The sequence below is a fragment of the Vicugna pacos genome, chromosome 5, assembly GCF_048564905.1.
Source record: "Vicugna pacos chromosome 5, VicPac4, whole genome shotgun sequence".
Lineage (NCBI taxonomy): Eukaryota > Metazoa > Chordata > Mammalia > Artiodactyla > Camelidae > Vicugna > Vicugna pacos.
In genome coordinates, this window is record NC_132991.1 from 76701556 (window position 1) to 76845734 (window position 144179).

Consider the following 144179-nt stretch of genomic DNA (forward strand, 5'->3'; position numbering starts at 1 on the left):
GCCAGCCTCCTCTGGAACTGCAGTGAGCCCTGACACCAATCCGAAAGAGGGAGGAGGCAGGTAAGAATTCAACAGCAGAGGATACAGCTCTGCTTGCTAACGTCTTTTTCTCTCCCTCCCCTATGATCGGGAAAAACAGCCAATTATTCTTATAAATTGAATTTCTCTCCTTCCTTCCTGTAAAGTTAAAAAAAAAAAACAAAAAAACCCTACCATGCAGCTTTGCATAACATCTGCTAGAAGCAGAGGGGGGAAGTGCAAGAGGGAAGATGAGTGCAAAATAGAAATTATCACTTAACAAGACATTTTTGCATTTGGTTTTCTCAAAGTGTACCTGGATACAAAATGTAGGGAGAGTACCTGAGTGGGACAGGGGATTCGATCTAATATACTTATGAGTGAGAAACTGACAGCACCAGCTCCAGGATTTTATTGCATATTGATTTTGCTTTAGGAGGTTTGTGTGGAAATCACATAAAACAAACTGAGAAAACTAGTTTTCTTCCCTGACCATTCTTGAAAAGTACTGGGAACTCTTCTAAAATATTTTCTTACTTTAAAAAAGTAGTTGCATTATTGACATTCTAAAGTCTAAAGAATAAACAACAGGAAAGCCAAAAATGTATACACCATAACAAGAGGCTTGATTCATTCACAGATAAGACAAGTTAAAGTTTTAGAGCATAATAAATTTATTTCACATTAATACATTTGAAACTACTCCCTGTAAAGCCATATAATTCCATGCTATATGTAAGGAGATAATTTGAAGTCCTAGAAAGACTTAAAACCAGAAGGGTTAATATTGAGTTTAACCAACACTGGAGGATTGATGCAGGCACTCCAGGTCCGTGGGAAGTGTTCCCCTACCAAAGGGCTCTAGGATCCCCTGCCCCTGGCCACAACCCAGGAGCCACCACTTCTCTGGGTGTGCACCTGCTCCCCCACAGCCCAGCAGCAAACACTCTGCCAGTTGGCAACCCCCGAATCCTCAGGTAAGTCCTGAGGTGCAGGTAGAAGAACATCTCGTTTGTCCTTTGGCCTGAGTGGTGTCTGACCCTACGCCAGAGGAATCTCAGCAATGTCTGGTGCCCTGACGTGTTAGCAGTTTAGTGCATCAGCACTTTCCCCTTATCTCCTCAGCTCTCTCCTTCCCCAGGATCTGGCCAGCACTGCAGGACCAAGGACATATTCTGAGAACAGTCGCTGCATTGTATTCAGAACTTCCTCCCTTAGCCCTGATGACTTTGTTCTGGGTCACGTTCCACATGCTCAGATCCTTTCCTCCCAGGAAGTTTCTCACCCTGTCCCACCCCCTTTCTCTCCCCTCAACACAAGCATCATGCAGTCTGACAGCTAGCAGGGAAGCTGGAGAGGCTGAGCCCCAGCAGCGGGCCAGCTCGGCTTCCCTTCCCAGGACGCTCTTCTGCCTCCAATCGACAAGAACTCCAGGCAAGCCGAAACCCCAGAAGTATTGATAATTCCAAGGAAGAGTCCAGAAAAAGGACAGGGAAGGTATAAGGCAGAATCAAGGGCCCTTTCAGTCCCACAGAGCAGTGGCCACAAGATGGCTTTGGATCAACGAATGCTTCTCACCATCATACAGTGTGTCTAAACCATAGAGGTGGGGGTGGGCATCGACGGCTCAGATATGATAAGCAATTTATAATATTCACACTGTCACATAAGACCAGGTAAACCAGACTTGGGTTTTGCAATTTATATAGCCAAGTTCATGTCCTTGTGTCAGCTCTGTCACTCTTCTACCTGTTACTACCCAGTCCCTTTGAGATATGAAAAAGGTTTGTTTTCCAGCATCTCTTGGCCCTTCTTTCTCTAGATGACACATTTAAACTTTGCCTTCATTTTTTAATGTTCAACTCCACCCTGGCTCTTACGGAGCTATTATTATTTTGTATGAAACAAAAGGATAAACACTGAATTTTGACACATCCTCTGTGTAATGCTGATTAACACATACAAATGAGACATTTGTTTTGATTCAATATATGTAACAGAAATCATACAGAGAAGCCATGTTTTATGCAGGGTTAGGGTCTAAAGGCAGCATGTAAACTAAAACCATGTAGCAGCTAAATGTTTTATTCCCTTAAAGTAATTTGGAAGGCATAATTTTGTGTATATACAGCTCTACTTAGTAATATAGATCACTTTCAAATGATTTCACTTAATATGAGACATGAAAAACATAATTTCCAAAAATGTTTAATTTCATAAGAAAGAAGAGTGAGACATTGGTATTCTTCATTGAGTTCTGAATGAAGTAGCTGGTTGGCATTTAAAGTGTATATTCTATTTAAAAAAAAAACATAGCAAAAAAGAAAATCAGGTCTTTAAGGGCTAGACTCTCACAGAGCAGCAAGACGCTCCACTGTGAGAAGCACCGGAGCTGCGACAACCCAGGGGAGCACCAGTTGTTGGTGTCACGGTAGATGCACTATTAGAATGAATATTTTTGTCTTTCTCCAACTTTTATCTTGTTTTTCTGGTTGTGTAGGCTGTTAGCTTGCTAAGCCAAGCACTTTTAGTTGAATTCCCATAAATTAAATTTGTATGTGTAAGAAATGCAGCTCTACTATAGAAGAAAATATATATCAGGTTGATTATCCAGCAATGTTCACTTATTCATTTATTTAATCTGAATATGAAGTTTGATTCCTTTTTACTGGGGGAATTGAGTCTCCTGTTGCCACTTCTGCATGCCCATATATACATGCACATACGCATGCTTGTGTCACACGCACTTACACACATACACACACTGCCACCACCGAGGGGACAGTGACTGAAATACCTCCCTCCAAAATCTCCAGTCAAGGTTTAATCAGCTTCCTCCCACTAGCTGGTGAACTCCTTGGCACCCTCCCCTCCCCATATGGCCAGATGTCTCACCTACTTCCCTGCACCCCTGCAGGCAACTACGTGGTGCCCGTAGTGCACTGAACCCCAGGGCTGCATCAGCACCTGCCCTATCCAGGCCCTGCTGTGCGCTGCAGGCTCTGCTGCCCTCGCTATGACCAGCACGTTTGCTTTCGCGTGGCTGCCTTTCTGCCTGCCCGCCCCCACCCCCCCAGCACTGCTGGCAGAGGCTTTACTTTGTTGCCCTCGCTAAGACCTCCGTTACTGCTGCTTCTCCCCTAGGAAGGCAAGAAACAGGAAAACAGGGCACTATTAGATGCTGGTCAGCTCTCCTGCAAGGGTTCAAGGTCTGAATTCCTGGGTTATAGGAAGTCTTGATGATACTACCTCAGGAAGGAAGCGGGGGCCTCATCAGCAGAGGGCGTATTGCAGGTTGGGGAAATCATGAACATGAAATACTAACAACAACAAACACTCACATAGAGCTTAGAACATTCTAGGCACTGTTTTAAGTGCTTGACACACACTAACTCACTTAAGGCAATTACTTTCAATGTCAGAAACATATTCCTACTGGTATTGGCCTCCTGGCCCCACCCCAAACTTCCCAATAGGAGGGAACTCCCTTTCTCTCCCATCACCAGCCAGAGTGACAGTTCAGTCAGGCCATCCCCGGATCGCACAAGGCCGATGCCCGGCTCCACCCAGATTCTGAGCAGTCCTGGATTGCTAGGTTATAACATACAGTATGGGCTTTCTAGGAGCAGATAATGAGTCAATTCACATTTTAAAACATCTTTTATAATGAAAATGAGGAGGGAATTTTATATATACATATATACATGCATGTGCATTTACATGCTTATCTCATACATGAGATACATATGAGACGTATAAGAAAACAAATGTCTCCTATATTTGTCTTTATATAGACATGTGTTTTCTCATATATATATGAGATAAACATATAAATGCACATATCCTATATATGAGAAAAATACATGTAACAAGAAGAGAAGAGAGAAGAGAAGAGTTTAATGAACCCTTACATACCAGTCCCATCTTCAACAGTTACTAACATGGGAATAATTCTGTTCCATCCCTACCCCCACCCACAGGATTATTTTGAAGCAAATTGCAGATGTCCTCTTATTTCATCTATAAACATCTCAGTATGTGTGCCAGTTAGCACTTTAATACTCTTCAGCTCCAAATTCACCCTTCTTTGTTCTTTGTATCACCCGCTGTGTGATACTGGAGCTAGACCCTATAAACGCTTCTCTCTCGCCAACTGGCAAGATGTTGAGCTTTGTCGTTACCAGAGGGACACTGGAAGAGGAAGGGGCATTTCTCACAGGTTCCACCGTACTCTCCCCTGCTTGTTCTTGTAGTTGAAAGCGGCCACAGCTTATGAGCTGCACAGGGGCGCTCACTTCCCAGCGAGTTTCATCAGCACCCAAATGGATGGCTTCCCGGTGAGCTCCGCTGGCATCTCAGCCAGGCTTCCAGTGAGTCTCACAGGTGCTCAGCTGGTGTCTTCTCATGATTTTATGTGTGTGTGTGTGTGTGTGTGTGTGTGTGTGTGTGTGTGTGTGTGTGTACGTACACATCTATATGTAAAACATTGCCATGATTCTAAAGTTATGTCTACAAAATAAGGAACATTTAGTGAAGTCTAGCTTCCATCCGTGCCTCTCTCTTTTTCCTTTAAGAGATTATTTTTCATTAATTTATCAATTCTTCCATTTTTAAAAATAAAAGCAAAAATACTCATATCTCCCCTTCTTTAAAAGTAGCACACTGTACATCTGATTCTGTGCTTTGCTTTTTTCCACTTAATATATCCTAAAAATCACTTCATAAAAGTGTGTACAGAAATTTCTATTGCATTTGCTTTGTATTCCACCGAGGGAATGCCCTGTGTTATATTCAGCCATTCCCAAATTGGTGGACCTCTGAATTGCCTCCAGTCTTTTGCTGCTATAGGCAGTGCTTCCGTAAACATGCCTTCATCTTTTGGCCAGTGTATCTTCAGTACTGCGTCCGTTAGCTTTTGCTATCTATAGCACATTACCTCAAAACTCAGTGGCATAAAGCAACAACGTCACTTATCAGCTCAAGATTCTGACGGTCAGCAGTTTGCGCAGGGCTCAGCCCTGTCCTTCCTTCTACTGTTCGCATTCATGTGACTGAAGTCAGCTGTCAAGTCAGTTGGAACTGGATAGTCCAAGTAGGCTCGTTCACTTCTAGAGAGGTCGGTCAGCTGCCACCCAAGGTGCCTGAGCGGCCTCTCACGCTCCAGTGAGGCAGCCAGCCCTCATCCTGCGTTCTTGGGTCTCTCTCAGGGTTCCAGGCACATCAAGAGAGGACAAGCCCCAGTGTACAAGGTTTTTTATCTGAAATCTGTGAGAACAACAAAACCTCCCTCACAGGGTCATTTAATAGAATCAGTGAGATAATGCAGGGAACTCACTAGTATAGTTCTGGCACATAGTTAGTGCTCAATAAGTTACTTAAGCCTATTAAAGAAGTGGAAAGACCAAGTAATGAAAAAAGGAAAATATCTAAGACCAGGAAGTGTGGAGCTTAAGGCAGAAATGACTTTGTTGGCAGTGATTACTGTGTATGTGCTTACCTGTGTGCACAGACTGGGAAAGAACACACAGTTGTGTTTCCTTTCATGTGTTTCATTCAGGGGTGTTCCCCTGTAGACTGAGAGTAGTGGGCTCTTTCTTTGGCAAAGAACTTTTACACTCTTGAGTATGTCAACTCTTAATCCCTGCCTATGGCAAGAAAAGGCAAAACCCTAAGGAGCAGAAGACACTTCTGGTCAGCTCATACCTTAAGCAAATCAGAGTTTTAGAATCAAAATCTGCTGAATAGCTGAGCACCTAACCTACAAAGGCTGACATTTCAGTGTACCTCTTCTACTTCTGGTACTCCATCCCAGGGGACTTCACATGTCCTTCCAGAGGCTCCCCCTCCAACCCCTGACCCAGAGCTGCTTAGAGCAAAGTGGTATGTCCTGGATAGCCAGCTCCTTCTAGCCACAGTCCTAGGACTGCAAGTCCTCCTGCTCAGCTGTTCTTCATTCTAGCAGTTTCTGCCCCAAGAATCTAGTATGTCAGATGTAAATTTTGAGGGAGGAAAAAAAATTTATTAGTAAGAGCAAAACTGGACCTAAATTGAAACAAGGAGACAGAATAAAAAATACCAAGGTCTTGGAATTATACTTGTGAGATGTATGACAAGGCTGGCTTTGGCCCTGCTCTGGCATGATCGAAACTGGAGTTGTGTAACTCAGTAAGGCAATCTCAAGCTGACGTGTGAAACCGTTATCTTTAGTTTCACTGGGGACTTGGGGAAGGGGATTGACTTGGGAAGGTGCATTAAGGAAGTTTCTAGAGTGATGATACTGTTCTGTATCTTGATAGGGGTTGGAGTTACTCATTAAAACTCATGAATGTACACCTGAGATTTGTGCATTTCTTAGTAAATTTTACACTAAAAACTGCAAAACAGTAAACTCTAGTGAACATGCATCCTGGAACAGAGAAATATTTAGTGCACTGATGTCTGCAGTTTACTTGAAATGTATTGAAAATAGATTAATGGATAGAATAGGATGAATGGACGGATGTAATAAAAACAAGTATTGTCCGATGGTAACAGTAAAATCTAGCTGGTGAGGACACAGGTGTTTACACTACAGTTCTTTCAACATCACTGCATGTTTTAATTTTTTTTTCATAAAAAAACCTTGGGGAAAATTACCCAATACTTTATCAAAAGCAAACAAGCAAATTCTGGATACACAGCAGTCCTGAGGGCTGTCTCTGCGAATATAGAATTCCTTCCAGTGTCCTCTGCTTTCCTCTTGGCCACTGACCTCCTCCCTGACATAAACCTGGCCCACATGTCCTCCCTTTTCCCCTGCACTTTCATAATCATGTCCTCACCCTCTGGGCAAAGGTGAATGGAAAAACAGCACAGGGTCCTCAGCTACTGAGCAGATCTTTTCGATGAAGACTCAACCACACATGCGGTCTTGGTAATTGTGGTAAATTGTCAGCATATGTACTTTTCTGCACCCAGAAAAGACTGCAAAGGCTTGTTTTTAAAAAACAAAACCTAATTGCAGTTATTTAAATTGCTTATATTTCAGATTTTTAATTACGGAAAAGATTGTCTCCCAATAACGGCATGGAGAAACGACCAGTATTTGCCTCATTTCCATTGCTCATGGGGAAAGAGCATAGCATTTGCTGAGCCCTAGATATGGAACAGATGTTTTGCATACATTGACTCAGATAGTTCTCAGAGCCCTGCCAGTATATAGCCCCAATATCCTCATTTTATAACAAAGCTCAAGGTCATAGAGCCAGTAAATATTAGATCTAGGACTGAAACCAAGATCCCTTCAGCTCAAAATGATATTCTTTCCAGCAATGCACATTGTATCTGGCATTTCAAATAGGTTATGTTCTGCAAAGCTAACATAACTCCAAGAACAGCAGCAGTCACCTGGCCAGGATTTGACAAAATACCACTTAGTAAAGGAATACAATTTCTAAGGGCTTTTTCGTGTTCTACTTCAACGGTTCTTACCCAACCACCACCCACCCAAAGGTATTTTTAACAGTTTATACACTTCCCATCAGTATTATTGACAACTCTAACAAGAATACAAAACCTGGCAACAATTCCCGTATTTTCTGTAACTTTAGGGGCAGTTGTTTAATAAACCTGCTTAACTAAGGGGAATTTACTTTTGACATCAGTGTTGCCTGTTCATAAACTAGAACTAAACAGACAGCCCAACTTCTCCTTAATGATCTTCTATATCATGCTTAACCCATCAAAACATTTTATCCAGTTGAATAATGGAAGCTTTTCCCCACATTAAGCCAGATTCCTAAACTACTGAAACAATATAGTAATCACCCAGTAGATGGCACTAGTCGTGCTGACGACTTCGTTTTCATTGGGTTTAGTCTATCCTTAAGCAGTCCAGACTTAGGTCAGAGGTCTTACTCAGCTTCCGACTGGGGTTATACACATTTGAAACAAAAGACTAGGCCCCATGTGGCAGTCAAGTTCATGTCTTGTAATGTTACTTATATATGGAAAATTTTAATGATATCTGCCCCTCTGTACAGAACAGGATTGAGATCTGTAAGTGGCAGGTTCTACAGGCATTCTCAGGAATGTTTATCCTGCCTCCAGCCCCATTTTTCAATTTGGCCAGCATCTCTCCACATAACAAAGCAGGGAACTGACGAATGCTCTGGGAGATATGAGGAAGGTGTAAGATGCTGCAAACATTTGCTGAAATAAGCAGTAATAAAATCTATTTTAATTTTTTAAACAGAAAGCTTCAGTGAAAAGGCTCATTTTCACTTCGGTCTACACAGGTCCAGATGAAGCTAGGCAACTGCACTATGGATAATCTGATTTTAATATATTCTATTTGAACCTAAGTCAAAACTTACAGTGCTCATATTCAGAGGCCATACTCAAAACTCTATTCTGCTTGAAACTACGCTTTACCCATTAATTCTGACCTCTGGAATTATATGCTTTTAAGTAATTTTTCCACGTTTTATAATCCAGAACCTTGGTATATTCTAGCCCCATAAAGATAAACTGGTATGTGTATGTGTGTATATATATTTCAAAACAAAGTTACTTCTGTATTAATGAGAGATATTAAGGCAGAAAACAAACATCTTCCAGGCCTTTGTTTCAACTGCACCTCTCCCACTTATAAATTATCCTTCTGAGCAGAAAAGTCATGTGTATCTCTAACAAGTTCCTGGGGAGAATCTCAAGGTTTATAAACTATTCTTTGAGAATTTTATTCAACATATTTTCAATATGTGAACTAAGAAATTGGACTATCTCTTCTATCTCCAGTAGCATAAATTTTGGTGACAAGAAATAGAAAAAATGTACTTAAATTGTTGGTTGAAAATGGTTAAAGAACTGGTTTTTAAAGACTCATCAACAGTCCTTCCTTCAGTTGAGGGTGTGAGACAATAAACATGATGTGCCCATGAGGACTGTGGTGTCAAGTCTTAAGAGACCAGGGCTCTCATATAATTCAGCAGCTAGTCTCCAAGCTCTCAGTAGGCATGTTCTTAAAACTATGGAGAGTCGCAATAAAATTGTGTATTACCTATCAAGTCCTTTCAAAAGGCTTAAATGTCTACTTGTCAAACTTGTTGAAATGTTCATTTTCTTTACATCATACAAATTCTCATAGTGGTAAATGGCTCTTAGTAACATCTTTGGAAACATGCTCGACTTGATTCTCTTGTCTGTTCCTTAGTCTGTGATCGGTGCTTTAACAAACAACATTGTACTCTTTAGCTCTGAAACCTGGAGTAATGTGTCACGGTATTCGAATACAAATTTTGGTGGCATCCCTAATAAAGTAAACCTCAAGGAATTTGGGGGGAAAACTTGAATATACTTGGAAATTAAAGTGTTTTCTAGCTTCTCCCTCAAATCCTAACATACTCATGACAGGTCACAATTAGATTTCCTCAGAAGCATACTTCACTGGTCTTCACTATGGCTAAGTACATCTGCTTTACTCCTGTCATAAAACCCATACCAGAGAACTGTCACCCTCTTTTCCTACTAAAAATGTTCACGCTCATCAGATAGGGGGTAAAACAAGAGAAGGAAAATTAGATTAAACAAACAAAAAGCCGTCATAGGGCAAGTTATCCCAAGAACAAGTCTAGAGGTAAGAACGGACTTTGGAAAGTGCTCCGTGTGGATACTGCTTTCACATGGTTTTCCAGTTAGTTGTCTCTAGAACCTTTCAAATATATGTCTCTTAAGAGTCGCAGCAGCCTAAAACTGCTTGGAGCAAACAGCCATTACGGGACATTATGATACTTAATGGTATTATTGAGGTAGAAGAAAATGGAAGTCATGTCAGCAACTGAACTGGAATGTTAGAGCCACATAAAATCTAACAACTGCCACTGTGTCTTAAAACTGATGTAAAATACTCTCAATTTGTACCTTCTGAGAAAACTTTAGGGCCAGTTAACCACCTTCCAATACTTTAAATGTTCTTTAGATAACATAGACTGTTTTTTTTTTTTTTGCTAACATCACATCTACGTGTTTTTAGTATCATTCCCTTGGCATTATTACTCAACTCAGAAAACTCTCTTAAAATGTTAAATGATAAAAATCCAAGTGACAAATACTTAGTGATACAAATATTTAGGCCTTCCTCAAGTTAAACTGTCCTCAAATATAGAATACGAAAACTACAGGAACAAAGCAAAGAGCGAGCTGGTAAAACATAGGAAAACGTGTCTAAATGTTCACAGGAAAGCATACTGCAGCCTTTACTATTACGCATCATTATCTGGCCCTGTGGGTTTCATCTTTCCATTTCTGTACTGTAGCAACTCCCCAAAGAACCTACCCAGATAAGACAGGCCCCCTGCCTGATGAGATTTCAATCCACTTCAGAACTGTTTTGTAGAAATAAAATGGGACCCAAACCTAGTAGTGTGTTTCTCTATACTAAATGGCTTATGTGTTCTGTAGGTGTTTAAACTTGTTTAAAAGTAGATAGCTGAAAGTGCCAGGAAGGAGGAAGGCAGGAAACTTCTTCCTCTTAACTTCTTGATGAGTACTGTCCAAGCGGGCTGGAAGGCAAATATTCATTATGGATTGTAACTCACTTTGCTTTGGTTTTGAAGGCTTCCCTTAAGAAAAAAGAAATCTGTTAATCAATGATAAAGAACACAGAACAACAAGATTAAATTACTGAGGCAAGTGTCAACTACAAAAGTAAAACAGAACATCTTTCTCTAGTTAATCGCAACATGTTAAAGGGTAACAATACTTCCACACCTAACCCTGCATTTTTTTCTGTTCTTGAGGTATGATTAGACAACAAACATTTAACTGCTTATTACGTGCCAGAAATCATTCCAATCATTCACATGGAAAATCTTAAATAACTCTACAGAGTGGTAATATTACTTACTTACTTGTTTTTATAGTTTTGGAACCTAAGGCTTACAGAGGTTTCAAGTGGAATAACTTGCCCAACATCACAGATGAAGAGAAAATTAGGCAAGGATTGGAAGCTCAGCAACTCATCTTACATTTTCATTTTCCAAAACTCTAAAATTCTTTCTTTTAAAATCACCTCTAACACTATAATCTCCCACAAATAACTCAGTGCTAGTGCTCCTACCTCTAATTAGATTTTTTAAATTATGTACTAATTTATAATATTTTTTTACCCCGATCATCTGTAATTTTGTGAACATCTTAAGAAAATACTAGTCACAAGCCAAATTAACTATAATCATCAGTGCATGAATAAAGGAAAAACTTACTTCTATAAAACTTAATCTTCAGCTACTGAAGTACTATAAACAATAACAAAGTGACAAACACAGAGCTAAGTAGTCAGCAGGCTGAAGTCATCATCATAATTAAGAGTAAAATGTACTGGCTCTCCACTGTAAATCATTAAAAGAGTAAAAATAAGATAGGTCTGTTAACATTAATGCAAGTTTTATTCAAGAGATAACGTTGAAGAAGAGCTGAATTCTAACAAAGGAAAAATTTACCAGTTATCCACCCTACAGTAAAAAGTGGAACTGGAGACCACTTACAACACATAAATACATTCTGCCTTTCCATTTCTACATAAAGCTGTATTCACTTCTTTGAGAGAGCCATTTCTTAATTTTTGCTGATAAGGCTTTGTGAAATGTGTTCAGAAACTTTGACAATAAACACACACACACTCCCTTCAAATAAAGTAAATACCTAGGATTTTCACTCCAGGCTGAGTTTCTGCAAATACCCAGGACTCTATAAATCAAGATTACATATTTCTACATGAATTCAATTTGAACTGCCTTCACTATATTTATCTACCATAATTTGTAAAAATAATTAGGTTAATGTTTATTATGACTTCATAACTCCCTCAAATTAAACTGCAATATTTAACACAGTAGTTTCAAAAAACAAACATTCAAGGCCTCAGTTTTCAATTTGCACTCAGTGTAATGCACGAAGCTAATAAATATTAATAAGACTACCCTAAAATAAATGTAGCTTTCTTCTAAAAATGTCTTGCTGTAATGCAGATCACATTCTGTTTCATAATTCCAATAAAGAACATGTTTTTTGATAATAAAACAAGAGTTTAGGATGATTCAGTCCTTGGAAAATCTCAATGGCAGTCACTCAATAAAGAATTCCTGGAGTCATGAACACTCAAATTGCTGTTAGCATTGACCAAGTTTTTGTTTTTTTGGTGGTTATTGCTTTAGTTGGCAATATCTGAATTTAAGACAAAAGAATATGTCCCACTGAGCCTTATTTCAAATATTACAAAATTTATACAGAAGATAGACTCATAGAGGCTAAAATGCTGATGTCTTAAGTAACTCACCCATGAAATGGGTGCAGGTTTTTTAGAGGATATCCAAAGATCTTTTTGCTCTAGAAATAAATGCCCCTATTCTTCAGAGTGTTCCTGTTCTTCAATAGGAGACTTGAGCAGCTTAATAATTTTGCTATAAAAAACAAATCACTCATTAACAAACCAAAAATGTAAGAGGAAACCGATAAAGGACAGTCTTCACAGTTAACAATAAATAAAAGTGCAGTAAGTGTTCAAGTAGGGCACGTAGTTTAAAGACCGCATGTGAGTATTTGGCATAGGTCATCTTTTAAAGGCTCTCCGAGGGTCCCTGCCATTACTTATTGTCGTCATGACTGTTTGATTATCAGCTGTTCCTGGTAGCTGTGGATTTATAGGTCCCCGGCCATTGCTTCTACCAGCATATGAAAACTGGCATCCCCTTGCTTCTGGGCCAGTTTGAACCCCGTTTCCTAAAAAAGAATATAAAAAAATCATCACCATTTTCAGATACTGATCTATAGAAGTATATCTATTTGAAGTTCTAACCCATGCTATTAATGCTTACAAGTAATATTAAGGAAAACAAACACTTTTAATTTTAAACTACTGGAAAAAAACTCATGAGTTCCAGGTTTTTCCAAATGTAAAATTATTGTACATTAACTTGATGCTAGGGAGAGGAAAAAAGAGCAACTTAGGTACTAGAATGAGATGAGTAAAGTAGGAAAAAAAGCATAGATAATGCACTACCTACACTGTAACAGAAAAAGAAACAAAGAAAAGGGCAAAATGGTATATAAGTGTTGGCACTTGGTTCAAATAAGGTTAATGTTTCAAAAGAGACAATGTGATTCTAACTATCTAAAGGAAAAGAAAATTTCCCATAATGTGATGATCATCAGCTGTGCCAAAATGTGTAGCCAACAGGTCAGGTAAAACTTCAGCTCCCTAATGAACGCCAATCACAAAAGACTTTTCCTCAGGCCTTTAAGAATAAAGACTTCAAAAGACTTTTAACAGGGATGCAAGACATTGACATTTGAGGGTATCTGAGGGGTAAAGGCTAATCTTTTAAAGAGGCAGCTATCAGCATGTGAAAAATTAAGGTGAACTATTCGTCTGAAGATAAACTGCTTTCAGTACACAAAAATAACCAGTTATCCTGCATTATAAACAATCACTAGATTACAGAAATTTTGTAAAATTCAATGGGAAACAACATAATGCATCACCAAAACTTAGATTTCTTATTATTAGCCAATGTTCATCACTGCATTCCCAGTAACTAGCCCAAATGTTTAAATACAGAATGTGCTCAATAAATTAGCTTAAGAGGGTATCTGCTTTCTAGAAAATCAGTTACTTGAGAATTCCCTGTTTCACAGTAGTTCCCTTTAGCACCAATTTATGCCTAAAGACAATGTTTTTTCCTCTAAACCTTTCATAAGATATATTCCCTTAATTCTTACACCTGATCACAAATATGCAAAAGAAGATCTTACCCACTGGTCCAAATGTACCTGTACCCATATTACTACTCATGGAATTATTCTTCTGTTCACTGTGTGCCTAAAAAGAAGTTTTCATTTAATCAAATGAAGATTCAAAAAAAAAAAAAAGCATTTATAACATGTAGCAATTCTTTTTTTAACTTTCAAGGATTTTTAAAAATAATTTTTTAAAAGATTTATCCAAGTCCTCTCCATGTTAAAATATTCAGGAATGTTCCCAGACCTTTCACAACTTCTATTACATCTTACTGTATTTCCTGATATTACTCCCCACTCGTCTAAAGTGCTAACTGCTAAGTGGCATATACAGGCGTTCCTCAGTACACCGGGGGATTGGTTCCAGGACCCCCTAGATACCAAAATCAGAAGATGTTCAAGCCCCTTGTATAAATGGTGCACTACAGTCAGCCCTCTGTATAGGAGGGTTCTGCACTAGAACCAATCCTGGTTGGCTGAATAATCCATGGATACGGAGAGCTGATGGTATATTTAATATACACTCACAGGATATACAGAATGGAAATTATTTAAAAGGATTTTTTTTAAAAAACTATCTTCATTATACCCAAGTTATAAAAGGTTTGGCATCCTAGCCATAGAATTATAGTACACAGTCAAATTTAGCCTAACCACAAAAACAGACAGTACATTTGGATTAATTACCCCTTTGTTCTGTTGTCCTCGGTAATCTGGGTTAGGTTCACTGAAATTTGGCACTTCAGAATAAACCATACAAAATCTGAAAGACAACAAAGGACAATATGAATGACTTCTGAAATAATCAACCTTTCTTTACATAACATGCATAACTTACAGGAATGAAGAATTTAGATGTCAAATGAATTAATCAAACAGCGACATGCTAACTAAATTCATTTACAACAGAAACTTCCTAAATGCTTATGTTGCATAAGAAAATCAAATATCTGATTGCTATAATGTTTAGAACATTCTATTTTGTATTCTAACTCTTCTCTACTGCAAAAAATAAATGTCAAAGATCAAGGACTCAGAAACACATCTTTGTCCTGTTTTTCCACATAGGCTGATGCCACCGAACCATGTTTAGGGTTCCAGAGTGGTTTTTCCAGCAGTGGTGATGGATTTGCACTGATCCACCCACACACTCTCATCCAGTCCCTCTTTGACCAATCACTGTGAATCTGCAAAGATAATCATTCAAGGTTAAAAGTGGATGCTGCAGGCATGAATAAAAACAACTGGCTATCAAGGCAACTGTTTATCCTAATGCTTCTCATCAGCTGACTATGGTGTATATTAATTAACATTAACCATAAGCATTTTCTTAGCTTCTGACCCCACAAATAAATTACAACCAGTTTTGGTAAATCCTAAACTAACTTTGACAAAGTCACTAAGTGTTGAGTAACCTCCAGTGGTTCTTCACATAACCAACCTCCATTATTACAAACACTTCTCTACAAGATCGGCACAGGATCCTAAATCTTTCTGTAACATTGATGCTAAGATCTCTCATAACACATTGCTCTAAGACTGTTCTAAATATGAACATAAGTTGAGTCCTAGTTTTCCTTCTAGCAAAGGCAGTGTTACCAGTTTCTGATCTTTGAAAGCTAGCAAGATTGTGTATTTTCCCCACATATCTTATCCTTGCAGTATAAGAGATTCTTTCTTTCTTTCTTCCTTTCTTTCTTCCTTCCTTTCCTTCCTCCCTCCCTCCCTTCTTTCTCCTCTATTTTGACAGGCATTAAGTAGATGTCTTAGGCATTAACCAAACAGGATGAACTTTATGATTTCTCGTTGCCTACACCACACTTTATGAGAACATCCCAAACATCTAGACCTGAATGGAGGCTTACAGAGGATGGATCCCCCAGGGTAGAGATTACCAGTGGTTTAAGGAAGCGTCCATTGCAGCTGCCTGTAAGGCCCGTAGACTGTAGATAAATAAAGGACTTCAACTGTCATTGCTGCAAGTCCTTTTACAGATGGGTACATATTCACCCATAAACAGAGAAAAAGAAAAATTAAATGTATGGCTTAAAATCCATACACAGCTTCTTATTTGGCAATTCACCTGAAGACAGAACTTACTTCAAATGGCAGTTGTGATGCCTGAAAGATACACATTCCCAAAGCCTACAGAAATGGTCCCTAGGGAATGTCTCAAGGGCAGTTTCTTAATGCCCTTTGCCAGGAAAAACTGACATTCTCAACCATAAGGAACGGTATTGACAGCTGTTAAACTAGCACATATATGCAGTTATTTTTATAGTTAACCTGCTGCAGGCATTCAGTTTACCAGCCAAAAAAAGCCAAGGAAGATGTTTATAGTTGATACCTACGAGTTATTCTGTAGATATAGTTTGTAATTTATTCAATTACATGAAATGCATCTTAATACTTACTCCCCAATTTTTTGAAGTTCTCCACCCCTTCCAGTATAAAGCGTCAGACATCCTTTCCACATGGATGCATACCTAGAAAGAAAAGAAACATCAGTTCTTTGGAAATATGTATATTCCCTTCTACTTAAATCAAGTAAATCTTTATACTGTATTTTCTGTATTCGGGTGCAGGTGGGGATCAAACTGTGTGTCTACATAGTAAATCAAATACAATTAAGCTAATTTTTGATTAACTTGTTACTTACTAAGGAATAATACAAAGAAAGTTCTACTGCCAAATTTTGACATAACTATCTAAACAATAAATAACTCTAGAAAATAGAAGTCTTTCTGCAGAGCAAGCATTGTTTTCTCCAAAGATCACATCTTTAGTCAATTAACAAAGGGAGAACTTTGAAATTGCAGAGGATGAAGCAGAATTTACTTTTTAGTCAAAGGACATATAAAATTTACACCATAGTGTTTACTTTCACACTCATTTGCTTGGTTTATCAGTACTGATATACGGTTTTTCCCCTGCCTCCATAAAACAACATAGGCTAGTATGTGTTGTTCCTAAGCTACTGAAAATTTAGTAAAATTTAATCAATGGGCTAAAAAATTAAGATCACAAATCTTTACCTACCTGCTTTTCCAAATTGACAATTTTTAGCACCAACTTGGCTAAACTATTATTTACTCTAAACCATTCTGAATGCAGACAGCATCATTAGATAAAATAATTCTACACACAAATCTAAGAAAAATGTAAGTTAATCAATATTATAAAATAAGCCCAAGGCTTGGTTTTCAGTGGTTTTTGTACAACTACTATGGTAACGGCATGATTTAGAATGATAAATTATAACCAAATATTGCTTAACTTAGGTATAGTTCATCTTTTAACACAGATTAATAAAAATTTGCTAGTTCCATGTTATATATTTCTCTTCATTCAGTAAGGGTTATTTATTAAAGACTCCAATGACCACTTTTAAATTATACAAAAAGTGACTTAGGAGTCAGTGCACTAATATTTCACCTTCCTAAAGTAAAAATTTATGCTTATTTTGAGAGAAAATTTAAAGTTACTGTAACTAAAACATTTAACTTTCACTTATTTCCGGAATGAGATCAGTGTTTGCAGCGTTTTCTCATAAACACGTCAATATTCAAATTACCATTATTGAGATGTATGCCTTTCTTCAAGTGATTTTTCTTAGATTAAATCAGAATTAAAGGGCCTTACAATGGACCAGACTCTGCTGGATGTGTTACTTTAGTAAGTAAGGTATAATTATTCCCATTTTACAGAAAAGGAAGTTGATAAAATGTAATAACTTCAAGGTCACACTGATGTTAGAAAACAGTTTCTTTGGTTTTCTTTGGTAACTATACTCCTTAAAACCCTATATACACTGCATGGCTACTGAACTTAGTTTTTCCACAATTTTTTTGATGGACACATCTATATATTTTCTGTGACTACAAACTATGAAATAATTGAAATGTGATGCTGTATAAAATACTTTTAATCACTGGATGAAATACTTTGGCAGCCAAAGAACTTTGATTATGCTAGTTTTCACCATACCCACCCAGGTAGGAATTCTCTTTTGTACTAGTCAAAGATATGGAAGTTTGAAAGACACAACTGGTGTCATAATGAGTCAGTGTATGAGAATAAAATGTCTAAGTCCTGACTCTCACTTCCTTCTTTGATAATACTCTGCGCCTCACTTCCTGAAGATGTTGTAAGACTTGTCAGATACAAAAGGGCTCTAAGCTCCTACTTTTAAGGTGATCCAGCACTTCTCTGAGATTCTGTTTACTATGCCAACATCAGTCTCCACCCACCTTTCCTATAGTTATAATCAATAAATTATTACAATTCTATTGATCACAAAGCTTCCAAAATCTATTTTTAAGACCCCTTTCTGGCATTTCATCTTCCTAAGATAAAGATTTGCCTTTAAAGGCAGTCTACTAACTAAAAAAAAAGTTTGTTTTTGAAAGCCAATCTGTCAACTAACTCTTTTGGACAGAGGTATCATAGACATCCTTCTGCCAAACATTTTCTGCGTATCATTTTGGGTTGTGTACAACACTGACCTTACAGCAGTGGGCACAAAAAGTCATTTTCGAGAATGTGGCTTCCAGATATCGTAAACTTGCCCTCTTAACTTTTACAACCCAGTACAAATCTGACACCACAAAACTGCTAAATTCTCCAATTACAACCTTAATTTACGTCCACACTGTCTAAATGAGTACAAATAAAATACTATCAGGATTTCAAAGGTCATGAAAAAGGGGAAAGGGTTGGAGGAAAAAAACTAAATGATAACTATATTAAATTAATTTACGAAAAAGAGAACATATTGATGATGTTAATCTTAACTTAGTCTACTAAAAAGATTGAGTAATCTCAGAAAAGTGTTTTAAAAATCTACTTAATCTGTAAAGAGGGACTTGTGGGTGGGGGTTAGATTCTCGGCTGAAACTGACTGCTTTTTAAAGGGAAGGGTATTACAGCCCAACGGTGTCCAACATCTGAGCCACATTCAGGGGCTCAAACTCCTTGGAGTAGCCCACTGAAAAGACGCGGAACTTCAGAACTTGCCAAGGTCCCCGGCATCAGTCAATTCCGCAGACTCCTACTTAGAAGGCGCTCTCACCCCCCCCCCAACCCTTTTATGCACACCTACCCTCTGGTCAACCGAATAATATCCCCTGGCTGTATAAGACCTCCGATTTCATCCCACACGGAAATAGTGATGCTGCCCGTTTTATCTGCTACTTTGCATGATCTCACTTCATGGCCGTCTTTGGTTTTGGTCACGCGTCCTGTGAAGATTTAAAAATCAAAAGGGGGAGGGGTATATTAGAAAATGAGGATTTCCAAAAAGCTAACTCCTCCTCCAGGATCACAATGCACCTGAAAGGTGGGAAGAGGTCTAGCCCCAGGTTCTCGCTGCAGGTAGGACTGAAGCCCCGGCTGGGGCCAACGGGGCCACGTGGGTGGGGGAGGGGAAAGAGAAGGGAGGGGAGGGGGAGGGGAGCCCCCGGCTCGCGGCGGCAGCACCCTTCCCTCCGGCCCCGTGAAGCACAGGGGGCGGCGGAGCGGCTGCGGACCCCACTTACCTATCTCCAGGACAATAAAGACGACATTTAAGTTTTTCAGTCCGGGCTTAATATCTTTTATAAAAAGAGGGGGGTCGTTAACCCCGTTCATATTGAGGCAGGTGCGGCTACGATGCGGAGACTCGAGTGGGCAGGGAGCGGGACAAAGCTTCCCACCCACCCGGACCAGGGGCGAGGGCGGATGGGCGACCTTGGGCTGGGGTGGCGAGAGATGGGGCAGAAAGCGGTTAGTCAGGGACCGAGGAAACCAGCCCAGAGAGCACTGAGCCGAAAAAAAGGGGGGGGGGAGCGCTCACAAGTTTAAAAGAAAAAAAGACGAACAACTCCGCACACCAACCCCACTCCCAATAGGGCGACAGGAAGGCAAGCGTGAGAACTGCCCCCTTTTTTGGCTAAAAGAAAAAAAACGCAGCGAGAGGACGCCTCCGCCCTTGAGTCCCGCTCACACACAGACACACACACGGGCGCGTGCCCTGTCTGTCCCGGGCTCCAGGAAGGAACAGGCTGTGACAGCAAACCCGGAGCACAGAACCAGCAACCACGAACCCAGCGTCCCAAACAGCGACTGCGGAACGCGCCCGCGCGCCGGCTGGACCCCTCCCAGCCGCCCCGCCCCTTGTGACGTCACACGGCGTCGGCACACCCAACGCCCCGCCCTCCAGGCACTGGGGAGGGGAAGCCAAAGGACGGAAACCGGCAAGAGACGCCGGCGCAGCCTTCCTCACTCCTCCCCAAGAGTGTCAGCGCAGGCCCCGCCCCCTCAGCCATCCAATCGGCTCTCGGCCCCACCCTCCTCCCGCTTCCGCCGTCGCTGCAAAGCGTCAGCATTGCCTCGCCTAGTCTTTCTTCTGCAGGTTGGTACGCGTTACTGTCCAACTTCTGGGTTTTCTTGCACTTTTTTTTTCCCCTCAGAGTTCAGTCCTCCACCCTTGCCCTTTAGTCTCACGGTCATGGGAAACGGTTGTTGTGTTTTAGGACCCAGTGGGTCCGTCAGAAAGTATGCAGTAGCGTTAAGAACAAGTTTCAGGTTGGTCTGGGTTGAAAGAAGAAAAAGGTAGGGATGGGTCCTTCGCTGCAAGGCTGAAGTTTTAGGACCCTAGGGCAATTTAGGGATCAACTCTACTGCCTCATTTTAAGCATATCTGAATTGAGATCCAGAAAGATGAGGTAAGTTTGCTGAAGGTCACCCAGCAGCTTGTGAGCAAGCAGCGCGTCAGCACAAGTTGTCTGACCTAGTCTTGGTGCTTTTCACTCTGTAATACTAGGTAGACAGACAAGTAGTTAAATTCCTTTGGAAACATTATTTTTCCTTAGCCTTTTCTCATATTACATCCATTCCCCATTTGCTCTTCTTCCCTGTGCTTGTTTTTAAATAAACTATTTTTTAGAGAAGTTTCGTATTCACTGCAAAATTTAGAGAGGAAGGTACAGAGATTTCCCACATACTCTCTACCCCCACACATGCGTAACCTTACCGCATTATCAGTATCCCACCCCTACTAGAGAGGTACATTGGTTACAGCTGATGAGCCTACATTAACACATTGTCATCCAAAGTCCATAGTTTACCATAGAGTTCACTCTTGGTGTTGTAAATTTTATGGTTTTGGGCAAATGTATAATGTCTTGTATTCACCATTATAGTGTCATATAGAGTTTCACTGCCCTAAAAATTTGTGTGTCACCTATTCATAGTTCCTTCTCCCTTAACCCTTGACAGCCACTGATATTTTACTGTCTTCATTTTCCAGTATGTCCTATAGTTGAAATCATACAGTATTTAGCCATTTCATGTTGACTTCTTTCACTTAGTAATATGCATTTGTTTCCTCCATGTCTTTTCATGAGATGTCATCATGCACTTGTTTTTTGTTATTTTTTAAATTTAATTTAATTTTTATTTAAGTATAGTTGATTTACAGTGTTACAAACTTGCTTTTATACACCCAAAAAAATCATGTAACAAGTGGGAAATCCTGAAACATTATAATCTGGGGTGAAAAGATGAATAAAATTTTCTTTATGTTGTATAGTGAAAAAGGCATATGCTTTAGAAACAAACCTGGGTTTGAACTGTTTGCTAGTTGTGTGAACTTTAGGACAATTGATTGAGCTTTCTAGTCATAATTTAATCATCCAAAATAAAAGGATGCCTACCTCACGAAGGATTACTTGGGCTCATAAATTGTCCAACCAGTGCCTAGCAAATAGTAGACAATATTTTCCTTTTGCCTATTTTCTGTTATTAAAGAAAAGAAAAACAATAATGGCTTAAGGTGTGATTACTTATTCATTTCATCAATCCTGTGTGATGACTAGTAATTTTTATCCCCATTTTACAGATGATGAAACTCACCAGAAACCACACAGCCAGAGAAGGCCAAACTGGGTTTTGAATCTAGGCAACCTTGATCCAAAAGCCCTCCAGCATAAAGGTGATTTTTGACTTAAATTACAGTGATGGAATTATGAGTCAAAAATAAACTAAAGCAATAAAGTATTAGCAGCAAGATATATTTATATGGCTTTAGAGGATCATCTAACTATTTGAGATGGTAACAGATATGTTGAGAAGAGTATCAGAGAATTTGTATGGCAGAAGACTTAAGTTTTCATTGAATCTTTCTGAATATTTTTAGCTCAACCACACCACTTCCCAGACATCTACAGACAAACAGCCTAGATATATTACAGCACAAGAAAAGAGTTTCAAAGATGATCACAATTAGCAAGAGAGTCAAGACATTCTTAAAGAAGCAGAAGCTTCCAGTTCTTGGACAAATAAGGTCCAGAGTGCCAAAGACACTGATGTAATGCTGGCAAACGGTGTAAAATAATATTATAAGCATGATTTTCAACATCAAATAAAACAAATGATGAAACATGTCAGTTAGTGGCAGAGCCACATCCAACCTCAGGGCTCCCAAAGACTCCCAGTCTGGATCAGAAGCTCTCATTCTACCATTATTATCTGATGTGTCTGGATGCTTCAACTAGGTTTTTCTCAAAGCTATATTCTTCAACACAGACAAAAAAAGCATCATCTCAGAAGCAATATTTAAATCAGACTCCCTCTTTTTTTTTTTTTAAGATTTGATAGTCTTTAAGATATTATCAATAGACAGGAAACAGATTAAGAACATTTAACAGAATTGTAGCCAAGTGTTTGAGGAAAGTTAGCCACTCCCTCTGCACCTTGGGGTCATTGTTCCCAGAAGAGGAATTAGGGCTGCTCAAACCAATTTTATTGACTATTATAAAGAGGAACCAGATACTTGGGAAACCAAACCCCACAAAAGCAGAAGCTGGTGCTCAGAGGAAAAGCCTAGCTCTGCCCATCCCCCACAGGACAGACTTCAGCCGAACATCCCTCACTTCCTTCCCTACTAACTCAGCAGCTCTAAGAAAGGAAGTGGCAGCAAGTGCTTTCTCATTCACCAAAATTAAAGACAGTCTTAAGAAACAAGATGGCATGGGCAGCGCAGGAACTCTTCAACCCAGGTCAGTTGGTTTCAACTACCTCCAACCCCTCAAGGGTGGTGGTTAATTAAAAAAAAAAAAAAAGATGTCTAGAAGAGCAACTATTGCCACCCAGGTAATCTTTCCTAATATTAGCATTCAGTGAAATAAACAAAGATCGATCACTCTGCCCAGCCAGTTAGGTCATAATGATTATACTGCTGATTCTTTACTATATTCGCAGGATTACTTCATGGTCTTCTAAGATGTTATTCTGTGGACCTTTGTCATTTTCATAGCCCAAACATAAATTTATTCTGAGGTGATAAGTGGTTTATGCCCAGAACCTCAACACTACTACTGTGTGAAGAACATATTATATTGCTTAGTGAGATCCAGTACAATGCAGAAAGGCATCCATTAGAATCTTGTGCATAAGGTTCTGGTTATCTGGGTTCTCACAGATAAATATTTTCCTGTAAAGTTTGCCCACCACCCACTACCCATGTTCACTACCAGGTTCTGGTTTCTGGGACTCCAATGGTCATTTCACTTTCTTTGTACTATCCATCTATTTAAAACTATTACAGGGGTAGGGTGTATAGCTCAGTGGTAGAGCACATGCTTGGGATGCATGAGTTCCTGGGTTCAATCCCCAGTGTCTCCGTTAAGGGGAAAAAGAAGCAGGCCAGGGAATAGCTCAGTGGTAGAACACATGCTTAGCATGAGGTCCTGCGTGAAACCATTAAAAAAAGAAAAGCATCTTTAAAAATAAAATAAAATGAAACTATTACAACATCAGTAAAACACCTGGCCAAGTACTGTTTGACACTAGATGTCTTGCGTGGTGAAACTAGCAAGAAAAAAAATTTAACGAGAACTACAGTGTTCACACAGAGATAATCCACTTTGTAGCATAATTGGCAAGGTTAAAAATAAAAGGTCTTACATTAATCTTAAAAGATTTAACCACAGCCTCGTAAGTAATGTTTAGTAATATTTGCAACAACAACCACATAAATCATCCCTGTAATGATAAATGCTAACACACACTGAGCACTCGCTATGTGCCAGGCATTTTACACTTATAAGCACGTTATACTTATTTATGTATTTCTTAATAATTAATTCATATGAAGTGAATTTTCTCATTTTATACTAAGTTACAAAGCAGGGATATAAAGCCCTCTGTCTGTTACATACAATGACCTTTTCTCCAAAACAGGTTATTTTCCCTAAAAAGTGCATTTTTTTGGTTATCTAAGTGAGTAATTAGATTTTTTTGAAAGTTTGTAGTTCACAGTGATAAGTGCAGCAGCATTTTATCTGATCCCCAGTGTCTAATTATGTGGGGGCAGTGAAGTCGGCTTGTGAGGAATAACTTTGTAGTTTCCCTTGGGAAGAAATGCACCCCTAAATGGGGTAATTCAGCTCAGCTACATTATCTTTCTAATGACAGAGTAAATGACTTCGGCTTCTCTGCTCTAAAAAGTTCTTTTCAAGTGTACCACACATGTAAATAGCTGCCTGAATTTATTGTTTGTTCAGCTGAAAAACCAAACATTACTGGCAACTGACCTAACTTAAAACTAATACAAAATTATTTCTTTATTGGTGAAAGATTTGTCTAACTGCAGTATATATCATACACCTCGTACTTAAAAGAATATTGTAGAAAATGCTGCAAATCAGTCATACAAAGTGAGCATAAGAAGGCTTCTGTAGGATCAAAAGTCCTTTTATCCTGTATACCTACATGCTTCAACAAGAGCACTTGCTGTTTGCTGATATTTTCCAGTGTCCTGTGTTGCTATAGACTGAATGTTTGTGTCCCCTCAAAAATTTGTATGTTAAAATCTAATCCCCAGTGTGGTAGTATTTGGAGGTGGGACCTTTGAGAGGTGATTAGGTGTAGAAGACGGAGCCCTTCTAAATGGATTTAATGCCCTTAAAAAAGAGACCCCAAGGAGCTCTTCACCCCTTTCACCATGTGAGGTCACAGCAAAAAGACAGATGTCTGTGAACCAAGCTGTGGGCTCTCACCAGATACCAGATCTTGTCCTTCTCAGCCTCAGAATTATGAGATACATGTTTTTCTCAATATCTGTTGTTATAAGCCACCAGTTTATGGTATTCTGTTATAGCAGCCCCAATGAACTAAGACATATGTGAAAATAAATAAACAAATGACAATTAAAAAAAAAAACAGCTCTCCTGGTTTCAGAGTCCTGTTCCTTGCTCTAGTCGGCCCTACAAGAAGCATGTGACAGTTTCTCCTAACTTCATGCCTGACACCTGTTGGAATGGAGGGCTTGATAACTTTGTGAAATTTTGATTTATCTCAGTTTCTCTATGATAAAAAATAAGTACCTCTTTTAAAAATTTCAGGGCATTGTAAAGCTGATACATGTGCTCTTCTTTCACACACATGCATGCACACACATATACCAATAAATTACCAGGAAGAAACAATATTTCCTATAAATCCCTAAATAAGAGATTTCCTATATGAACATGGAGTGTCCCAGTTGGAAGGATGCTTACAGATAATGTGCTCTAACCCCTTCATTTTGTATATGAAAAATACGGGCCCAAAGATACAAACAGAATTACCACCTACACCCTCTAATGAATGAATGGATCTCAGTGCTAATCATCTTAGGGTGCTAATATCATGACCACCAGACCAGACCAGTTAAATCAGAATCTCTGACGTGGGGCTCAGGAATCAATATATTTTAGAACACTCCCCCAGGTAATTACGGTAATTACAGTGTGCAGTCACATTTGAGAACCACAGCAGGTTAGAGGAGACTTTTTTTTTTGTCATTAAGAAAAATTTCTAAAAGTGACATTACTCAGTATGTAGTTAAGACTTCTGTTATGAACACTTGGCCTTCCATATCTGTAGGTTCTGCATCAGGGGAGTCAACCAACCTTAGATGGAAAATATTTTTTAAAAAATTTCAGAAAGTTCAAAAAAAGCAAAACTTGAATTTGCTGTGCGTAGGCAGCTATTTACATAGTGGTTACATTGTGTTAGGTATTATAAGTAATCTAGAGATGATTTAAAGTGTATGGGAGGATGTGCATAGGTTATATACAAATACTACACCATTTTATATAAGGGACTTGTGTATCCTCAAATTTTGGTATCCATGGGGGTGGTCCTGGCACCAGTCCTCTGCAGATACCAAGGGACAACTGTATTGTTAAGTTACATTTTAAAAGTTTGTGGGGTAGGGAGGGATAAATTGGGAGTCTGGGATTAGCAGATACAAACTTCTATATACAGAATAAACAAGTTCCTACTGTATAGCACAGGAAACTGTATTCAATAGCTTATAATAACCTATAATGAAGAAGAATGTATATATATATATAAATAAATCACTATGCTATAGACCAGAAACTAACACAACATTGTAAATCAACTATACTTCAATTGAAAAAAAAGTTTGAAGAGATTTACACTCCCATTTTCCCTTTGTATATTCCTTGAACATAATTAATTTATTTATTCAGCAGATCTTTTTTGGACAGCTGCTATGTATCAGCACTGGGACTGCATCAGTGAAAAATGATACAAACAAAAACCTCTGACTTCGTGGAGCTCATATTCTAACGTAAGTAGACAAGCAATAGACGAAATAAATCAGTAAAATTATATAGTACATTAGAGGGCGATGAGTGAGAAGGTGAAAAATGAAGCAAAAAAAAAGCAAAAGAGGGAAAGGGATTGAGCAGGAGTGGCTACAGAGAGTGGGCAAGGAAGGGGATATTTGACCAAAGATACAAAGGAGGGGAGGGAGCCATCGAAAAGGCTCAAGCTGCCTGGCTTTTTCCTGGAATAGTAAGCAGGCTGCTATGACTGAAGGTGAGTGAACTAGGAGAGAGTGCAGACATGAGGACGAGGAGGGGGCGGACCATATGTGAGGACGTTGACTTTTACCATCAGACTGGAGTCTGAATGTTTTCAGTGAAGACCTTACATGCTAATCTGACTGAAAAATAGCACTCTGGCTACTTGGTGCAGAACAAAAGGAGCAGGGAAATCAGTCAGGAGGTTATGTATTATTCCCTTGCAGCAGGGTGGTAGCAGTGACAATGGTAAAGTGTGATCTGCATCTGGATCTGTTCTGAAGACTGAACCAACAGGTTCAGTCTGGTTGAAAGTAGAGTATGAGAAAATGAGTTAAATATGGCTTTCACATTTACCGTCTGAGCAACTGGAAAGATGAAGTTGTCATCTGCTGAAATGGGGAAGACTACAGGTGGAACAGTTTTTGGAGGTTGTGGAACCATCAGGAGGGCCCTTTTAGTGATGAAAAACAGTGAGGCAGGAAGAACACAATCAGGAGAGTGGCGTTCTGGATGCCAGGTGAACCAAATGTTTCTGGAAAGGGGCTGATTTTTGTGTCAAGAGCTGCTGATAGATCACGTGAGATAAAACTGAGTTGATCATTGGGTTTAGCAAAAGTGAAGGTCATTGATGACATTGACAAGAGCAGCTGCAGTAGAGTTGGTGGGAGTAAAAGCCCAATGGATTGAGTTCAAGAGAGAACAGAAGTTGAGGAACTGGAAATGTTAAGGCAGGTGTGTACAGCTCCTTCTAGAGGGATTGTTGCAAAGCAAAAGTGAGAAATGGCATAATTTGAGGGGAAAAGGGACAAAAGAGATTTTTTTTTTCAGATGTGAAAAATAATATCATGACTGTAGCCTGAAGGAACTGTTTTTGTAGAGAGAGGGTGAAATAGGGGATTTCTGGAGACAGATCCTTGTCCTTAAATAGTTCAGGGGGGAGCATAGATGGTTCTTCTGAAACAGGAGGAGAGATGCTATTGGGTGAGATATGGTGGTGTGAGTGTGTGTACATTCTCTTCTGATCGCTACTATAAGCAAGATCATTAGTTGAGTGAGGATGAGGAAGAGGTGCTGGAAGTTTGAAGTGTGAGTGTGAGAAGATGGTAATAAATAGTCATCAGGGAACATGGGAGAGTGAGTGAACTAGGGAAGTGTATCACAATTTTAGAACAGGGCTAAAGTCTCACTTGAAAGCAATTAACAGTAAATTTGAAGTTAGGCCAGAACACATGGTTTTGTATTTCCCTTTGGACACATTCATCTGTGAAGGTTTAGGCACAGACTAGGCTCAGAATTGGATTTAACCAGTATCAGAGTTTTGACAAGTGATAGTAACTCTGGTTTTTGGAACGTATGTTGTACAAATCTTTCCCATTTGGTGGCTTGTGTTTTCCTTTTTTCCTTTTTTCTGTATTTTTTCTTAAGTACAGAAATTTTATACTTTTATGTTGCCAAGTCTATTATCTTTTCCTATGGTTTCTTGCATTGCTTTTTGGCTCGAGGGAATCATTCCTCATAAAGAGATGGTATAAACTTTCTTCTATACCTTCTCCATTTTTTTTATGTCTGAATTTTTAACTCTTTAATCTATTTGTATATATTCTGTGGTACAAAGTACTAATAAAATATTCATCAAAAACCCCTTTTTCCCCACATTAATTATTAAAGAAACAATTCCTCACCCTTCACTTTGTAACTTTAAAATATATTATCTTATTATCGTCTTATATTTTATAAGCTCTGTTGTCACTTCTGAGTCACTGATTTATCTGGCTATTTTCAGTACTTAACATGCTCTAACTATTGTTTGTTTATAATTCAGCATCTGAAAAGGCAAATACCAACCTCCCGCCCCCTTTTTGTAAACATTTTTTAGCCATTCTTGCTTACTTATTTTTCTAGAAAATTTTATCACCATGCAAAAACAGGCCCCTTTCAGGGTTTGTTTGGAATTGAAAGCAGCTGAAACATTAGTGTGGGAAATACCGATTTCTTTACAATTTTAAGTTTCCCATTCAGAAACCATGCATGATTCTCTATTCTGGTCTTTTAACTTTGCCATATTAATTACTCATTCATGTTTTTATACATTTTAAATCTCCCTGAGATATAGTTTAGTTTTGATTTTGTTTTGCTAGGTGATTCCTCAAGTAAATTCCCCAGAAAGAAAACCAGAAAGTAACTTTCTGATACTTCATATATCCAAAAATGTCTACTTTTTTCTCATATACATCTATCTCGGGCAGGTATAGAATTTTGAGATTGTAATCCTTTTCACTTAATACTTGTCACTAAGTCCAATGGATAGAATGTTCCTTGAAACACTACCGTTAGAAGCAAAAAAAAAGGGGGGGAAATAACCTAAATGTCAAAAAGGTAGAGATTTATTAAATAAGTTAATGTATCATTAGTAGGGAAATCTATGAACTGTTTTTTAAGTTATGTAAATATATATGCATGATAAGGAAACAAGTCCATGTGGAAAAAGGGAGTCTGCTTAGCAGTTTGTATACTATGATAGGGTTTTTGAAAAATAAACCCTACATGGATATATATTGGCATATCTATTTTTATAGCTGTACATCTGGAAGAACATATGCCAAACATTAACAAATCACTATGGCTATTATGATTAGCATGTGTGGAAGGAAGAACTTTCACTTTTTATTTTACATACTCTATTTGAAGTTTTAAAATGGTGTTTTATTACTAATTAACAGGCATACAGCTTTATGCAGCTAACATACGCATTTACTTGACCTTTTCCACCCCTCTGTTGCACTCAACACTGTTGACCAGACTCCTTCCTGTACAAACACTGGGCTGGGTGCCTCTTCTGAGTCTTCCCATGACACACTGTACTAACCCCAATTATAGAGCTTTGCACTTTAATTTATAATTGCCTATTTATTTGCCTATTTTTTCCATGTAGACTGAAAAGTCAGATACATTCCCTATTTCATCATTTTATGTTATACCTTGCAGAGTGCCAGTTCAGTGACTGTTCAAGGTGTCCGTGATTTGAAAGGAGATGTATATTATCTGGTTCTCTGGAAAGTGAACGAGGCAGTGCTCAGAAGGTAAAAAAGGGAAGTGATAGATGCAGGTTGGAAAGTACTGAAGATGAACCATGTCCATTGGCTGAGCAGCCAAACCACTAGGGGAATGGTTCCCTTAACCACAGTCTGTAAGTAGATGAAAGGGAACAAAGCGGAGACTTGTGGGAGAAACCATGCACAGTAGTTAGAAGGTGACTGGCTTCTCCTTCAGGGAAATTCCACACTTAGGTAGGGGACTATTAGGTAAATATCTGTCCCTGTGGGTCGAATGCATGGGAGGAGCATGGGACTTCTGAAGGGGAAGTTAGAAGGCAGATATCACTGTGGCCATCAAATCAAGCAAGAGAAAGCAGGACTTGCTTACGAGAGTAAAGACTAAGCTGTTCCCAAAAAGAAACACCAAAAAAGTATACATTTATGTGCAGAAGCTTAAATAACATAAAAGCTCTTTTTTTTTCTCATGTTACAATATGGTGAACAGTCCAGCTTGGCAGGGAGTTTTGACTCCACAAAGTCATCCAAGGACCCAGATTCCTTTCATTTATTGCTTCGCTGTTCCCTAAGGTAATGTCTTTATCCTCGTGGTCAGAGTTAGGTTGCAGGCACATTCAGTGGTCCAACCCGTGGAAAGGGAAAAGAGAGAAACTCCAAGGCAAGTCTCTTATCTTTTAAGGTAGAGAGGACCCAGAAATGACATATAACTTCCATTTACACATTATTTCTGCTTACATCCTGTCAGCCAGAACTTAGCCACACAATCCCATATCACTGTGAAGAGAGAATGGAGATGTAGTCTCTAGCTGAGTAACCATTACCGACTATAATCTCTATTTCTATGGAGAAAGGGAGGTATGGATTTTGGAGAAAAGCTAGTTTTTGCCATATAAAAAATTAAATATTGTTTTCATAACCTGATTAATAAAAGTTACTTTGAAGCTCTAGTGGCCATCAAATGCTGGTCTAATACGTACGACTACTGCACGTGCAGTGCAAAAACCAAGGACAATGGAAGGAACTTAAAGCTAAATGTGTTCAACATAAGGGATTGTCCTTTATTATGAGATAATGTTTAAATATCTTTAATGATACAGTGATGGTGGTAGTTAGCATTTTAAATGTCCTTTTGGGAAAAAAAAAAAGTAAAATAGAACATTGGCAACGCTGCCAGTATACCCAGTCCCCAACTTTTATGTGTGTGTTTGTTGAGATTCTACTGATTCTTGAAATCCTGATCTGAGACCAATGCAGCATATGACAACCAAGCACAGAGGGTCAGCAGAAAGGCCAGTAGATGGGACAGTTGTTATCCCTATTCCTTCTTCAACACTGAAAGGGGCATTTCATCCCCAGCATAGGTTTCCTAAACTCTCCCCACTGGACCCACTGTCATCTGTCTCCCTCTCCCACTAGTTGGGTCCCCCTTCTCTGGACTCCCGTGTTGTTCTTTGCGTGGTTCCACCGCACTGTTTATCACGTGGCGTTGTATCAAAAGTTATTGTCACTCTCCAACTTGAACATGAGCACCTCAAGAATAAGGACCATGTGCTCCCTGAAGGTACTAGGGCTTTTTCGAGGTGAAAACATCTGTGTTAGTCTGCTAGGGCTACCCTAACAATATACTACAGACTGGGTGTCTTAAACAACAGAAGTTTATTTTCTCACTGCTGTAGAGTCTATAAACCCAAGGTAAAGATGTGAGCAGGATTGGTTCCTTCTGAGGCCTCTCTCCTTAGCTTGTAGGTGGGCCACCTTCTCACCAAGCCCTGATATGGTCTTTCCTCTGTGCACATGGATCCCTGGTGTCTCCTTGTGCATCCAGATTTCCTCTTCTAATAAGGACACTGATGAGATTGGATTAATATCATGTACCAGTCAGGACCCTAACAACCTTATTTTAACTTAATTGCCTCTTTAAAGGCCCTATCTTCAAAATCAGTCACATTCTGAGGTCCTGGGGGTTAGGGTTTCAACATGTGAATGTTAGGGGGCAAAATTCAGCCCGTAACAACATCTTTATGATCCTTGCTGATTATAAAACTAATTATTTTTTAAATCAAAAAATTATACAGAAATGTGTAAGTAGAAAGTCAAAGTCTGCTGTCATCTCACCCCGCATGAGAGTATCTCCCAGCAGGGGTAATCAGTGTTGAATGAATGAGTGAGTGAGCATGGCGTGGGCTTCATTTACCTCTGAAAGAAATGAGGCACTAAGAGGCTGAGCCACTTTTTCTAGATCATAAAACTGGTTAACAAAAAGAGAACCATACCCACCAATTCTACCAGTTCTACCAATTCCTCATCCAAAGTTCCTTCTACTATGCTGTGCTACTCCTTTTTTCTATTTGTCGTCATTTTTAAGTAAAGACTTGTGCTCCTTATTTTTAATGTTAAAGTGGGTAAGCTGAAGACTTTATATTTCTCTTTAAAAGTTACTAAACTTAAGTGCTTTTCACTTACATCTACCTTTGTCATAGGATCTTTCTGCAGCAAGAAACAGATATTCCCTTAGATTAGTTTCCAGGTGCCTATGACCGCATAACAAACCTTTTCAAAATTTAGTGGCTTAAAAAAGCAACTGTTTCACTTTCATGATTGTGTGGGCTGGCCATCTGGCAGTGACTTTGGATGGCTCTGCCTGCAGTCACTCATGTGGCCTCATTCACATGCCTGCCGGTTGGTGCTGGCTCTGTGCTGGGGTGCTTCTGTTGCCCTCCACGTGGTTTCACATCCTCTGGTAATCTACACCCGGCTTCAGAGCTTGGTGATCTCAGGATTCCAAATGGCGAAAGCGGTAGCTACAGGGTCTTTTACAGATTAGATCCTGGAACTGGCATTATGTTACTTTTGTCACATTCTTTTGGTCCAAGTCAGTCATGGACCAACCTAGATTCAAGGAGGCGGAGACATAGCCCCTGCCTCTTGATGGAAGGAGTAGCAACATCACTTTGCAAACAAGTATGTGGAGGCAGGAAAGTCATGGCGGGGCATTACTATATAATGCTTTTCCACAGCTGACATTTCCCACATTTCCCACAGGATAGCATTCTGCTTGCTGGCCTTCCTATCATGCCCACAGCCTCCTTTTAGAAAAGTGAATAGCTCATATGGTATCATGCTTTGTATTTTGTAACTCTGCCACCTGACTTCAAAAAGTCAGACTGGAGATTAGTGCTTGTATTAGTTTGGATTAGAGACAACTTCAAGTGAGAGAAAACTGCACTTGACTGGGTTTAAAGAAGATAGAAGTTTATTTCTGACTCTTGTCCAAGTCCAAACGTAGTTTCTTTGGAATTGGTATTGGCCTCCACATTATCTGGCCTCCTCTTTCTTGTTTTGCTCCATTGACTGTACCTTCCAGTACCAGGGCTGCCTCGTGACCCAAGATGGCTGCCCGAATTCCAAGCTTTACAGTTTCACCCAGCAAGAAGGAAAAAGGGAGGGAAAAATAGAATCCACTCTTATAAGGATGCTTCCTAGGTGTTGTCCATCCAGCTTCCACTCACATCTCATTGGCCTGCACTTAGTCACACAGCCACACTTATCCACACAGGGCATTGGGAAATGTACTCTTTATTTCTGGTAACTATATTCCCAGCCAAAAATCAGGGGTTCTGTCACTACAGAAGGAGAGAGCAGATAGATAATTAGCAGTCTCTGCCACATGCCCAACCTAAAGGCAGACATCTGTACACTCTCCATGGGCATATAATGTGGCCTGGAATGAGAAATATGCCCAACAGATACATTATTAATTCATTCCTTCTGCAAGCAGTATTTATTGAGCCCTTTCTATATGCCAGCCACCTTTCTAGCTACTAAAAATAGAGCAGTAAACAAAACAGACAAGGTCACTACCTTCATTTAGTTATACTCTAGTTAGGAAAGATAGACACTAAACAAATAAAGTATATAATGTAAAATATCGATAACTGCGCTGAATAATTCATCGAGATAAAGGAGTAAACAGTTAAGGAATATGAGTGGGAGGGGATAGTTATTTTAGATGGGTGACACGTGAGCAGGGTCATGAGTGAGGACAGCCATGTATGTAGATATCTGGAAGAAAAGGCAGAGGCAGAGGAAACAAAGTAAGTACAAAAGCTTTGAAGCAGGAGCATGCTTGGAATGCTTGAGGAACAGAAGGGAATCTGGCATAACTAGAACAAGGGGTGGAGGAGTGATGGGAGATGAGGAGGAAGAGATAGCCAGGGGCCTGATCATAATAAGGGCCAAGTAGTGGATTGTGAATAAGATATTCTTTCTTCAGGAGCCTGAAGACAAGGTTGTGTCAGGGTTCCTCAAGATGAGCCCCAGGTTCAACAGTCAGCTGGGAGGACTCACAAGACTCAGCTTACAGTCATACTTAAGGCTTTGACAGTGACAGGATACAGGGAAAATCAGCAAGGGGAAAAAGGTGCATGGGGTAAAGTCTGGAGGAAACAGGGTGCAAGCTTCCAAGAGTCCTCTTCTGGTAGAGTCACACAGGAGGTGCTTAATTCCTCCAGCAACAGGTTGTGACAACAGGTATGAAATGCTCGCTACCAGGAAGCTCATTGCAGACTCAATGCCCAAGATTTTTATTGAGTATTGGTCACATAGGTACCTTCTTCCTGGCACATACTAAATTTCTGACTGCGAGAAGGAAAACAGGTGTTTAGCATAAACCATATTGTGTGTGCAAACAATTTAGGCACAGTGAGCCAAGTTGTCATTTAGTTAATGGCTAGAACCCTCTTGAAACCTAAATTCGCAGATTTCAGTCCAGGGCCAACCTTGAAAGCAGATCTTTCTAAGAATAGCAGTCTTGGACCTGTGGTTAACTCTTTTTTTTTTTTACATAAAAGCACCCAAAGAGAGATGTTTAAAGCAAAGCAGGATATATGAGCCAGGAAACTAAACAGAGACTAAGCAGACTCCATGAGTTAGTAGAAGCAATAAATAAATAGAACCCATGAGATAAATAAACTGAGAAATAGCCAGAGGGCAGTAACAACAGCTGGAGGAAGAAGCAGAGAACAAAAGAAGCCAAATCACGTAAGTGGAACCTTGTGCACAAAGAACAAACACCCTTCTATGTGTCGACCACCCCAATATTCCTTTTGAGGTGTTAGAATTACTAGATGACCCTGGAGACCAATAAACAATGCTCTTCTGAGGCCTGATTGTTCCATTAAAGTGATTTCCCATACTTGCCTCCTAATTTCCTCCGTATCATATAGTGAATTCCCATCACCCAAGATCAGAGGCATGTCTGTGCTCCTTGCAAGCTGAACTCTTCTCAATAATATACCTGGGTTTTCAGCCATTCAGAGCATAGACTTCATAGGAAAAATAAATATGGTGACCAAGGGATCACTGACCAACTGGTTGAAGGACCCAGATTTGTAATATGGTGTGAAACCCACACCCCCACCACCATGAAGGCATGTTCTAGTCATATGAAAGTACTCACAACTATGCTCAGATGCTAAGTGCACTTTTATGCTTTTTTAATTTTGATCATGCACTTCACTCTGTCTAGAATTACTGGTCTTTTCATCCTCAGAAAATACCTAGCCCAGATGCTGTTTGCATTCTTTATGAAGTGTCTCTGAGCACTTCTTTCCCCACACTCGGTCTGCCATCCTTAAAATGAAGTCTTCCCTCTGCACAGCACTCTCAGCTGTTGGTACATATTTCTGTAGTAACACTTATAAAACATACTGTAATCAACTACTTATACATCTGATTCTAAAATAATTTATGTTCTTAGTACCTAGCACAGTGCTTCACAAATGGTAATTCTTTAATAAATGTGTTTGATAAATGAATGAATGAGTGAACCAAGAAACAAATGCCTTGAGTCATGTATTGAAGAGTTCTGATTCTGGAAGTCAAGGACAAAGCTCCTTGAGCAAGACACCCAATTGTCACTTCTCATGCTTGAAACAATAACATCTCTTGTCTATTGGGGTGCTTATTATTTTTCAAAATTATATTGCTTTTGCGCTACCGTATTTCTTTGAAGATATTATTGCTTTACAAATGTCAAATAGCCACGTTAGCTTTGATTCTAATAATTTCTCTAGAGAGGGAGTGAATTTTTTTTTATTTTTACTTTTTAATTATGGGAGGACTTGAATATTCCCCAACCAAAAATGCATGTGCTCAATATACTCTGTATTGTAGTATCTGAGTATGTTTTTAAAAGTAAATAAACACACAGAATTGCTCTCCTGCTGTGAAAGTACTTCCTATCACTAGTGCCTTATATATGCATGCATATTTTTAAAATTAAACTTATCAAAGGGGAATAATATCAAGTAATATTGTTTTTACAATCCACTGCTTATGGCACTGAAAGTGAATTCCCTAATAAATTTTAGTAAAACCAGTTCTGAAAAGCTTTGTCATGGTCATAGCAAACATCAAATAGAATCTAAATTGTTAGTCTTTTCACAAGATCTCTTTTGAGTAGTGGCCCTTTAAAATCTGATAGTATATTTTATAGCTTTCCTTTACTTTCCTAGAGGGTTATCAGAGTTATCATAATTAAGGCCTTTGCTTAAATGGTTTGGTGGCATCGTGGTTGGCTGTTGTTAACATGCAAAGGACTACAAGAGCTAAACAAAATAAATTCCCAGAAACTGAGGGCAGATTTTTAAAAATAGCATCATCTGAAATTAAAGCTAATTAGGATTAATTTTTAATTTCCAACATTAGCCATCCAAGAGAGGGTTTCCAAATATGGATGGTTGAGACGGGGTTTTGCCCACTTCTTGTGTGTTTTTGTGATAGTGGAGAGGAAACTAATATTTTTTAATCATTTTCTTTGTGTCAGGCAGTTAACATACACTTTCATTTAATCATTACAATACACCCCTAACATAAGACTCTTACCCACATTCCACAGATGGGAAAATGAAGCTAGGAGAGAGGCTTTAGGCCACATAGCCACTGCAGAGCAGAACTGAAATTCCACCTAAGTTTCTCTGACTCCAGAGTTTGTGTCTCTACTGCCCAATATAGGAGGCCAGGTTTGTCACATCTCAAGATACAAATAGCTCTAATTAAATGTAACCTATCCTAAATATCACCCCCCCCCAATGGAATGATCTGCTAGGAGAAAGAAAGAAAGGAAGAAAGGAAGGAAGAAAGAAAGGAAGGAAGGAAGAAAGAAAGAAAAGAGAAAGAGAAAGAAAGAAAGAAAAGAAAGAAAGGAAGGAAGGAAGGAAGGAAGGAAGGAAGAAAGAAAGAAAGAAAGAAAGAAAGAAAGAAAGAAAGAAAGAAAGAAAGAAAGAAAGAAAGAAAGAAGGAAAGAAAGACTAGAACAGAGGTGAGCAAACTGTGGTTCCCAACCTGTTTTTGTAAATGAAAATGTATTAGAATGGTGCCATGCTCATGTTGCCAATGGCTGCTTCCAAGCTGCAAGGGCAGAGTTGAGTAGTTGTGACAAAGACCACATGGTTTGCAGAACCCAAAACATTTTCTGTCTGACCCTTGGCAAAAAAACTATGCAACCTCTGGAACAGAACCTTTGTCAATCAATATCCAGTGCTATCCCAGGGACAGGTTCAGTGTCAGGTAAATACTGGAGAGCTACACTGCCAGGAAGGTGCTGGGGGATCTGCTAACTCTGCCCCATCCTGAAGGAAGTATTTTATAACATGAGTCAGTTCCCCTTGGCCTGACCTATTATACATCAAAGGATCTCATTACAAATACCATTCCCTAAATACTGTAATAACTGAAAACGTGTATAAAGAACAACATAAATAATATAGTTGCTATAAAAACATAGCCTAACTATAAATTAGTAGAATAGACCATAGAAAACTAATACATACTGCAAGACTTTTCAAGTTTGGTTTAGACTTCCTGTCCCTGAACCAGTTAACTTGGTAAAGGAGATGGGATTATGGTGATTGGTTTAAACTAGTCTGGGCCACCACTGGCAACCCAGCAATATGACAGCTAATCGTTTTTGGTTGTTTTTGTTTTTGTTTTTTTTTATTGAAGTAGTTGATTTTCAGTGTTAGTTCCTGGTGTACAGCAAAGTGATTCAGTTAGTTCATATGTTTTCAGATTCTTTTCCATTACATGTTATTACAAGACATTGAATATAGTTCCCTGTGCTATACAGTAGGTCCTTGTTAATACATTTAATATATAATAATGTGTATATGTTAATGCCAGACTCAGAATTTATCCCTCCCCGATCCTTCCCCCTTTGGTAACCATAGCTTGTTTTCTATGTTTGTGAGTCTATTTTTGGTTTCTAATTAATATTTGTATCATATTTTTAGATTCCACACATAATTGATATCATATATTTGTCTTTCACCGTCTGACTTAATTCACTTAATATGATAATACTTGGGTCCATTCATGTTACTGCAAATGGCATTATTTCATTCTATTTAAAGAAGATGTGGTACATACACACAATGGAATATTACTCAGCCATATTACAATGCAGTTTTTGATCCAAGGTCATGTACACAACTCCACCCCGGCCTTTAGATTTTTTTCTCTAGGAAAACAAGAGTATCGCAGAAACAAATACAAGGGATAGTGAAGCCTTGAACCTTGTAATCTTCTCTTATGGGCTTTATGGCTTGAAGGATATGACAGCTAATCTTAAAGGTGGAGTCAAATGGATGTTGACAGACCAATCGCCATATTCACTACAATAAACATGATTTTATGATGGTCTACTAAGACAGCATAAAAAATTCAATCCTAATTAAATGGTACAGCTTGTCACTGTTATTCTCCCATTAGACACTCACAGATTTAACTGATCATAAATGACCAAAAATGTTCATCGTACGATAGTTGCTTGACATTTCTAAAGGGTATTTCCAGAAACTTTCAAAATTTCCAAGAGTGAGAAAAACAGAAAAAATTTTATATAGTTTATTGGCTTCTTATTCTATTGATAGCCATGTCATTCCCTGTCCATGAACTGGCACCCTACAAATTACAGCCTTTTCTTTATTTCTCCTTTAAATAAAAAATTAATCTAATTTATTTTTGAGATGATAACAAATTTACATGATTAGAAGTTTTGAAGGTAAAGTGTTCCTAGTGAGAGATTTTTCCTATCTCTGTTCCCCCGTCACCCAGTTTTCCATTCCCCTGTACCACCGTTACCATTATCTTGTGCATCATTCCAGAGATAATCTGTGCCTGTATAGATAAGTATGTATATATATTCTTTCCCTCCACCTCTTTTTACAATATTCTGCCCTTTGCTTTTGTTCCTTTATAATACAGCTTAGCAATCTTTCCACAGTGATACACAGCTTGTTTATTCTTTTATAGGTCTTCATAATATTCCATTGATGGATGTACTGTCATTTATTTGACTGATCCCCTGTTGATGGACGTTTGAGTTATAGCCTATCTTTTGATATTACAAACAGTGTTACAATGTGTAAGCCAAGACATATGTCATTTTGCGCATGTGGGAAGATATCTATTGAATAAGTGCCTTTTCATCTTTCACCAAAATTTCATTTTCACTTGATGAACAGTTTTTGCACTGGGAATACTCACTGAAACATTTTAATCTTTTGTTTGTTTGATATAAAAGGCTCATTCATGTCATAGACTGAAACCTACTTCCACATTACATATTTCACATACTAGTTTACACCAAAACTCCATTGCCTGGCTAAGAACAATCATTTTCTTAGAGCTTCACTTGCATTACCAGAACTAGCAATTGAGAGACACACACATACGCAAAATAATCACACTGTTGACTGCCTATGAAACAAGTTGAGAACAATGCCAGGAAGTTGAGACACACATGCCAGGCAGTTTTCTGGCCTTGCTCATCAACATAGCAACTTCACTCACAGGCTTCAGAAGTATTTCCATTCAAGTTGGCATCTCAGCAAAATCTCTAGGTTTATGACCCTTCTGGGGAAGCTTGTTTATGTCCAAAACTTGGAAAACTTTTCCTGTCAGAGTTTGTAAAATTGTCATCTCTTGGATATTTCACCAGATCCTATTAGCAAGGGTCAAGAAAGCTAAGTCCATTGTTTTCAAGTTACCAAAATTAGAAGCCAGTAGACTCTAAGCAAGTCCCAAACAGTTCATTTAATGTGGATTATACCAGCCCCTTATCAATGAATATTCAGTCAGTGCCCTCAGAAGCTAAATGATAGTTTCCATAATGATAAAAGTACAATAAAAATACTAGCTAATGTTTACTGAGCGTTCACTATGTGCCAACCACTGTGCTAAGAGCTTCACATGCATTTGTGTTTTAGAGTTCAGTCCATTGCAGGTTTAAGCGAGGATTTACAAAACTCAGTCCTTCCCCATTTTCTCCCTCCCCCAGAGTAAACCCTGATCCTAGGCTCTCTCATTTTTCCTAAGAGTACTAAAGTGAAAGCATTTCTGCGAGAGGGAACACTGTAAACTGAGCCAGGTTTTACACATCATTTTGCCTGATTTTATCATATTCTTTACAGGACGGGAGAGGGAGAGAGCTCTGTAGATGTGTTATAGGGTGGGGACAGAGTGCTGACAAGGGGGCGCTGATACACAGTAAAAGCTTACTTTGCCTCAGAGTAGTCTCTGGAATATAATTGCCACCATCACCTCTCTCCCAGTTTTAAATCCCCCTTATGAATGTGTGGGAAAACAAAGGCCAGGATGGATCTTTTGACTCTGCAGTGTTATAATAATTAACCTTATTTAATGGGTCACTAAGAATAGACTTGCTCAAGGATCAGTAACTTCTAATCAATGCAGTAGACCATCTTCAGAAGTTGCTTATTGGTACTTATGAAAGGTGTTTGGGACTGTGCCTTTAAGAACAGTTTCATAACAATTTGCTTTTCAAAATAATTTTCTGAAGAGTTGATTGTGGGTCTTTAAGCATAGACAAAAGGTTAACTCTCACAGAGGCATAATTTCTCAAGACCTAAAGCCACTCAGGCTGAGGAAGACCTTTGACTAATTGCTGGGTTGGAGGGGCAAGTGGAGTGGAATGCCTGCAAAAGTGGGTCACACAGATAATTACATACAGTTTAGCCAACAGTTAAACAAAAGGCAGTCTCATGCTATCTCTTTGATCTGTATCCGGTTTGAAACTGTCGCTGGCATTATGTTGGTTTTTGTATCTTTGAGTTCGCACAGGGAGCTGGGCTGGGCTATATTGTTGATGACCTCTCCTGACTGGCTGAGTGAATGTCGGAGGCAGAGGGAGAGGAAAATCCTGTGGGTGTCCTAACTGAAAGCACACAACTGGGCTGCAATTACCATGCCCTCGCCATTATTTCCAGAGAATTACCAGGAACATTACTGGAAATGGGCTGTCTTGTCCAGTCAGCTCCCGTTCTCTCAGGAAAGCTAGAGCCCTGTGAATTTCACAACCCTTGCAGCTTCTTGGGAAACGCATTATGAGTTTCCACATCTCTTCAGCCTTGATAAAATTCCCAAGTGACTGCAAATGTGAAAATAAAACTCAAAGCTGTTTTGAGCCTTGGTATTTATGAATAAGACAGGGAGTGAAAACTGCACACAAGTAACCTGGACTTCATGATCACATGGACTTTCAGGCACTTAGTGGAATCTGTAATCCCTATATGGAAGGAATAAATATTGTTAACGATACAGGTTTACTCTTGTGTACCTCAGTAATTCACGGAATGTTAGAGCTGGTAGGAACTTGAAGGTTATCTACTTTTTACCTTCATGTCATGAATTTTAGGCCAGAGAGATTAAGTCACTTATTGATGGGCATTCAGTTCATATGGTAGAAAGAACACTTAGCTTAGAATGAGAAAACTCGAACTCGAGTCTTAACTCTCTGCCCCTTTCTGATGGTGGTTTTCAGACAAGCTAGTGTTCCTCAATTTCTACTCTGGCAAACTGGAGGAACTTATACTCCAGACAGCTGTGAATGTTGCTTTGTTGGGTAGGAACAGTGAGGTGCCACTAGGAACTTGGAAACAATTTGGATCTTACAGAGTCAACTAATAAAATTCACACATAATAGATGAGAAAGTCACATGAAATTGTAAATTTATGACAGAAGAGTTGTTTTTAAAATAAATATTTTCCCCTGATTTTCTAGAGTACCATGTGTTCATTGTACTTAAAAAAAAAAGATATTAAAGAAAAAATGCAGATTACTTATAATTCATGGTGAATGCATTCCAGATAGATTCTGGAAGCATTCCTCATATACATGTGGATAGGATCATGCCTTATATGATTTTGACATGTAACAAGGTATTGGTTTAGCCTTTCAGTGTATTTGAGAGCATTCAGAATTTCAAGCAAAATGAATTGGGTATAATATCTGTGAAGCCAGTCTGATCTGAAATGTGATGGTAACATGATAATCTGAGGGAAAACTGAATAAAATAAGAATGATTGACAAGAAGCAGAGCAAAAGGAAGCCCCAAAATGCAAAACTGTAGACCAGACACATAAAGCTTATGAAGCTTTGATCCTCTCAACTACCCTGTAGAGTAGGTACCCATTTTTCACATGAAGAAACTAATGGTCAGAGAAAATAAATAATTTACCTAACATCATGTAATTAGTAAGTGTTAGGAATTGGATCTGTACCCAGGAAGTACCCTTCCAGAGCCTGATTTTTCTAATTATACTTTAATTTTACTGAAGTTACACATACACATAATTTATAAAATCAAAGAATTCTTCAAGGTTTGTTTGAAAACAGCAGCCCTAGTCCCTACCTTCCTATCCCATTTCTCACAACCTAGAGGCAACGATTTTCATTCCCCACCTCAAAAGCTGATTTTAAGGGATCTACCTCCATATTGCTAAATAACATGTTTGAATTGTTACTTTGTGGATTTTCCATTTTAGGTGTTCTCTGTTGTCATCTCACTCTAGACAATAAGTTATCCCTCTGTCTCCCCCATTCTCCACCCCTATCATGAGCTCTCATCCCCTCTGCCCACTCTTTCAATAGAGTCTGCTGTGGTCTGAATGATTATGCCTCCAAAAAATTCATATGTTGATACCTAATCCCCAGTGTGATGATATTTGGAAGTGAGACCTTTCGGAAGTGATTAGGTCTTGAGGGTGGAGCCCTCGTGACTGGCATTAGTGCCCTTATAAAAGAGACCCCAAAGAGGTCCCTTGCCCCTTCTGCCTTGTGAGGTTGCAGTGAGAAGCATCGTCTGTGAACCAGGAAGCAGGTTCTCACCAGACACCAAAGCTTCCAGTGCCTTTGTCTTGGACTTCCTAGCCTCCAGAAATGTGGGAAATAAATTTCTGTTGTTTATAAGCCACCCCAGTCTGGGTATTTTTGAACAAACTAAGAGAGTCTTACTGTGGTTTTCATTATATCTAATATGCAGTATTCATATTATTATAAATAGGAAAATGCTATTCATAGCTAATACCTGTAGACCACTGTGACTACTTTTCCCTTCCTATATAACCTCCTATTTTCTCTGAAATTATTGTCATAATTATTTTATTGTTTACTTAGTTTTCTTTGTACTTAATACAGATTCAAACTCTCCCTCAATTGTATAATCTCCTCCCAGTATGTTCAAACGCATTGAGGACTCTAACCATTTCATCTTCTGGGGGAAATCAGACTTGCTCCAATCTGGGTCACATGTCCTGCAGCATTCTCTCTAGTTGGAAAATTGAGGAAATTGAGGCCACTTCATCCTTATTTCCTGGATCCTCTTCACCTCTCTCTGGTCTTGGGTCCTGTTTCCTGATTCCTATGTCTGTCTCTTTCTTGGTTTGTTCCTTTTTGTGTGTGAAGGCCATGGCTCAGGAGCTTCCTGAGAAATAGTGAAAAGGAAGTAAAATTTGTGAGACCTTGCACATTGGAAAATAATCTCATTCTAAATGTAATACTTTTTCAGGGCACAGAAATATAGTTTTCCTCTGAATTTTGCAAGCATTTTCTCCATTGCCTTCTGGGCTCAGGTGTTGTTATTGAGAAGACAGACAAGTTCTGATTATTAATTTATTATATTAAACTTGTTTTTTCTTTTTTCCTGGAAGTTGGTACTTGTATCTCCTTGTCCCTCCTTTCAGTTTTTTTGTTTATTCTTCAATACACATGTATTGTGTTTATTATATGCCAGGCACTATTATAGGTGCTGGGATTATATCAGTAAAAGTTTATTATGATATTCTCAGGTGGGCATCTATTTCTACCCATTGTTCTGGGCAGTTGGTGGGCCCTTAACTCTGGAAACTGGGATTGTAGGGTATTTTCACTAATTTTTTTGTTACGATTTCCTATCATCAGTTCTTTTAGTAATCTTATTATTAGATGTTGGACCTTTTATGACTGCTCTTCTAAATTTCATCTTTTTTTTTAAACTATACATATGCTGGTCTTTTTATTCTGCTTCTTGGGAGATTGCCTTAACTTTGTCTTTTAGCCCTTACATTGAATTTCTCATTTCTGATGTCACATTTTTAATATCTAGGTTTCTTCTGAGCTTACTGATTATTCCTTTTATAGATAAGTCTTGTTATTTCGTGTCTTCTGTTATCTCTCTGAAGGCAAGATAGCTCCTTTTCTAAGTTTTCTATTGGCAGAGTTTGTTTCTTTGCTTTCTTCTGTTTGTTTTGGTCTCTAGCTTGCATTAACAGGCATTCCTTAAATATCTGGTGATCACTGGCTGTCTAGTTTTATTTTAAGAATGGGGCACCGAGAAGAGTATGCTCTTCTTGGGGAAGGGGGCTCTTCATTGAGTTTGCTACAGGATGATGTGACACAGGCCAGTGAACGTTCTGGACCCACATCAACATCTTTTCTCTTAGGCTGGTTAGATTACCCGGAGAATTCTTCCGGCCTTTTGCCAAGGAAACATAAGCCTGGCTAACAGTGTTCTGGAAACTAAATGGAGGAAGAAGATTGAGAAAGTCTTAACACACAGTTTATAAATTTACACTTAATCCCCAGTCTTCAATGTTGTAACCCTCTTCCTTTCCCTGTAATCTCAGTCCAGAGTCCCTCTCTTAGTTCTTGCATGAGAATAAGCCTTCAGTTTAATACTGAATGAGGGAGAGGCCAAATGCCTGCAAGGAATAGGAGTAGGGAATTAGGGACCTACCACCTTCTTAAAAAGACTTTCTACCAAATCCCCTGTGTAATCCCCACCCTCACTCCTACTTCCTACCTGTTGCTCCAGTTTTTGGGGGCCCTGTATTGTAAATTGGATTGGTTATCATCAAGTTTAAGATTCAGCTTTTTTTTTTGATTGAAGTATAGTCAGTTTACAATGTTGTGTTAATTTCTGGTGTGCAGCATAGTGATCCATATACATATATATTCCTTTCCATATTCTTTTTCATTATAGGCCATCACAAGGTATTGAATGTAGTTCTCCATGTTATATGGTAGAAAGATTCCGCTTTCTTGAATGTCCTAATTCAATTACTGCTTGTCTTTCTGCTTCCCAGTTTCTAAAATTGTATTGTTGTTGTCTCCTATCCCATTCCATCTGTCCTTGTGCATTTATGTTTTGTTAAAAATCATTCTATTGTTAGCTGAGTGAAGGAAGGAAGGGAATTGAATGCTTATGTTCAATCTGACATCTTTAACTGGACTGACCCAGATCCTAAGCCATTATCAATATGTTACAGAAAAGTTTGCAAGGTTTGTTCTAACAGTTCTAGAAAGATAGATACTAAATCTAGCAAACACAAACACAGTCACTGACGAACCGTGATAACCATAGTTGAATGAAATGTCCATCAGGACGCTTTATCTTTTTTTGTTTTCACTCCATGCCCACTGGAAATCTTCTAATTATATAAAACTCAACATGTCCAAGGTAAAATTCATAATCTAACACCCAAACTAGGTTCTCTTACAGTGTTCACCATTTCAGTAAGTGGTTCCTCATCCTTTTAATTACTCATGTCAACAACGTAGGAGTCACTGTAACACCTTTCTCCTCCTCAGCCCCGCTATCTACGCATCACCGAGTCCTGTCTAGAAATATTTATGACATGAGTCCATTTCTTTCTGTCTCTACTGTGAAGACCCCAGTTCAGGTTACCAATACATCTTGCTCACACTTCTGTAGTTATCTTCTAACTGATCTCCCTGAACCATTCCAGCCCCCTTACCTGTCCATTTCCCACACTTTAGTCATAGTCACCTTTGTAAATGTAGGTCAGATCTTGTTCTACACGACCTGCTTAAAATCTTCAGACATTTCCCACTACTATTTAAATAAGGACAGCATCCTTGGCAAGGCCAGTAAGGGCCTTCAGGGGATGGCCTATCTCCTTCTCTGATCGTATCCAGTGGTACTCCTGCCCTTGCCGTCAGCTCCCCAGCCATGCTGCGTTTCTTTCTGATCCCCTTCTTCCTGATGCTCTTCCACCCGCCTGCAACCCCCCACCACAGGCCCCTTTAGGCAGAACAGCATCCTCCTACAGCTGCTCCTAACAACCTAACGGCCCCCTTCACTTGGCCCTGGGTTCTCACCTACTCATTCCTTAGTGTCGGTTCTAGAGGTGCTTCCTCAGGGAAACCTGATGAGGTCAGGCTTCTGTTTAATATGTTCACTCAGAAGCATGCTTCATTCTTTATAGCACTTATCTCACTTATTAATTAGGCCCTTGTTTTTTATGACTTTATTAATATCTGTCTCTCCTGCCAGATTGTAAGCACCATAAGAGCAAAGAGCACGTCTATTACTTTTCATCACTATATTCTCAGGACTTGGTGAATTGCTGATTCTTCTTTTAAGGGTTCATTCAAAAAAGAAAAAGTAACATATATATTGGCAGACATCTTCCTCAGATTAAGAAGAATTTCACTATACTGAATGTCATGCAATCTTTCCTTTAAAGATTCAAGGTCATTGTTATAAAAACACATCGTGTAATATAGTCTTTACCCTGTGTAAGGATATAAACCATGATGTTAAAGAGCTTCAGACTGATTGTTCCAGGAAAAAAGTGGGGCAATTGTGAAGTTTTCAGAAGGGAATTCGATTTTTTTTTAATGCTTAGCAGAAGACTAAGAGATTGGTTCAGTTACCACCTTCAAATATAAGATGCATTTAATAACAATTATTAATATTGTTATGATCATTACTGAACACTGAGCATGTACCAGTAGTAATCAAGAACTTTAAAACCGTTATCTCATTTCATCCTCACAGCAACTCTCCGAGGTAGCTAACTGGTAGTATTTTCATTTCATCAATAAAGAAACTCAGGCTGACTAAGAAAGAGGTTAAAAAGCCATAGGTCCAAGGCAATCTGGGTCTAGATCCTGTAAGTTTAATCCCTTTAATGAAAAAGATGATGAGCAATTCCTTTCAAGAGGCCAGAAATTTGACCAAGGAAAGCATCTTAAATGTGGGAGAACATTCATTTGGAACAAGGAAGAGCCATTTAGAAGCATTAAACACTGGAACTGGTTTTAATAAATAGGTTGCATGTCTATTCTGATTAACTTTGAAAACTAGAGTGGACAGGAATATAGCCCAGAATGATCGGTTAATCATGTGTTTTTAAGAGCAGGGCTTGGACACGATGATCTTTTGAGATTGCCTGTAGTTCCCCAAACTCTGAAAGGTTGTTTAGGTCTGAGTTATCTTTTGTCTTCAGCCTTCTCCCTGGTTGAAAATTTGCCAAATATAGTCAACTTGTCTGGTCCCAGGGTAGCTTATCCAGGGCAAATCTTGCTTTATTGAGTTTAGTAGTCATTTTGCTTAATGACTTCTCTGTTAACAACTTGGCATACGCTTCATCCACAGTCAGCACCTACTCAGTTTAATTACTTGCTTTGTTGATGTTGTACTGGCTTCACGGAGACACTTTGAAATCCAAAACTTAACCAGCTCCAGTAGCACTCCCCCCCAAATGAGATCATAAATGATACCAAAGAGGAACAAAAAGGAGAAGAATTTAAAGAAATTGACATGATTGTCATGAGGAATTTGATGAATTCAACATGACAAGACAATATGACAATAAATCAGAACAGCAAGAATCTATAAGAATAGTATTAAGAAGACTAAATCATTCTTTAAAATTATCTTGAGGCTTGCTAAAAATCTGCTAAGGATACGTTGAAGAAATAGATTATATTTTTAAACACCAAGAGAGCCCAACTTTGTGGGGCACATGGTCTGTGTGTTGGCAGCTGCTGTGTAAAGGAAAGCATGCTGGAATCAAGTCCCCACATCTCTTCCCTGGACTCTCCGTGGAGCTGCCCTGATGCAGGAAAGCCTTTATTCTACAATCCTCATGTAAGGGAGGTCCCATCCCATTGCCCTCACCAAGTGCTAGGCCGCAGGACTCAGACAAAATGGCTCACACTTGCTTTGGGGGAACACTGGTCTAAAGGCCTTAAAACCTTAAAAATCTGTGTGCTCAACTTCACCAAATGCCATATGTCTGCCTGTCTTATCTAAAAAACCTCCCTAATCCTCTACTGAACCATTACAAAAAGATGGGAAATAAACGATAAACTGTATATCTGTTTGGACCCTAGGCAAGTTCTCTGCAGGATTGTCTTTGGCTTAGAGAACTGTAAAAAAAAAAAAGAAAGAAAGAAAAAGAAAAAGAAAAGAAAAGAAAAAAAAATTCCATGGTAGGGAGTTTAATCTGGTTTGTGGAATTTGAGATCAAAAGATCAGGGGCCCCTCCGTGTGGCAGCCCACCCATGGGCTTCTGTAATGTTTTAATAAAAGAGAGCACTTGGTATAAATATAACCAGTTAGCAGTTCTGATTGTCTTCACAGGACACTGCCAGTGGCCCCAAGTGACCAGCGACTCTCCTGTATGTGAAGATGATTGATATTATCATTCCCCAAATACACCAAAGCTCTAATTTTAATGAGACTTAGCATATTTGGAATTAATAGTTCAATATGCATCTCATCCCCAAGTTCACTGCAGGCTTTGTCTGCCCAACTTTTGAATGCTGTCCTGGGACCTGTGTGATGTGATACCCAGCTCCTCCCACTTACACCCTAAATCCTTCCCCAGACCATAACCTTTTATGAGGCCAAGGGGATTATGACTGTCTTTCCTCTGTTGCAGTCCCAGTATTTAGCAGAATCCTTGTCACAAAGTAAATGTTCAACAAATAGGTAGGTGGGATGAACGAAAAAATACAGTAATGGCCTGGGTGTGTTTTCCTACTTTCCTCAGGACCCTGGGAAGGTAACTTAATCCCTGTGTTCCCAAATCTGGCTGTACTCCAGGATCACTTTGGGAGCTTTTTAAAAAACAGGGATTGTCCCCACCTCCAGGCACTCCAAACTGTAGTTTACATAGCTCTCACAAGTGGCTGTGGTGTGCTGCTAGGTTTGCAAAGGAAGGATTTAACCTTCCTTTCCTCATCTGGAAAACATCTGGCTCTGCTGCCTCACAGGATGTCATTAAGATTAAATATGATAAACTGCAAAGTAGTCTAGCAGAAGCGGGGCTGCGTATGACTGCACGAGTAGGACAAGAATGGAGGCTGACCAGGTAGGCCTGCAAGAGAACAAACACACACAGTTTCACAACACAAGCCTATACATGACTCATCACATTCTAAGATCTGAATAAGATCTGAAGGTTTTCTGAATAAATCAACTCCACCGTTTTGCCTGTAAATCTCCTCCATCTCCCTTTAGCTAAACTTGGCAAAAAAGCGCCTTATTTTGTGTACAAAGTATGGGAAGCTTATTAGAAAGAGTAGTTTGAAGAAGGACCACTCATTTATTACTGACTTTATTTGTCTGCTCGCTTAACTGGTCGTAATTGGTCATTACAATCTCATGCAAGATGATACCTCAAGCTACTAACCTCCTAACCTGGCATGAAGACAGTTGTTGCAGATACCATCAACACTCCACTAGATTCCCTGGATCCCCTTTATTGTTTGGTAGTATCTGCCCATCCCCCAGCTTCTGCACATTTAACTCTAACATTACTCCTGGCAACCTTCTTCAGGGAATTACCCTTGGGCTACAGGAGCCCCTTAAGCAGGATGCACTGGGAGCCAGAAATGGGGTGGAGTGGGGGGAGCAGTGACGTTCCATCCTCTCATCCCAGGGCAGCAGGAAGCCCACCTCTGACTAGTAGAGGAGTATGAAAGCACAGATCACTTGCCTTGAGGCAGAATAAACTACGCAGTGTTGTTTACACTACAGAGTTCCCCTCCTCTTTTCTTCTACCTCCACTCCCTCACTGGTTCCCCTTTTAAGAACTTTCTTGATAATCATTTGCACACAAACCGTCATCTCGGCATCTTCCTTACAACTTCCTATCTTGCTCAGCTGTGGGTATTTTAACTTAAAAATAGCTTTATTTGCATTTGTCTGATTAGTGAGATAGAGTATGTATCTTTGTGTCCCTAACTGTTGTCAGTGGATTTCTTTTGTGTTCTCAAGCCCTTTGCCCATTGTATTAATTCATATTAGATCCTTTTTTTTTTTTGAGGTGTAGTTTACATACAGGAAAGCAAACAAATCTTAGTGTACAGTTCAACGAATTTTTACATATGTACACATCCATATAACCACCACCCAGATCAAAATACAAAACATCTTTTATTGAGGTGTAGTTGATTTACAATGTTCTATAAGTTTCAGGTGTACAACACAGTGATTCACAAATTTTAAAGGTTATACTCCATTTATAGTTATTATAAAATATTAGCTATATTCCCTGTTTGCTGTCTATATTTTTGTAGTTTATTTTATACATAGTAGTTTGTACCTCTTAATCCCCTACTCCTATCTTGCCTCTCCCCCCTTCCCTCTTCCCACTGGTAACCACTCGTTTATTTTCTATATTTGTGAGTCTGTGTCTTTTTTGTTATAGTCACTAGTGTGTCTTTTTTGTTATAGTCACTAGTTTGTCTTTTTTTTTCTTTAGACTCCACATAATAAGTGATAATATACAGTATCTGTCTTTTTCTGTCTGGCTTATTTCACTAAGCATAATACCCACCAAGTTCGTTGTGTGTATGTGTGTGTGTATGCATCTATATATAGATAGATACATACATACATGTACCTATATACCACAGCCTCTTTATCCATGCATCTGTGGATGAACACTTAGGTTGCTTCCATATCTTGGCTATTGTAAATAGTGCTGCTGTGAACATTGGGGTGCATAAGGATATAGATCATTTTTACCTGGAAGCTCCTGTGTATCTCCTCCCAGTCTGCAGTCATCATTCCCAGATAGCCACTATTCTAATCTCTACCATCATAGATAAATTTAGCCTGTATTGTACTTAGAAGTGGAAGCATACTGTATGTACTCTTGTGTCAGGCTTCTTTCATTCAACATTAGGTTTGAGAGATTCATCCATGTTGCATATATCATTCATTCTTTTTCATTGCTGTGTTATTTTCCACTGTATGAATGTACTAAAAGTTATTTACCCATCCTATTGTTGATGGAAATTTGGTTGTTTGCAGTTTGGAGCTATTATGGATAAGGCTGCTTTTAACATTCTTTACATGTCTTTTAGCAGATATAAGCACTCATTTCTGGGTGTATACACAGGACTAGAGTTGCTAGGTCATAGGTTAGATTGACTGGCTTTGGCTAGTGCTATAGAAAACTTACTAACTCTGTTACATCTGGGTAAATTTCCCCCTACTTGATTGTTTATTTTTTTATTTATAGTTATCTTCTTTTTCTCCAAGTTTTATTGCAGAATAATTTTCACACATAAAATTCACTCCATGTTAAGTGTAAAGTTTTAAGAGTTTTCACTAAAATCACAGTTGTGTAACTACTACTACAGTGAAGACACAGAACATTTCCATCACCCTAATTATTTTCTATTTTAGCATAGAAATATTTAAATTTTGATGCAATCATCTATAACTAATCTGTTAGTTCTCTATTTTTAAAATATTTTACCTGTTAATTCTACCAGATGAACTCTAGAATTACTCCACAGAGTGTCAAAACAAATGCCATTGCCTTTTCATCTAGAAACAAAAATGTAATAAATACAGAGTCCTAGCTCTTGAGTTGGTCAGGCCAGCATAGGAATCCCAGTCATTTACTTGTTGGATGACATGAGACAAGCCCCTAGCCTCCCTGATAGCAATTTCTTCCTCTATAACATGATTAGAATAATGATCCCTGTGTCATGAGGTGGTTGTTACAAGTGGTGAAAATAACGAATAGCTTGCTATTTGCCAGGCACTGTTCTAGGCACTTTATTTGTAGTGACATTTAAATCTTTTAACAATTCTGTGAGACACGTATTGTACCTCTCCTGGTTTTACAGATGGAGGAACTGAAGTGCAGAGAAGTTAGGTAAACTGAGGCAGGCTCAAGTGCTGTGTGCTGGCTACTGCAGTACTTCTCGGCTTCATAGATAAGGAAATGACACAGGGAAAGCACAGAGTATATAGAAATGCTAGCTTATATTATTATTCCCTTCTTCATACATTGAATAAAGTTATATGATTGTCTTCATATAGGTCATGCACAGCTCTTGTTAAGGCTACTCATAAACTTTTCATGGCCTTTCATAGTATTGTACATGGGATGTGTCTTTTTTCCATTGTGTTTTCTCATTAGTTATTTTGAAATGTGGTGAAAGCTATTGATTTGTTTATGCTGAGTAGCTAAAAGAACCTCAGCATCACTTCAGCACCATTTAAAATACCCCTCCAAGAAGAAATTTAAATTATGTATAGTACTCTTTTAATATCAAATAAAGTTAGTAGATAGGAAATAAGAAAAAAATGAAGATTAGAAATGACATTTTAGATTCTTTCTCCTTGGTTAAAGAGAATAAAAAGGGGGGAAATGTAGAAAGAAAGAATACATTCATCTGAGACTAAGTACACCAAAAGCCATAGCACATTACCCCTCCCCTGCAAAAACAAAACAAAACAGAACACTTCATTCCTTTTTTTATGTGATACTTTAACAAGTAGAGTAACTCAAGGAGTTTAATCAAAGGACTGTTTACAAAAGGTGTGGGTAGGTAGAGGAACTCCAAGGGGTGGTGTAGTTCGCTAGAATCAGTAATACTGAAACTTACCACCCCAGATCCAAAGGGAGAGGGCAAAGGGGCTGTGTTGGGAACTTGGAAAGCCTGTCGATAAGACCATGTTACAAAGATTTCACAAGGGCCGTCATCTCCATATCCAGTAGAAACCTAATGTACACTCAAAGGAGGCTCATTTTCGGTACTGGAAAAGATGGTATTTTCCTATGGCCACACAATATGTTTCTTGAAATTGATTTTATTAAACATAAGAAAATTAGCTAAGGTATCATCAGAACTTCAGGTTTGGAAATGACAAAAACCTATGTCAAACTGGCTTAAAGAAAGAGAATTTATATTTGATCACAACTGGGAAAATCAGGAGTACAGGTAGCTTTATATCCAGCTGGATCCAGGAGTTCAAGCCGTTCAAGCCGTTGTAAATCTCGCAGAAGGAGCAAGCATGAGAAGCACTCCAGCACCCTCCATCTCCTCATTCATTTTTCCCATGGCTAGGAGGAGTGATCTCGGTCTGCAGGTACATTGGTGCAGTTGGGGTAAGCGGGGGCTAAAATTTAGTAGAAACTCAGGTCACCAAACCATGAGCCATGGCTTGGGAGGGAGTTACACAGCTGAGGAAACGGGGGAAAAAATCTGGCATGTGGGCACGGTTCAGCTTTCCCAGTGCCCTTCATTTTCTCTCATCAGATCGTCTGCCTTCCAGTCTGCCCTCCTACCTTGGGCAGTCTGCACTGGAGGGCAAAGTCTAAAGATCACAGCCATGCCAGTGACTGGTTGTAAATCAGATTAACTAAGGAGCAGAGTGTTAGAAAGTTCTTTTGGGCAGCAATCCAAAGCCATGAGCTCTGTCAGCTTCTCAGTAATAAAGCTATTTCATCTCCATTTACCCAGCCTCTGCATCTCCCTCTGTTTATTCTGAATTTAGGCAGAGAGGGTAATAATAAATTAAATAATAATTGATATATATTTAATTTAACATTGAAAAACAGTACACTAAAATATGAGTAGCTGAACTAGCTTACATATCCCAAAGGTAGTGTGAATAAGACCCACTTGGAGGTCACCAAAGTGAAACCCAGTATAGCTTGTGAACCCCAACCAGGTCATCAAGAAGGAAATTGGGGCCTTCCAGGAAAGACTATGAAAACAAGCCACTGATGCAATAAGCTTTTTCTACAGACTTGGCATTTTTTAGACATTATGAAGGCAATAAATGGTAGCTGTTTGAATGAACAAGTCTAAAACATGAATGAATGTAGAGTGAAAAAAACACTAAATTAGTTTTTTTAAAATGAAGCTAAAACATCAAGTAAGCATTTCAGGATTATGAAAAAACTAGAATGAAAAATATTTAGAACCTTGAATTGGAGAGTACTGTAGTGTTGGACTAAACTCAGTTTCAATAATTAGAATTGCCTGATTAAGTAAGTCTAAATCAGGTCTCAATCTTACTGTGACAAACATACTAGAGACTTAATGAGCATACATAATTTCTCACCATTTTCCTCATATTAGCCATGATTCTGGCCTCTCTCCCTCAAAACAACATATTGGAGTGCAAGTGAGAGATTCTTGAGTTCCCTTCATTTAAAAAACTAGAGGAATCTTGGAAACCTTCAATACTACTATTGTCAATAACGATGTAGTGGTTAGGGAAATGACTTTGGCATTGGAGTGGGCCTGTCTGACTCATAGTCCAAACATTTCCTCAATCTGTGTTCCCGGCAGTTACTTTACGTCTCCAAATTTCATTTTCTCTGTGTGTAAAATGTATTGTATACCTGCTGTTCTGATAATAGAATGAAATAATGAATGTAGAGCCTTTAGGATAATGCCAAAATGTTGGCTGCTACTATTAACAAAAACTTACCAGTAACAATCTTAGTATGGATGGTAACATACTAGTGTGAAGGGAAAAAAGGCCACTGAAAACCACTAAGTGAAATAATCTTAAGTTTCATTCTTAATAAAATTCTTTTTTTTAATTAATTTTTTCTTTTTTTTAATTGAAGTATAGTCAGTTTACAGTGTCAATTTCTGATGTACAGCATAATGTTTCAGTCATACATACACATACATATTTGTTTTTATATTCACATTCATGAAATTCCTTAATTCTTTATATACTTCCCTCATACACAGATTAATAAATCATTTATTATTCATTTAAAAAATTATGAGTACCTGCTATGTATAAGGCACACACGTGCACATTTGTTGGTAATTACACAGAAAAGGTCTTAGGTTTGCTCCCATTTTATTTAGCTTTTATTTGAGTATTATTTAAGTTTTAGGATCCTCCTCAAATGAAGGGGAATTTTAAAACCAAAGTAACACCCTGGTGAGCAGGAGCCTGTACAGACAGCCCGAGTCTCAGCAGGATGAGGGCAGGCCCCTGGGGGCCTAGGCGGAGCCTGACTCTGGGCAGCCTGCAGCAGTATTTCCAGTCCAAGGGGTGGGAGGTGTGTGGGACAATGGATTCACCAGCTGATTGCAGACAAGCCCTGAGTTCATTGTAACGCTTATGTTCTGAGTTGCCCATGGCCTGGGAACCTGGTAAACAAGCCTGCCTCAGTTTTGGTCCCTGGCGTCAGCAGGTCCCTGGCGTCATCAGCAGCATATAGCAACCAGCTGGTTTCCTGTGTATGCTTGCAAGTTACTCGGCTTGGGTGATTTCTCACCAAGGTGACTAAATCAACTGGTGGGCTTAGCGTTTGTGAAGACAAAGACTTAGAACCTGTTTTGTGTGGTGCAGTTTCAGTGTCTATGATCTTTCCAGTTATTTTTGTCTACAAGCTGTTGGCCCTGCAAATTATTTACACTTGAATTACAAGTGCTCAACCCCTCTCTAGGAGGAGAGTCCAATAGCTTATTTACTTCCTACTGGCAGGCTTTTGAGGAAACAGCTTAGCCAGGCTTGCTGAGCCATTGAACCAAAATAAGGTAACTTGCAGAAGAGCAGTACCACATCCTCATCTGCCAGCTTTGCTTCTCCTCTGCTGGGTCTTCTCTTGGAAACCAGAAACTAAAATGAGTCTCTCTGTGTAGTAATCAAAATACCTCTTCATTTCCCCTCCTCCCTTTTCTCTCAACGAAGCCAACTTCTAACAGATTCTGCTTGCACACTTGTACAGCACCCATTTATTGAGCATCACAAGGGAGTTCATTCTCTGTGTGCCTTTAAGATAAGCTTATCCCTTTAATCATTTAACCTTTTCCTTGTTTATGAAGAAATATTTTTAAATATTAATCAGACTCAACCTCCTAAAACAGAATACGCTTAAACAGAAAGCCAACTTCCGTTGATGACATGTGGCCATCATTATGGATTAGTCACTGAGATGTACTGATACCCACAAGGGCTATGGAGGAGGGAGGATTTGTTTGCTCCAACATTAAATAATCCCCCACTGTTACATCCTTAGTTCTTATTTCTGCCTTTATGTCTCTTCCTTCTCTGTCTGGCTTCCTGTCTCTGACAGCCCTTTCTCTGCTTCTAACGTGCTGTTTCTAATCTGTGATGAACTGGGAAATCAGATAAGCCTGTTTCCTAGAATTAAATGCCTGACATAATATCCTATAAACACAGTGCACAAACTTCAGTGCGTACTTGGCTATTAGTTAGGCTGTTTTTGACTGCAGCTAATTGAAAATCCTAACTCATCATAGCTTAAACAGCAAGGCAATTTATTGTCTCACAGAACAGAGAGCCCAAGGAGGATGGAGCACGATACTTCAGGCCCTGTTTTACTCCTGGGTAATTCTACCAACTCTGCCTTCTTCCATGCTTGGCTTCATCCTCTGGTGGCAATATGGCTGCAGTGGTTCCAGAGGCACATCCTGATCCATTCCAGGGAAGGAAAGAGAACATCTCCTTCTATGTCTTTTTCAGGAGAAAGGAACCTTTTCCAGAACTGCCCCTTCTCCAATTGACTTCCCTTTCCTAAACCAACCACTGACTAGGGGGATAGAATTCTCATGATTGATTTGGACCAGTTAGCACCCACCATGGGCCAAATTGGAATTCTCTTGGGAAAAAGAAGAAGGAAAAGTAAACAGTAGGAGGGAACCAACAGTGGGTGCTAGAAATTGAAATAATTTGCTTCAGATTTTTTAAGCAATTTGTGTAGATTTGCAACTACATCTATAATTAGTTTGGATATGGAACAGATCACTTTTTGAAAAGTGAGGTATTGTTTTAAAATCAAATGGTAACCAGAAAATTTAATGGAAAACTAACTTTGGGGCTATATGTACCCATAAATGGAGACAAAGCTTGGGGGTTGCTTTTCTGTGAATATTATAGCACTTGAATGATTGTAAATAGTGCTACTGTGAACACTGGGGTGCATGTGTCTTTTTGAATTATATTTTTCTCCAGGTATATGCCCAGAAGTGGGATTTCTGGATCATATGGTAAGTCTATTTTTAGTTTTTTAAGGAATCTCCATACTGTCTTCCACAGTGGCTACACCAATTTTTATTCCCACCAACAGCATAGAAGTTTCCTTTTTCTCCATACCCTCTCCAGCATTTGTTGTTTGTAGACTTTTTAATGATGGCCATTCTGACTGGTTTGAAGTGATATCTCATTGTAGTTTTGATTTGCATTTCTCTAACAATTAGTGATGTTGAGCATCTTTTCATGTGCTTGTTGGCCATCTGTCTTCTTTGGAGAGATGTCTATTTAGGTCTTCTGTCCGTTTTTTTATTGCGTTGTCATTTGCAAACTGACAGTTTTACTTCTTTTCCAATTTAAATTCCTTTTATTTATTTTTCTTCTGTGATTGCTATGGCTAGGACTTGCAAAATTATGTTGAATAAAAGTTGTGGGAGTGGACAGTCTTGTCTTGTTCCTGATCTTAGAGGAAATGCTTTCAGCTTTTCGCCATTAAGTATGATGTTAGCTGTGGATTTGTCATACATGGTCTTGTTTTTGTTCCCAATTTGGGAAAGTTTTTGGTTATTATCTCTCCAGAAATTTTCTCAGGTTCTCTCTTCTCTTTCTGGGATCCCTGTAATGTGATAATGTTGTCCCAGAGATCTCTTAAACTATCCTCATTTCTTTTCATTCTTTTTTCTTTTTTCTGTTTTGCAATTTCCACTTATCTGTCTTCAGGCTCACTGATCCATTCTTCTGCTTCACTTAGTCTCTCCTTGGTTCCTTCTAGTGTATTATTCTTTTCAGTAACTGTATTCCTCAACTCTGTTTGGGTGTTCTTTATATTTTCTAACTCTCTGCTAAAAACTTCGCTCTGTGCATCTATTCTCCCAAGTTCTCTGAACATCTTCATGATCGTAACTCTAAACCCTTCCTCAGATAAATTGCCTGCCTCCTCATCATTTATTTCTTCTTCTGGGATTTTACCTTATGCCTTTGCCTGGAATATATTCTGCTGCCTCATTGTCTAAATTTCTATTTGTATGTTTATGTAGGTTAGTTACTTTTCTTGACCTTGGAGAAGTGGCCCTCTGTAGGATATGCCCTATACGTCCCAGCAGTGCACTCCTCTCTTGTCACCAAAGGGCCAGGGTCCAGCTGGTTCCAGGTCAGAGTCTGGGCTGCGTTTGCAGGTTCCTTCTACAGGCTTTGGGATTGTTGTTTTCTTACTTCTGGTATCTTCCCCCTGGTGGGTGAGGCTGGACTAGAGGCTTGTGCAGGTTTCCTGGCAAGAGGAGTCAGTGCCTGCCCACTGTTGGGTGGAGCTTGGTCTTGACCCTCTGGTGGGTAGGGCTGTGCCTAAGGGCGTGTCTAGAGGTGGCTCTGGGTTCAGGAAGTCTGCTGATGCATGGGGCTTGGTCTTCGTACTAATGACCCAAGCAAGATGTCAGCCTCCAGGAAAGCTCATGTAGAAGAACACTCCCCAAATGTCTGCCACCAGCTTTTATGTCCCAAGGGAGAGCCACAGCCACCCCCTACCTCGCCAGGAGACCTTCCACAACCAGCAGGCGGGTCTGGCCCAGGTTCTTATGAAATCACTGCCTCTGCCCTTGGTCCTGGCACATGTGAGATTCTTTGTGTGCTTCCTGAGAGAGTGAAATCTCTGTTTCCCTCAGTCCCATAGGGCTCCTGGAGTTAAGCCCCACTGGCCTTCAAAACTAAATATTCTAGGATCTCCTCCCCCTAGTGCCGGCACCCTGGGCTGGGGAGCCTGACATGGTGCATAGAACTCTCACTCCTGTGGGAGGGCCTCTTCAACTTAATTATTCTTCAGCGTGTGGGTCGCCCATTCCGGGAGAATATGGGGCCCAATTATATCACTACGGTTCCCTCTTTATGTTTCCAGTTGAAGAAGATCATTTTGGCTAGATCCCAGTCTTTTTTTCCCAATGGTTCTTTAGTTGTGGTTTTCTTGGAGTCATGAGGGGAGGCAAGCTCATGGCCCTACTACTCCACCATCCTGACCCAATTGTTTGCATTTCTTCAGTTAACGTAAGAGTATAGATGTAGGATGGTTCTTTTAGATCTACTCATGGACCCCTCTCATTTCCTAGAGTACAAGTTTCCAAGAAGACATCACCTTTTCATCGAAGTAGTCCCTGACACTCCATCTCTGCGTGTGATTTGAGGTTCCTTCCCTTTACTCCTTTAGCACACTTTGCATACTTCCAATATCATACTTACCACACTGAATTATAATCTTTGATTTTTGCTTGTCTTGTCCCCTAAATTCCAAGCATCTTGACAAAGGAACCAGGTTCTACTTATTTTTGTATCTATAGGATCATAGTGCTTAATGATTATCTGTCATTAGAAGGATGGATGAGTAGATGGATGGGGAAACTAAGGAGCAAAGCCATCAATCATTTGTTCCAGCCCTCTCAGTAAGTTACCTGCACAGTTAGGGAAAGAACCATAGATTTCAGGGTTGTTTTCCAATCCACAAATTTTCTAAGTTTATGCAGATGCTTTTTTTTGTTTTTAATTAAATTCTCTAAAACTATGCTAGAGCAGGTAGAGTATGGGGAAACTGGAGGCAAGAAAAAAAAAGCCCTGAAGTCACAGCATCGGAATATATAGGGTTTTAAGAATGGCAATGAGTTGCCAAAAAAGACTTTATATGAGAAACAAAGACTTGTAATTCTCTTCTGCAGGGAACCTTTGGTTACCAGCCATTTAAGAGACTGATTTCTAAGCTTGTCCCTTACTGTCTCCCCCAATCCCAATTTGTACAAAAGGCAAGTGAACATAGGGACAGCAGCCACTAGAAGCATCCATCCTATTCATTTTAGCTTTGGGGACGATCACCTGGAAACTCAACATCCTGAGAGAAAAAAAATTTTTTTTACCTGAAAGTTCCAGTGTAACTTCATATTTTATTAAGATCATAGCACACTCTTTTCTTGGGCTCGAACTAGGCAGAAAGCCTCAATCAGTTACAGCCCTAAGGCTCATTATGGGCTAACTGTTCACCTCAGGGAACAACAGGAGGGGAGAGCTTATTCTTGTTCTACTTTCCGCTTGACCAAAATACTACCAAAGCCACTAACCTGTGAGAGCATTTATTCCTCACTGCAGAACATGTCTCTTCTCATCCCTGAAAAATTAGAATGACTCATTTTATTGAATGGTGGGCACATTCCAGAAGGTAGACTAGACTAGCTCCAGGACTGAAGAAGGCATCCTTTCTGCTCCACATTTCAGGACTCTGGTGAATTATCAGTACATCAAGTCCTGATGGGAAAAGCCAAGATGTTTCAAATTTCACAAACTGCAGCAGGTAATTTGACTGAAGACAATTTGGCTAAATGAAATTTCACCAAATAAATTTTGAGCAAATATAAAGTGTTTGTATGTATTTAGTTTAAAAGTACTTTGGTCAATAGGAAAATTAGTAAAATAATACTTACATGAAACTGAGTAACCCCAACCACTGCTTCTTTTAGTAATTGTGGTTTGTATACCATGAGGTGTCTCTGTGCATCTTAAGCATTTTTGTCTGATTGTTAAAATTGACTACTTTGTTGTTGTTGCCAGCTACTTATGCTCTTTGCTTCTTACAATACTGAAAAGTTGGAAAAAAAAGAATTATTCAACAACAATGGAACAACCTAAATGGCCAACAAAATAGATGGGTTAAAACAACTTAAACATACATTAATAGGGAATTCATTAAAACAGAATTTTCATATGTTTTCTTTTATGCTTTATTTTATTATTTAAGTTTTTTTGGTTAATTTTCTCTTGGCATAAAAGCAACATTACTCAGTACAAAAAATAGAAAATACAGACATGCAAAAAGGGACACTATGAACAGTTATAAATTCAACCTATCTAGTTGAAACTTTGAAATCTTGAGCTATTTCCTTCCAGGACACAGACACACACACACACAGATCTAATCCTTAAAAATAGGATTATGCTACATTTCATAATCTCCGATATAACTTATGTATAAGGTCACAAACTGTCAGACCTCTAGGTAATTTTAACTGATATCCTATTGGTCAAAAACTAGTTAGGAATTATTTTAAGTCTAAATAGGAGAGGGAGAATATGATATGTGGACACAAATGCTTAAAACCACATAAAAGGTTATGAAACCACCTTATGGTTAATATTGATTATTAATATTTTAAAAATTTGGTTTTTACAGATTCAGAATTTTAACCAGATTGTATTACTGGCCAGTTTTCTTTGGATCATATTCTTTATTTCCTATTTGCTTGGGCCAAATCACTTTTAAGCAAATTATCAGAAGGTGCAGTTCATTTTTAAGCTAGTCATCCTTCCCATGTCAAAGCTGCCAGGGATGTCTGCATCAGTCATTTCCAACTCATTTGATCAGAGGTGCACAACTTCAGATGGCCAAATTAGTGACGCACCTGTGGGCCTTGTTCCAAAAAGAATTTTAGGTGACTTTCACAAATACATCCAATACAACAAAATTAAAAGTAAGATGAGGGGGATGAAAGGTACACAGGAACTCTCTTCTATGTTTGCAGCTTTTCTGCAAGCCTAAAATTTGCTCAGAATAAAAATATTTTTTAAAATTTTAAAAAGTAAACAGATTTGAGAAAAATCTTTTTCCAAAATTAAGAGAAATCAACCCTTACCAACACACACACAAAGACAGGTCGTGATAAGACCCGATATGAGAATTAGTAGACAGGAGACCTGCTGTAGGGTTTTACACAGTTGCTAGAGTTGAGCTGTGCCAAAGTAAAAAAGAAACATGATTGTTACAAGAATCATTATTATCTGTGAAAATGTACTGGTTAAAGAGGAGAGGCAAAAGGCTTCCTTTTGCTTAGAAAATTAGGTCTAAACGGAATTTTTCTGCCGGCTTTTCCAGAGTGAGGGTAAAGTAATAGAGGGGTCACCATTCTCAACAGCACTCTTAACTCTAAATACCTGTAGTAGCAGGAGTAGGATCTGGATTGACAGGCAGGGAGGGCAAAGCAGTTAGATGTCTTTAAGAGTCATTTGAAATATTAGAAACACTCTAAACAATTTTTAAGAGGGAAAAAAAGGCCTAATTATGGGGAGGGGTGGAGTAAAGAATGCTTCAGGAAACATTAGCATACCTATCCTGTCAGGAAGGTTTAAAAATAACATTAAAAATGCTAGACAAGACAAGGAGACATGAGGTACAGGTCAAAAGTCCCAGCTATTAGCCAAGGCAGAAGAGCAAGAGTCAAGGCAGATGAGTTTTCAGAAGAAATGAAGCAGCGCCGTGTTCCCTTAAGTACATGACACACTGCATGCCACCAGACGGTGCCTGCACTGTTTGTCAGCTTTTTGACTTCAGTCTGTGGGGAAGAAGTCTGCTTGTCGGAGGCCCAGCCCATCTCAAGCAAAATCAGAAAGTGCGTGAGCTGTGTCTCTTGTTTACTTCCTCTTGACGACTCTTTCCTCTACCAGTTAAAAGAGCGTTTCAAATGGGCCTAAAAAAAGGAGTGAAAGCATGTAGCCCTGCATTCCTGAGGTCTAGCCTTGAGTTCAGGATACAGTCCTGAAGAAGGATGAGGGCACTGGGAAGTGCGGCGCCCGGGGGCAGAGGTGAACCTCCAAGGGGCCGGAATCCAATGGAGCGTTGCAGGACTTGCATGAGCTCTGACTGGGAAGGAGAAAGAAGATCCCAGGGGCTTCCTGTATTCATGAGAACTTCCCCTGGCGAGCGATAGATGGAGAGGAGGCTGGTTCCCACTTTAGACTCACAGTGTTCTCATGCCCTTTCTCCCCAAGAGATCTAATCCTCGCATAGTTTTACTATTTACTTATCCTGTAGCATGAAGGGGGTTTTAAGCCAGCATTGGTTCTTAATGTGGCTGTCAGAAGTCTGTCCTGTAGTTTATGGGGATTGGGAGGGAGGGGATATTGTCTAAGGACCCAGGCTTCCTAGTGATATGTGGAGCCCAGTCAGCCTGAGCACAGGTCTCCCAGCCCATCTGGTGCTCTCTGTCCTCACCCCTTGTCTTCTCTTCCCCTCTGCCCTAAGATGCTGGGCACGCAGGAGCCATTCTTACTGCAGCTTCTTCTCCATCCTTTGTCCCCATTCATGTTTAGGTCTCCACCTCATCCCTCCTCACCCATTCCAAGTGTGGCAACATAGCCTGCCTGTCCTGGACAGGTTATTACCCAGCCATCAGCTCCGAGGTTCTGGTTCTTTTGAGAGTGGTTGAGTGCAGCTGCATGGGAGAGAAAAGGAAGTGAGCCGAAGAGCCTCAGCTGTGGGCCTTGGCGAGTGAGGAGGGGACAGGAAATCCTATGAGCTGATGATGGCAAATCCCGATGTCCTCTTCCCTCACAATTCATATTCAGATAAGGAAGTCGAGATCCCAAGTGACTTAATCCAGATGACTCATTTATTCTTTGCCAAAGTCAAGGCTAGAATTCAGCTCACACAGATGTCACCCAATGGATGTGGCTGCTTCCTTCATGCCACATAGAGACAGAAAGGGAAACTGTAGTCTTTCCAGAAAGCCCGTGCTAGTAAGAGTGTGGGAAAGCTATCAGGAAAGCTTTACAGTAGAACCAGGGACTATGACACTAACAAAAGTATAAATTGATTTTTTAAATGGCTTGCCTTGTCCATATAAAATAACATTAATTAGGGGCATATCCACACAGGGCAAAACACTTTATAAATATTGTTCACTAGCGTGAAATATTATTTACATATTTTCATAGCAACGATCAAATATAGAGATGGAATTTCACCCCTAGTTCTAACTTCCTTTCTGAAATTAGGTACTGTTTTGACAAACTTGGTCAACTGAAAATATTCTTTCTATATCTGTCGAGTTGATAAATGCTTTTTAGGGAAAAATATTGGTTTTTCTATTTAAAAAATGAGTCACAACACCTACAGATGGACATCAGTTTCTAGAAGAGGAGCTATTTTGAAACAGTACTGGGGGTCTATAAGCCATTTCATCAGACTCGTCTCCCTTGCCTAAGAAAGTAATCTGATACCAACCAAATGATTTGATTAATCGGTCCAATCAGACAAATATTTACTGTTCCCATATGGGACACACAGAGCTGCTGCTGCCACTGAGCTTGCCGTTGAGAAGGGAGAATGAGACAAGGCAGAGAGCTGTCCCTGGAGACGAAAGTGGATAGGATGACTGGGCACGAAGAATGCAAAGAGCCATGGCATTCAGAGGACGGTGGGAACACAAATATTTGCTGAAACAGAAATTTGTACTAGAATAAATGGGAGGTTCAGGGAAAGCAGCTATGGAGGTAGAGGCTCTGAGGCAAGCCTTGAAGGATGGAAGAGATTAAAAAAAACATTCCTGGGCTTTGCTCCAGAGCACAAACATTCAGTATATGCAAATATTTAAGACCATGTTTTTTACAAGACATTTACGTTCTTCTCCTTCTACAAAACATTTACATTCTTCTCCTTCTACAAAACACTTATCTCATTCCACTGTGGTGAACTTATTCAAGTCCCCAGGTCCCAGCCATTTTTGGCAGCCTCATAATATGAAGCCAGAAGGAATCCCAGCAGCCTGGACCTTTTGGTTTTGTGTCACAGACACAACTGCCCCCCTCCCCCACCATTCTCACATTGAGTGTTTGTGCTTGTACTGAAAATGACTTCATTTATAACTAATTCACTCATTGAACAAACATTTATTGAACATCTGCTGTGCTCCAGGCCTGGCCAGGCACTAGTAGTAGAAGGGTAAATACAAATCATCAGGGAAATGCAAATCAAAACCACAATAAGATATTGCCTCACACCTGTTAGGATGGCCATTATCAAGAAAACGAAAGATAACAACTGGTGAGAATGTAGAGAAAAGAGAACCCGTGTTGGTGGGAATGTCATATGATGCAAATGCCATAGAAAACAGTATGGACGTTCCTCAGAAAGTTAAAAATAGAACTGCCACACAATCTAGCAACCTTGCTTCTCGGTATTTGTCCAAAATAATTGAAATTGGGATCTCAAAGAGGTATCTGCCTTCCCATGTTTATTGCAGCATTATTCCTAATAGCCAAGATACAGAAATAACTTAAATGTCCAGGACAGATGATGGATAAAGAATATGTGGTATATACATACAATGGAGTATATTATTCAGCCATAAATAAAAAGGTAATGTGATGACATGGTTGAACCAGAAGGAAATTATGCTAAATGAAATAAGCCTGACACCGATGGATGATTCCACTTACATGAAATATCTTAACTAGTAAATTCACAGAAACAGAATAGAATGGTGGTTGCCAGGGTCCTGGGAGAGGGAGAAATGGGGAGTTGCTGTTCAATGTTTCAGTCATGCTGAAAGAAAAAGTGCTGGTGATCTATGTACAACATCATGCCTACAGTTAATAGTACTGTACTGTGTGCTTAAAAACTTTTCAGAAAGGTAGATCTCATGTAAAGTATTCGCAGCATAATAAAAAAATAATTTTTTTTATTTTAGAAAGGCGGTGAATACACCTTAAAAAATCAGTTACACACAAGAGAATCAAAGGACGTGAAAATGAAAAGGTAGCTGGGGCCACAGGGCAGTGGAACTGGACCACCAGGGTGAAACCCTCTTTGAGGTATTGCTGGAAGTGAATTAAGCCACCCAGCCTATACTCTCAGGCCAATTATTTTTCTAAGAACTCCAAATTAGACAGTGTATACTTCCTAATTTTCCAGTTTGCCTGTTTGATGGACAAAAAAATAGTGTATTGTTTTCCCCCTGGGCCTGGAACAGTATCATAGACTCCTTGCCAGTGTTCCTGCTCTCCCCACTCTTAGCTGGTCCCCTTATGGGAATTGCCATCTGATAGTTGGCTATTCTGGAGCAAGCTCCAGGATATTCTTCAAAAGCCACATCAAGAGCCCAAGTTAAAACCAGAAGGTTCCCTATGGGCTTCCTATTCTGTTGTGGCCCAAAGAGAGGGCATTTGGTAAGAAAAAGATTAGTGGTCAAAGAAATGATCTCATCCTTTAAGGCAAGACTAGCTCCAGTTTAACAAGGGGTATCTTTTGTCTTCTGGGATTAAGATAGTGTAATACCCCATATCCAATACAGTTTCCCCAGCACGCAGATGACACACAAGAACTTCATCCCTCCCATGGCCAGCTACATGGAATGAAGGATGGTTACTCAATGAATCAGCCATGTCCTTCCCTGCAGGCGATGTGACCAGTATGCCCATAGCGAAAAAAAAATCTGTCAGTGCATCTGTGGATTTGTTGGGCCTGATCTACTCCGTGCCTCCTCCAGCAACATATTTAGTCACTCTTCTCATCTACTAATAAAATAAGATGTGACGTACATCCCACATAGCCATGTTGGGATTCGTAATCAGGCCAGGAAAACCAGTGGTTAAATGGAATTAACAAAGGCCTCTATTATGTTGTGTTGGTTTTTGTAAGAGCTTTAATGAATTATAATTAACAGCATAAAATTCACCCATTTTTAAGCATAACATTTAATGATTTTTACTAAATTTACAATTGTGCAAAATGTGCAAACTTCCTATCACCCCAGAAAGATCCTTTGTCCATTTGTAGTCAGTCCTTGTTCCTGTCCCCTGCCCCCAGACAGCCATCATTCTGCTCTCTGTCTCTCATTCATTGGCCTTTCCCAAACTTCTCAAATAAATGGAATCATCCCACATGGAGTTTTCTGTGTCTGGCATCTTTCACTTAGCATAACGTTACTGTTACGGGGCTCTTCAACTTCGTAGCATGTGTCGGTACGTCTTTACTTTTTGTCACTGCAGAGTATCTCATTGTATGGAAATACCACATTTTGTATTGTCATCCACCAGTTGATAGACATTTGGATTTTTTGCAGTGTGGCACTAATAAACCTGCTATGAACATTTCTATACATGCCTTTGTACAGACACACATTTTCATTTCTCTTGGGTAGGTACGTCGGAGTAGGATTGCTGGGTCCTATAGCAAGTTTAAGTTTAACTTTTTAGAAACTGCCAAACTATTTTCCAAAGCGGTTGTACCATTTCACATTCTTGCCTGCAATTTATGAGGCATCTAGTTTCCCTACCTCCTCACTAATAGTTGTTATTGTCTGTCTTTGTTCACTATCATCTTTTTAGCGAGTTTGTTTTTAAGACTCAGATTTTTCTCACTCCTCAAGCCCCAGAAACCAGCATGGCTAAGCCTAGGATCTGGGTCATCACTGGCTAAGGCTTTTGAGACTGTGGCAACTTAGGGAAGTCTGGCTGTGGGAGGTAGACAGCTACGTGCTAGTTATTGTAACAAAGAAGAGGTAGACCAAGGCTAGACTTCATTGGCTAAGTCAGAAAAACTTGTTCTCCTAAGAACAGAAAGTTCGCTTTAGATTAGAAATGATCTCAACTTGCTCATGCAAGAATTAGTAAATATTTATGAGCACCTGTAGTCAGAGGAAAAAAGGTATTTCTCATATACTACATAAAATGAAAGTTAACTTAAATACTTTTTGACTATCTGTTGAGAATAAAACATCATATTGGGAGATAGAAGAGTAAGCCAAAATCCCTGATTAAAGAAGTTTGAAATCTGCTCAGTCTGGTGTATGGAAGTGGGAGAGAGGAGGTAGGATGGGGAGGGAGTGGTACCACTGCCTCTCATTGATAAAAATTGCTGAGTCACAGACACCTTAGCACGTGTCTAAGTGAGTGTGTATGCATGCAAAGGGGTAGGAAATTGAGTAAGTACTAGAAAAAGATAATTTGGAGGGTTAAAGACTATAACCCTAAAGTCAGCCTGTATGTACACATTACTAATTCTGAGAGTTTTGAACTGCCTTCTTCTTAGTGACCCTTAAGAAACGTCCAAGTAGATCCATTTTATGACTCATTGCCCATGACTTTAAAGCTATTTCAAGGTTGGTCAAGATCTTGTGCAGTTAGTTGGCGAGGGGTGGGAGGAGGCAAACCTGGAAAGGGAGACAGTCTTGTGAATATGTACTGCAGGCTTGCCTTGTGCAGGGGGAGAGGGATTCAGTGTGCTTCTCCATTCCTTACAGAATAGCATTTCTCAGTGTCCCTCAGGTGTGAGTCAGTGATGCGCTGGGACTTTCTGAAGTCTGATTGGCCAGCAAGAGCCAATTTTGTACATTTCCCAGATCCACATTCAGTGAGGTCTAGAACCAGCAAACACTAGGAATCAGGCCTTCCTTCTCACTGCCCACCGTAGAAACCTGTGTTTCCCAGCACACCACGGCCATGACCTGTACAAACTCTAGCAGAGCATTCTGGGTGATCTTCCTCTGAGTGCAGGGCAGGACCTGAGGGTAACCTTGTAAGGCATCTGCAACAAATGCCACAAATGGTTTAACAAGTAGAAAATAAAGACTAGGTACTTTTACCATGGGGTTGGGGGTTGGCCATTGGGAAATTAAGCTCACATCTTGTAAGACATATAAAACAGCTTCATAAATAACTATAATAGGAGACAGAAGGTGGTCAGAAGCACCAAGTGCAAACTGGAGATGATTCAGGGGAGGTTGAGGCTGAGTACCCAGTGCATTGCAATACAGGCCTCAGAACCAGGAAATGTTCACGTTGCTCTCAGGTTTGAGGCACCTGGTATACTAAAACATGAGGAAATGCCAAAACAACATTATAAAAATAGTAGTGTGTTTTAAATGTTTTCACTAAGCATCATACACACGAAATACAATGCCATATAATTGCAGTATTCATAAAAGCATTATAGGAGTTATTAAAATATTAATTCACTGCACCCTACAGGGGGGATGGTTTAAATTAAAAGTTGTCTGATAAACATCTTTGAAAACTGCTAGCTAATCTCAGTGACTGCCTGTTAAGCCTCACTGGGAGGTTAAGCCTAAACCCAAGGACCATCGGGACAGAAAGGCCCTGATCCCAGAGCCTTTGTTTCACATGCTTATGTTCGGGATTTTAGCAAAACCTTCATGAAATCCAGGCAGGACCTTGTCTGTCATTTATAGAAAGAAGTATTTATCCAGTAGAACTAGGAAATTTTAATTTTGCATAGGTGAATTACTCTAATAACTGAAGTTTATCTCCTTCAAATGCCCAGTTTTCACTATATTTTATGGGAAAATTTCCACAGCCTTCTACTACAGGCTTTTGAAAGTAACATCTCCTACTCTGGACAGTTCAGGGCTGCTGTCACTGTCCGCTCTCATCGCACTCTGGGGCGACCATCAATCCAGTTTTGCCCTTTTAAGGTTCTTCTGCTGCCATCTCCATGCTGAAGTCACTTCCTGCTGTGGTTGGCACACCTGCCCCTCACAGTGTGTCTTTTTTCTGGTTGGTGGTTACTCTATACACTGGGCTGCTGCAGTTTGGGGAGTCAGATAAGCAGTGTGTTTACATTTTTTATGAAGAGTCTGTAAAATGAAGGGAGGGGCCTGTGACATCTCAACCCAATGGGGCTCCATAATCTAACTTTTACACAGACTTTGAGGTTTGGGGGCTGTACGTGGAGCTAACTGTTGGTGCTGGAAATACAGTAGCTATATGAGGAATTGTTAATATACTGTTATAGGCTAAAGTGTGTCCCCCTCTAAATTTATATGCCCAAATCCTAATCCCCAGTGCCTCAGGATGTGATTGTATTTGGAGATAGGGTCTTTATAAAGAGGTGATTAGATTAAAATGAGTCATTAGAATGGGCCCTAATGCAATGACCAGTATCTTTATAAAGAGATTAGGACACAGACACACACAGAGGAGACCATGTGAAGACACAGGGAGAGGAGGGCCATCTACAAGGAAAGGAGAGAGGCCTCAAAGGAAACCAACCTTGCTAACACCTTGATCTTCGACTTCTAGCCTTTAGAATTGTTAGAAAATAAATTTCTGTTGGTTAAGCCACTCAGTCGGTGGTACTTTGTATGGCAGCCCTGGCAAACTAAGACACTAACCAAACAGCTTCTGCCCCTGATGTGCCACCTGGAGCTGTCCTGAAGGCTGCCCTCACTAAGCCCATGTCTCAGGACAACACTTTTACTTAAGCTGTTGGTAAATTATTGCTACCATTGATTTTCCAGGTAGTGCAGTGTCAACTCATGAAAGAGTAAGGAGAAGAGAACTGGGCACTGCAAACAGAAAGAGAAATGAGCTTCTGTGTATGCAATAATAATGCCGAATTCAAGAGGAAAAAATGTTTCACCTACAAGATTATTTCTGAGCTATCGATTAAAATCTAAGAAAAGCACCAGAAGTCATTGTCAACTCTTTTCTAAACAAATATATTAGTCTGATTAGGTACTGAGACCGAAAAACCCCATAAACTGGGAAATTTTATACACACAAAAATTTTTTTAAAGCATGAAAGTAAATTATCAGAGTGTGTTCAGACAGAAACAACAGTGAAAGATGGACAAGTGTGTGAAATTTTGATTTCAATTTAACAGGGGCATCCAAGAAAGAGAAAAGGCCTGGAGAAAAACAGTGACAATTTAAAGGGAAAGAAGGGACTTAGAAATGAGGACAGGTGGGACCAGGAAAAAGAGAGTGAGATGGAATAGAATTACACTTGAAATTATGAACATGAAGTCTGGGTGGACAGGGCCTGGTTCTCCAAACCTCAGGGTGCCAGACCTAGTGAAAGCCATTGAAGTTTGGAAAGTGTTGTTTTAGGAGAAATAAAAAGCAATCACTCTGCCTAATAAGTGAAAGACAGTATTCTCCTATCTTCCAGTTGTTGGTACAAAGAAAAAGTGTGTAGGTTTGAAGCAGATTTGTATCAACGTATGTGTGGTTGGACAGTACGAATGGTAACTGTGGAAGTCTGGGAAATTTCTAATCGGCCACAGTTGGATCCAGGGTGAGCAAACTCACTGATCCCAGAGCCCCTGTCCGAGACAGAACCGCTCGGTCCTCACCAGGCACGAAACAAAGACACTGCAGAAGTCTGAGTGGGCAGGGACACACAGGACAGGGAAGTTCCAAATCTTCACTTACCTTCAGCGGGACTTTATTTTTCATTTCCTTACTAGATCTAAAATTTCCCTGTCTTCTTAGAAGTAGTTCTACGACTACATAAGTAGCAAAAATATGGTTTTGAACTGTTCCTAAATATTACAGTCGGAAAACCTTTAACTTGGGGCCACTTGCAGTCATTTACCTCCTATGGAAAAGCCCTGTTCTTGCTTCTGCACCGCGCCTGGCGGGCACTCAGACTCACTCCGCTTGGCCCCAGGTCTGTTATTTCTGGGCTCAGGGATGTCCCTTGTAGACTTACTTCTAAAAAGAAGCAAACAGGTTCAGACTTGGTGTGGCCAAACCCGTGGGCAGTCAGCTGACATTGTTAACACATTCGCGCCAAACCCAGCACCTGTAAGTAAGGGCACAGGGCCTGGCAGAGCTGCTAACGAGGCAGATTCCAAAAAACCTGACAGACTGGAAAAGCAGTCGCAGCCGAGCATGACCAGGTGTCCACGAGTTGACCACTTAACCTCACCTAATTTTACTCCTCTGGTGACCAGAATGGCAGGAACTTTAGTCATGCGACTCACCTACCTCTTAGCTCTAATTAAAGTCTTCTAAGAGCCCAGACGACTACCCTGGGAATGCAGAAGCCCTCAGTCACAGTGCAGCTGTTGTTACTTCGTTGTTGTTAGTATTAGTCCTGCTTTACAATAATGATCCACAGCACAGCGGACTCTGAGGGTTGTTTTTGTTTTTGTTTGAAGGGTGGCGGCCAGGGTTGGGGGGCGTCTTTATTTGTATTGTGCCCTCTTTTTCTGACAATGAAGCAGGCAGTGTATGCAGCAGGGATGGGGGACTCGCACTAAGACATCCATCTCCTCTCCTCGAGCCTCATGACCAGGGGAATTTGCTGTGACGTGAACAGAGGAGGGTAGAGGGTGGAGGTGCTGCCTCGGAGCCGTCCATGACGTGTTCTCTGTGGACACGCACTGGTTCGCATGGGAATGAAACCCAAGCTCTTACTCAGAAGACTTTTTAGCTCAGAATCTGTGGTTTGAGATTTGAGTGCTAGAACAAAACAATCGGCTAGGGGTTAAAACTAGACATTTAACGTTCGGATTCATTTGAGAACCTGAAAGATACACACCCGCGTTCAGCCGCTCAGCCCCACACACCACACCGCTGTGGTGAAGGTTACAGAGTCAAACTTTGACCTGTTCAATTCTCAGACTTAAGCCAAGTAAACACAAAGTCTTTGCATTTGGAGGACACTTAGCTGTCTGTCAAGTCCAGATTTTACACAGCATCTGGACTCCCACGATACGTTACCAGTAAGTGGTCATGGACCTTTTGTCTGAATACCGCAAGGTAGAAGGTAGATTTGTTAACTCAGAAACTAACGAGGCGTCAGCATCAGGGCCTCTCACTTGGGAGGCATCTTCCACACCCTGTACTAACCTTTGCATTCATCGGTTGTATTTTTTGTCTTAAAGAGGACATTCCAAAATGTATTATAAGCTTCAGGGCTCACAAAAGCTCAGGTGGGGACAATAATATTTGCAAGGTCAATCAGAAGTACTTCCTTCCGTTGGAATAAAGTCTGCCTGCCTCCCTGCCAAAAAAGGCAGAAGCATGTTTTCCGTAATACAGTGTTTTTTCTCAGATTGGGTGTATTCAGTGAGTGAGGAGAATACTTGAGGGTTATCTGAAAGTCCTACTATTTAGACTTAGCACCAATTGCTCTTTTTTTGCCCCAGTACCTTTATCCAGGCTGTCCTCTCTTTCTGGAGGCTCTTACCCCTTTTGTCTGATTATCTCCTACTTTGCTTTCAGATCCCAACTCACATGTCTACAAGGATGTCCTCCCTAATTTCCCTGATCAGGTCAGGTCCTCCTGTATGTAGTGTCACCACAGCATGCTGCCTACTGGCACATATCACACTGTCACTTCACTCGTGTGCATGTTTATTCCTTTGATTGCTCTCTAACTGTCCCACCAAACTGAACGATGCCTGAGGCCTGGACATGACCTCCTTTTTCTCACCCCTGCAACCCCGAGCTCAGCACAGAGCCCATCACAGCACATATTTGTAGACTGAATCAGTAACGCACAATGAGAGTTAAAAGGACTTGGTAAGAAAAGATCCCCTGGATTTAGGTTAAACACAAAATCAGTAAGAACTAAAAAGTCAGTGTTATAAGGAATTAAATTTTAGCTCATTAAAATGTATGTTTTCTGACAATAATTCTCTGCTGGCCAAGAATGAAACAGGCTATCTTAAAAAGTAGAGTATGGCCCTCAGAAGCACATGTTTACTTCTAAGGATGTTAAAGAGGAAAATTCTGTAGATGGTTAGAGATGGATTAGGATCAGCTTGATCCTTTAAGAGTTGTCTCAACTAGAAACCTTGTAAGTCTGTGGTCCTTGACATACAGCTTTTATCAATGGCATTTATGATGATCTACATGTGTGAGAACACGGTGCTATGTTTAACAGTGAGGACATTAAATAGAACTAAATAGTTCCTGTTAGAAATTATGTTCAATATAAGTAGAAACCAACACATAGAAGTGATTATGTGTAAGCAAACAGAACATGACCGTTAATACTAACTTAATTCAAATATAAAGATTCTTTCCAAGATAAAGTAAAGGGATTGAATTTAACCTCCCACCTGAAGCAACTAGAAAACATTTTTGAAACAATGGTTTTGAAAATATTGACAACCAAGCAGCACAGGCCTGTGACCCTGGGAGGAGGGAAACAAAGAAGGTGACTCCTGCAATCAAACCAGCTTACTTCCTCGAGGCCGTTTCCAGGCTGCGACACAGGAAGGGGACCCACACAGAACGTGGAAAAGAGAGAGAGCGGAGTTCAGCGAGGCCGTGACAGCTAGGATTTGTAGAAGAGTGCCAGAGAGGAGGGGGCTGGGCCGAGAGGAATTTGGAGAAAGGTCCCTTCAAGTCTTTGGCTGAATGCTAATCTGCACATGCATGAGAGGAAACCACCCAGGGCTAGGGAGAGAACCCTGAGAATGAATGGGCAGAAAAGTTCCTGGAGCTCCTTTCAGCCAGTTTCTGGAAAGACCTCTTCATGCAGAGGACGTCACACAGGGCAGGGGTTGGCAGACTACAGCCCACAGGCCAAGTCTAGCCCATAGATTTGTTTTTGAATGGCTTGCAAACTAAGAATGATTTTATATTTTTAAAGGACTGTAAAAGTGCACAAAGGAAAACATGCAACAGAGATTACATACGGCCTGCAAAGCCTACAGGTTTTACTTTGTGTCCCTTACCGAAAGTTTGTTAGTTCCTGATACTGTCACCTTAGTAGTGGCAATAAATTAATTTTAAGCTAAAGGCTGCTCTGGACCCTAGCAAACTTAAAAGCAGCCCTTAAAAGGATACTACAAATTCCTAGTAACAATAAACAAAATCTAACACTATTAAATGAAACACAACAAAATTCAGTGCCCCACAACATAAAATCCATTCAATAAAAATTGCCAGGCTTGTAAAGAAGCAAGAAAATATTACCCTGTATTATTTATCTATTGCTGTAGAACAGACCACCTCCAAAGCTTGGTGGCTTCAAACAGTAATCATTTATTCTTTCTTATCATTTCTTTGAATCAGCGATTCTGACAGAGCACAGCAGGGAATGCTTCATTCTGCTGCACAATGTCTAGGGCCTGAGCTGGAAGACTTGAAGCCTGGAGGCTGGAATTTTCTGAAGTCTCATTTAGCTACATATTTGGTGGTTGATGCTAACTGTTGGCCACCTTTTGTAAGGAAAGAGTTAACAGAGCCGGTCTGGCTGCTTGTTCCTTGCATGTTTCCAAGAGAACCTGGACCATGAATGACCCTTGACGAGCTGCTGGGAACATGATGATTTTGTTATGTCCACCTGGAGCAATGGGCTGTGCTATGTCAGCTTGTCAGATTGCTTTGCACAAGTATCAGGATGAACGAGGTGCACCTGGTTTCACTGCCCTGCGTTTCAGTTGCCATGGCTGGTTGCGTAGCAAGATACGCTTACGTGACCAGCACGCCAAAGAAAAGCCGTGGACCTGAGACTCCAGCAGGGCTCGCTGGGTAGAGACATTTCACATGTGGTCCCACAGTTTGCTGCGAGAGAGAAAGCACATCCTGTGTGGCCTCTGGTGAGGGACTCCGAAGCCTGTGCTGGACCTCTGAGGACTCTGCCCAATGAAAGCCCCTTTCCTGCTGCTTTGCTCTGTATCCTCTGCTGTAATGAACTTTAGCTGGAAATATAACCCTTCTCTTGAGTCTTGTGAGTCCTTTTGGCCAATCACCGAAATAGGGGTGGCTTGGGACCCTCAAAACACCATGAAAGTATTAATCAAAAGAAAGCTAGATGTATAAGTTATCCATTGCTGCATAACAAGTGACCTCAGATGCAACAACGAACATTTGTTATCTCAGTTTCTGTGCATCAGGATTCCAGGTTTTCTTTTTCAGGGTCTCTCACAGTCTAGGTGCCAGGCTTGGCTGGGTCTGGAGGACCTGCATCCAGGCCCACTTCCCTGGTGGTTGGCAAGAGGCTTCAGCGTCTTCACTTGGATTCTCCACAGGGCTGCTCATGCCATGACTCCCCCCAGAGGAAGTGATCCAATAAAGAGACAGGGCCTATGAGAGAAGTCATAGTCTTTCATCATCTAGTCTCAGAAGTGAAATAACTTTACTTTTACCATATTTTATTAGTTACACAGACCAATTTTGGCACAGTGTGAGGACTACACAAAGGTGTGCATACCATGAGATGGAGACCATGTTGGAGGCTACTAGAATAGCTGTGTTAACAAGAGACCAGGTAGATTCCAGAAGGAGTATTATCAGAGATAAGGGGGAATATTTCATCACAGTAAATTCCTCAAAAAGATGAAAAATCCTAAATGTGTATACTAAGCTTCATGCCTGATTCTAAAACCCACTTGTGTTTATTGTTGTAAGCATTTTCTGTAGCAGATATTGGCATATTTCTGAGTCCACCCATGCTTCTTCATCATCTTCATGTCCTCATCAATATCAAGGGAACCCAAAAACCAATGTGTTTTTCTTTTATGAAATAATTATGGAAATGCTATGAAAAGAAAATGAAAGTTAATTTATAAATAGCTCTGCTTTAAGTAAAGCTCAGTAGGAAAAAAAAATCACCTAGGTGTTAAGAAAGGGCACGGGGATTTCAAGAAATCAGAGTTCAGCAAGGCAAAGAGGAAATCACAGCCACAAACGAGAAACAATGCCAAGACAGCAGAATGCGATGTCGAGGTGATGGACATTTTTGATGGTTAATAGGCCAACAAATTTGACAGTGATGATGTCTGGGAAAGGGGGAGAAGACACTGGAAATTCTAGTAACTAGGCCATGAGCATGTAAGGATGAGATTTGTTCACCACTGACACCTTGGTGCCTAGTACATTGCTGAGCATATGAATAAACTAACATGAAATGTTTGTCTCTTTATGGAAAAAAAAAAGTGTAATGGGAGAGCCTGCCAAAATGGGTCAGCAGCTTTCAAGACATCAATAGGGTAAGGACTCCAGAATACAGACTTTAATGCTTCAAGACCAGTTTATCTGATCTCTTCCTAAATTCTAACAGCTTGTGATAAGAAGAAAAGAAAGATCTGGAAGAGAATTCTGTGCAAGAGTCAAAAGACGCAGATTCCAGATGTCCTGTGGCAGTCGACACTCTCCATGATATGTCTACTTCTTTTCTGAATTTTTTTAAATCAGTTTACCTTCTGGAAACCTGCCATTCCAATGAAACTGACCAAATACTCTATCTTCTTGATTTAATTTTTACATTTCTCCCCACTTTTTAATATCTCTGAAGTCAAAAATTGTTTTACATCAATCCATTTAGATTATGGCCCTCCTTTAAACATATCCTCTATCGGGTGTGGAGTAAAAGGAACCCTCTTACACTGTTGGTGGGAATGTGAATTGGTTCAGCCACTATGGAGGATAGTGTGAAGGTTCCTTAAAAAACTAAAAACAAACTTACTATATGATCCAGCAATCCCACTCCTGGGCATAAATCCAGAGAAAAATATAATTTGAAAAGACACCTGCACCCCATTGTTCACAGCAGCAGTAAGTACAACAGCCAAGACATGGAAACAACCCAAAGTCTATAGACAGATGACTGGTCCGAGAAGATGTGATATATTTATACAATGGAATAGTACTCAGCCATAAAAAAGAATAAAATAATGCCATTTGCAGCAACATGGATGGACCTGGAGATTGTCATTCTAAGTGAAGTAAGCCAGAAAGAGAAAGAAAAATACCATATAATATCACGTATTCATGGAGCCTAAAAACTAAAAAGAAAAATGAACTTATCTACAAAACAGAAGTAGACTCATTAGATATACAGAACAAACTTCTGGTTACCAGGAGGAAGGAGTTTGAAAAGAATAATTCGGGAGTTCAAAATTTGCACCTCTTGGGGAGTAATGGAAATGTTAGCTATCTTGATTGTGGTGGTCATTTCATTAGTGTATACATCTATCAAAATTCATCAAATTATACATCTGAAATGTGTGTAGTTTACTGTACAGGAATCTTACCACAATAAAAGTGTTAAAATAAAGGCTATCTAGTGTGTGTGGTCGGGGGGGGACATGGTCTCTATCTTCTCTCAGAAATTTCGCCAAAGATATTTTTGTTCCTCTTTTACATCAGTTGAAATCCAGCCAATCTTTCCAGACCCAATTTAAATCCAAAATCTCCTTAAAAACCTTCCTGATCAACCCTTCCAAAAGTTAATTCACTTTCTTCTGACCCACAGTGGTACTAAAATCTAGGTTTGCATATTCTATTCTACTTAATATTGTAGTTATATGTGTCCCTGTCTTATTTCTCTTTTCAGATTATAATAAGCATCCAGAAAACAAAAACTGTCTTTTACAATATTGTACTTTCTATAGCAACTAGCACATATTTTCCTCATTTCAATGATCAATAAATATTACTTTGGTGAAAAAACAGACTCATGGACATAGAAAACAAACTATGGTTACCAAAGGGGAAAGAGCAGGGGAGTATAAATTAGGGATTAACAGACACACGTGACTATGTATAAAATAGATAGACAACAAAGACCTACTGTGTAGCACACAGAACTATATTCAGTTTCTTGTAATAACATATAATGGAAAAGAATCTGAAAATAAAAAATACATATGTATATATATATGTATAACTGAATCGCTTTGTTGTACAACGGAAACTAACATTGTAAGTCAATTACACTTCAATCAAATAATTTTTTAAAAATTATTACTTTGGTGAATGAAGGAATAAGTTAATAACTATACAAATTATGCTTAAGGAATACAACGTATTACAGAAGAATGGGAATAGTAACAATATGAGAAGATGTCCATCGTACATGGTTAAACAGGAAAAATGCAGGCTGCAGAACAGTATGTATAGAATGATTTTATTTTTGCTAAATCAACAACAAATTCCTCCCTAACATGCAGGATATAAATGTTTGTATGTAGTTAGAATGTTGTTTGGGGTGAGAGGAGAGTAAAGCTCAGTGGTAGTGTGCATGCTTAACATGCAGGAGGTCCTGGGTTCAATCCCCAGTACCTCCATTAAATAAGTAAATAACTAAGTAAACCTCATTTCCCTCCCCCCCCCAAAAAATTTTTAATTAAAAAAAAAGTTATTTGGAAGAACATAGGCCTAATGGTTAACATCAATTATCTCTGCAAAGTGGGAGGCAGGTGATAAAATTATGAAAGTTCAAGGTAAATTTTCCCATTTTACTTGTTTGCTTCATACACACACACTCTCCTATGTTATTTGGCTTTGGAATTTTTTTTTAAATTAACAAAGTATGTGTATATATTTCACAGTGAACATTAAGGTGGGGAGAAGGAAAGAGCTGGCTATCTTTCAGGTATGTAGCTTTATGGCGAAAAAGAAGAGAAAGCCCAAAATTCAATACATAGAAAGTTGTGAGTTATGAGATATGACAACCAAGAAAGAAGATTAATTCAGAAAACTATAGAAGAAAATGGTTTTTTGAACCCAGATGTAGCAGAATTCTGAGGCCTAGTACATTGGTTGATTTAAAACCCACTGTCACACAGAACAAAGTGGAAAGTACAGGGCAGTGGGGAAGCAAGTTATTTTAGCAAAAAAGCCTCTTGCGTTATGTTAAGGTATAACTGAAGCAAGATTCCTGTGCAAGAGACAGCTCTCAAATGTTCCTAAGAGTGCCCCCATCGGAGGCCTGGTGCAAATAGAGAAGATTGTGTATTTATATGTAATCTCGTGACACCATTGATGTTAACTAAGCACACTGAGTGAGATATTTGCATCTGTACATTTGATAACAATTAACTTTGAAATTTTTTTGTTTTATTTTCTTAACTGCTATTCATACAGCTGGCACTGTGCTAAGTGTTTACAGGTTTTATTGTATTGGTACCTCCTCACAACCCTAGGATACTACTGTCCCCATTTCACAGATGGGGAAACTGAGGCTTAGATAAGCAAGTAATGGAGTCAAGTTTGAACTCCGGAAGGCTGCCAATTGATGCCAAATCCCTTGCCCTTTGCCTCCACAAGTGTGTCTGTCACATAATCATACCTATTAGACATCCCATTATTCCTTATTTCACTTTCTGGCCTCACTTTGTGTGAAAGTGTGTCCTAATTGCCCACGTGTGTTGCCAGCATAACAGAAGAATCTGTTCTTCCATCTACTCAGCTCCCTGTTTTTATTAGAAACGTAAAGAATATTCTGCTTGAAGGCAGATATTCCCAAATATTACTATTTTCCTTTGTTAACTTGTTGCAGCTCCATCAGCTCTTAATTCACCTGTTTTCCTTTCTGAACAGTCCATGCAGCTTTATTCAGTGGAGAGAGAGAATGTTAGTCACTGCATAAAGCAGTGTAGGTTCACCATCCCTTACCTGCCAATTTTGAAGTCCAAAGAGGTTTGATAAATGAAAGACTTTTCATAACTCATATGGCATCAAAGCCTGACAAGACCCGAACTCATATGGCAACAAAACCTGCCCTGAACTGACTTGAGGCTATTTTTAATCTTCATTGATCACAATCAGTATGAATGTTTATACATTTCACCACTGAAATGTCAGTTTGTTTTATTACAGGGAGCTGCCCAAGCCTCACTCAGGGTTTTACATATGATATAGAATACTTATATTTTTACCTATCCAAGAGCTAAAAAGTCCTACATTACAAATATTTCTGGACCGCAAAGTTTTCAGGTAAGTGATTTCTGATGTATTTTCCTTCTTATACTACCCCTCCACCCCACACACACACCTTTTTAAAAAGGAGTTTAAGTATTAAGTGTTTTCTGAAGTCTAATACTTCGACTTGGTGAATGAACAGCTATGGCCATGTTATACAAACACTTCATGACTTTAGAATATTCGATGGTTTCATTGTTCATTGATTCTGAGCCACTGAAACATTTTCCCCCGATGGACTTACTTTTACTTTTTTTTCCCTCCTTGGACAGTGTCTAAATATGGGAGACTGCTTTATCAGGCCACTGGTTAGTTGTTTGTTTGACATTTTTGGAATATGTAAAGCAGTTTATAACCCCATTTGGGATCAGATTAACCATAATGTGATTAAAATTAAGGAGATCCAGATAAGCCCTCAGTTTCTGACTGATCTGGGTTTGTTCGATCTCAGTTTTTCTGGATATATTTATACAAACTCACGGGGTTCATTTTCCCATTCATCTGTCACATGATTTTTCTGGTATTCCAGCATATGCTCTCCCAACCTTTAGTGCTAACCTGTAGCATCTGAACATCCCTTAAATCTGACACTTCAGAAATTTAAAAGCTGCCACAAAATTATCATTCATTAAGTGAAATTTTCCATAATAGGTACCTGAGTTATGAAACTTAATTCTAAGAGCCAAGGAAAGATTCCCAAATGAAGGGGAAGGAAAAGCACTTCTGGAGGGCACTCCCTTGCTTTTCTGTGGTAGATCAGTTGCTATGACAGTAGACTGGCTCAGAGAACAGGTAACCTAAGTGCTTAAAATAGCAGAGAGTACTTCTCCCTAATGAATCAGATTCTGCAAGGAATCACTAAGTCTCACAGTATTTATATGAGCGCTGTTTCACCAGTCAATAACTAGAGTGATGTGGTAAGGTTGAAAACATTCTATTGCTTAGGGTTTTTAAAAAAGGAAATTCCTTAGTGTTTAACATACACAGGTGTATGTGCCTGTTATTTTAAAATCCTTCCATTTGCATAAGTTGAAATAATTTTGATTTGAAGTCCACACTTGAAGTCATTAATTCATCTTTATAACGTCAGTGTGGCATAAATGAATGCAGTGATTTTAAGGGACTGATTAAAGATGTCAAGTATATTTCCATCTTAAATTTTCATTCAGAAATAAATCTCAGACTCTTTGCTCTCTGGGTAATTGCTATGTGATGACTGCTTTTCTCCACATATTCTTAATGATCCTCAAGTCTGCCCTTTGTCTCTACAGAATACATATTGGGCAAGCAGTGGGGTTGAGGACCTATGAATGCATGAGCAGGGTGATGGCTCCCGCAGAAACTGGGGGAGGGGGACGTGCCAGTGGGGCTCCTGTGGGTTAGCAGTAGCTCTCTTTGAGCCGCCGTCCTCGTTAGCAAGCATCCAGGGCACCGGCTCCCTGAGCTGCCCTTTCCCAGCCAGTCCAGGCTGCTTTCACTCCTCAGTCTCTCCGTGGAGTTTCCCTCATCAGCCATGCTTGTGCACAGAGCTCACTCTGCTGCCAAAAGCAATAAATGGCCTGTCAGGCTAGATGTGCATGGGGCTGTCACCAAATGGGAACTGAAAGCCAGAGAATCTCATCTCCATGAGGCACGAGGGCTATTTCAGAAAGCAGTAGTGCCAGCTTCACCCCTTAGTGATGGTCCTCAAAGGGTAATTGGAGAGTACAGAGTAAAACCCTTAAGAAAATCTGAAATAATATGCTGTAGTGCGGAAATTCTGAAAAGCGAAAACATGCTACAGACTTCTGCTGCTTCTCTGTCTTTTCAAACAGCTACACACCTTGTCACTGTGCTAAAGCATGGATTTCACTAAATGAGAACTTCAGGTTCTCTCATAACATACCTTTATTTATTTATTTATTTATTTATTTATTTATTTATTTATCTATCTATCTATCTATCTATCTATCTGTCTGTCTATCTTTCTATCTGTCTACTTCCACTTAACCTTTCTCTCTCTTTTTTTTCCCCAGTAAACATAGCAATAAGGATATAGGAACATTCATTAGCATTTATTATCCATTGAGCCAGCATAGTGTTTATTAAGCATGAGGAGAAGCCAGCGGTCTGCCCGCAGGCAGCTTACATTCTGGGGACCTAAGAGAGGCTGGGAGCAAAGGCTTTGTAAACAAGTCTCTTGTGTGGTGCTGCTGTGAAGGCTTGGCAGTTGTTGGAAAAGAATAAAGACATGTTGGTCTACATTAAATATTCAGGATTGAGTATCAGAATGAAATCCTGTAACAGGCTTTGGCATCACCCCAAATTTGAATTATAGGGGGATAAATGTTCTTGGTATCACACTGGAGTTTTTTGGGGGAAAAAATACTTTAAAAAAAAAGAAGCTCTAAGGCATTGTCTAAAATAATACTAAAACCACTGGTTGAAAATGAAAACATTAAAAATTTCTCAGTGAAAAGATACACTGTTACATCTCTATATTCTTTGAATAGAATTTAGCCAAAGATATAAGTTAGTAATCAGTCATTTCAGTCAAAGTGCTTGCACCAGCTACTCATTCACTCAGTGATTATGTGTAAAGGTTGCAGGCAGGGATTGCGTTTTGTCTGACTGTCTTCCAGGGCCTAATTTTTATTGGTAGTTCTCATCCTTTCCCCCCTTCCTGAGAACTGTGAATCCCCTCACTTTTAGGTCAGCTACACTCACATCATCTCAGAGGAGATGCTGTCGCCGCTCCCTGGGAGGCCCTGCTTGACCAACTTCACTCTTGGGAGATACTTTCTTACTACGTTTCTTTTGAAGATCGAGGCCCATTTGTGGTTCTCCGCTCAGAAGTTACTAATATACATCCTTCTGGCTCCACTACATACCACCACTTTGTCCCGAACCAGCCCACACTCTGCCAAAGAAGGATTCCCTAATTTACGAAATCGGATCCACTAAACAAACTACCCAGCTCTGCTTTTAATGGCCTTGTGGGTACAGGCTAAATGCTTTTGCTAATACAGTTGTCGAGAAATCATGTTCAGGACCTGGACTGAGAAACAGGTGTCAAGATCAACAGCTGTGATCCTGTACCTCCAGACCAAGATAAGCAGAGCCAAAAAGTTCAACATCTAATCAAGAGTCCACCAGTCTTCCAGTTTTTAAATGAGACTGAGAAAGATAAATTGACTTGGAGAACTGCCTGGACACTACTCTTGAATAACCACGTCAGCCCCTTTTAATTATTTATAACAGACAGATATAAATATAAATCTCAAGCAAGCAAGGGAAATATTATCTCAGGTTCACTGGAAAGTGCACAGGAATGTTGTTACGGGAGGATTCTGGACCAGAGACAAGAGCCCTCGGAGGCCAGAGAGCAGGCCAGGCCGGCAGAGCCATGTGACCCGCACAGGGCAGTACACAGACTCTCGGGAAACAGTAAAGATCTGCCCCTTTCAGCATAACCTCCTCAGGACAGTGGCCAAACAGATTTATGTGAGCAATTCACGCCAGTGGAGGACTTTAGTACAAAAAAGATTGGTTTTTGCCTATAATCTTTGTTGATATATCTCAGTAGCACTTATTTCTGACTTACTACTGATGCATTTGCAAGTTTCCCTCTCCTACTCGCTTCCACCTGTAAGTTACTATCTTCTGAATTTTAACCAACTATTCCAAATCAGAATTCATTATTATGGTGAAAAATTTCAAAATATTTATGCCAGTTTTTTTTTTTAACAGCACAGTAAGACCAGGTCCACATCTGCGGGTATCTAGATCAGTGACATGCAGTAGGCAGAGCCCAACGCCTGCCCGAGTCTGTGCGTTTCGTCACCTGATGGTCCAGGGGGCTGTTCAGAGGCCTAAAGAAGAGCGCCCAGTGGCATAGCGCCTTGTGTGCCCTTGCCACTGTTCTCCACGCACACGCATTTCTGTATGTGGCGCTGTTACCTGTAAAGTGAAAGACTGGAAGCAACCTAAATGTCCAAGATTAGGGAAATTTTCATCGATACTGTGTTACAGCCAAGTGCTGAATATTTTGTAGCTATTCCAGCAATCCATATAATATTAGGTAGCAATGTGGGAGAAGAATTCAAATATACATTTAAGTGAAAAGGTAAGACACAAAATGATTTGTATGCTTCAACACAACTTATGTAAAAGTCAGTGCACATGGTGGGGAGGGGGAAGTGGAAGAACATACCCAGACCTGATGAGTAGTTCCTGTTCTAGGGTAGTATGGTTATGGATAGTTTCCTCCTTAGTTTCAAAATTGTCATAGTATTACTACATTGCTTTTTGTAGAAAATTAAGTATATCATGCACATATACATGTGTGCTTCTTCCAAGACAAAGTTTAGGACTTTGCTAGGTCTTGGATTTTAATATTATCAATTAGAAATTGAAGTAATAGAAGTTCTTCTTCAAACTGGTTCAACCTAAGGGAATTTATTGGGATTTATCACTGGAAAGTTCAGAGGTGGGACCACCCCCAGGGTGAGCTGTTCCAGAGATTCATGGGATCCTCGGTGCTGGGGTTCCACTTCTCCTGACTGCCTTCCTGCACAAATCAGCAGACTTTTTGTCACACTTACTCCCAGCAGAAAAATGGCTGCAGCAGCTCCTTATTAGAGAAAGAGCAAGGTCAACTCTTTTCCAAACCATTGAACAAGTTTTTGCTTCACACTGTGGACCAGTTGCTGAGACCAGGGACTGCTGCACTGGCTTAAGGTTACATTATGCCACCTGCATACCAGTGTGTGGTAAGCTGGTTACAGTCACAAATATTTGCTGCCCCTACCTGTGAGAGGATTTTGCTTCCCCACCTCACTGACATCAAACTTGGCCTCTCTTGCTCTGGCCATTGAAATGCAAATACCGATGTTCAAACCCAAAATGTTTCACAGCGGTTGAACGCTGCAGTTGGCTGCACTGAAACCATTTTGTTCCTCTGTCAGGTGGAAGGGTTCAGAGCCACCCTGTGGTTTGCAGTCCTCCTTCCCGTCTGCTGCAGCTCCTGGCATTATTCCAGACAGAGGCTTCACGGTCAGCCAGGGCTTGAGGATGGAGATGAAACTCATAGAGCCACAGCCAAACCGAGGTGCCAGCGTAGCCTGAGCTGCACCTCTGTCACTACAAGCTGCTGGGATTTGCCAGATGTTTGTTACTGAACATAACCTGGTCTCTCCTGACTGGGCCTGAGTCCTGCCTTAGCCATTTCCGATCTATGTGACCTTGGACAAGTGACTTCATTTATCGATGCTTACTTACGTGATTCAGAAATAGAGATGATATGTACAATTCCTGGTACAAGCTCAAAAATGACAACGATCATTATTTGTTGATAATAAGAATTACCATTCTTAACTCCCATGGGGGATTTTCTTCTAACTAACCTCAGTGATTCTCAGCGGGCGATCAAAGTGCTGCCATCTGAAAAAGGAGGTATATTGTGTTCCTTTTCACAAAGGCAAAGTTACAGACTCCAAGTCTCAATATATACACTGATTATCTGTAGATAGAACAAGAACTTCTTCCTCAAAATATAAGTGTTAGTTCCTGGAATGCACTTATTGTTTTTTTTTAAGGAATGAAAAAAAAAGATTAACCCAAAATTTCATATGGGAAAAATGCTTTTTCACGTTCAATACCAAAATGTGATATAACTTTTCAACACTACAGTCTGGCTTCACTGAAGTAATTTTGTTCCTTCTGTGAGTTATCTATTATTGAAGATAGTCAGGCAACGGATATTGAAATAAATGATTTTTCTATTCCATTGTGAAAACTCTTGTATTCCCTGCATCCCTTCCCACAGAGTGATGTATTCTTTTGTGTGTGTGAGAGAGAGAGAGATTATAGTCAGATGAATGCAATTTAAAAGTAAAATTTCCACTTTCTTTTTAAATTGAGATTATAATTACATCTAGACTTGAATCTAAGTTGACTTGATTTTGTAATCAATAATTATTTTACATTATGGAACACATTTTCTATCTTAGACATCCATCACTGACATCTGATGTCTGATACATGTTTCAGATAGTGTAGGTTTTATCTTGCTTAGATTTCTGGTATCCAGTAATTAAGGTATGAGGCAATTATTTGTCCCTTAAGATAAAAAATGTGCTTTGAAAAATGTAGTGTAAACTAAGTCATGCCTCAAATGCATTAGAGCTGTAGTTCTCACACACTGCCGTGTAGCAAAGCTACTAGAAACTTTACACACACACACACACATGTACATTTCTGGGCCCTACCCAAGGACTTGTGAATTACAGTCTTTGAAAGTGGGGCTCAAATTTTTGTATTTAAAAAGGCTTCTCAGACATAGATCTTGGCTTTTAAATATTATTCCCCACCAAAAGAAACTAAAGATCCTCGGTGAAGTGGCTGATTCTAGGGCCAAGATGGGAAAAATATAAAACAAGCTTAGAACATTTTCTTGTGCCAGAAAGAAAGTTGCTCAAAGAATGGTGGGGGTCATGTTCAGGAACACAGAAGCCGACTTGATGGGGCGCTCGATGGCCACATTTGGGAAAGTTTGAGCATGAAAATAAAAGAACAATGTAGCTTATAACCCATTGAATAAAATAAGTCAGTATAGATATAAAAAAGGAAGGAAGGAAGGAAGGAAAGGGTCTTACAATAGAACACCAACTAGTAAATGTAGACGGACGGAATAATGCAATTAAAAAATCACCAGTTGGGCAAGAATCGTCAATAGATGCTAAAACCAATGGGTGAGAGTTTAATGGGGAATAGAATATTTTCATTGTCTGAGAGTATCTTCCCATTAATTACTTGTTAATAAAAAAAAAAAGAAAAATAGTGAAAAAGCCTGGCAGGTACCACCTGTACTGGCTTAAATGGTGCCCCCCAAAGATTTTTCCACGTTCTAACCCCCAGGATCTTTGAATGTGACCTTATTTGGGAAAAAAAAAAGGGTCTTTGCAGATGTAGTTAAGTTAAAGATCTCAAGATGAAATCCTCTTGGATTACTCAAGCTCTAAATCCAATGACAAGTGTGTTTATGAGAGACCAGAAGAGGAGGAAGGCCATGTGAAGATCGAAGCAGAGGTTGGCATGAGGCAGCCACGGAAATGCAGACAGCCACTAGAAGCTGGAAGATGCAAGGAAGAAAGATTATACCCTAGAACCTCCAGGAATACAGCCCTGACAACACCTTGATTTTGGACTCTGACCTCCATACTGTGAGAGAAGGCTCTTCTGTTTTAAGCCACCCAATTCATGCTAACTTGTTAGGCTAGCCCTAGAAAACTAATATACCACCTTGACCAGATGATCAGTTAACATCACCAATAAAGGCTTTAACCTGTATCTCATGGTTCCTGACGAGATGCCCTGAGAAGTTCACAGCATTACTCTCATAATGTTTCTGCCAAAATTGCACAACCTGAATCTAATCATGGGTACATATCAGACACAACCAAACTGAAAGCCATTCTACAAAAAGTAGTCTGTACTCTTGAAAAATACTGAGGTTTAAACACCAGTGAAAGTCTGAGAAACTGCTCTAGATTAAAGGAGATTAATTCTTAAAGGATATTTAGTGTCATTGCTAGGAAGTTAGCCTATAGATACACAAGCACACGTGCCCTGGGAAAATGTGCATAGATATCTATCTCAACATTGTTGGTAATAACAAAGATATTTTTAAAGAAGCCACAAAACAACCAAAACATCAATCAGTGGTGGTCAAAGAGTTATAGTACATCTATATATACATACCTGGTGTAAAGAATTAGGGAAAGGTGTGTAGGATGTACCACTAGGTAGATAAAGCAAGCTGCAGAACTCTAAAAAAAAAAAGAGAGAGAGACTAAAACACATGATAACAAAATACAACATGTGTCCTTCACTGGAGTCTGGACTGTGAAAAGCATTGTCATTTTGGGGAACAATTGGCAAAAGTCGGATATGGACTGTGGATTGAATAATAATATTGTATTATATTGAAGTTCCTGTTTTTGTTACTCATACTGTGACTATTCAAGAGAATAGCTTTGTTCTTAGGAAATACATACTTAGTATTAAGGGGTAAGAGTGTATCCTCCCTGCAGCTTAGTCCCAAATGATTCAGAAAAAAAGTGGGAAAGAAAAAGAAAAAGTACATCTGGCAAATGTTAGCAAGTGGGACATGAGCGTTCTTTGTACTATAATTGCGATTTTTCTGTACATTTGTAGTTATTTCAAAACAAGATGTAAAAAAAGAAAACTTACTGGATTATTATAATGTGTAACCACCACGTTAAAATTTACTTTTAGGGCAGCTGTTCTCATCTGGGTGATTTCACCTCCCAGAAAACATACAGAAATGTCTGAAGACATGTTTGCTCATCAGTGACTGCACAGGATGGGGAAGAGTAGGTGGATCGGAGAGGCACTGCTGGCATCCAGTGTTTATAGAGGTCAGGGGTGCTACTAAAATAGTAACGCGCAGGGGACAACCACCCACAACAAGTAGTTTTCCAGCCTCAAGTGTCAATAGTGCCACTGTTAGGAAACCTTGCCTTACGAAAATTACACATCTCCAGTAATATAACCAGATTCTAAATACTTATGGGAAAGAGCACCAAATTTGTATAGGTTTAGAATAGAGCAAAATTTTTTATCAAGAAAAGTGTCCCATTTTACAGGTAAAAATATAGTCACATTTCAAGACTTGAAAATCAGATATACAGAAATGCATAAAATCACACATCACATCATGCCTCAAACAAGAGGAGTGGGGAAATGGAGAAAGAAACATAGAAGTTCAGCTTGTTCATTTTAACAGCAACCAACTGGCTTTCATACTGTTGGACAATAGCCCACTGAAAATGTGATTTCAAGGCATTAGAACAGCTTGGTGAAAAAAACAGACTTTTCTCAAGCTTCTAACTATACTCATAAAGCAGTATAAGTATGTTGCATTTACTGGTTACCTGGGGTAATCCATATTACTTCTTCCTAAATCTAATGAGATTTCCAGTTTCTATATGTTTAGCATAGAAGAGCTACACACACCACACCATAACTAACAAGTGGTAAGTCCCAGAGTATCAGGCAGATTGTCATATAATAAATAATCTGCAAACCTCAATGATTCTTAGCAGCATTCGTTTCTCACTCACGAGTCTTTGCCCTGACTGAATTGACTCTGCTTCAAGTTCAGGTATGTTCTGCATGTCTCTCACTCTGGGACCAGTGGTTAGCTGGACGGATGGCTGCTACCTCTTGGCAGACCACAGACACCCAAAAATCCATGTCAAACTATGCAAGCACGTTTAAAGCCTCATTCACATCGTTTCTGCTGATATTTCACTGGCCAAAGCATACCATGACCAAGCTTAAAGACATTGGGGCAAGGGTGTATACTGTCTTCTTTACGGGAAGACATTGCAATGTCATGTGCATAAGAATATGGATGTATAATCCTATTACGAAAGCAGCAGAGAAGAATTGAGAACAATGATGCAATCCAGCAAACTACTAAACGCATCCTACAATAGCAGATTTTTTTTAAAAGGACCTTTCTGATGCTACTTACACACATTATGCTAACTCAGGGGCTGGCAAAGTTTTTCTGTGAAAACCAGCTAGTAAATATTTTGGGCTTTGTGGGACATACAGTCTTCATTACAACTTTTATATTATAGCATGAAAGCAGCCACAGAAAATATGTAAACAAATAAATGTGTCTGTGTTCCAATAAAACGTGTCTGGACACTGAAATTTGAATTTTACATAACTTTCATATGTCACAAAATGTTATTGTTCTTTTGGGTTTTTTCCCCTAATCATTTGAAAATGTAAAAATTATTTTTAGCACATGGTCTGTGCAAAAACATGTAGTTGGTCAGATTTCACTCACAGACCATTATTTGATGACCCCTGAATTAGCCCATTAATCACAAAATCCTTAGTGTTTATTGATCATAGAAAACTATACCATAGAAAGAAAAGGCAATAACCAAGGATTTTACACATTTGAGGATCTAGAACATATACGTGTAAAAACTACTTAGGAATATTTGAAAAATAATATATATAGGCATGCAAGTCCAAAGTCACGAATGTTAGGGGATAATGGGGCCAAGGAGCAATTATTCAGGTATAATATATTAGGACAGAATTCCTTGAAAAAGTAAGTTTTATAGACAAGGACATGGATTCACTGAATGACTACCCCATTCTTTCTTCATACACTGAGAAAGAAAACTTTTAGAAATAGTAAGGGGTTCTAGTCTACAGTATGTTTTATGAATTTTTCCTCTCATGTAACATTTAAATAAAACTTATTAAAGTTGTCGGTATTGCAAAAGTAACTCATACAATAAAAAAATGTTGAAAATAGAAAGTAAAAGAGCCTGCAGTCCTGCCACCCAGAGGTATCCTCTGTAAATAGCATGTATGTAATTCTAGAGTTTTTTCTATACATATACATACGTGTTTTATTGTTGTTTATTAAAATATTTCATTATACCTAGTGTTTAGCAGTTTACTTTTTTTCATTCAGCAGATTATCCCAAACATTTTCCCACATTAATATGAATAGTTTTGTCTCATTTTAACTGTCACACAGTATCCCACAGCATAGGAGCACCTTACTGATGTGCATTTAGATGGTTTCCAGTTTTTCCTGTACTGTGTGTAATGTTGTGATAAACATCTTAAATCTTTACCTAAATTAACTACATATTTTTAAGGAAAAAATACCTACTAGTGGAATTTCTGGGTTAAAGCATAGAAATGGTTGTTTACAAAAGGTTTTTCTGCTCAGTGTCATCTGGTATTAAATCTGATATTAAAATTAAGGCAGTCAGTGTTAGGCAGTTGGTTGGGGATATGAGGATTTGAGATAACGACCACATATGACATAAGAATATAATAATATATGTGGTTTTTGTATGTATGTGAACAGGTGGGTAAGGGAGACAGAGGAACAGAAGGGAAGAGAAGAAATTTAATGAGAGAATCATTCAAATCAAATGTAAAGTGATACCAGACATGGTACAAGAATTACTGGTTGTACTTTCTGAATAGCCTGGTTAAATGGGGTTTGTATTTTGGACCACTGTTCCCACTAGATCTACCTATATTTGACACTCAGAGAACTCTAATCAACTATTAATATTCTACACACAGTTCGGGGGGAATTTCATTTTAGACCCCTGCAGCACAGTCCTGCACAGCACGCAGTGATTTCCATCACAGACAGAGCGTGATATTTGATTGCTTTTATCTCAGCATATGTAATTATACCTTATTGTTGAACACAAAATTATCTGGTTTTTATTACAGCATTTGACTCTGTGACCAAGCCCGCAACGCAGAATCCAAAACTGCCTCCAAGAAACTATTTTGAGTAAGAACTATTTCTGTCTGTTTATGCCCCTCTTCTTGCTATTAGTTTTGTGAACTTACCCCTCTGGATTCTGTTAGGGGTGGGGAGTGGAAGGCAGAGGCTTTGGGAGGGAGCACAGGAAACCCTAGCCAGCTACATTCTTCACTAGAGGTTCGTAGAAACACTAAGTCAGTCAGCAAGCCAACCACAGTCCTTTGTTGAAACACATATGCAAATTCAAGACATAGAATTAACATAAGGGAATGTTGCTGCTGCTGCTGTTGAAGTTGACGGGTCTCTTCAGCCTCTTTTTTTTCTGGCACAGTCATCCCCCCCATCACCCTTTTCTCAAGCAGTGGCCTCTTAAAGAGTCTGGGCCAACTGTCCCCTTACATTCTGGATTTTGCTGAATTTTTTCCAACTTGTTATCCGTCTCCTATGTTTCTATAACTGGAAGTTAGATATAAAGGCTTGAGATTCAGGGCTAACAGTTTTGGCCGGGGTACTTCACAGGTGATCCTCCGTACTTCATATGACCCCGCATGAGAAAGTACGCAATACTTGTTTGCCCTCCTTTTAAAGATGCCAGTTGATCGATTAATCAGTAGGTGCAAAGTTGGAGGGTAACCTTTTGGCTCCCTTGGAATATCTAGTTCCTCATTAATATTTGGCTTCTTAGGTTTCACATCCATAGCTGTTTATTGCCTGGATCAATTATTTCATTAGATGTTACAGAATAATGAATTACTCTACTTCTGTCATTCCTACATTTATTAGCTGTGTATTTCAAACAGCTGCCATCATCTTCCTTTTGATGGAAAAATTGTGCACCTTTAGCCAGTGGCCAACCTCCTTGCTTTTCAGCATAACAAGATGATCTAGTCTCTGCCTGTCATTTTTGCCACTTCGCATCTGGAACCAGCGATCTCTGCAAGAATCACTGGTCCTTTTTAGTAGGGAATAGTATTCAGAGACCATAGTTTGATGCTAACATGCTAACATTCTCACGAGTTGTCATTGCTACTGGGTCTTTTTAGTGGATGAAACGGGGGTATGTTAACATTTTCACTTTTAAAACATTTCAAATTTTTAAATGTTTTAAAAACAAATTTATATTCAGATCTCAAGTTCAAATATATTTTAATATTTGACATATCAAATTCCAAATATTCAAATAGTTCAAACTTAATTAAAAGTAACTTACTAAGTTTTCAAAAAAAATTTATACTGGTATCTTTCTCTTACAGTGAAAATGATGGTTCTTAATATTGTCATCAAGATAATTACAACATTAACATAACCACTTTATTTATAAGTATAATATATAACTTCCAAATAGTATCAGTAAAATCTAGTATAATGAAATATGTCAATGTTACTACTAACACTAAGACACTAAATGGAAGTCACCATTGTTTTGTATGTCTCTTTAGACTATATTCCACTAATGATGTGTCACACAGCCTATGTTCAAAAATACCTAATGGGCCTACGTATAGACAAAAGCTTTTCCCTTGAGGAAGAGGAAAATTCTGGCTAGGATAATGGTCAGAATGACTTCAGTTATCTCATCTCCCCTCTGAGTCTTGAGAAGAGAAGAGAAAAGACCTCTGGTGAGTGGAGGGTGGGGCAACCTTAGCCTATTGATAACAGTGGAGCCAGTGATGCTCTAAGCCCCGCCCTCCAGGACTGCTGGTGATGCTGGCAGCCAAGGAGATATGCCCCAAGCAGCCCTGAACAAAGACAGATGAAATACGAGACGTCTGTTCATCCGTGGGCAGTGTCTGTGCCGAGACTGTAAGCACCAGATAGCCAGACACTTCAGCGAAAGAAATGTTTCATAGCAGTTTGGCATTTTCAAGGAATAAATTGTATGAATGAAAAGTATATACTCTCCTCCCAGCCCCTAGATCATCCAAAAACATTTCATTGGACAGCATGTGGCGCCAGCCTGACATTTTGGGTGCATCACAGGGCTTGTTGCTATTATTTATCTTGTTCTTATCATGTTGGCATTTAAACGCCTTATCGCTACACTTGAGAGAAGAGATCCCATTTCTTTGGGCTGTTTTTTAACTCGTGATTCGGGAGCACCGATATACTTGCTCTTTTAATTTTGAGCTGTACTCACATTTCTGCTGGGAAGCAACAACAAGGAAACAACAGGTGAGCTGGCAACCCTCAGGGAGGCAGCAGGTGGGAGGAGAGTGATCGGGAAGGAAAGCCGGGAAAGGCTTTGGTTCTTTAGGTAAACTGGAATCTGGTTTTTTATGCCTGGGAGACACCACACACTAACAGTCTCACTTCTCACCTTTTCCTCTTTTGTTTTGCCCAAACCCATCTTTTCAAACGTAGAAAGGATTGACTTACTCAGGCCCCGTTCTCTGTCTACCCTCTAATTATTAGACCTCCCCCCCCACCAGGGACTCCTGCTCCTGTCACCTCTCACCATCTGAGACTTAGTGTACTCTTAGAAATTTGCTTGGTTCAGTCCATCATCGTGAATTACTGGAAGCAGTTTGGCCACCTTGTTTTTTACTCTTCTAGTTCTTTCCTTAATCCTTTATATTTGCAAAATATTTGCTTAAAGTGTCCACCATTAATGTTCATATGTGATGTTCAGCATCCCATAGAGAGCTTGCTAGAAATACTGGGTCCTGTACCCTGTGTATAAATTCTGACCTAATAAGATCAGACATAATAGTGGGGCCCTAGTGATACTGATGAAGGAAGGGCAAGGTTTGCACTTTCAGAAAAAAATGGCTTAAACATTGAGGAATGAAGGGAACAAAGGATAGCCCTTAGATCCTGTCTGCACTCTCACTCCATTAGGGAATACTCAGCAGGATGTAGGAAGTTTGCCCAGGCCTCATAACAATAGAATACTAGTCAGCAATTAAAAGAAACTAACTGCTGATACACACCACGGAGATGAATCTCAAAATACTGTACTCAGTGAAAGAAGCCAGACACAAATGAGTGCCTGCAATAGAAATCGGATCAGTGTTGATGGGAGGGAGGGGGATTGATTGGGAAGCGATTCGAGGCAACTTTCTTAGTGATGAAAATGTCTGCGTCTTGATTGACAAGGGTATGCATTACAGAAGTATGTGCCTTGTCAAAATCTACCTGTGTGTACATTTGTGACCTGTGCTTTTCATTGTATGCAAAATTATATTAATTTTTTTAACTTGAGTATACCTATTTTGGGTATTAATAAGAATTTCTTACCAATTTTTTTTGCAAATTTATATGCAAAAGACAAAAAAAGAAAACTTTTAAGACAGAAAATGATTTAACACAGGGCTGCAAATATGGCATGCACTCAGTAAAAACATACTGACGACTAATAGCCATGCAAGAGTGGTTCATTGCAAGAGTTTGTTTACAAGATGCCTGCTTTCAGCCCAGCGATATGTTCAAATTCAGCACTGTATACAAGATTCAAATTTCCTAGCCCTATAAAAATATTTGTAGTAATCCTCCATCCCATCAATCTGGTTATACAGCCTTTTCATGGGAGTATAATAAATCAAATCAATACGTTTTTTTACTTCACCACCAGAAACTCTTAGTACACCCAGATTCAAAGGCATAAGTCTATCTGCAAGGCTGATCCAACCTGCAGGGAGTATTTTACGAGGAAAGCATGCTGTTACAGTTTTGTATAAATAAGGAAAGCTATCCTTAAATCCTAAAAAAGGATTTCTTAGGTTGAAAAAGTATATCTAAGAGCTATCAATCCTCTGTGTATGATCTCTAGCTGGATAAATACAAGGAAAAAAGTCAGATATTCTTCCAAAGAAATAAAATTTCATGAAATATATACTGGATGAATTTTATATTTATTTCTATGATAAAAAAGTGTGCACTGCCAAGTCTCAGGCAAATCAGACAAATCACTCGGCAGTACTTCTCTTTCTCAATTGTGCTGTGTTTCTAGTGCTGACTGGCCTCATAATGCATGTGTGACTACCTTCCCTTACAATTTCACCCACTTTGAGGATTATGACCAAAAGAAAAAGCAACTAACCAAACAGGCAAAACTGCAAATCAAACTAAAGCTTCAGATTAAAAGATAATTTACTGTTAGGTTATGCATCACCACTGCTAAAGATACAAGTTTGAAAAAAAGTCTGTCATCAGTAGGAACTCCCCAACTGTTTTCAATTGTTTTGTTTCTAGAGCATTCACATTTAGAGAAGAAATAAACAATAAAGCATGATAGGACAGCTATTACTGGAGAAATAGGATTTTCTTTTTCAATTTCGAGAGGATAAAATTTTTTAAGGGAAGAAAATAGAAATCATAAAAAAAATAAGGACAGTTCAAAAACTTGGGAAAACTTTTAAGTCTCTCAACAATATATAAAATTTTTAGTGGGGAGGGTGGGGAGGGTATAGCTCAGTGGTAGAGCACATGCTTAGCATGCACCAGGTCCTGGGTTCCATCCCCAGTACCTCCATTAAAAAAAAACTTCTTTTTCTTTAATTAAACCTAATTATCTTCCCAAAAAAAACTGAAAAGGGATTCTTTTTCATTTTGTAGTAAACGAGTTAGAACTTTTAACAATTCAAACTCTGTTTATCCCAGTGATCTCAAAGTGTAATTCCAGACCAACAGGACCAGTATCACCTGGGAACTTGTTTGAAATGCACCTTCTTAGGCCCCACCCAGGACTGCTGAGTTGGAAGCTCTGGGGCTGAGGCCCAGCCATCTGTGTTTTCACAAGCCCTCCAGGTGATTGTGACACAGGGTCGTGTCTGGGAATCACTGATTTACTCCGGAAACATTTACTGTGTACCCACTCTGTGCCAGGCTCTGAGAAGGGCACTGGAGACACAAAAATTAAAAACTTAACATGATCCATAGTTGAATCCATCCCAAAGAAAAAGACTATTAGCTGGTAAGATTGTTTTCTGAATACAGGAAAATAGGTGAGTCCTCTGGCTACAGCTGGATCAGGTAGAATTGCCAGGAGCCCCAAGGAATTCTAAGGTGGGGGCAAGGGTGTTCAGCCAGAATCACCTGAAAGCATTTTTCAAAAACACAGGTTCTGGCCCTTCCCTGACCTCAGAAATCACTATCGCCTGGAGTGGAGCGCAGAAAAACTGTATTTTTAACAGTTCCCTAGGAATTCTGAGGATCCCCTGGAGCTAAGGCTGCTGCTGCTGCAGAGTTGTCCCAGGGTCTGGGCTTTGCACCACCCCCCTGCTGGCAGCTTCTCCCTGTGCTGGGGGTTACCTGCACCCACTCGCCTCTGGGCGCACAGCTAGTGAAGGCTGAAGCACAGACCCCAGGCTGAACCACTCAGGGCTCAGGAATATGCATTGTTTTACACATCCCCAGGTGATCTGAAGCACACAACAATTTGAAATTGACTGCTTTGTGGGTCTCCCCAGGCAGCTACTTTTCAGCTCTCCCCTGCAGTCTAGTCTCCAAGGGCATCTTATCAGAACACGTTCCCTACCCTTTCTTGTCTCTTGACATATGTGGTGGATAAGTAATGGCCCCTCAAAGATGTCCACACCCTAATCCTCAGAATCTGTGAATCCTCCCTGGCAAAAAGGACTTTACAGGCATGGTGAAGTTAAAAAGCTTGAGATGGGTGACGCTCCTGGATTGTCCAGGCGAGCTCAGTGTAATCACAGCCTTACTCAAGGGAGGCTCATGGATCAGAAAAGACATGTGACAATGGGAAAAAGAATCAGAGTCAGAGAGAGCTTTAAAGATGATACACTGCTGGTTTTGAAGATGGAGGAGGGGGGTCACAAGCCAAGGCATGTAAGCAGCCTGTAGAAGCTGAAAAAGGCAAGGAAACATTCTCCCCCAGAGCCTCCTGAAGGAATGTATTCCTACCGACACCTTGACTTCAGCTCGCCATAAATTCGTATCAACATTCTGACTCAAATTTGTGGCCATCTGTTAGAAAAGCAATAGGAAACGAACACAATATGTAAAAGACAAAGAAAGAAAAATTTTGGAGACAAGCAGTGCTAATACTGATGAAGCTTACCTCATTTGGAGAATCTGCCACATAAGAGATGGAATATTTAGTGCTCCTTTAGAATTTATATTTATCAATTTCTTTGATTAGAGGTCTTAATTAGAACTACAGTTACAATGATCATAGTAAACGATTCCAGGATCTTAAAATACAAAACCAAACCAAAACAAAACGCCTCAGTTGCTTGACAGCAGTAAGGTTTCCTTTTTCAGACTCAGTCTTCACAATATTATCAGAAGAGATGGAAGGTCACCTATTGTGTACAGCTAAAGACATCGTGTTCACTCATGTCTACTCCCAGATAGCTGATAAGGCTAAAAATACTCAATTCAGAGGAAGAGTCAGGAAAAGCATTCATAATGGATACATTTACTGTGATGTCATCTGCTACACAGTAACGCCTGTGAAGGAATACAACCCTGGGGAAAAGCCTTCAAAATTCCCTTAAATTAGCAGCCACTTTTGAAGATAAAAAAAGATGGGTGACCATCTGCCACATTCTCTCATTCACTCTTTGCTGGCTTCACTCTTACCGGTAGAAGGTTCGTTTCTTTAAGCAAGGATTCTCAAACTTGAGTGTGCGTCATTGGATTACCTGGAAAACTTGGTAGAACACAGATAGTTGGGTCCCGGTCCCAGGGCTTCTGATTCAGGAGGTCTGAGCTAGAGCCCAAGACTGCGTTTCTCACGTGTTCCCTGGCACTGCTCTGCTGCCTGTCCCGGGATCACACTCTGAAATGCTGCCTAGAGCAATGGCTCTCAGTATCACCTGCATGTTAGCATCACCTGGAGGCTTGTTCAAGCCCTGATGCCCAAGGCACACCCCAAGCCAATTAAGTCTGACTTCCCGAAGGTGAGCCCACCATGTGATTCCAGTGTGCAGCCAAAGCTGTGAACCACTGCCCTAGAGGCCAAAATAACAGTCAAGAAGGGGAGCAAGTAGATGTTAGGGAGACCGGGCAGTAACACTGCGCTAGAGATGCCTTGCCGTTGGGCTGTCCCTGGGCCCTAGGGTTCCCTCTCAAGCAAATTCTTCTCCCGATTAAGAGTCAAAGTTTAAAAACAGCATCTGATCTAAAGGAATAAGAATGTGATGCCACAACCCACTGCCCAGTCAAAGCCTATGACATTCCTATTAGATATTTTAAGCTAGGGGGAAAATGGTAACCTGTTGAAAGTGCCAATACAATTCTAAATACTGTCTGTTTAACATTTTATAATAGTTTTGTGTTAAATGCCAAAAAAAGCCCTTAATTTTCCTTTTTACAGAAAGACTCAAAGGAACAGTAGTTTCTTATATTAAATAAAATAAAAGTCCAGTGCTTTATTTCTTAAACAGCCCCAGGATTTTCTGTTTTTCAGGCAGTTAATGCTTCATATCCAAACATTTCTCTCTTCTGCTCATACACACACCCTGTTTTTATTGTCATGGATATTCATTGGTTTCAAACAATGTCTGATTACTCATTTGTGAGTCCCCTCTCGATTCAGGCTTTATTGTTTTAAATTCAGTTTTCTGTCAATGAGCTGGAACTTAGAATACCTACCAATATACTATTCTTGCTCCTTTTTGAAATAAACAGCAAGGCAGTACTACTTTCTAACACACAGCTTTCTACCTGATGCTTAATGTCAGAGGAGCTCTGAAATAATCGGGGACGTGTGTGTGTGTGTGTGTGTGTGTGTGTGTGTGTGTGTGTGTGTGTGTGTGATAATGCCCCAAACAGCAGTTCTAATCTGTTCAGAAAACTCTGACACATAATCTGACATATTTACTCAATTACATCCTAGATTTGTGTGGGACGAACAGAAAGATACTTTACTTTGGATTTTAGTACCTATCAACAAATGTCATAAATCCCTTAAGCAAATGTGTTTGTAACATACTATACGAAAGAACTGTTAGAGTCACATGAAAAACTCCTTAAATATTTACTTTCTTACATAAAGTAAATTCGCAAATTCTTTACTTCCTGATAGGAATCTAGCCTCTAAACATCCCCTTTTCAGTTTTCTTTGGTGATTGTGAAGGATAAGATCTGAAAGAGTGACCCTCACTTCAAACCACGTCTGCCTAGTTTAGCTATTTTAGTTTTGTTAAAATGACCCTGTGTTGTACGGCAGCATTAAATCTCCTCCAGAACACAGACCAGATTTAACTCATGGTACTACTTTTCAATTAGAATCAGCCCATAGGAAAAATTAAATAAAGGTGGATTGTAAGATTTACTTCATCAATGTCAAAGAAATTCAATTATGAAAATGTATGTCAAATGAGTTATTGAACATTAAGGGAGTTAAACACATGCACATAAATTTAACTATTTTCAAACTGGAGGGAGGAATATCCCTGAATTTAGTCAAATTGGATTTACAATACAGACATATCAAAAGCATAAAATTATAATGTGATTTTTATTTTACTTTACCACAAGCTTATTTCCAAAGTGTAAATGTTTTGTTGCTATTTTCCTAATAAAGTATGGTGGCTGAAAAGAATTCACATATTTCAAGAAAAGTAAAAATTGGTGTCCTCTACCCTTATACCCCTGTGTTTTAGTAAACATAAACTATAGACAGCACACTTTAATGGCATTTTTGTTGTTGTTGGATAGTTTTCCACATAAATACATTAAGATTTCCACAGTAGTACCACACTTGTAGGCCATTTCAATGTTTGGATATATTCTAGTGTATTTAACTAGTCCCCTATGGACAGACATTTAAGTTATTTCAATTATTCAATATTGTAAACAACTTTGCAAGAAATAACCTTGTAGCATGTATCCAAATATTTCCTTGAAACAAATTCCTAGGAGTGGAATTGCTAGGTAAGAGAGTGCAAACATTTGATGTTTTGATATATATTACTGGAAATCTCCCATAAGATTATGCCAGATTTCATTCTTACCATGTATTAAAGAGCTCATTTTCCTCCACATTCACCAGCAGATTTTTTAAAACAAGTTTATTGAGATATCATAAAATTTACTTGTTTTAAGTACACAATTCAGTGATTTTTGAGTAAATTAACAGTTGTACAACCATCTCCACAATTCAGCTTTAGAATATTTCCAGCATCCCCCAAAAGCCGCTCAGACTCATTTATAACCATTCCTCACTTCCACCCCAATACCAGGCAACCACTAATCTATTTTCTACGTCAATAGATGTGCATTTTTCCCATGTGTCATAAAAATGACATCATACAATGTTGTCTTTTGTGTCTGACTTCTTTCACTTAGCGTAATGTTTTTGACCTTCATTCATCCTGTAGCATTATCAGTACTTCATTCTTTTAATTGCACAACAGCATTTTTGGTAATTACAAAAAAAAAATGCACTCATTCAAAAAAGGGAAGATTCTGGACACGCAGGTCACTGGTCTATAGCACTCATGCTGACTGGAGACTCCTACCTCCAGGGTGGAGAAGTGCTTTGCCTTGACCTTGATCCTACTTTCTGCAGGAGACTTCTCTGTCCATTTTTCTCCACAGTTCTTGAATTGCTCTTTGGGAGATCCTTCCTTGTCCATTTGCATTTTGGTCATAATTCCAGTGAAGTGGGAGACCTCCTCTCATGGGATCAGACAGCTTTTTCAGCCTATTTCTTGCTCATGCAGATTTGAGGGTCCAAGAATGATTTTAAGACTCAAGCAGCCAAAAGCTTTTTCCATCCAGGCTTATGATTTCTTTGGCAGTATGTTTTTATTTAGTAGACTTCTAATCCATTTGCTTCCACTCAGTCTCACATGCCAGAAACACCACCCAAAACTCGTTCCTAAGTATAATTACTGACTCTGATTCCTCTCTTTGCTTCCTCTCCATCATGCCTCTCTCACAATACACAACTTCATGCCAGCATCCTTGAGGTCACACAACATATGGGAGTCTTGGGAGAGAAGGCTATGCCCTTAACCTGGTCTTTGTCACAGAGCCATCCACTAAAAGTACATTCAATCTTATTTCCCACTGTTTGGGGTCTAGAAACAGTTAGCTTTTCCAATTCTTTAATGCCCCAAATTTCTTCTCTGTTTTTTTTTGTTTCTTTGTTTTATTTCTGCTTGAAAATCATTTAGCTATTTACTGACTCTTTTCCCCTCTAATATCTTCCTAATAGAAGCCAGTAACAACCCACACCCATTACATGACTCTGTTTTCCAGTCTCTTCCCCTGGAACTACAGGCTTGATGAGTGCTTGATCTCCCTTCAAGCTATCTCCAGTGACAGTTTTAACGCAAATTTTGTGACTATATCACACGGGTCTCCATCTCCCCATCCTCTGATACTAGTTTCCTCATGCCGAATACTGATTCCACATCTTTTAGGTTTTTATTAGAGAATTGTAGCTCATTTCCCATGCCGACACCCCTGTTAGTTAAGATTACACTAGCAGTAAAATGAACAAAGCCCCCAATTTTAATAGCTTAACATAATAGAATTTTACTTCTCACTCATATAATATCAATTAGAGGCAGTGGAAATTAGGGCTGTTTTGCTCCACAGTCCTTCAGAAACAGCCTGACAGATGCTCTACTCTCTTCAACAAAAGCCATCGTGCTCCCTTTGAATTGACATACAGCCAGCAGACGGGGACGAGAGAGGCTGAGCATTGTATGAGAGGTGACTATGGGCCACACTTAGAAGCACTGTACATCATTTCATCACTTCTGCTCACATTCCTTTGGAAATAATTCCTTCTTGAGTGCGCGCGCACCTCACGGCAAGGGAGGCTGAGAAGTGCACTCTATCTCTGTGCCCAGCAGGAAAATCAAACAAGTCTGGCAGACGGCTATAGCACTATATAAAACACTCAGCCTTTGACTCAATAATTCCAGTTCTGAAGATCTTTGCTCATGAAATTGGCACTTAATTTTTTCTGAAATGCAAATACGTTTGTTCATTCTGAGGTCATTGAAAGTAGCAAATATAGAATATGAAAACGAATGTATGTATGCCCACGAATGACTGAAGCGTTATGCTGTACACCAGAAATTAATGCAACATTGTAAACTGACTATACCTTAATAAAAATATATGTAAATTTTTTTAAAAAGAAAGTAGCAGATATAAATATATAAGTAAAGAGAATGTGAAAGTTAGAGCTCATTTATGCAATGGAATATTACACAGCAATTAGAATGATTCTTGTCAAAAATTTTTAATCACATAGGAAAATATTTCTGATGTTCTATTAAGGAAAAATAGGACACAAATTTATACATATAATACATATGTATTTTTTTAAAAGAGAGCAGAAAAATAGAAGAAAATGTGCCAAAGTGGTAACACCTACAAACAGTGTGAAAGGATTATAGATTTGTCAATTTTTTCTTTTTATGATTATCATTATCCATACTGCCCACAATGTAATACCATTATAATCAGAAATAAAATACACATTTTTCTAAAATGTAATAAACTCACAGCCATATCAAGGGCTTCTAGTGCTCCAACCACCTTAAATGTCAAAATCTTTAATAATGAATTCATGAAAGTAATATAATAATAAAAAAAACTTTATCCTTTTAAAAATATAAGTCAATATTATTATTTAATTACATATTCTAGAAAAAAATACTTTGAAATGAATAAAGTTAAAATAATTTCTTCAGAGATGACACTACTTACAGGAATGCAATTTTTACTTTTATTTCCCTACCTACAACGCCTTCTGTTTTAGGGAATTTTTTTTTACTTTATTTGTAAAAATGTCTAAATCCATCTTTAAAATGAATACCTTGTAACGCTCTCTCTCTCCGTCTCCCACGCCCTCTCCTTCCCCTCTCTCTTCACTCCTGCAATATACAACCACTAAAAGTACGTTTGATCTAGCGGTGGTAAATGGTATTGGTCACCCATCAAGATTTTTAGTAGAAAAAAAAAAAGATTTTTAGTAGAAGCTTATTTTGTGCATGTCCACCTGCTTCTGTATTGGAGGTAGACAGACAAAAAGCCAGACCAAAAAAAACACTAATATCATCGGATTTATTACCACACTGTTGGTTTCTGAGAGTTAAGAATGAATGGTGGCCACATTTCATGATCAGTTTCTATTAGCACTGAGTTGGCCCATCTCAGACTCTTCATAATCAGATGTTCCCAAATGTCCGATACTTGCCTAAAATGAACCTATTCTTCTCACCTATGTGCAGCACTGCAAATCTATCGATTGTCAGCATTTAAGTTAAGGGGTGTTGATTTCTCTGTTCACACCTGAGGGTTATTTTTATGTTAGAATGAATAATGCCTGTCTTTCTTAGCCTGTGTGGAGCAAGGACCACTAGTCAATATTCTGTCCATTAACTCATTATCTGTGTTCCCATACATGGAGATTTCTCAATATATGCAAAAGATATGGTGAAAAGGAATCAAGGGATAGTATAAAGCATACTGTGTTCACACTTTCTTTGTAGCAAGAGTAGTTTGCAATTAATTTTTTTTTCTACTGACAAGTGAATTCATAGCATTCTGTCTCCTCACTCTCACTCTGGTGTTTATACAAGATTATTTTCTATTATAAGTTGTATTTATGATTTTTTTTCTATTTCAGAAAGAGGAAAGCAAAACTTTAAAATCCAGATGTCTTACTAAATACCTTTATGATTATTTCCATCTATGAATATATTATCTGTTTTGTGACAATGCTTAATGTACAGTGGGTAACTATGAATGGTAAAAGCTGTATGGAGCTGCGAACACAATTCTGGAATCTAATCTTTAATATTTTTGCCAGGGATTATGCAGAAACTTATAATTATGTTTTACTTTGGATTTACCCCATCTTTACTTTATCTCATATTAAAGTGTAATCAAAATCAGCCTGTTTCCATTCGGTTGCAAATCCCCTTCTTAAAGCACCTATTCAAATCTCCCCAATTTTCATTTTCTCTTTCTTTTCTTATTATATTAAATCCTGATATCTGAAAATTGAACCATATAGTAGCATTACCATGTTCTTTTAAAAATACAGATCATATCTATTCTTCATGTATTTTTATATTATAACTGTTTTTTTTCAAATCCTTGGCAGATTGCAATTAGATTTCTAGTACGCCATTGTATTATAGTAAATACCGTTATTATGGTAGAAATAATTCGCTTTGTTTAGTGTACTGTTCAGATAGTCTGCTGAGATGCCTCTGATACCAAATGCCATTCCCATTCTTTAATTATAATTTTTAATCTTTCCTGGTTTACCATTCTTTCAGTAGATTAATTATTTTTATTCTAAAATTCAGACCTTGTCTGGGTTTAATAATGTTTATTAATAAGAATTATAATAGCCCATTGCTTTCTTTTCTTCTCTCCCTGTGGAACAGTAGGGGTAACTTTGTTTTTCCCAAACTCTTTGACCTGTAACATATGGGAGAACTCTGTGAAACAACAACATAGGTTTACCATTCGTAGTTGAAGGCATTTTTGGGAGTAGTTGTTACTTGCATGCCAACTAGTTAGTGTGTACCACATTAGAAGTCAGACAAAGACAGGGAGTTTCCTTTATGGGCACAGTGTAAAATGAGGCTATAGTCCTTACACCACAAAAACACAAAAAAAACCTTAAATGTGTATTTAACAGATACATCTATGGTAAGATGCGAGGAAGCCCTGTAGGGCAGGCATAGTCTCTGTCATGCTTATCACTGAATCCCCAGGACATACCACAATGCGCTGGCACACAGCAGGTGCTCATTAAATGTGTAATGAATGCATGTGCTCATGAATGACCCTCACTGGTGCATGGGCACAGCTTCAGTTCCGGTTCAGGTCAATCTAAGCATGCTGGTAAGAGTGAGCAGTGAAGTGCAGTGGGAGATGATGGGCTCTCCAGTTTGGATTGGAGCTAACTTTCATTATATTCCTCCTGGTTGTGTAATTCGGGCCATGACTGCTTCATCTGTGTAATGGGAGAAATAATACCCACTTCCCAGATTTGTTATAAGAATCATATGAAGCAATATTTGTAAAGTGCCTAGAGCCTAATCTGATTTGGACATTCATGATTATTAGGTTTTGTGGCGGGTAGATGTTGGTAGCTTCATGTGCCCATCAGCAACTGACACATAACAAAGTATCTCAGTGGCATCCAACAATAAACACTCAAGTTTCTCTGTGGGTCTGCAGCCACAGCTCTGCTGACGACTGGGCATCTCTGTGCTGCCGGCTGAGACCAGGTCAGCTCCCTGTGTTTCTCCACTTCCTTGTCCCCGAGCGCCACCTAGGGCATGTTCCTCTCACGGTCTTGGCAGAAATGTGAGCGGACAAGCCTCCTGCACAAGCACCTTTCAAGCCTGTAATTGTGTCATAAACTAACATCACATGGGCTAAAACATGTCCTGTGGCCATTCCAGTGTCAAAAGATGGGAAAGTGTATTCCTTACAGGGGGTGGGGAAGGTTATGGGGACAGAGTGAATGTTTGTGAACAATAATCCAATCTAATGCATCTTCAGTAACTAGAGTGGATGAGGGCATAGGTCTTTCCCCCTATACCCTTGCTTCCAGGGGGAGTGACACGGTGTAAGTCAGTCTCAGATGGAGTTCTGCCCGACATACAGGCAAGCCGGCACGGAGCAGTCATAGAAACTGTTCTGTAAGCTTGACAAAGTCCTGGAGCTCTACCCTGTTAGGTGCTGAGATGGCTCTTCAGTGAAAAGAAAGGTTCATTATAGTGGCAGAATTTATCTAAATTTTTAATAGAGGTCAAAGAACCAAAATCTTCCAAATCTGAACCTACTGGTCCAGAGGCAGAAACCAAGAATGCCTTTCTGAGGCTACAGTGGTGGGGACAGTGAGATTGTTATGCCCTGTGCATGCAAGAGCAGGACTACCTGTATGATATTTTAGCAAATCCACATTTCTTTATCCTGACTAATTTTATCAGTAAAGAAATCATTTCTGATAAACATCCAGATATTTCTAGTAACATAACTATTAAAAATTGCTGGTATTCATCAAAAACTAGGAAGAAAATTAGCTGAAGTGTTGGAGTGGCTCCTCTAGGCGTGTGGACCTCTGATTTCTGTCTCTCCAATATTGGGTAACTGTTCCTGTAGTGTATTTGTAAACAGGGTACTTCAAATGGTAACTAACCATCACCTGGATGTAATTTGAAACTGCTACTGTACACTGAAACTAAATCATTGACTCTGTTCAAGTGTTTTAAAGTAAATTATGGGCAACACAACACTAGTTAATGTCTGAAAGAATGTTGATTGGGTGATTTCTATACCCGCCAACCTTCAAATTGCAAGTCCCTGTTAGGCTGTGTCTGACATTCTTAAAGAAAAAAAATTAAATATAAGATATCTTTTGTTGTTTGGTCTAAGCATTACCAAAACATTATGATAATCTTTTATTTGCACTGAATTCCTTCTTTTTGCATCATAAAACCGAGGACATAAAATTGAGCTAATAATGAATGAAACTAGTAATTTAAAGATAATATCACAATTCGTGACTTTATGCAGTTTTCACTAAAGAATAAGGCATTCAAAATAGCATTATAATTTTTTTTCTTAAGTCTTTTGACAAGCCAGCTGAGATGAGGGTGAATAAATCTATCTTAGGGACTCATCTGTAGGTTGCCAGGTTGTTCCCTATAGATCGGCTGAATAGGGCAGGTGTGACATTCCCTAGAATGTCCCTGCCATGCAAAACCTTAGGCACGTGTAACTGTCCCTCATTATGCATTTATTTTCGGACAGAGGAGGGACATGGCAGCTGTCTTTGAATATCTGAAAAGTTGCCAGGCCACAGAGGGAGAAGAGTTACCCCATGCGTTCCAGAGGACAGAACCAGGCCCCAACAAATCTAAAGGGAGGTAGTTCGGGCTCAAGGGCCAAGGGATTCTGTTGCAAATTTACCCAAACTGACGTGTACATTTAACAAATGCCTGAGACTTTTGGTAACTAGACCGTTTGGTCGATAGACTCCGGGGAGTAGAGGTGGGTGAGTCCACCTTAGCTTCCCCATAGCCTCCTCCTCGACAAGCAGCAGGCTAAGATGAAAGTCAGTCTCTAGCTAAATTCTGCCAAATACTCAAACATTTATTAGCAAGCAGGTGCAAAAGCAGTCAACCTGAACTGGTAAGTTTGGAGACGTTCCACTCTCTGCCCTCAGACTCAACAATAGGCACTTTGCATGAAAAGTTCACTCCAAGGTGGATGCCATGATGATGTTCTGGTGGTGAGAATGGCAGCATCCTGATCATGTGCCAGTGCTCTGTGAAGTGTGGGACCCGGGACTAAATGAGCTCTCCCCTTGAGGGCTTCTCCAAAGGAACCGGGGGGCTGGGCTTGCCAGACTCCTGTAAATTTTCATGCGTGCGTGGTTGGAATTGAAAGTCAGCTTATATGTTGAACATCACCCATTTGAGCAATGAAAAATGATTTCTTACATTTCTTATGCTAATTAGCAAACTCCTCTGCAGATTTCCATAGCAATATTTGAAGTGCCTGGTAATCATGCCTGGATTGTGGATTCCTGGTCAGGATCCTTCAAATGCTAACTAACTGCTCCTAGGATATAAATGAAAACTTAATTTCATTCCTACATCATCCTGTTTATCCTGAAGTATTTTTAAAGTTTTACAAAGATGATGTAATAGTCGAATATAATCAGGAACACTGTAGCCTTTTATCTATTTTCTTGACTCCTAATTGAGTAACACTGACAGCATTATTGAAATCTCAAGACTGTGTTAATATGAGGCAAAATGGTGAAGTCAAGTTTCTACTTTCTCTATCCCTCACCTTAAAGTTGGCGTCTAAAACTAAATGACAAAAACAGCATCTCTTCTAATCTCCCCTCTCTGGGTATTTGCCACCACAATCTTCCCGTCTATCCAGACCAGGGACTTGGAATTCATCTTCACTGGAACCTTCTCAAACTAACATATTCAGGTGGTTACCGTGGTGAGTTGAATGGTGACCTCCAAAAAGACATGTCCATGTCCTAACCCCCAGACATATGAGTGTGACCTTACTTGGAAAGGGGGGCTTTATAGATAATAATTAAGTTAAGGATTTTGAGATAAGATAATCCTGGATTATCTCAGTGGTCCCTAAATCCAATGACAAGTGTCCTTCTAAGAGCAGGGCAGAAGGAAATTTGTCATAGACAGAAGATGGAGAAGGAGAAGAAGGTCATGGGAAGATGGGACAGGGACGGGACAGAGAAAAGGTGTTGGCAAGACTGCCTTCCCTCCAAAGGCTGTAGGCAAGAATTCTTCCTTGCCTCTCAGCTTCTGTTGACTCTAGACATTCCTCGGCTTGTGGCCGAATAACTCCAGTCTTGCCAACACCTTGATTCCAGACTTTTGGCCTTCAGAACTGTGAGAGGATGAATTTCTGTTGTTTTAAGTCACCAAGTTTGTGGCAGCAGTCCCAGGAAACTAATACAGTCACCGGTCCTCTGGAGATGGTCTTTACCTCTGTCTTGTGTCACTGATGTAATTCAGATTACCATTAATTTCCACAAATATTTTGATTGATAGGAAGAGAGGTGACCAGGTAGTGGCAAAGTCAACCTTCTGATCTTAGTTATGTTGGAGACTGGGCTCATACACCCAGCGCTTTGTACCCACTCTCTTGCCCAAACTGAGCACTTCCAGAGACGGGAAAATGCCGACATATCTGATCGTCATCATTGGTGAACTTGCTCAACATGCCTGGCCATCAGCTAAGCCATGCAGCTGAAACATGCATAGCTTTACCTTTACCTGAGTTCCAGAAACTACAAATATTTCTCATCCAACCATGGGAGAAGGAAAACAATTTGCTGCTTTTTTGCCACATATGTCTGACACTGCTGCAGTGTGCTGGAAAACACAGACCTCTTGTGAATCTGAACATGTCTCCCTTCTCCTTGGACTGGAAAAGCTACAGCAGAAAAAGGACTCCAGTGCTCAGTGGGATTAACCAGATTAAACCCTGAGCTGACTGATTGGAAGGAGACTTCAACAAAAGCTTCAGGGCAAGGACAGCAATGAGTCCAACTGTAATATTGATAAATAGTTGTCAGCACCTGGAGAGCTGTTTTCTGAATTTTTCTGAGCTTTAAAGCCTGCAACAACAACAACAAAATCTCCTCACTAAGGTGGATGCCCGTTGGCAGATGTTCCAGCTATGGTACCACTCTGCTAATCTAGAAATCCCAGTCTCCTGGGGCTAATTAGGTCATTGACTCCAAAGAACTACTTGGCTTCAGGAAGCTACCTACTCCCAGAGACCAAAATCTATTCCAGAGTGAATATTGCAGTATGTTGTCCCACTGGCTTAATGTAATTTCAATAGTCTTTATCTAAAATGTAGGTATTTGACAAACATCATTTCAGTGGGTTACTAATTACTGATTATAGGCAATGATGCCAAGAATAAATTCTTTAAACCTTCTCCAAGCTTTAGGACACTTCTTGAGAATTTCTCTTGACAGCTGTTTACTCATTTTTAGATTCCAGCACTTCATCTTTTCTTTCTCGACATCTCCACCCAGACACTGTAATAATAAGACTAAAAACATCACAGCATATCAAATTTGGAGGGAGGCGGTGAGAAAATCTGGGGGAACTTTCCACTTGAAGCCTCTTCTGTTAATGTCTATCACAGCTTCTCATTACCCAAGAAGAGAAATCACAGTGAAAATGCCTCTTGTCATAACACATGGAAGAAATAACTAACTGGATTGTGAGGAGACAGTTTTTATTGTATTTATTTTGGGTTGGGTATAGAAATCGGCCATCGAGGAGCATGTATATATGCATAAACACAGCTATGCTTCTTGACAAAATAGAACTGTACTGGCATAGAAGTGTGACCATAAAGTAACAAGATTCATTTCCTTGTCAGACTCATGGAATAGTGCATTTGTCATTCTGTGTATGTGTTGTTGGGCTGCACCCTGCAGGCCCACAAGCCCTGTATTTGCCCAGTCTCAACTGAAGAGACAGCCCAGAGTCAGTGACAGACATCAATGGCTTAATGGACGGGGTGGGGGTGGGGGTCTTACATGTCTGAAGCAAGGTCCTGGAGCGACACCCCACTCCAGGACCTCGTGTGTGGCAGATTGCTGTGGGCAGGGGCGGGGTAGGTGGGGGAGGTTACCAGTGTTAGGGGAGAGGTGATGTCAGTTTGGCTTACTGATTACCAGGGAAACCAGCTGAGGGGCATGTCCCTCACCGCCCCTTTGATAAGCTATCTCAGTGGAGATATTCTGATATAAAGATTAGAACAATCACAGGCTGGAGGGTAGGCATTTACAGATTAGGCTCTATGATTAGGGGGAAGGTCAGTCATGCGAATCAGGTGTAGGTGAAGCAGGGACTGGTTGAGCAGGGGCTGTACAGAGAGCAAGAGAACAGCCATCCTGGACGGCCCAACCATACGTGTGTGTATTCAATAACTGTGTTTCAAATGCAGCCACACTAAAACAGCTAAATTCAAAAGTATGTTGGAGTCCATCCTTAGTCCAGCACTCACCCAGTTAGCTTTCTGACTCTCACTCAAGCTCCATGATTACAATGAACACCTAGGCAAATTAGGTAGACATAAAGCAGTAGGACCCAACACATAAAGCCAACTTCATTGAGTAGCGGACCATCACTCTCCCTCCTGGTGATCTAGTTTCAATTGTTTTTGAAAAGTCCTCTTGTCAAAAGGAAAGGAAAGCCCAAAAGATTTCCTCCCCTGCATGCCTGACAGTTGTCCGTCTGACATTCCTTTAACTACCATTTAGGGGCCAGGCACTCAATATATATTATCTCTAATCCCTAAAGCCACTCGCAAATGTGCAGATTATGATCATCATTACCATTTTACAGATGAGAAAACAGACTCATAAAGGTTAAATGACTTGCCTCCAGGCTTACGAGTGATAAATAGATGAACACAGATGAGAACTCCTAATTACCAATCTTCTGTCTCATTCCCAAATCTTGTGACTCAAAGACAAAGCCCTTCATGCCCACAATTAATGCTAAAATGTAACTGTAGTTTGGACAGGATACTTAAGACTCTGTATAACTCACACCAAGGATCTGGTAAGGAAAACAATGGAATGTCCTTACTTGGCAAAGATGGGGCAGGAACAGGTTCTGGAAAAGGAGGAACGGAGTCTGGGGGACCTGGGAACACAGTGTGTCTTCTCATAATTCTGCCCAAGGAAGTTCTTGAGTTTTCAAAGCCCCTTCTTTTCTTCAGCTCATTGATTGAGGAAAAAAGCCCACTTTCATTCTAGGCCTTCAAAACTAGCAAGCACTTTTGAACTACCCAAATCATCGTAACAGTATTTTCAGGAAAAAGCCAACACTCTCAAAGATAAATTAAAATTTCCTGAAAAACTGAGACACACTCCTTTTTTCTTTCAACTGATATGTTACTGCTTGATTATTTCACTATTTTGGTATCTATGTTTAGCTAGCTCTCTGTATTATAGAAGCAACATCCTCAGCTACCAGATATCAAGTCATGGTTCAGGCCTTTCTATCTGAGTTCAAATTTCCAGAATTCGGAGAAAGATCTAATGTCACTGAAACTATAATAATCCAAGGGGAAAATGTACCAAGTGAGGCCTTATGGCTTCTTCCCTAACAAACTCAAGAGAAAGATCTAGGGGATAAGATGGCTTACATGACAGTTTTTGTTGTTGTTATTCCTAAAGTCAAAGTTTCCTCAGCTCTGGTTACATTTTCAGCATCCCTAACTTTGGATGTTCTACTCAGCCCTGTGTACCTGTACAGTTTTGAGACAGCCACCAGGAGAGAGCGCTGAGTCACAGACTTAGACACAGGAAGCAAACAAGTGAAAACATCTCTGGGCAAGGTTGTGATAAAATGCAGTGAAGTCAAGAAATGCCTCCAGGGGCCTTGTCTTTTTACTGGTGCAAAATAGTTCCCCATACTGTGCTTGTCTCATGTCATTGCTTTTCACGTTTCAAATTTGATGACAAAGAAAGAAAAGCAAAGAAGAAAGGAAGGAAGGGAGAAAGGAAAGAAAGAAAAGAAGGCAGACAGACATGAAATAAAGGATTTGTCATCAGTGCCCTCTCCTGGAAACAGATGAGAGCAGCTCAAAATCCCAAAGCTGTGGCCTCCTCTTTCATCAGAAAGCTAGTGATTCATGCCCGCAGACAGTGTCAGGCTTCCGTGTGTCAGCTGTGATTTGGTGCTGGCATGATACAGTGGAAGGGGCCTTGAACTTAAAATCAGAAACTGGATTTAAATCCAGCCTTTGCTCCTAATCGTCTATGACCTAGAACAAATTATTTAAATCATTTGGTTCAGTGTCTTAAGTATAGTGGACCACATATCTGGATTAGAATTACCAGAGGATATTGTTAAAGGTGCAGAATCCTGGGCCCACCCCACCATATAGAATTGAATGACGGGGGAGGGTACAGCTCAAGTGGTGGAGCACCTGCTTAGCAAGCAGGAGGTCCTGGGTTCAAATACCTCCTCTAAAAATAAATAAACCTAATTACCTCTGCCCCTGCCCTGCCAAAATAAAAATAATCAAATAATACAATAATAAACAATTTTTTTAGGGAGGTAAAAAACAGAATGGCAGGAAGAGTCTGAATTTTAAATAATCTCCAAGAAAATTCTGAAGTAGTATCCTGGCTTCAGTTATCTAATCTGTGCAATGATTTTCTTAGATTAAGTGATCTGTAAAGCCCCTTACAGTTCTTATGCTTTGTGATTTTATAAAACGAAATGATGGCTCAATGAGTTAAGAAATTGTGACATGTCTATACAATGGATTACTACTCAGCAATAAAAAGGGATTATTGATACATGCAACAACATAGATGACTCTCAGAATAATTATACTGTGAAAGAAACCAGACCAAAAGAAAAAAGTTGAGTTTACTTACATGAAATCCTAGAAATGCAAAATAGTCTGTAGTCACGGTGATTGTCTAGGGATGAGGACAAAAAGGACGGATTGCCAAGAGGCACTATGGAACCTTATAGTGAAGGGTATGTGTATTGTCTTGATTGAAGTCGGAGTTTCCCAGGTAAATACGTAAGTCAAAATGTGTGAAATCGTACACTGTAAGTCTGTGCAGTTGATTGTATGTCAATTGCCTCAATAAAGTTGTTTTAAAAAGAATAAAAGAAATAGAGCCTAGGAGCTTGGACATCCAAGGAGATTTCCTATCCAAGTGTCAAGGATGCCTGAGTTAGAGGAGAGGAAGAGCAACGGCCCTGGACAGAGGGCAGGGGGCATTCATTAAACACAGAGGGATCTGCAGACATCCAAAACTGCTCCCCTTCAAAGGCCAGAGGGGTCATCTGGAAACTATAAAAGCAAAGTTTGTACAAGCAGGGTGCCAGAAGACTCTGCCTGCTGCCTGCTGCCTACTCCTTTGACCCCAGTGGCCAAAGCCACTGTGGGTACTCTCAATGCATCTCTTGGTCCTGCTGCAAAGTGGGTAGCACCTGGACCTGTCCACACAGTTACATCACTGCACTGCCCGTCACACTCAGCACAGGCTGGCATCAGGGCTTTTGAGACTCTGACTCTGGGGAAAGCAGAATCCATTAAATTGACCTCGTTAACACAAAGGCGTCTTAAACTGGAGTCATGTTGGGGACTTGCCCCAGGACCTTCCAGAGGAAGGCTCCCAGCTCCCACTTTTCGCCTGGACTGACACCAGGATTGTACTCTGTGTTCACACATTCCCTTTCCTTACCTTCCAAACTGGCTTCCCCCACCTCTCCAACATGGGGATTCAAAACAACAAATGGCCTCATTTTGAGTGGCGCGTGTGCACTGGTGCAGGGAGTGCAAGGGAATTGCCTACAACCCAAGCTCTGAGCTCTGCTTTCTGCAGGCTTAAAAGAACTTTACTGGAAGCCCTGGCAGAAAGTTAAATTGAATAAAGATCAAAGTTGATAAAATTCCTGGTAAACCCACAGATGGTCCACTTTAAAGGCAATAGTCCCATTCACTTCTGATTAAAATGGAAATTGTCTATAAAGAACCTCCCTGGAACAAAGTTGAATGATGGGATGAGATTAAGAGAGCAGCTCATTACCCTTAAGTGAAAAATGCACAAAGCCGTCATTCAGAGGCAGTAATGGGGTAGTGATGGTAAAGAGATAATTAAAGGGACAGCCTAAATTTAGCTGAACAATTTTGGAGATCCTTCAGGGCACTGAAAATGGAACAAAGTCTCCCCTAAATACATACTATCCTCAGACTACCTAGATGATCAGATTTGTGTCACATTTTAGATGTCAGTCCAACTACCTTTGACGATCACAGTGCAAATATTAGAAACAAGTTCTGCTCATGGCCTCTAGTCTGATTTTTCTGATTTTAGAGAAGACATTTACTTCTCTTTCCTCAGCTCCTGATATTTATCTCAAGCAGCAGGTGCACTTGACCCACCCATTATGGGGAGGCCTGGATTTGCATAATTACCCTTCCTCCCCTTCCACACATTACCACTGCATGCCATCACCTGACTCCAGAAACAGTCAACTTGGTGGAATCCTAGCACCTTTACTAAAGAACAGAAATTCACTGCTATTTACACAGAAATCAGTGACAACATTAAATTAGACTCTAGATCAGCTCTGTCCCTCTCATTCCTTCCCCATTCTTTCCATTTCAACAGAACAAGCAGACTCATATAGCAAAGACTTTCTCTGGAAAAGTAGAGATGATAACACTCTAAATTCCAAATGTTAGCCACGGATTATTCTGTAAACCTTAGCGGGTCCTGCTGTTTGGTAAGGAGCATGAGAATCTCAAAGAATAATTGGCAGTTTGTGGACCAACTCTGGCCCAGCTATACTGTCCTCTCTGCATTTTAGAGAGAAGCACTCACTGTGGAGTATTTCCTGTGTACACACAGACACACGTTGCATATACAGACACAGCATTTCCCCTTGGGAGAGGGAAGGACCAGTTAAGCCTATATGATAACAGACAATAGGGTTTACATGTTGTGGTCAAAGTTCGTCAAAACTAAGCAACCAGGCCACCTGAATCTCGAAATTCTTATCGCAATTTTGGTGATTTAGAATGACCTTGGGGAGGTCAGTTACCCATCACTGTTCATTCTGTTTTCTTCCAACACTCACTACCAAATTCCTCTAGTTACATTGAAAATTATTAACAAGAAACACCTTAATTTCCTCCAATGAAAAGGAATCCCAGCAGATCAATAGAACAAAATATTATCATTGTTAGTCACTGAGATTTCTGAAGGCTGGCAGGTGTAATTAAATTGTCATCAGCAAACAAACTATAAGTTCAGAGTTCAGTGTATGCACCAAATTGGACACAGCTAACCAAAGGGTTCACCCACCCGAGGAATGAAACTGGTAGACACTCACACAAGCTTTAAAGTGCTTCGTAAGAATCAAGCAGTAATTATAAAATAGGATTCATGAAGAGCTCTTTCACATCACAGTGAAGAGCTCATTTCTGAAGCCATTTGTTAAGTTATTGCTTCTGACGATTGCCATGGCTGCAATCCTTTTTTTGCAGAGCCAAAAAAGAAACTAATTTTAGCTCCATCTTCTTTAACCTCTTACCTTTCCCAGGAAAGCATTTTCTGCAGAGAATCTGAAAGTTGAATCTTCGAGTAATAAACACTTTAGAAGATAGAAAAAAAAGAAAAATCGCAGTTGAGAATCTTTTCGCAAACTAACTCAAGAGGCGGTATTAAAAACAAGTGGAAGGGAATGTCATACTGGTCACAGCTGTGGCTGCCTGCTCTGAAAAGTGGGAATGTGGCAGAAAGAAAATTCTTGTGGAAAGTTAGTATTACTGTTGACGTTACAGATGAGGGTGCAATGCGTGGGTCTGTGAGTAATCACCCACTTGTCTTTAAATTTATGTCAGCATAAATTAGGCCATAATTTAAATATAGTATGTAAATTATTTATATAAATATATTACATAAATATAATATAAATTATTTATGTCAGCGTAAAACCCTAGGGAGCATTGATGTGGTTCTCCTTAGGGCTCATCTTATAAATCTGAAAACCCACAAAAAAGCATTTGCCATCTGAGTGCATGATGGTGCTGTGTCTGTGGGGAAACTGCTTCATTATTTAGGAACACAGTGAGTGATTTAAACTTACTCCAGTGCTTGGGAGCAAGCAATTTACAAGTAACCCCTACATGTGACTTTTTTTTTTTTAAATCACCTTGAAATTAAGGCCCTCTACTATTGGCCTGGGATCTGCAGCCCAGGAAAAGGTGGTGAAAGAGACAAGCTTCTAGAGTGATCTTCGGAAACTCAACTCAGGGAGAAGTGGGGTCTGCAGTTCCGGCTAGAAATGGACCTGCAGGGTGAGAAACCTGATCGGCCTGGTGCCTCGGGCAACTTGTAGAAGTGACCATGCTGCTCCCATGTGGACAAAATGGTTCTCTTTGTGGTTTTGCTCCTCACACCCCATGGGTCACAGGGTTCAGGATTAGTTGCAATGGGGAAAATTCTAAGATCTGCTGGGACAGGGACCAGATGCTGCTTTCATGCTCACGCCAACACAGACTGGCTTTCCACACCAGAAAACTCAGGCGCCACTTCTAGTGAATTCAGGCTTAGGAGGATAAAAGCGTTGGAGGTTGAGGGCAGGACTTCTGGGTTGGGTGGATGGCTGGTTTTGAAGAATGAAGTAGACCAGGGTGTGGTTTAGGGGCAAAGGGAAACGCCCTGGTGGACAAAGAGAGGCCAGAGATGACAGTCAGTGGATTATGAGAGGATCGGCTAAAGAGAAGAGGTGGTGGAATGACTTTGGAAGGAAGACTCACAGCGAATCCTCGAAAACAGGAGGGAAGAAGAAAGCAAAAACAAGGAAGCTCTCCTTAAAAGTCAGCTTCTAGGAGTATGGTTATTTCTTGGTTACATGTCATGAATTTCTCCAGAAGGGCCTAATTAGAAACATGGCACTTGCTCTAATTGACGTTGAAAAGCCAGAAGTCTGGGTTTCAGTTCTACTTGGCATAGGCCAAAAAGAGGTTTTTACTGGAAGCTCTTATTTTCAGGTTTTTGTTTTGGTCTATTTCAGCCCTGAGTTAACAACTGAAAATACTGTATCAGACAAAAAGGGATATAAAAGGAAAAGGCATGCCATTTCACCATTAACTCAGCCTTGCAGGAAACACTGCCTCTCAACAGCTGCAGTGAACGGCACTGCAGCCCCTAACCGAAACTCGTCACCTCCCAGTTAGGCTGGACCGATTAGGGACCACTGGCATTCCCCACAACAATGGAGTTCAAAACTGCACAACCGGCATCACAGACGGTAAAAAATAAATTGTTATCTCTTCACATCACAGTCCTCTTCCTGAATGAGATCTCTGTAGGAAGGCAAGAATTCTGGTCTTTGGTCTTCACAGCTTCAGTTTTATACAGTCTGCTCAATGAGGGCTTACTTCAACCACAATTTTATTTTTTATTTATATTTTTTGAGCATTCTTGCTAAGCATGCACTCTACCGCTGAGCTATACCCATCTCCCCCACTAACCACAATTTTAAATGGCAAAGAAGCTTAGGATTATTAACTGTCACTAAATTTCTTTCTCTAATTTCATAATAACTATTCTTCATCCTTTTCTCCAAGTACTAACCTTATCCTGAAAAGATACCAGATCGGAGGTTCTGTGTAACTGAAGCTCTGGTTTGGATATTATCTAGAGGAGGAAGAAATAAAAAGAACTTATTTTTCCTAAACCACCTTCCCTTGTAATTCTGTGAGGGTCGGATGAATTATGTATATAACCTCCCCCTACCCACCCCCAACAAGTGTACTTTACAAAGTTCTGCAAATGGCAAGTGACAAATCACACAAACGCCACATGCCTTTGGCTGAAAGAGCAAAGTCCAATTCTTAACACAAACCATGTACTTTAGTCTCTGTTGTTCCCCATGGATGTGTTCCCTGGCTTCCTGGCTACAATGCCCTAAGCCCTGTGGCATCCTGCGTCAGGATTCCTCTGCCATCTGCCATCCACCTCCACACTCCGTGCATGTCCTGTGTCCACAAGTCTTCCTGGATACATCTTCATTTCTTATTAAGCTTCTATTCCAAATTCTTTATCTTCCCCCTTCTAGATAAAAGATGCTTTGGAATAAGCCAGAGCATTTTAGATAGAAAATATTGCCAAAAGAAATCTCAAAATTGGGTCTCACCCTAATCTTTCTAGGTCATATATTGTGACAAGGTTATTGGCTAACAACACAGGAGATGTCACCCTCTAATGCAGAAAACGTTTTCAGAAGCTGAACCGTTCAAATGCACCATCTCAACTTTTCGTTCTGACTCCACTGTACCAATCACTCTCTTAAAAAAATTTCACTTCAGACTCAATCCTAACTCCTTATCTTTCCTTACAAACCAGTTCCTCATTTTATTTCTAACAAAATTTTTTCTTCATATAATTAATATATGTTAATTGCTTGATATTCATAAAACAGATCAAAGGCAATGAAAACTCCATGAGTCAGAAATAATTCCTATTAACATTTTGAACTTTATAATCCTTCCAGTCTTTTTCTTTACACTCACATAAACACATATACACACACACACATATATCATCTTGGATTGCTTTTTTCAAATGGAATTTATATATTTTTTTCTTTTCATTTGACAATAGATCATAAATACCTTTCACATCATTTAATATTATTTTTTCTTTAATAAACTTTTTAAATTTCTAAATATAAATGCTTGCTGCAACCAATGAAACTATGCAAAGATGCATAAAAGTGCAGGCGTATGCACACACACACACACACATTTATGCTACCCACCTGAAGTAGCCAAATATCTTGATTTGTAACCATCCAGACCTTTCTCCACCTTTATACAAACTTTCACACACAGAGATTCTTGTTTGTTTTCACAAAATGGAATCTTGCTCTACACATTATTATGAAAGCAACTTTTCTTACACAGTGTATCATGGACACTCCTCCAGGTCAATAAATCAAGGTCTAATTAATCATTTTAAAGAGCTGCATTAAGGTAACATAGTGCAGATGTACCGCGATTAGTCAATCCTTGTATAGACAGATATTCAGTTATTTCCAGATTTTTGCCTAATTTTCATGCTTTACTTTCTATAATATAGATGCTCATAAAGAAGATTGTTGGTCAAAGGCTTATAGATTTCTAATTTTTAAACATTTTAGAAGTTTTTGTCAAATTCCTTTGCAAAGATATCTAACAAGTTCCAATCTCATCAGCAGTGAAGGGCAGTGCGTGTTCTTGCTTCCTTGCCAGCACTGAACATTACGGCACCTTTCCATTTTTTCCATTCTGCTGGGTGAAAAATGGTATCTGCTTCTTACTTTCATTTGCATTTCCCTGACTGCTAGTGCAGTTTTGCATTTTTTACATGTGAATAGTCCTCTAAAAAAACATGTTTAAAGGCTAACGTGTTAACATACTATCATTTATTTAATCAATCTCCTACTAGCAAACAAAAGAGTCATACCCAGTTTTTTCAAGTTGTTAGGGATATTGCAATTAAGATCAAGCCACGTGGTTTTGTGTGTCTATTTCCTGAGACTAAATTCCTAGAACTAGAATTCTTGAGTTCAAGGGCATTAGTAAGCAGGGCGATCAAGAGTGTTGGTTCTGAAGTCAGGCTGTTTGGATAGAATTTATCACTTTGTGACTTTAGGCAAATAGTATATTCTTTGCCCCAGTTACTTTTCTGCAAAATAATAATGATAACATGTAACTCACAAGATTGTTGAGAAACTAAACTTATTAGCACAGATACAGCACTTGGAATAGGCTGTGCAATACAGTAAGTGCTGAAGAAGCATTTGCTACTATTATGAACACCTTGAAGGCTTCCAGTGCATGTGTAACATGATGTAAAAGTGAAATTTGACCCTGTCACTTGGAAACAGCAGACTCCAGAACCCACACTCACCCACCACGTTACGAGCACCCACGAACACACTTCCAGTTTTAGGCATTTCATCTGAGAAAGTACACAGACCCACACAAACTAAAGTGCTTGGATCTTAATTGCAATAATGTTCTACACCAAAGTTAAGTGCCTGAATAAAATTTCAAAGAATGAAAATAAAGGCTGTTCCTCCTCCCTTGGATGACAGGCAAAAAGAGCTGAAAGTTTGGAAGGGGAAGTGGATTTGTGAGGATCGAGTCTTCGGCGGAGCTGAAATGTGGAGCCCCGTCACAGGGGTGGGGAAGGGGTGGGGTGAGCATGGTGACCCTCATCTCAAGCTTAATAGCCTCTTCCTTCACCGTGTTCCCTCTTCCGAGAGGCCAGAAGATGCAGTTAGCAAGCAGAAAGAGACGAACAGAATGTGAGAAGGTGATCAAAACCATTGTCGGAAAGATGGGTGGCCCATCACCCACGGGCCTCGGCAGGGAGGAGGGGAGGAAAAGTCTGACCTCTGAATGAAGGCTGAAGTTTGATTAATAGCTTGCACATAGTTTTCATTTCTGAATCAAGCCGGTGTTTGTGACTTTGATCACCAGCCAATCTATTCCATATGAGTAAGTGGAAAAGTCAGGGGGCCGGCCAAGTTTTCAGCCAGTGACAGGGGCAAGATTCCACCACTGAATAAATTTTCATGGGGTGATAGGAGACACAAATAAAGAACCCATCACGCTTGTTGAATGTAAAGGCTGCACACAGTAAAACACTGTCTTCCAGAAAACTTGTCTCCAACGAGCAGTGTATGAGAGTCTGTTTTCCCCTCACCAGAAAACCTTGTGATCTGTAATTTGGTTTCCCAAACAGACTTGAATTGTGTAAAGAGAACGAACAGAGTGGCCAAAGCAGATTTATTGCTTAGCAAGTATAGTTCTAATAGTAAATACATAAATTGACATTTTAATGGATTAGCCCATCTCTCATGAGATGAGTTTACGTGAATCAGGGCTGTGAAGTGAAATCCCTTTTGGAGTTGACAGCTCGAGTTCCCACACGCCCATCTGAGGACCAGACCTGGGTCTCCCGGCCCAGCAGCACTGGGGGCCCTCCAGGAAGCCAGCTGGCTGCCAGGCCTGCCTCTCTTTAGCACCATTTAAACAGCAACAGGCAGAACAGCAGGCTTTGAGGAGTGAGGACGTGAAATGGCCTCCGGGGACCAAGAAACTGGATGCTCCCAGACTGAGAGACCCCGGTGTCTAATTGCGAAGCAGCTAATTGTAGAGCATCTAATTGAGAGGGAGCGTTTGAACAAGAAGCGGAAATAACCCTGACTCCATTCAGCACAGAATGAGACCTGGGTCTCTCCGTGAACAGCTCCTGTCGACGAAAATAGCAGGTCTGCGGGGCCGTGTAAAGGTGCTGGCGGTGGGGCGTGTGCACATTACCGTGACAGGCAAACACAACATCGAGAAAACACTTAATCTGCCAGTTTATCCCCAGAAGGACTCACAACCAGAGTGAGTGGGAGAGCTGCATTCTTCTTTATTTAGGAACGAGCCACCACTAATGCTGTGTTCTCCCAGTTCATAGACCAAATACCTGCTCGCACTAAAACTGCCACATATTATAAACCTCACCGAGGAAGTGAATCCATCACGTTCGAGTTCCCTGAAGAATAGCTTTTCCCTGGAGTACATAACCCATTACTGCATATCTCGTAGAAATCAAATGCAGACCCTGCATCTTCCACCATGGAACAAATCAGTTTTGTAGGAAAAAAAATGCACAAATCATGACATTTTATATTTCTTTAGCTCTAAGGCTTTTATTTCATTATGGTTATTATTTTGTTCTTTTTCTTTGTTTTAAAGCAGCAGATCCTCTGGCATCTCTACCCATGGATTTGAGCCAGAGCTAAGGAAGGGATGTCCTTCTCACCTTGGTCTTCAGGCGCAGAGTCAAGGCTGGTATCGAGGCCAGCTCTGGACCGCAATGGGAAGTAGCTGGAGGGACCCAGAAATCCCTTTTATTTATCTGGGCCACTTTCCTGGCTCCCTCTCCCTTTCATACAGGTTCCTGACTTCATACCTCTTATCAGAGGTGTAATCTCTGCTGTGTCACTAACACTAGGCTCGTTGCTCTGTGGGTTCAGGGATTTATTATCCACCACCGTATCCCCATGCCCAACACGGGCCTTGGCACATGGGGAGCCATGCTTGTATATTAGGTGAAACAATCTATATGTGGGAGGTGAGGAGGGTGAAGCTCAGGTGGCAGAGCGCATGCCTAGCAAGCACAAGGTCCTGGGTTCAATCCCCAGTACCTCCTTTAAAAATAAATAAATCTAAGTAACTCCTCCCCCCAGCACACACACAAAAAAATCTGTATGTGAATGAAAGAATGAGCTGAGAATATTTAAAGAGGACTGAAAAAAAGAACCCAAGATTGATTCTGATGCTGGACTTTGAAGAAACTAATACTTGTTGAATGCCTTCTGGGTATCAGTGATAGGCAAGGCGCATGAAATCTCACTTAATTCCCACACCTCTCAAATCATACCACCGGCTCAGCAGTTATTTTGTGCATCTGGGCTTGCCTTTGCCAGCACAAGTGGCTGCTAGAAACTGAGTTATTTTCCTAAGAAGTTTAGAAACACAAAGTAGTGGTGGCTTTAAGAAAAAAAGATCTCAGTGGTTTCTTGAGCTTGCCTCTTTCCCATGTTCTCTCTCATCAACGTGCCCAGCCAGATCGATTGTTTCATCCATCTATTTATCTATCTATCTATTTTTTTCAAGTAATGTTGTGTAGGAAAGGTGGGAAGAGTCAAATGCCATGTTTTATCAGGAAAAACTTTTACACGCTTAGAGATTATTTTAAACGTATATAGGGGCTTGGCTCACAACATTGACCTCTGGCTTTAAATTTGTTTGGTACACCAGAAATTGACACATTGTAAACTGACTATACTTCAGTAAAAAATGAAAGAAAGAAAGAAAGAAAAGAAAATCATATTTCACCCCCCAAAATAAAATAAGTACATAAATAAATATATTTGGAATGATGAGAGATGGTTAGAAGCAGGAAACTGACACGGTGCAGCGTAACCTCTTAGGAGACACCAGTACCCCACATTTCTGCATTGCTTGGGTGCATCACTAGGAATGGCACACAAAACTGACATCATATTAAGAATGGGCTTAAGCCAGGGTGATCCTATTGTGTTGATGTAGCCCCAAAACTACACAACCTTGGTTATCTCTTTCTCTTAAAGCTAGAGTTAAGGGAGAAGGGATTGCCTCAGCTTCCTGTTGGTTAACTTGTGGATAAACAAGAGTTTGTAGTGCTTTACTTCAAGAAACAAACAGTGTTGGATGCATCTGAAGGCCCAGTTGGCCTGGTGCGGTCCTTTCTCAGGCCAGGTTTTGTCAGAGGGACATCATGAGATCATTTCCAACTTTCCAACCCCTAAAAAGACATATTTACATTCCAGAAAAGTAGTTTTCCTTCTAACGTCTCTTCCATTTTACATCCAGGACACAACAATGTTCAGCAGGACCAACCATTTCAGTCTGTACTGGAGAACTCCTTGCACGCCTGGCTTAGAGGCCAAGGCCTATCATTGGAACATCATTCGAGATAAACCATTATCCTTAAATTTTATGCTTCTAGCCAAAGCATAGATGAGCCTTGCTCATTTCAGCTGAAGAAAGAGAACTAAATGGACATAAGAACTCTTTTTAAATATTTGTTTTCAAGGGAATCACCCAAACTTGCCTACTGTATCAGTCTATGAGTAATCAGTCAGCCATTTTAATGATATCAAAACTCATGGTCAAGTGAATTTTAGACAATCCCCAGAGTAATTGTTTAAACACACAGTAATGTCAGCTTTTAAGTTCGGGTTCTTAGGAGAGCTTAGAGGGCCATGCAATAAGAATTTTAATCCGTCTGTTCAGAAGGAAAGGGACCAGTGGGGGCTTTCCTCCTTGAAATTGACATTATCCCTCTTAATGGTATTGCACAGACACCTGGAGATTCATTAGACACTATCTCCATATCTGCCTCAACTAACCATGGCAGAAAACCTGACCATCCCCATAACTTCCATGCTTTTTTTTAAATGCTAGATTAAGATTTGATTCCTATTTAAGCTTTTTATCCCCTTCTCCATCTAGTCTTTAGAACACGAACTCATAGGGACATACATAGCTTTTTAAATCTTCCTGGATTTTCCCTGCTGAATGTCCATTTTGTATATTTTACACACATTCAATAGCAGAGGCGATGGTCCCCCATTCCTCAGGGGCTCAGCAGTTTACACTGGAAAAGCCCATAGACCTCATTAAGCACACCCCTCTGATTCCATTAGTCCAAGAAATAATTATATATCCATTCAGGTATTATTGAGATCACTGGAAAGAAAAACGTGGTAAATATTTTGGTTTGAGCATTTTTTGACTGTAGCCATTTATAAGCAACTTAGTTCTATTGGCAGGAGAATTACAGATTTCTGCGCTATGAACAGCAGTGGGCTGGGGCATAAGTAAAAACCTTTAACCGTTGTCTCTCTTTTGTCAAGGGAAAAGAGAGCTTGCAGAAACCCACAGGCGTTTTCTTGGTGGGCTAAGTGGACTTTCTTTATGCAGATGGGCTTTCTCGCTCTAAATCTACGGGAAGCTTCTATTTTCTAAATCTTGCCTGACAACCAGTGTTTCACTCGTTCTGGGCCCCACACAGCTTCTCATAAAATATTTTGCTTCTAAGTGAGTTGTGAAAATGGGACTTACAAAATGATGACAGAAATATTGCTTTTAAAACCCCTCCAGAAGGCTTCATGGTAACAAAATAGAATATATGAGGGAAAAAATGCCCAGCTGGAGCTACAAAGGTGTAAGGGAATAGGAGGTGGTTTCTTCTTACTGGATGCAGCCAAAAAGACTCATTAAAGGCCATAATTTACTTGTATAATCTCTTTTGTTAAAATAATATTAAGGTTCTAATAGAAATTATATATAAGATACAACATTAATTCTAGTCACTTAATATTAGATTAAAATAAAGAAATACTAAAAAACGGTTAAGAAGGAAATCAAGAGCGTTTTTCTTATGAAATTTTAATCAAGAGAGAGGGTATAGCTCAGTGATTAGAGTATATATTTAGCATGCATAAGGTCCTAGGTTCAATCCCCAGCACCTCCATTTAAAAAAAATAGATTTAAAAAAACAAAACAAAACAGAGTGAGAGAGAATGACAAGAAGACATCCCAAATATGCAAAGCCTTGGAAAATATATTCCTCATGCACTATTTCTGAAGTCATTATTAAGAATGTATTTTAGCAAAACACAAAAGCAAATCCAATTAAGGAGGAAACCCGAGATCCAACAAACAGGGGAAGCAGCCAAGCAGCGCACTACAAAGAAAGCCCACAGGGACAGATGTGGCGCAGACCCACAGGGAGTCGACACGGCCCCACCCAGTAGCTAGTATGGGGTATGTTCTAGAGATGTGACCAGCGAGGCCCACTTCCTTCTAACAATCAGAATAAGAAGCAGCAAGCAAAACCTTTAAAGAAAGAAAAAAAAACCACTTACATGAAAATTGTGGTCCAGATGCAATTAAACCAAACATGGTGTGATTCTGAGCATCTTAGAGAAGAGAATCCATGTGACCTTAATGATCCAAGAATCCCCCTTACAAGACTCAAGGTTAGTCATAGAGGATTCCCGACCGACCGACCGTACACTGTTCAGTTCTCTGGTAAATTCTCTTTATGTAATTGTATCACGAGAGCTTTTATTTACAGTCGCAGGACAGAATGTAAAATACTGACCTTGAGGACATAAAAATAAAGGTTGAACCAGCCAAAAATGCAAAATTTCTGGGAAGGAGAGATATAGGAATACATAGGGAGATAATTTCTGCTTCTTACCTAATGCGAGTCAAAAGCTACCAAGGAGAGATTTAAGTGCCCTCTTCAGTTACAAAGGCAACAAGTACAGAGGAACCTCCCACTAATAAATATTCCCACTTGACCTGACATTTGATGTCTGTCATTTACTTCAGGTTCATATTATCCTAGGGAAAAAACGCATTCTATCCCTCTTGAGAACACATTTCTCCCTCCGGGTTAGGACTCCTCTGATTTTAAGAAGCTCCTCCTGATTGTACAGACGGCGCACGTTTAGGAAGCGCTGTTGATCTCTTACTGCTTGTGACAAGCACCAGTGCTGGGACATAAAACAGAGAGCACACAAACAGCAGTCACAGCCTCTCACTGTCAGAATCCTGCTATTTGGCTGGGAAATCTCCACCCGACTCCCTCCCCAAGCATACTGTGGTCCAACTCCACGCCATCGTTCAAAGCCCGTTTTGGCCAGTGCCTGATACTCCCAACTGCAGGCGATCGATGGTCTGACGTAACGGAAAGATCATGGATTTATGTGATCAAACTGGGTTCATATTTTGCCTCTGTCTTACTTCTCTGAAACATCAGGCAAGTTACTTAATCTACCCCTACTTTAGCTTCCCCATCTGTAAAACAGAGGCATTGGTATCCCGCGCACAAGTCTGTATTCATGATCAAATGAAATAACCTGCAGGCGTTTAGTAAAGTGCTTGGCATGTAGCAGGTGTCAGGAAATGTTAACAATCTAGCTTCCTCCCCTTCATAGATCGGACTTATTGTGTTCAATATGAAGTGTTCTCAATATACTTGTTCTTCTTTTTACCTCCTTTTAAACATCTGTGGTCATTGGCAGAACTTTTAAGAAATGTTCTTTCATGTCTGAGTTTCCACAGCTCTATGACCAGAACGCTAATTGAACAAAGGAGAGTCATGCTACTTCAGCATCTCCCGGGCTAGCCCAGAAGCTGGATTGCTGCTGCCACCTGGTGGTTACAAGGGGAATTTGAGGCAGCATTTCACAGACACTTAAGAGCTAAGGTCCAAATGGCCAAAGGGCCGCCCCTCCCCCACTCCCACTCTGTTAAGAGGGAGCTTGGTGAAGGCGAAAAGCCTCTGTTTATTTTCTAAACAGTGGCTGAAAAGGGAGATGCTTACCAGTCTGTTTCCATCTTTTAGATTACAAATCAATGTCAAGACTGACCATGGGTAACTATGTAAAGCTGGCAAAGACTGACCTTGAGAATCAGATTCTTTCCTAGTCCCCCTCCCCAGACTTTTTTGGTTTCTCTGGTCCTCATGGCATATGCCGTGTTGTTCTTCCTCAAATCAAAATCCGTTCAGAAAAATAATTCTGACTAAAATATCCACTTGAGGTATAAGTGGTTAACCAGGTTTAATGTGCCTTCTCCCCCTGCAAGGCTTGCATTTTTTGTTGCTGGTTTTCAATAGAGGCATTACCTGTACGTGGTACAAATGACAAAAGTTCCTCCCCCTCTGCCAAACCACGCAGTCCCATTCTGCAGAGGCGTGTTTACCTGTATCCTTTCAGAGATTTTCCGCCCGTACATACACATACAAATATCGCTGCTTCTTCTTCTTAAAAGGCAAATGCTGTCTAAGCTATTCTGCATCTTGCTCTTTTCACCTCATGTACCTTGGAGATTATGTCATGGTATCTGCACTTTAACAGGAATTAGAACTGTCTTCCTAGGGCAAAAAGAGTAACTCTGTCTTTGTACAAGATGAGGGATCGTCAGGCTGGGCGAGCAGTAGGTCTCCAACCTTAGTGAGGATGTGAATCACCTGCGGGGCTGGTAAGCTCAGTGCAGCCCTGTTTCTGATTCAGTAGGACCGGAGTGGGGGGCTGGGGGAGGTGGCATGTTTAATGAGGAACGTGGCTGATCCTAACACGGACTCTGTAACCACACTTTGAGAATTACCGCTTAAAGGTAGACGTTCTCAGCCTTGGTTACATGTTAAAAATCACCTGGGAAACTTCTTGTTAAAAAAATTCTGATTATAAGTAGCTTGGTCTGGACTGGTTCCCAGGTGAATCTGTTATGCAGCCAGGGTTGAGGTTTAATGCAATGATTCTCAAACTTGGCAGCTTATTGGAATCACTTGGAAAGTATTTTAAAAACTACTGATGCCTGGGTCACACCCCCAGAGCTAATAACGTAATTGGTCTGGGGTGTGGCTGGTGGGCTGTGAGCTTTTAGCTCACAGGTGATTCAAATGTGCAACCACAGTTGAGAAAACCTGGTTTAAGAACGTGCGTACTGAGAATTCCAAAATCACAACAGGTGAGGCTGGTGGATCAAAGAATGTGTTTGTCTCAGGCACCACGATTCTGCTAGAAGTGGGAAAGCAGGGGTAAAGCTAGCATGGGGCCCCCTCTCTTCTTCTTTGGTTATAAACAGTTTGTGCTCTTCAATAAATATTTGTTCAATCAGAACTCTGTTTTCTGTCACAAGTATGGTAGGAGGACAGTATGACAACTAACTGTCCATCCTTGAATAAGATCAGTTAAATGGTATAAACCTGGAGAGAAGACCAAACTCCCTATTTCTACCCCAAACCAGATTCAGGCTGCTTGAGCAATCTCTGGTCGGACACAGTACTCCCTTATCAGAGAAACCTAGCCTCCAAGATCTTTTCCAAGACATTCCACACACAGGTATTACTGTAAATGCATTGCTTCCACGGATCAGGGGCATTTTCCAATTCCTCTGGGCAATGATAATTTGGCAACATTTTGATTGGAGGAACCATCTCTGAAACTCTTCAGTGATGAGGCTTCACTAAAAGCAGTTTCCGTATTTAGCTCCATCAGCCCTTTTCTACAAAGACCACCCTGGAGCTGAAGATAGAGCCAGTTTTCTATTTCCAGCTTCAAAAATAAGTTGAGAGTTTTCTAATGACCTCTCTGGATGGCAGACAGATTCCTTTTTTTGTTTTTAACTTGTTGGGGCATAAGAAGCAGGAGAGCACTGTTAACATTTCTAGGGCTGTGCATTTTGGCAACACACCAGCTTCAGCTGTTTAATTTACAGCAATATGGCTGCGGGCAAGTCAGCCTAATGAGGGAAACTAAAGATTTAGAGTTAAATATTAAATTTCTCTTAGTCTTTATTTCTTGCTGCTCCAACCAATAAACAACATGCCTCTGGGATATTCTGGCGTGAGTGTATCTAGCTTGTGGTGCCTTCTGTAAGGCCAGAAAGATGCTGAACTCTGAATTACACAGGAAGTGGCTGCAGCATTCATTTCCTCTTTATTTCGTGTTGGTGGTATAACCTCTCTTGGTGGCGAATGTGATATATTAATAGGGTTCATATTGGAAGTAGCCTGGTCTAGGTTTCCCATTACAGTATAATAGTAAGCCTTTCTCTCTGGGGAGCTTACTGCAAACTGGGGCACTGGGTACGCAGACCAGCAAGGATGCAGAAGGTGCTATGGTGAAGGCTCGTTCTGATTTGTGGATCTCGCTGTTGAAATCCGACCTCACGCGTGGGTACAATAGCTCCCCCCCCCCACCATCCGAGGTTTCACCTCCCATGGTTTTCAGTTACCCAACATCAACCTCAGTCTGAAAATATTAAATAGACACTTCCAGAGATAAACAGTAAGTTTTAAATTGCACGCTGTAGTGAGAAACGTGATGAAATCTCATGCCGTCCAGCTCCATCCTGCCCGGGGGTTGTGAATCGTCCCTTTGTCCAGCGTATCCCATTAGTCGCTTAGTAGCCATCTCGGCTGTCAGATCGACTGTCACAGCACCACAGTGCTAGTGTTCATGTCGCCCTTATTTTATTTAATTATGTCCCCAAAGCACAAGAGTGGGGATGCTCGCAATTCGGATATGCCAAAGAGAAGTCGTAAAGTGCTTCCCTTAAGTGAAAAAGTGAGCATTCTGGACTTAAAAATAAAATTTAAAAAAAAAATCGTATGCTGAGGGTGCTAAGATCTACAGTAAGAATGAATCTTCTATCTGTGAAATTGTGAAGAAGAGAAAAATTCATGCTAGTTTTGCTGTCGCACCTCAATCTGCAAGAGTTACTGCCACAGTGAGTAATAAGTGCTTAGTTAAGATGGAAAAGGAATTAAATTTGTACGAGGCATTTTAAAAGAGACTGTGTTCATATAATTTTTATTACAATATATTGTTATAATCGTTCTATTTTATTATCAGTTCTTGTTAATATCTTACTGTCCCTAGCTTACAAATTAAACTTTATCATAGGTCTTTATCATGTCTGTAACAGTACTGTCAGGAGGAAGAGTGTTCCCTTTACCCTTCTAGGTTCTTCTGTCTGGTCTAAGAATTAAATTGATGCGAGACAGATTTACAGGAGAAAAATCCAACAAAATGTAGTAACATGTATACATGGAAGAGACCCAGAAGAACTGAGTAAGTCGCCAAAACGTCGGAAAACTTCACCTTAAATATCACCTTCAGCTAAAGACGAAAGAGGATGTTGGGGGTACGGGTTTGGGATCTGAAAGGTAAGGAAGGCAACTGGCAACGTTCGCTGGTCCATGCGGAGACAGTGGGACACAGAGAGGAATTTTCACAAATCGGGGTTGCTGGGAGCCTCCTTGTCTACCCAGCCTGGTTCGTACTATCGTTACCTCTGCTGGTAGCTCTATTCCTGCAATGGGTCCTCTATCTACATGCTTCAGGCAGTTAGGGGGGAAGGTCAAAGTTTCTTCCTGAGTCTTTGTGCCTTGATTATTTTCGGCTTGAAATAATTCACGTGCCAAAGAGACATGCCGCCCCCCTGCAGTATATGCAGGGTTCGGTACTAACCAGATTCAGGCATCCACTGGGGGCCTTGGAATTCACCTCCCGGGTTTAAGGGGGGACTATTGTCTGGGTCAGCACGACAATCCAGGAAGGTGGGTAACAGGCCCGCCTCCTTCTTACCCATTCTGTCACTGCAGCACCATACACTGAACCCTGCCCTCAACAGGCTGGTGAAACAACTCCCTGTAACAGTTCCCGATGAATTGGAAACTCAGTTTTCTTCTCCAATCTTACCCTGCTTAACTCCCCGCCTGCTCTGGGTCCTGGTGGCCCTCTTCCCTCTGGAAATCTTCCTCCTGTGGCTTTTCGAACTCCCCCATGCTGGTTCCCTTCCCTTCTCTAAGCCATACTCTCTCCTTCCTTTACTCTCTCTTCACCAGTTCCCATCCCCTGCCTCCCCGTAAATGTGGACGTCCACAGGTTCTGTCCTGTGCCTCTTCTGTTCTCACTCCATCCTCTCCCAGGTCACCTCCCCTCCTGTTGTTTCTGCTCCTGCCCACGTGTCCATGACTTCAGCATCCCCAGCTCCAACCTTTCCCATGTCCCAGGACCACGAGTCCAGCTGGGTCCACATCCCACAGAACTGCAAACGCGACTGAATTGATTGCACCACTTTGTCCATCTACCCACTTCCTTCTTGTGCCATCAGCTTCTGCATCAGGAAACTTCTCCCTGGCTCGTCATACCATCCCTGCCGCCACAGGAACTGCTTCCAGATCCGTCTTCTCTATCTCTGCTTCTACCTTCTAGCCCTATGCTTTATTGTTCCTCACTTGGGCGTTTCCTGTAACGTTCTACCTGGTTCTCCTTCATTCCAGGATTTTTCCCCTTCTGTTTTCCAGAATGCTTTTTAAATCTCTTCCTAAAATAAAACATGTCCAATTCCTTTGACTTATCACTGCTGACAGAATAGGCATTGGAGACCCTTCAGTAAGGCACAGATTTACCAACAACACAGTTTAAACCCAGTATTTTCACATCATTTGCTCATGCTCTTTTTGTGTTAAACTTTCCATTACCCGAAACAGCATTCCATGTTTTCATTAAAAAACATTTACAAAGCATCTGCTATGTCACAGGCTCCAAGCTGTTGCCAGGTATACAACATCTTTGTCAACTTCCCTTAATCGTGGTCCCATCGTGTGGTTTTTTTATCTATCTATATAATCAGACTCAACTCTTTTGATAATAAAGTGAAATGTGAATAAAATAACTAAATCTGTAAAATCTGTTGAATTCGTTGGACATCCTGTGGTCCAATGCCTCGGTGCCCTTACACATGCTGCTCTCATTTCCCAAAGTACCCTTTACCCAGAGCTAACCTCCATTCCTGGCCTTTCACCTCCACTCACTTCCCATCCACCTGGCAGATTCCTACGTGGAGGACCAGAGTCAGGCCATGGATAGCAGCTGAGAAGAAGGGCTGTACTAGCCAACGTCACTGAGCATGTGTCACCCATCAGGTCCTGTGTTGGGTGTACTCAAGGCTTTGTCTCACTGCACCCTCCCATCAACCCTCAGATTTTCACTGTATTCTCATTTTACAAATTAGGAAATTGAGGCTGAGAGGCTGAGTGGTTTTTCACACAGTTTAATCCCAACACTGGCACTTAATGCCAACCCTGGACTGCCTCCCACTCATAGCAGGTGACAAGTAAGCTGAATGCAAAAGTCTGTGCTGTGAATGCAAACACATAAAACATGCAGGAGAGAGACTGGTAAGATATACCGCATAGTGGTTGCATGGGGCCGTGGGAACATTGAGCACCTCACCTCTACCCCAGCAGCTGAAAATGCAGCTGCTTGCCTGTCAAGGCTGCTCCCTTCCCTCACCTCCAAGAAAGGTGGCCAACTCTGTGTTCCTGTAACACTTTCCACACATCTCTGCTATAACAGCTATCTCATTATGTGATTTTTCTCTTTACTTTGTTTTGCCTGAGAGGTTGAGCTCCCCAAAAGAAGAGATTTTTTTTCACATCTTTCAACCATCAGTGCTGAGCAGAGAACCTAGCACGTGAAAAGTGCCTAGTGGTTATTTGATGAATGAATGAATGGTGTCTATTCTAGGCTCTGTGGGCCTGTGCTGTCTCTCACAACTGCTCAACCCTGCCTTTGTAATACAAAAGCAGTCATAAACAATACATAACTGAGTAATCATGGGTGTGTTCTAATGACACTTTATTTGTGGACAATAAAATTTGAATTTCACCTAATTTTCCATGTCAAGAGATATTATTCTTCCTTTGACTTTTCTCCCCCCAACCATTTAAAAGCCATTGTTAGAGCAGATTGGGCAAAAAAAAGAAGCAGCCGAGTTTGGTCCACAGGCCATGGTTTGCCAGCACCTGTTCTGAACCCTTCAAACTACCCACCACCGTTCTCAGCCTGGATGCTGTCCCCACTGGCCCGCCTGGAAGGCCAGGGGTGAGGTGAGGTTACAGGATATTTGCCATACCAGTGCACCAAGACATCTCTGCTGAAACCCGAACAGAAGGGTCTTTCAGAGACACCCCACTCAACGGCATAAAGCAGCCTAAGTCTCACACAAAGTCCTGGTGTTTTATTCATCAACAAAGTTATTAGTGAGTCTCTCAGGGAGAGGAGTTGAAAGGTTTGAGAATAGGGTTGCTACTTAAAATTGGGAGGGATGGACGGACCGTGAGCGGTTATCTGCAAAATATGCAGACGTGTGCGTTCAGGAAGGCAGTAAGACCCATCCAAGAGCACCCATCCGAATGCAGCATGTGTGCCAGATAGCTTTTGATCTGTTACAAATAAAGGAATTTTAAATTCCCAAGCAAAGCAAAACTCCAGAGGACAGTGCCGGGTAATGGGATTATAGCACTGAAAACAGGTCAATGGAAAGACACCTGCCTTCTAAATCGACACAAATAGCTCAGAAGTGCTGGGCTGCTGCCGCTCTTAACCTAGAGGCAGGTCTGAAGCTCGGTAGGAGGCCACTCTCTACAGAAAACTTGTCTTCTCTGTTGAAGACAGGTATTTGTTACTCCTTGAGTATCTCTCAGAGAGGGCACTCGGGGGATTTGCCTGACTTCAAAGCAGGGGAAAGAAAAACACTTGGCGATAACGCACTCTGGCGTGTGTATAAATATGCCAGCTGCCCCGTGTCTCCGGGAGTCATCTCACACTCACTAGGGTCCTGAAAAGTTGAAGACAGTGAACACTAACATTTTAGGAGCGTTTAGCACATGGTGTACCAGCCACAGCGAGCTGCCACCAGCTGAGTGGTGGGACCGGCTTTTGACTTCCCTGTGCCTCAGTGTATTCATTTGTAATGGAAAGTGGTTGCCTGAGACCGTGAGGTTCTTTTCTGCTCTGTGATTCTGGGATCATAATATATATATTCCCATATGTGTGTAACCTGAATTTCACCAGATCTCACCAATGCTGGGGTATGAAATGAACACGGTATGACTTAGGTGGTATTCTGGCCCCAAACCCTTAACCGAGAACTAATCATGAGGAAATAATCAGATAAATTCCAATTGTGAGATAGTCTACAAAACAACGGGCCTGCACTCTCCAAAAATGCCACCATGCGGAAGAAGAAAGTTCACAAATTTAAAAATAAGTCACAGGGACTGATCCAGACCAAAAGAGACTAAAGAGACATGATAACATACAACTATTAGGATACTTGGGTTAATTTGACTAGGGACTCTATATATATTTGTTAAAAATATGCGTAATATATAATATAATTATATGTTAGTTAAAATGTATGCAATATGTAATATAATTATAAAATACATGCAATATGTAATATAATAATAATTACATTATTGTATATGATAGTGATATTGTGGTTATGTAAGAGAGTGTCTTTGTTCTTAGAAAATACAAGCTGAAATATTTAGGGGTAAAGTGTCATGGTGTCTGTAACTTACTTTCAAATGGTTTGGGGAGAAAAGTGTGTGTCTGTGTGTGTGTATTTATAGAGAGAGAATAAAACAAACGTGGCAAAATGTCAGCAGCTGGTGAGCCTAGAGGAGTGTATAAAAGCTTTTTTTATACTATTCTATTGATTTTCTGTGGGTCTGAAATTTTCCAAAGTTAAAAGTTGAGGGATTAAAAAACACGTATCACACTTCCTACCAGGGCCAGTGTCATGGTAGACGGGAAGAAGCTGAGGGAAGACAGGCAAGCCAGGGTCCGGGGAGGTGGGAGGGAGGAAAGCACTGCTTCCTTTGAGGGAGGTGGACGTCTTGGGCACCTACACGGAGAACGAGATCTTGGAGGGAGGCCAGGCTAGACAGATAAGAAGGCCAGAGAAAGATGCTCCCAAGTCCCACTCTTCGTGGCAATGGGACTAGGGAAGAGGGCTCCCTGGGACCTGAGGATACCTAACAGAGAAAGACAGCCACATTTCCAGGGCTGCCAGAGTATCCCCCACAGAGCAAAGGACTCAGCGCTCTGGAAAATACCGATAAGAACTTCTTAAAGCTACCGGCGGTGTCATACTTGGAGCAATTGGTGTATCACCTTAAAGAGCTGGGAAGCTGTGGTACAAGCCTCCTGTTACGAGATGCATGGGTCCTAGGGATAGAATGTACAACTTCGTGACTACAGTTAGCACTGTGGTAGGGTGTATTTGAAAGTTGCTAAGAGGGTAGATTCTAAAAGTTCCCACCACAAGGGAAAAATATTTTGTAACTACATGAGGTGATGGATGTTAACTAAACTTACTGTGGTCACCATTTCACAGTACACGTATATCAAGTCATTACGCCATATACCTTAAACTTACACAGTGCTGTATGTCAGTTATAGCTCAAAAAACTGAAGAGGGAAAAAAAAGGGTTAGGGTATTGTTCCAAGTATGCAGAGAAAATCTGGACAAGTTTGACCAGGAAAGTCCAGAAAGTCATTGTAGCACATTTAAAGCACCCCTGGGTTGATTCTGAGGTGATGGGGTTACTGAGAGAGGGGACTTGGGGGGTAGCTGGTTAGGCAGACAAGCAGCCTGTTAAGACAGAAATAAGTAGAGTCCAGGCCTGCTTGGATGGTGGCCCCGTGGGAGCCCTGCCACGCGGGAGTCTCCACCTCAGCCTGGCGAGTGAAACAGCAGACGCTTTGGGCAGACACAACAGTCCTCGCCTTTATCTGTCGCTCGGGGGCCTCCCTGAGAAGTGCCTTGGAGACAGTCTGACTCTAAAGACCTACAGCAGTGGTTCTCTCACTTTAAATGAGCACTGGGATCACCTGGAGGGCTTGTTCTAGCCCAGATTGGTGGGCCCCACCCAGGAGCTTCCCGATTCCCTAGGTGAGGGGTGGGGCCCAAGGATCTGCATACTTAACACATTCCCATGTGTTGCTGATACAGCCGGTCCCGGGACCGCATTTTGAGAACTCCTGACACAACGCAGAGCAGAGGAGATGAGGGAGCATCCCAGCAGCCAGGGCACAAGCCCTGTGCACGGCGGAGGAAGGAAAAGGGACCGTCTTCCCAAGCAGCTAAAGAACAGGTCAAATGTTAAAACCTCAGCTGAATTTTTAAAAATGTTGTAGGAGGGCAGTGGCGCCAAATGGCGGGTGTTCCCTTGCTGCAGAAAGAGACAGAAACATTGCTGGAGGGGTGGGATTGAAAAGTGGAGGGAGACGGCCTGGGGAGGAGCAGCCCGCTGGGGGCCCAAGGGCCCTGGAGGCCTGGGCTCCGGTTCAGGAACCTGCTGACAGGAAGCCTCCTCCAGACACCAGTGGAAAAGGAGGCGGATTCCTAGGCCTGAGTATGCCCACCTCCCTTGGCCAAGGAGGCCGATCCCCTGAAGCCCCACGGCCCACTTCCTAAGGCCTTTCCTGATCCCTGTACCAGGTAAACACCAGCTGAACAGCGGACGGGTAAACTAAGACCTTACTGGCTGAGCTCACTATTTGCATTAAAACAAGAGCTACCGTTTATTCAATGCTTAATTTAATGGGACCCGCATCATCATTCCATGAACTGCATTTTTAAAAAGTTTTACAGGGAGGTGATTAGGTTTATTTTTTTTAATGGAGGTACTGGGGATTGAATCCAGGACCTCATCTTGCTACACACATACTCTACCACCGAGCTACACCCACCCCCATGAATTGCACTCTGACACTGGAATTAACAGATAAGCAATTGGACACTGGGATAGGGTGAGAATCTTGCCCGAGATCACACAGCAAGTATGAACTTAGATAACTGGTGCTTCCCCACTTTTCCTTCTGGAGAAGAAGTTCCATCTAGGAACCTGGACTGGACGTACGGTGTTGGGGTGGGGAGGAATGACAGGCAGGAGGGAGAACAAACAGCTGCCTTTGCAAAACGGAAGCTTTAGCGCTCCTGCAAACCTGGCTGCTCCTTCTGACACCTCCCTGTGAGAAGGTTGCACACCCAGGAACTGACCTAACTGCGTCCTGTGCTTCGAAGTTAGGAATCCCTCACAATGTAAAGCAGATAAAGAATGCCTGACTGTCACATTCCCCTTAAGACCCGCTGCCTAACCAACAAGACAGTCCAAGCCTGTTTGCAGCACACAATGCCCATCGCTGGACCCCAAGCACAGCGCCGGCTGGGGACCCTGCGAAGGGAAGGACGCCGGAGCATCACTCGTGGATCTTAACCGAGGGGCTGAGGGTGTGTTTTGGTTGGGAGAGGTGGGCAGGCATCACAAACAGGAAGAAAAGCCTGCAGCCTGGGCTTAAAGAGCTTTGATCTGTTTGTAAAGCTGGTGAAAAACCGGCTCCACGGGAGCCAAAGCCAAATCCGATACTGTAAGGGAGCATTTGCTAGAGAGCAGCTTCCCTCCCGGGGACACATTTGCATGAAGTGTAACATTGCTAAACATCTGAAAGAGATAAAAGCTGGGAATCTTATGACTTAACTGCGACTCACACTAATGCCCTAAGCCAAGTGTAAAACTGGAATAATATCTTCAGCCTCTGCCGCTACCCCAAGTATTGCTGCAGTGAGAGCTTGTCCTCCCTAGACCCTAGGTCACTATAAGCAAAAGGAGAGACATATTTATACATCAAATCTGAAAGGAAAATTTACATCTTTTATGCTGTTTTTGATAGAAAATCAAGCAGGAATGCATGCCAGCTTTTTACAAGTCAATGATATCTCATCTTAAATTCTTACCTTCTAAATTACTGGTTTCTTCTCAGGTCACCATTGTCCTGGGGAAATAATGGGAAAATACTGAATAACTGTAAAGGGTTAATATCAATTTTTCTAACAAGGCATTGGGGTGCTTACCCACCAATGGGACCCTTTGGCTCTTCCCAGACCTTCTCAAAAAGCAAATGTCACGAGAGGGTGTTTCACCTGTTACGCCGAGTTTCAGGGGTAACAAGCCATCTCAAGAGAACTAGGAAGAAACTGCTGGCCACTTAACATTCAGTGAAAAGCAACAGGTAATAAGCTCAAAATGTAAAGCAAGTTTGATATTTTATGCTCTACTTCAGCACCCTCTGCTGTATTTAGTTTCATGGTTAAGACCTATGTGATGAGTCTATAGTTTTATTCTTGCAGGTTTCTATTTAATCTATCAATCAGTTGATCACACACTGTGAGAATTGGAAGCAGGTGGTGGGCCCCAAACTGCTGCAAAAATGGCATCAAACCTATGAGGGAAGTGGCAGAAGGAGAGTGTCATGAAAAAGAAGACCTAAAATCATCTTACTAAGGAGCACCACCCATTAGAAAGAGATTGTTGCTTCTTAAATATTTTGTTTGCAGTTGCAGGGCAAAAATAGGTAGGCTGAGCTACACACGGTTCTTAAAGCCATTGGTTAACTCACTGCATTCAAATCTTCAGTCGCTCAGTTAAGATAGAGCTTAGAGATCACTGCTGGCATTTCCATTGGGAGTGGAGGGTGGACCTTCCCTTCCCCAGCAATGCCACACCTTGGTGCCCTTCACTTATTGCTCCCAAGAAGTGACAAATCTGCTGTGAGAGCTTGGGAGGACCTCGTGCCCCAACTGTGCTTAGCCTTTTGGGAGCAGCTCTGTTCTCTGCTGTCTCCTACTTGGCCATTCTGTGGGCCTCCAGCTTTATAATTCAAATGAGGAAATAAGAAGCCCATTGGGCAACAGATCTACATTTGTTTACTGCTCAGCATTACCTGTGAAAAGGCAGATAGTTTTCATCAGTCTTTCCCGAGGCAAAATGGTGCAATTGGATGTCACTGCTCTCCCTACAGATGAGCCAGGATGTGGCCCTTTGCATCTTGTCCTTTGCTGAGAAAGGACACCCCCCTCGCTGAGGGCCACACGTTGTTCACACCACGTATCCATGCCTGTGCCTTCCTGGGTCAACTTAAAACATCGCCTCTGCCCAGGCTTCTTGCTGCTGCTCACTTTTGTTTGCCATGCAGCACAAAGTTGGATAACATGTGCTTCTCGGTTGTGTGGTCCCATGCAGATCAGTGCCAAGCAGCCCTTCCCATCTGAAAGTTCAGTTGCATTTCAGGAACACAGCATGGGTGAATCCCTTTGCAAGCCTGACTTGCAAAATTACTCAAGAGATTAGAAACGACATTGTTAACAGGCTCAAGTCCCGTGCATGTCTACTTCTTGGACACCTCAGTCTCTAATAGTTCAACCTTTGGTCTTTGTACCACATTACCTTCTGGGCTTACAAAGACTGACAAAATTAAATCCCTGAGAAATTAATGTGTATTTAATAATGTTTGTGGAGTAGCTATAATGCACCAGGTAGAAGCATGGACCCTACATACAAGGACTCCATAGGGAAAAAATAATAAACAAAAACCCACAGTAATGTTTAAGTGTCATAAGAGAGCCCAGGAGACATGAGCTGTGTGGCATTGTCCCAGCTCTCTGAGGCAGGCAGATATAATGATACCTCATCTCTTAGATATACTGAAGAGATAAAAGAAGAACCTAGTTTGTATTTAATAGAATTGTTTTGGTCCCATTTTTCCCACCACCTCTCCCACCCCATAACTGTGATAGAACTGTGGTGATTGTAGTACACCCAGATGGGATTAAACATTTAAAATCCCCAAGAGAAGACTGATTACTTGGTCTTGCCACTCTGGGTACCAGAATGTGTACAGCCATTATCAACTGGAGTCTATCTGCCCAAGACTTTGATTCAAGGAGGTAAGATTAAGTGTCAATTATTGAACCCACACTATGGGTAAGAACCATATACAGGTAACTAATGTGCAACCACCTACAGCAATTTATAAATAGCATAGCTTAGAGAACTATCATTGCATGGAATTCCATTTTCCTTTCACCAGGAATCCCTGGACCCTTACCAGGTGTGACTAAGGAAACTGTCCCTACTCTGAATGGCCTAGACATTCTTTTTTGTTCTTTCACCACCAGAATCCACAGATCGTCTTCTGCGTGCTGCTTTAGACCCAGGCACGAGGGTCCTGCCGTGGACTCCGCACTTTACAAAAGCCCATCCTTCCCTCCCCACGGGGCACAGGTGGTTCCCCTGTCAGTATCCAGGCCCCTGGAATTCCCTGCTCAAATAGCCCCGAGCTGACTTCAAACTGTGTATATTTCTTTCCTGGGTTGCCCTCTCCAGGGTGGGACGTTGTTAATGGTGTGTACAACCCCAGAGCCAGTGGGGTGCTCAAGAGGTGCCTGTTGGCAGGGGATGTGCCTGGAACTTGGACACTCAAGCTGGCCACGTGTGTACAGCAGGCTCTTGCTACGTGAGACGGAGCCTGGGTGATCAGAAAAGGAGGTAGGTCATAGGTCTGAGGACAACGAGGAGTCTCGACTTGAACCTGACCTTCCAGGTCTTTATGAAATTATGTTTAACTGAAGTAAGAAGCTAAAGCATTTTATTTATCAACTTGTAAACCTGCTTAACAGTTTAAAAATATTTAGACATACGGTATGTGAGCTTCCCGTTGTACTCTTGTCCCCGACTCTACAAATGTTAGCAGGGAGCCTGCTGCTCTGTGAAGGAAATGGGTATTTCCTTCTATCAGATCCCTTGTTACTAACTGCAGAATATGCTCTGTGTCTGCACTGCTCACAGTTCGGATTTTATGTATAGTCTTTATCAACTGCATTTGCTTCCTCTAATACCTGTAATAAACGTCTGCTACTTATCAATGATTGTGGCTTTTTATATGTTCAGGGGCTTAGAGCTTAGAGTTTAGTCTCTTTCTTGGTCCCTTCTATTTTCTACTGAGTCTTTTTAGTGGGAAATGCAGTTTCCAAATTGAGTCTGAGCCTCCAAAGTCATGGGAGTGTATTCCAGTGTTGCTATTGAATGCCCACGTTGGCTTCACAGTGAAACCGCTTCATGACCTACTCCGGCCTTCAGCTGCCCACGTGCTGTGGGATGGCAGAGGAAGCCCTGTCTGCCTGTGCCTGGGGATCCAGAAAGAAGGGAGAATTTAAGCTGAGACTCACAGGAATTTCTTTCTATGGTGCAAAATGCTATTATTATATCTCAAATTTATGGTGCATTAGGTGGATTAATTATAAGCACAAAAGCAGAAAAGTCACGTACATACCTGTACCGGGGAACCCTCACATATAGCCAAAGACTTTAATCCATGGTGCAGTGTTGAAAGTCCTCTCCGAGTGCTGATTCCTACACAGCAGACAGAGTGGGGATACTAATCGATAAAGCACTGAGAAAAAAAGCAAGAAAAGATTTGATTCTAGCAACACCCTCATGTCTCTGTTGTACTCTTGGTGATAAAGATAATTCACTAAGAGATTAAATTAGAGAGAAGATAATTGTGGAACGGGATTATGGTGGCATTCACAAATTTTGCACCTCCCAGTCCCTGCATAACCCAGAAAGATGATAGTCGTTTCCAAATTTGTATGCAAATTTTTCCTCTGGTAGAAGTATCTGAAAGCAAAATTGGTCCATTGAGTTAATCACTAAACAGGGCACTTCAGTGTGCTCTAGTTCTGACATCTAATCAGTGGTACAGCTCCATTTAAATACTGAAGACTTAAAGGATTTTGGCTTCTGAAGCAAGGGATTTTCTAGATAATCTTGCCTATGAGGTCCTTGACTTGTGCAGTCGAATGCTGCCAACTGTGATCTGCAGGAAATTACAGTGCAGTACTTACATATCTGTTTTTCTCCTGTGTATACTGTTGGGAGTTTTGCGTTATAATTAGCATTTGCTAGTGAAAAGCTCATTTCTCAATTATGCTCTTGACTTGATAGATACCACATTTGCAAGTACGTGTGCACACCCTCTCCTCCCCTCTGCAGTTCTCTCCAGCACCGAGCAAGGCGCAGGGTGGTAGGCGGCGCAGGGTGGTAGGCAGCCCAGCAACCCTTAAACCAGGTCAGGAGGTTGCGCTCAAAACCTTCCCGGGATGCAGCTCAGGCCAAGATTTTGCTTCTTCTGTGAATGAAAGGAATCTAACAGAGCAGAAACCAAAATTTAAAATTATGCTGAAATAAAAATGCTCCAGGGTTACTGCGATGTGGCGGAGTGTGTAGAAGAGGAGTCTGTAGGATGGGGAAATCCGCTTCCACTAAACAAGCCTGAAACGAGGAACTGAGGGTAGGGGGTAAAAAAAAATTTTTTTTCAATAAATTAAAAGAAAGAAAAAAAGATACACTGAAACGTTGCTTTCTGTGCCCCCTGCCGGATTGCTGATAATTATGCTTGTTGGAATATTTAGCATAATTAGTCTTCAGCTGCCCATTTCAGTCTTGCTCAAGACATAAATGTCAAGTCAAAGCTATTAAAAACCGTGTTCTTGAGAAACAGATACTCAGAAGGAGAATTACCCAGGTAGCAGCGGCACTGCAGGAAATCACAAATGCCACCGACTATTTGTATTGTTGTGCTGGCTGGATGCACTAATTACTGTAATTCTCTTACAGCATATAAACTGTGGGCTGGTTGAGAGCCACATAAAATTAATTTTTATGTTAATTAACCTCTCATTCAAGTGAAAGCTAACCACAGTCACAAACTCTGCCCTGCCCATCTTTTGTATGGGTTGTTTCAAAAGATTGGTGTGTGTGCCCAAGGTTTGTATTTCCTATTAAATGGCAGGGTTCCTCTTGGCCCTGAGCTATTGTAAACCAGGCATATGATTTACTGTCCATCATCTCAGATAAAAATAGATATTTTTTTTCCACAGGCGGCTTGAGTATCACTGGCTCGAGTCAACAGAAAACACAGTCAGGTGTCACCAGCTGAGCAGAGGGCCCTTGTGCTATTTTGCGCTTGTCACGGCCACTTCTCTTGGGGGAATGAGAAATTCCCGTGGGTGACAGAAAAGCAAATTTCTTCTCCTCCAGAGAGGAGGCTGTGCTTGGCACACCTTCCAGAGCAGCTTTTATCTGAGCCCAGAGCTGGGGATGGAGACAGGAGGTCTGATGAGGAGGGCAACCTAGGGAAGGGAGCCCCGCACAGGCAGGGGCAGGAAGAGGTGCCCACAAGCCGGAAGCAGATCTTTGGCAGGGTTCTGGGATTTACAGACTCCCTTCCTGGCTCCTCATTTTACAGGTGGGGAACTGAGCTAAAGAAGGAAGGGACCTTCCAAGATCATGCACTGAGCTGATGACAAAGCTTATGTGATGTGTGTGGGGCTCTTTTTCCCACGTCCCAGTTCACAAAAGTAAGAGAGGATGAGGTCTCCTCTGACCAGGCTGACAATCAAGTGAACATGCCTACTTTTTTTTCAAAAGGATAATATTTTGAAAAATTTGCAAATAGGAGCTTGGCAATAGAGTGCAAACGTGAGCAGCTCCATAGGTAGGGGGGATAAAAATTCAAGAATGGGTAGGCTGGATGAGAAATCTGGCATCTTTTTCAAATAAAGCCCCACCTTTTGGTTGTCTAAAATTTCTTGCAGTTATTTACTAGATTAAGTTGCACAAACCTTATTTCCCACTCAGGGAATTTGCCCACCTTCATGCTCAGAAGTAATAGGTGATTGAAGGTGATGGCTGAACACACGGGACCCATGCTTT

At 40.4% G+C, this 144179-nt stretch overlaps 1 protein-coding gene, 4 long non-coding RNA genes and 1 other non-coding gene across 12 annotated transcripts in view; 4 read left to right on the forward strand and 2 right to left on the reverse strand.

Moving 5' to 3' along the window:
* Positions 1-2629, forward strand: part of LOC140696463 (uncharacterized) — a 19715-nt gene extending 17086 nt beyond the window's left edge. The window contains exons 2-3 of the long non-coding RNA XR_012072849.1: positions 1-60; positions 1144-2629. The exon at positions 1-60 is cut by the window's left edge and continues 91 nt beyond it. This is a non-coding gene — a long non-coding RNA (uncharacterized lncRNA). The remainder of the gene's footprint in view (positions 61-1143) is intronic.
* Positions 2630-11425: 8796 nt separating this feature from the next.
* On the reverse strand, positions 11426-19898 carry NABP1 (nucleic acid binding protein 1). Of its 3 annotated transcripts, none has more exons than XM_031678050.2 (6): positions 19792-19898; positions 18896-19034; positions 16209-16280; positions 14482-14557; positions 13810-13876; positions 11426-12777 (listed from the first exon to the last, which is right to left on the reverse strand). In XM_031678050.2, exons 3-6 carry the CDS (start codon positions 16268-16270, stop codon positions 12608-12610), a joined length of 375 nt encoding a protein of 124 aa, XP_031533910.1. In that variant the 5' UTR covers positions 16271-16280; positions 18896-19034; positions 19792-19898; the 3' UTR covers positions 11426-12607. The 3 variants fall into 3 exon arrangements, with proteins under 3 accessions (XP_031533910.1, XP_072817676.1, XP_031533911.1); XM_072961575.1 differs by having other exon boundaries at positions 19332-19893; XM_031678051.2 differs by having other exon boundaries at positions 19804-19885.
* A 73-nt stretch (positions 19899-19971) lies between these two features.
* LOC116280555 (uncharacterized) lies at positions 19972-92420 on the forward strand. Of its 5 annotated transcripts, none has more exons than XR_012072847.1 (5): positions 19972-20185; positions 21674-21766; positions 26319-26416; positions 57061-57095; positions 74656-76636. It is a non-coding gene; the product is annotated as an uncharacterized lncRNA (long non-coding RNA). The 5 variants fall into 5 exon arrangements; XR_012072844.1 differs by lacking the exons at positions 57061-57095; positions 74656-76636 and adding exons at positions 29640-29734; positions 70137-70303; XR_012072845.1 differs by lacking the exon at positions 74656-76636 and adding an exon at positions 70137-70303.
* TRNAP-GGG (transfer RNA proline (anticodon GGG)) lies at positions 23386-23457 on the forward strand. The gene has a single exon. It is a non-coding gene; the product is annotated as a tRNA-Pro (tRNA).
* LOC140696464 (uncharacterized) lies at positions 60239-98485 on the reverse strand. Its single transcript, XR_012072850.1, has 4 exons — positions 98230-98485; positions 88030-88097; positions 60531-60685; positions 60239-60354 (listed from the first exon to the last, which is right to left on the reverse strand). It is a non-coding gene; the product is annotated as an uncharacterized lncRNA (long non-coding RNA).
* LOC140685355 (uncharacterized) lies at positions 78918-86015 on the forward strand. The gene is made up of 3 exons (XR_004189933.2): positions 78918-78961; positions 80188-80304; positions 84019-86015. It is a non-coding gene; the product is annotated as an uncharacterized lncRNA (long non-coding RNA).
* Positions 98486-144179: the final 45694 nt, after the last annotated feature.

Bases quoted from the DNA above. Each gene is read 5' to 3' on its own strand.
- NABP1 (XM_072961575.1), bottom strand. From the start codon at position 19,422: ATGAACGGGGTTAACGACCCCCCTCTTTTTATAAAAGATATTAAGCCC. The intron at 19,035-19,331 runs GTAAGTGGGGTC...AAATCTTCACAG, and splicing joins CTTTATTGTCCTGGAGATAG to GACGCGTGACCAAAACCAAA. The intron at 16,281-18,895 runs GTAGGTGTGCAT...TTTTCTTTCTAG, and splicing joins ATTATTCGGTTGACCAGAGG to GTATGCATCCATGTGGAAAG.